Genomic DNA, 144179 nt, shown 5'->3' with positions numbered 1-144179 from the left:
ATATTCTCTGGTAAGAAAGCAAAAAGAAATATTGAAATGTTATAAAAATATTTAAGTTCTCAAAAGCTTGGTATCAGACAAATGAAACTGTTATGTGAGATTATCATTTTTAATCTTGGATAAATTGCTATAATACTAGATGTCAACCACTAAGCCAAGCATGGGAAGGAGGGATGGGGAGGGAATGGGGTGGGGATCGGGTGGGGGCTGACTGGGCGATGTGTGCATGTATGTCTACAAAAGTTTGTATCCCACTATGATGCATGAATACAGTGCACCAATTAAAAATTTTAAAAAAAGAGACCATGTTTCCAAATGAAATATAAAATAGGTCTGGGAGTGTAGCCCGGATGTAGAAGACCCCTGGGTTCTATCCCTAGTACCACACACACAAAAAAAAGTTATACAGTTTATCTAGCTTCATATTTAACCTAGCATCCTGTTTTATATGAACACTCTACCTTGACGGTGTTGAGGATCAAACCCAGGGTCTTGTGTGTGCTATACAAGTGACGTATCACCAAGCTAGCAGCACTGTACTGATTTTAAACTCTGTAATGGCATTATTTCAATAATTCTACTAACATGGTACATAACCTTCTCAGTTTGCCTTTTCACTCACCATTGTCCCTCGTGGTCCATCTGAGTCTGTGTGTTCAGTTTGTTGATGTGGCTTGCCTATTCCTGCATGGGATGTGTCAACAGCTATAATTAGTATCTCACTGGTGGTGATGGCTTTTTTTTCCAGTCTCTGATGACCTTGAAGCTGGGTGGAAGAATCTGATGCCCAAAGATTCATTTACAGATAATGTGGGAATCACTGATACTTCCAGATTTTCTGTAGAGGATTCTGAATTTCTGTGAGAGGTTTAGAGCCTTCATCTGAATGATGGCTGGGGAAGGCAGTGGCTCACTTCAGAGTATTGACTATATTTTTATAAAAATGTGACACAACTTTCATGTCCACATGAAAGCTGGAGAATGGGAGAACAGAATCAACAGAACAGAACTGCACTAGAAATAAATCACAGCCAGGTGTGGTGGAACAACATCCATTGTCCAAACTACTCAGGAGGCCCAGGCAGGAGGATCACTTAAGCCCAAGAGCTCATGGCCAGCCCAGGCAATAGGAATGACAAAGGATAAAAGGTGATAAGCTAGAGTAAGGGCCAGAGCTGTCAACTTTCCCAGACTTCTAGGTCAAGACTGATCATGGATTCCAAAAAGGTAATGAAAATGGAACAATTAGTTGCCAGGATATATAAGCTAGCATCCTGAAAGCAGAGAAGCAGAGACCAGCCCTAGTAGAGCAGTGGTGTGGTGGTTAGGATAGAAACAAAACCCTAGCATACAGTAGGAGAGAAGCAGAGCAACTACCAGTGAAGAAAAGGGCAGTAGTAGCAAGCAATACCTGCAGAGCTGTAACAGCTGCAAAGCAGACAAGCAACAGCAATCTGATGATTTGACGGTGTTGTTTTGGCAGCAGCGGCAGCCAAGATCCAGTGGGCACCGAGATGTGGGGACCCTTTCAAGGCCCCTTCCCTGTGTAGAAACCCTATTGCCCTTCACTGTCTATTAAATGCTGTAACCTGATTCCTGTGTCTCCTAAGCTAAATTCTTTTGGCTAAAGGAGACAAGAGCAGAGGTAAGCTATGGGTTCAGGGCTGAGACCTCCTTGTCCCAGCTCAACCCATAGCAGTCCCTTCCTCATGGAAACTCTTAGGCCTCACTTTTCTGAAGCAGTGAGCCCCTCAAACTCAAGATGGCCTGCTTCGCTGAGGTGAGGGGCACTGGCCATCCTGCTTAGTGTTTTTTTTTTTTTTTTTTGGTGGTACTGGGGTTCCTGGAAGCCCTTCTATCTCTGGGCTACACTCCCAGACCTATTTTATATTTTTGAAACAGGGTCTCTTACACCAGCGCGGCTGGCTTCAAACCTGCGCGATCCTCCTGTCTCCGCCTCCCAAGTGCTGGGGGAGGGGGGGATTACAAGCATGCGCCACCACACCCCGCTCCACTTTCTGTTTTGTGGGGACTTAAAATACCTGACCAGAGGAGGAGCCATGACTCCTTTCTGTTTGTGGAGGTAGATGAGTATTCTAGGACCCTTGGCAGCCCCAGAATGTTCTGGGATATGAATCCAGAGTTGGGTGGGAGAAACTAACAAGTAGAGAAGGAGAAATGCAGTGCACACACTAAGAAATGAGAAATCTGATAATCTGGAGCAGGCCAAAGAAGTCTTTGGGGCCCTGCCTCTACCAAAAAGGGGTTTCAGCAACATTTTCCTTCATGCTGAACAATGAAAGAATGTTTTGTCCACTCTATCTCCTTTCTCTTCTCATTCACATCCTGCCACAAGCCACCAGGCATCTGGCATTTTATCTTCAGTTGGAAAGGTTGGCCCACTGTGTCCCCTACTCTACTCTCAAGCCTCTTTGGAGCCCCCCTCCTTTCCTTTCAATGGGGCTACTAACTTGGAATTGTGGAAGAGGTCCACAGGCCCATGGTGTTGGTCTGTTTACCATCCATTGGAACAGCAAATCACTTGCCCACACTGACATGACGAGCATCAATTCATGCAGTGGTTTGCTGGTCCTAATGCCCAGGAATAACAAGCCTTCTTGAATGCCAAAGAAAACAAATTTGGATGAGAATGTATATAGGAATGTCTAAATGAAGCAAAGATGGATAACAGAGAGTTTAATGTGGAACTAATGCAATGTAAGCTTCTGCTGCTCACCTGGAGGGCCCTAGAAAACCTGGGAGAAACTTTAGTAATGTGTTCACATGCTTAAGTTTATAATATTGGCAAAAGAAAAATGCATTCCTCTCATTTACCTGGAAGAAAGGCAGAACAGTCACAATCTTAAAATTTTTAAAGGTTCTTAGAAAAGTTGTTTAAAAAGTTCAGTATACTGTGTTAAGTCTGAGCAAACCACTTATTTTCTCTATCTTCCACTATGCCCATCTATAAATGAAGTTAGTATTGTCTCATATTTATTGACAATACTTTGTGTCATATATTCTGTTCTGGGCCAGATACATGGATTCTTTCACTTGATTTGCCAATTAGTCTATGAAGTAGAAACCTTACTCATTTTCAATTTACATAGGAAGAAAAAAGCCAAAGGCAGTGTAATTAAGTCACACAATTAGTGGCAGAACTGCCATCCAAATGAAAATATGAGTATGAATCTAGAGTTGCATCTCTGAACCTACCAGCAATATTGGGGGTTCTTGTTTTCAACAGAGGTAATTTAATTCCAAGCAAATTAACACAAGTATCTCCTGAGTGCTTACTTTGTGCAAGGGCATCCTTATGAAAATCAAGAGCTACATGAGATAATTTACAGCAAAGTGCTTTGGGAAAATCCTAGCATTTTTAGACATTTTTAAAAAGATAACAAGGTAAGTAGTAAAAGATTCTTGTAAAATCTATAAAGGATGAAGAGAAAATGTTTATAGGGGACCTAAACATTCTTCTGTTATAAAAAAAATCTGTATATGTGCATATGTGTTTGTGTATAATTGAAGCCATTAGATTTCCCTGACAAGTGTACTATAATAGGAGATGGTATTAGATAAGTTATTAGTGTTAGGTAATCTTGGAAACCAAATTCTGATTTAGGCCATCATATTGTGATTGTATCTCCTGCCCGGGGGCTCTATGAATGCTTTGTTCTTGCCACTGCATACAGAAACTGTTTCTTACCACTTTCCCAGTCCATAAAGCTCCCAAGCTAAGTTCTATTGGTCACCTGCACACATCCTGCATCTAGTGTAGGATGGTACCTGGCACATAGGTTTTCTTGGAATTTCTGAATCCTTGAGGGTGATAAAACTGTACCCACCCCCCAACCCAGCACTAGGCAGGACCTCCAGCATGCTAGGCAAATGCCCTACCACAGAGCTACAACTCCAGCACAGAGAATACTTTGGGGGTAGTAGGGGTTGAACTCAGGGGCATTCTATCTATGAACTACACTTCCACCCCATTTTATATTTTATTTTCAAACAGGTCTCACTAAGTTGATGAGATAATTACTAAATGATAGTTATTAAAAATATATTTCCAAACTGGGCGTGGTGGTGCATGCCTATAATCCCAGCATTCAGGAGGCTGAGACTGGAGGATCGCAGTTCGTGGACCGCCTCAGCTACTTAGTGAGGTCCTCTGCAATTCAGTGAGACCCGGTTTCAAAATAAAGAATAAAAAATAGGGCAAGGGGTGTAGCTTAGAGGTCGAATGCCCCTGGGTTCCATCCCCAGACCCACCAAAAAAAAAAAAATAAAAAAAATAAATAAATAAAATACATTTCCAAGCTGGGCGTGGTGGCACAGGCTTGTGACCCCAGCATTTGGGAGGCTGAGACAAGAGGATCACAGTTTACAGACAGCCTCAGCTACTTAGTGAGACCCTGTTTCAAAATAAAGAATAAAAAACAGGGCTGGAGGTGTAGCTTGGATGTAGAATGCCCCTGGGTTCTATCCCCAGTAACACAAAGAAAAAATAAAGATACATTTCTCCAGGCATGTTAGTGCAACCCTGAAATCTGAAATCCCAAAAACTGGGAAGCTGAGTCAGGAGGATCGTGTTTGTGATGAGCCTCAGCAACTTAGTGAGGCCCTCCACAACTTAGAGACCCTGTTTCAAAATAAAAGAATAAAATAGAGGTGGGAGTATAGCTTGGAGGAAGAATGCCTCTTAGTTCCATCTGCAGAATCACATTTTAAATTTTGTAGTATATTCACATCTGTTTCCCTGCACCTCTGCAGAGTTCAACAGTTCCATACATACAGAATGCATTAAAAAAAGAAAATTCCAGCCGGGCGTGGTGGCACACACTTGTGATCCTAGCATTTGGGAGTCTGAGACCAGAGGATCATGGTTCGTGGGCAGCCTCAGCTACTTAGTGAGGCCCTCTGCAACTCTGTGAGACCTTGTTTCAAATAAATAAAGAAAAAAAGAATAAAAAATAGGGCTGGGGGTATAGCTCGGAGGTAGAATGCTCTTGGGTTTCATCCCCAGTACTGGGGAAAAAAATACCTTTAACTATAGGTGCATGTTTTGTTTTTTGTATATACTAACTTGTGTTTAACAGAATATTTTGCACATGTTTTTTTTCTGTAGAGATGAGGGGATGAAATAATGATCATTAGTAACAGGATTCCACTTGGGAGGCTGAGATAGGAGGATTGCATGTTCACAGCCAGCCTTATCTACTTAGTGAGGCCTCTGCAACATAGTGAGACCCTGTTTCAAAATAAAGAATAAAAAATTGGGCTGGGGATATAACTCAGAGGGAGAATGCCCCTGGTTTCAATTTCCAGTACCACAAAAACAAAACAAAACAGGATTTCCTAAAAAGTGCTTATGTTAGAATATTACCTGAAATATACTTTTGCCTATCATAATCAATGCTTAGTTTAAAAAATTATTAATAATTTAAGAAACATATTTTGGGTGTGTATAGGGAGGATACTATGGATTGAACATGAGTGTGCTCTACTATGAGATCTATCCCCAGCTGTATTTTACATTTATTGATTGATTGATTGATTGATTGCGGGTCTGGAAATGGAACACAGGGATATTTGACCTCTGAGGCACACCCCCTGCCCTATTTTTTAATTCTTTATTTTGAAATAGGGTCTCACTGAGTTGCAGAGGGCCTCACTAAGTAGCTGAGGCTGTATGCGAACCATGATCCTCCAGTCTCAGCCTCCCGATTGCTGGGATTACAAGCGTGTGCCACCATGCCCTTACTTTTATTTTAGAAACAGGGTTTTGCTAAGCTACTATACATTGGCTTGGAAGCTATGATCCTCCTGTCTTAGCCTCCAAGTAAAAATAAACAAAACCATCTTCAGAAAAAGTGAAAAGAGTACAGATAGGGTAGATTTCATTTATCAATGTAGTGATTAACAATATTTAAAAAGAGAAGCAATTCCAAGAAAGGAAGCTAACTCAAGATTACAAAATATATACTCAAAGTAATTATGAAGGAGGGTTACAGAAACCCTGAATGTCATTCTTTGATGACTGCCTTTTCAAAAAGAAAAAGCAACACCATGATTTCAAAATTCCAAATAATCACAGCACTTGAGAATAGTCCAGAAGTTCTGATGCACCCTAAATCCCAGCTTAGGAGTCATTTCCAAAACACTTATTTCACCATGGTTTACATCAGAGGAGTGCTGGCTACAATACAGAGAGAGAGAGAGGAGAGAGAGGAGAGAGAGGGAGAGAGAGAGAGAGAGAGAGAGAGAGAGAGAGAGAGAGAGAGAGAGAGAGCGAGCATTCTCTCTCCTCCCCTCCCCACACTTTTGCTCTATAATCAGGAAAAGCCTCAATGGAAGGTCCTAGGGGAGGCACCCAGTGAGCAAGAAAAATGCAGGCAAATCAGGACAATGCAGATCCACAAGACTCTGGTTCTGAAAATTCACTGATCGTCTTTCTGGTACTTGGAAAACAAGGTAGTAGGTCTTCTTGTGATGTTTCTCAACAGAGCAGCTCTTCCAGTTCTACTGAAGACTCTGCTCCAATACTGGAGCCAATGCTGCTATTAACACAAAGTGCAGGTCCCAGCCTGGAAGAGCTCGGCCCCTCAATGTAATCTGTGATACATTTGGAACCGAACAGCCCATACGGAACCACTCAGCACTGACTGCAGCTGAACACTGAACACCAGGCCAGAACACCAAGGGCGGGCTACTCCTGAAGCAGGCTGCGAGAGATCAGCATTCTCATCACTTCATTGCTACCTGCAAGATGGAGAAAGAAAGAGTTAGCAACAGTGGGGGTAGTCATGGATTTAAATTAGAATTTTTGCTTTTATCCCTGAGAGGAATGGGATTATCAGATTTTGCTCTATAGAGTATAGAAAAATGACAGGAAATGAGAAATAATATTTATTTTTATAAGACTTCTGATGATAAATACTTGTACTACATATAAAAATAATGAAAATTAGTATAGCTCCAATTTTTAAAAAATATACCTAAAAAAGCATAGAAAAAAATCCAGAAGAACATATACCCAAATACCAATTTTGGTTATAGAACCATCAGTGATCCTTTCCTTTTACTTTTCATATATTTTATAAATTTCAAAAAAAATACATAGTTCTCTGATAATCAGAAAAATAAGCTTTAAGAGAAAACATTTTCCCTGAGAAGAGGGGATCCATTCTTTGCTTCACTTTAGCAGTGGCCTTTAATGCAAAGAGAAATATAATCCTCCTTGAGGAATGAGTATTCATACAATCTCAAATAAAGCCAAATATAAAATTTCAGGTTTAAGCCAGGCATGGTGGCACACACAATCTCAGTACTTGGGAGGCTGAGACAGGAAGATCTGGGTTTGTGGCCAGCCTCAGCTATTTAGTGAGGTCCTCCGCAACTTAGTGGGATCCTGTTTCAAAATAAAGAATAAAGCTGGGTGTGGTGGCGCACGCTTACCAATCCCCGCGCTTGGGAGGCTGAGACAGGAGGATCACACAGGTTCAAAGCCAGCCTCAGCTACTTAGTGAGGCTCTCAGCAATTTAGTGAGACCCTGTTTCCAAATAAAATATAAAATAAGTCTGGGAGTATAGCCCGGAAGTAGAAAGTCTCTGGGTTCCACCCCCAGTACCACCAAAATAAATAAATAAAGAAAGAAAGAAAGAAAGAAAGAAAGAAAGAAAGAAAGAATAAATAATTGGGCTGGGGGTGTAGGTCAGAGGTAGAATGCCCCTAAGTTCCATCCCAGCACCACACACAAAAAAAAATAAATAAAATAAAATTTCAGGTTTACTTAACAGCCCAGGATGAAGCAAAGTAATATGGTGGTAAGCACCCCAATTCTTCTACCAAGTAGATGATGGTGTATGACCTGAAATAAATACAGTTGGCTTCAAGTCTCAGGCCCAAGCTAGATAGACTATGGTGGGGCCCAGCAATTAATATTAACAATCTCTCCAGGGGATTCTTGATACCTACTCAGGACGGAGAAGGATGTTCTGTAGAAGAAAGGGAGACCAGTGCTCACAGGCTTCTGTAACATCCTCAGTAAAGCAGCCCCACAACACTTTACTAAGAAGTTTCTTTCAGAAGCTCTGCCCACCTGATTTTCATACAATGTGACAGCCCCTACATACACTAGCTAGAACAAGAGTCCTGTCACTTTAAACTATGTACCAGCTGTAAATGGAGCAGGACATGCTCTGACATCTCCTAGACAAAATGACTATGGCTACCGAGAAGATAGCAATGGCAATTCACTTTACTGAAAAATCCAATTTTGATAGACATCTTTTAGACCATGTCATAACCAATTTGTAGAGCTGTTAGTGATCACACTGGCTCATATTTGCCTTGTAAATTACTGTATAGAAGTTCTGGGTTCCCTGGGGAGTAGGTCCTTCATAACAGTGAAGAATAGGTACTACTGTTGTTTTCTTTTCTTTTTTTTTTTTGGATTTTATTTTATTTTATTTTTTATTTTTTTTAAATTTAATTTAATTTAATTTTATTTTATTGGTGCACTGTATTCATACATCATAGTGGGATACAAACTTTTGTAGACATACATGCACACATCGCCCAGTCAGCCCCCACCCAATCCCCACCCCATTCTCTCCCCTTCCCTCCTTCCCATGCTTGGCTTAGTGGTTGACATCTAGTATTATAGGAATTTATCCAAAATTAAAAATGTTAATCTCACATAACAGTTTCATTTGTCTGATACCAAGCTTTTGACGACTTAAAGATAACATTTCAATATTTCTTTTTGCTTTCTTTCCTACCAGAGGATTTTTTTTTTGTTTTTTTAGGTGAAACTATCATATATTTATATATTTATTTTTCAGAAAAAAAATCTATCCTAATATGGAATATGGATTCTAGATACCCAAAACAATCTTGAAAAAGAACAAAGCTAGCAGATATATATTTTCTGATTTCAAACCATATAAAGCTACAATAATTGAAACAGTGTAGTACTGTTCTAAAGGCAGATATATAAACCATTGGAGTTAAATACAAGCCTAGAGCTAAATTCTTCCCTATATTGCCAAGTTATTTTTGACAAGGTTTCCATGAACATTTGGTGGTGGAAATAATAATCTTTTAATTAAATATTGTTGAAAAATAATAATTACATGGAAAAGAATAAAATTGGACCCTTACCTAATCCCACATACAAGTATTAACTCAAAATAGATAAAAGACCTAAATATATATCTTAAGACTATAAACTTTTAGAAGAAAATCTGGGTCATAAAACCCCGCAACATTGAAATTGGCAGTGATTTCTTGGATATGATTTCAATGGCACAGGCAACAGAAGAATATACAAACTCCCTAAAAAATAATAAAAAAATTGTATATCCAAAGACAATGTAAACAGAGTTAAAAGTTACTAATAGAATTGGATAAAATATTTCCAAATGCTATATCTGAAGGTATATTAATATTCCAACTAGAAATCCTAAAAATTAACAATAATAAAGGCAAACAATACAATTTAGAGATAGGTAAAAGACTAACATAAATAATGAATCTCCACAGATAACCAATCTTAGTTGTCTGTTGGATGGAAACTCTTGTTTCTCTGGTTCTGGTGAGTGTTACCTATTTCTTTTTTGTAGTTAATCTCTTTGAGTATTTTCTCTAGCGCTGGTTTTGAAGACATAAATTCCTTCAGTTTCTGTTTGTCATGGAAGCTTCTTATTTCTCCATCTAATTTGATAGAAAGTTTTGCTGGGTAGGACATTTTTGGCTGGAAGTTGTTTTCTTTCAGAGTTTGGAATATGTTACTCCAAGCCCTTCTGGCTCTCATGACTTGGTTTGGGAAGTCTGGAGTGATTCTAATTGGTTTGCCTCTGAATGTCACTTGGCCCTTTGTTTTTGTTGCCTTTAAGATTCTCTGCTTGGCTTCCACATTGGTCATTTTGACAATTATATGGCATGGGGATCCTCTTCTCTGATCCTGTCTAAAGGGAGTTCTATAAGTTTCCTGGACCTGTGTATCAACCTCTTGCTCTAAGTTTGGAAAAATTTCTGCTATTACTTCCTTGAAGAGATTGTTGATCCCTTTGGTTTCACTTTCTTTTCCCTCCTCTATTCCAATTATTCTTAGGTTAGCTCTCTTAAGATGGGCCCATATTTCTTCAATGTCAGATTCCTGCTGTTGTATATTTTTTTCTAGATTAGAAACTATGTGTTCATTTTTGGATTGCTCATCTTCTAAGAGCGAGATTCTGTTCTCCATGTGGTCTAATCGGTTGTTTGTGCTTTGAATTGAGGCCTTTACTTCATTAATTGCATCCTTTATCTCTTTTTGGCTCTCTCTGAGTTCTTTTCGAAGCACCTCTATTATTTCTATAGTTATTTTCCTGATTTGATCTTCTAGAAATCTCTGATTTTCTGTTTTATCAGGTTCTGATGTTGTGGGGTTGTGGGCATTCATTGCCCCAGTGTTATTCCTCTTTCCCATGATTTCGGAGGTTTGTGCCTTCTCTGGGTTCTTCCCTTGGGTCACTATGACTTCACTTAAGGTGTTCTGGATCTCGAGTCTGTAGTATCTCAGACCCCACTACTCCTTTACTGGGTTGTATCACAGAGTCTCCGACCCAGGGAGTCGATAGAGGCTGCTTTAAACTATGGGGGGTGCCAGGTTGCACGTTCTCCTATGGTGTGATATCTCTGCCACCCCCACTCCCTCACTGGGTCAAGTCCCAGGGGGTACAGTACTGGGATTTCTCCTCTGTGGCCCACAATTTGACTCACTGTTCTTGAGTACGCAGATGTAGCTGTACTGGACTCGGTGAATTCACTGCTGCTGCCACTGGTGGCAATATGGCGCCGCTGCCATGCCCTCGGCCGTGAGGCTGGCGTATTTTTTCTTTTCTGGTTTGAGTTCCACTTTGAGTTCCTGCAGTGTGTGCTGAGCTCAGCCACTGGGAGCTCTAAATGCTCTCTGCGCCGAAAGATCCCGCCTGGCTGTTCCGCAGCGGCTCACCTTGACTTGCTGTAGCCGTCCGGTGAGTTTGCCGCTGCCGCCGGCAGTATGGCGCTGCTGCCGCGTCCTTGGGCGCGTGTATCTCCTCTGTGGCTCTGAGCTCTGTTCTCAGTCCGCTTTCTCTCTGGAGCCTGGTGGTTTTTTTGTTTTTCTGGTGATGGTGTTTTCTGGCTATAAAAGGCGCTGGTTTTGTGGTAATGGAGATTGGTTGTTAGCGGGGCTCTTAAGCCCCGCTTTTCTCGGTCGCCCCTGTTGTTTTCAAGAGAATTTCTCATATGGTATCTCTGAACCCTTTCTCAAATGCTTTTTCCAAAGCAGAAGTACAGTGATTTGACAACCACCCATGGGGAAGAAGCAGTCTGTTGGCTCCCAGGCCAGTGTTGTTTCTATTATAGCAACAGACCACTTTGAGAGTAGGGTTGAGGAAAGGAAGAAGCCAAAAGTAGACAGGGCCTGATGGAGACTGAGGATGAGCTAGCTAGACACAGAGAAAGCGCTGATCCTGTAACTTACCTTCTAGGATTTGGTGGACCCTGGAGTCCCGCATATACTGCTGAACAGCATAATCCTTCAGGTAGCCATAGCCCCCATGCATCTGTAAAGCCTGGTTGCAAATCTGCAGGAGACCAGGATAAGATGTCTTTGATTCTAGGAAGACTGTGCAATAAGTGTTTTCCCTCCCCATTCCAGTCCCCAACCTGGCAGCCTAAGGTAAACTAATGAGAGGAAGAACAACCTACAGATGAACGCCCAGCCTAGAGTGGGAGTCCGTATTCTATATGGTCAGAGACAACGGAGGAAGTCCACCTACTGAGCTTGTCATGTCCCACCAGACAGACAACTCACAAACTGCTGTAATTCTGTTATTTATTACCTTTGGGGTAAAACTGCCCACAACCACTGACTATATTACATGAAGTTTAGGTAGCACTTAGTGGCAATGAGGCCTCAGTGCAAAAATGACCTTGCCTCTGACAATGTAAGCATGGTCATCAGTGCTGAATTTAGGCTAGAGGCGCTACGCTGCTCCAAACTTTCCAAAGGCAGTGTCTCATCTAGAACAATGCCAAAAAATAGTGCCACAGTATAGTGTGTAATAGCATGGAAAAGGCTAAAATGCCATCTATGAGAGTTCCTATGCAAGCCTCTCCTGAATTAATGTATAGCCTTAGGCCGCAAGGATCTCTGCAGCATCCCAGGAGTGCTGGGTTCCAGAGTTGACTTATGATCTCAGTATCTATGGGCCTTGTGGCTGTTCCCTATTTGATCCCAAGAGGCCGGATAGCTTATCACTTACAGCAAAGCATTCCTCTGTAGCAAAGAGCTTGGCCATGGAGCACAGAGCTACTGCATCTTCCCGCTCCTCTTGCAGAGCCACTGCTGCAGTACGAATAATTAGCCGCGAGGCAACCAGCCTTGTCGCCATATTTGCCAACTGGAACTGCAGGTACTACAGCAACAGGGGAGAAGAGAATCAAGCAAGACAGAGAGGCTTAGACTGGCAACTGGTCTGAGATCCTTTATAAGGCATCTCTTATGATAAGAATTTTTCTAAGTGATCAGTGCTTCAAAGATTCTTGTCTCCTTTAGAGATAAAGCTTACTGCTTTCTAAGTTCTAAGTCCATTTTGCTTGACCTGGTCTTTGATATTACTGACTGCTGAACATTCAGTGGAAACAAAGCCCAAGTTCTGGCTACGCCAGTGAGTCCAGAGCAGGTGTAAAAAGTGGAAAGCAAATACGATGGAGACACCTGAAGCCTTACCTGGCTATTGGCCAGAGGTGCTCCAAACTGCTTCCGGACGTTGAGGTGGTCGCGGGTGAGTATGACCGAAGCATGAGCAGCCCCCAGAGAACAAGAGGCTAGAAAGGAAGAGTGAAGACGACTCACCTGAGCCCGAAGGCAGTGTTGCTGGCCCCAGCCCACTGCCTCCCTGCTCCACTCCTTCCTGTCCTCACCAACATTGATTCGCCCTCCATTCAGTCCTTTCATGGCAATGAGGAAGCCCTGCCCCTCACTCCCAATTCTGTTGGCCACAGGTACAGCACAGTCTTCAAAGATCACGGCACGGGTTGGCTGGGAGTTCCACCCCACCTGGCAAAAATCAGGGACTGGGTGGCTGCCCAACAATCCACCACACAGGGCGGACTTCCCTGTAGACAGAAGCCTGTGAAGTATGGGGTCCAGCACCCTAGGACTTAGACCCACCAGAATGTAAAGTGAGGAGAAAGAAAAAGGTCAGATTTAAAGGCTTATCAACACCCATAAAGATACTTATTTCAGTAAAATATTTAACAAAGCAAGAGAATTAATGAGTTAATTAATCAATTTGGTGGTAGTGGGTATAGGACCCAAGGGCATTCTATCTCTAAGCTATACCTCTGGCCCTATTTTTATTACTTTATTCTGAAACAGGGTCTAAGTTGCTGAGGGCCTAAGTTGCTGAGGCTGGAGGCGAACCTGTGATCCTCCTGTCTCAGCCTTCTTAGTACTGGGTTTATAAGCATGTGCCAACACACCTGTAGATAATCTATTTTCTAATGTCTACCCTACTACACTAACCTAAACATGAACACTTCTTGTGGGACTGGGACGGGCTCTGTCCTTATTTTTGGTGCTTTATAAAAATGGAGACAAGGTAAACTTGATTTGGAGAAGTTGAATTTACTTCTAAAGGCCTTAACAACAGCCATACTTCTTTTAAAGCTTAGTTGTTCCTAAAAGGTGCTATGGTTAGAGGGGTGAATAGCATGTACTATATTGGCAACCCCTGGTCTCACATTTAGCTATAGAGAGATCCAGTGATGTGCTGATGTCAGCTCATGAGAGCTGATTACATAGCTCTTTTCCTAACTTGGCATTCCAGTGTCAGTGATGGCTTGAAATTAGCTATGATTTTTTTTTTGGGGGGGGGGCTAGTCTAGGGATGGAACCCAGGGCATTCAACCTCTGAGCTACACCCCCTGCCCTATTTTTTTTTATTCTTTATTTTGAAACAGGTTCTCACTAAGTTGTGGAGGGCCTCACTAAGTAGCTGAGGCTGTCCACAAATCATGATCCTCTGGTCTCAGCCTCCCAAATGCTGGGATTACAAGTGTGCACCACCACACCAGGCATGATGAGAGTATTTATGCCACAGAAATTGACAAACAGTACAAATTATTGATAATGATGATGTGTGTGTGGTACTGGGGATTGAACCAACAGGCATTTTACCTCTGAGTTACAACTCCAATCGTTTTCATATTTTGTGTTTTGAAACAGGGTCTTGCTAGGTTGCTGAGTCTTGCTAAGTTGCTGAGGCTGTCCTTAAACCTGTGATCCTCCTGTCACAGTTCCCCAAATACTGTGATAAAAGGCGTGTATCACCATGCCCAGCTGTGATCTTTTTTTGTGTATGTGCTGGGGATTGAAACCAGAGGTATTTTACCTCTGAAGTACACCCCTAGTCCGTTTTACTTGTTTATTTTGGATCTTGCTAAGTTGTTGAGGCTGGCCTCAAAACTGCAATCCTGGCCAGGCGTGGTGGCGCACGCTTGTAATCCCCGTGCTTGAGAGGCGGAGACAGGAGGATCGCACAGGTTCAAAGCCAGCCGCGCGCGCTGGCTTAGGAGACCCTGTTTCCAAATAAAAAAGTATAATAAATAGGTCTGGGAGTGTAGCCTGGAGGTAGAAGGGCTTCCAGGAACCCCAGTACCACCAAAAAAACAAAAGACAAAAAACAAAAAAAACCCAAACTGCAATCCTCCTGTCTTAGCCTCTCAAGTATCGGGGTAACAGGCATGGGCCATCATGCCCAGCTATGAGGTTATTTTTGTTTTTTCAGAGAACCGGTTTGCCAGGACATCACTATATGTAGGTCTTAAGTCCAGAGAAAAGTTTGAGTACTTGAGATGTAGTCTATGTCATGCAACTACATAGCTACATTTTTTCTTTTTTTCCAGTAGTGAGGATGGAATCAGGGGCATTCTACTTTGGAGCTACATCCCATACACTACACTAACCTAAACACAAACACTTCTTGTAACTTCTTTTGGGACTGGAACAGGATTTGTCCTCATTTTTGTTGCCCTATGAATATGGTCCTTTATAAAAATGAAGACAAAGTAAACTTGGAGATGCCCCATTTTTTTATTCTTTGTTTTGAAACAGGGTCTCACTAAGTAGCTGAGGCAATCCACGAGCCTGTGATCCTCCTGTCTCAGCCTCCCAAATACTGGAATTACAAGTGTGTGCCAACACATCTGGCTTACATTTTTTATTTTTAAGGAAAAAAAATCCTTCTTTGTGGCCTTCTTTTTCCCTGTATAATATACAGAGGCTGGACAAGAAAGTCAATAGACCCTCTTTCTTCAAACCAAATCTCAGATATTTTATATATAAATACATTAGGGCTCTCACTAGTCTTTCCCCTTTATCTGCAGGTATTCCAAAGTTTCAAAGAACTTTAAGACTTAGTGAGACAGACTATGAGAATATAAACCACCCTGTTCCCTTCTAGCTATGAAAACACTATTGCTTTCACCTCACTTCTTCAGATAAAAACATTCAACATTTACCTGAGTCCTCTAGGCATCTGAGTTACCACTGAACTTGCTTGTTCATTCTCTTTTTATTTTTAATTATTATTGTTATTATTTTGGTACTAGTGATTGAAGCTAGGGGCATTCTACCTCCAAGCTACATCCCCAGTCCTATTTATTATTATTATTATTATTATTATTATTATTATTATTTTTTGTTAGTGCTGGGGATTGAAGCCAGGGGCATTCTACCTCTGAGATACACCCTCAGCCTGATTTTTTTATTCTTAATTTTGAAACAGGGTCTCACTAAGTTGCAGAGGTCATCACTAAGTGGCTGAGGCTGGCCGCGGACCCCAATCCTCCTGTCTCAGCCTCCGAAGTACTGGGATTACAAGCGTGCACCACCAGGCCTGGCGTATTATTATTTATTTTGAAACAAGGTCTCACTAAATTGCAGAGGGCCTCATCAAGTAGCTGAGGCTGTCTGAGAACCTGTGATCCTCCTGTCTCAGCCTCCCAAGTACTGGGATTACAAGTGTGAGCCACCATGCCTGACTTGAACTTGCTCTCTTTTAAGCTCCTTTGAAATCTTCCAATACTGACCTGTGTTGTGGTTACCTGTGTACTTCATCTCTACACACAGAATATAAACATTTGAAGGCAAGAATGTAATAGGAAGGCTAGGCATGGTAAAATATGCCTGTAATCCCAGCTACTCAGGAAGCTGAGGCAGGAGGATAGCAAGTTCAGGCTAGCTTTGGCAACTTAGTGAAATTCTATCTCAAAATAAAAAATAAAAAGCGCTGGGGATATAGCTCAGTTGTAAAGTACTCAATCCCCTGAAAGTTCAATCACCGAAAAGATCTTACCTTTAAAATGTTTAATTACTAAAGAACCAAATACAAATAGCTGCTACCTCAGTCAGTACCTTTTACCCTCTAACTCCTTACAGTGAAAATACCTACTTTCTTCCCCTATGCAGAGAAAACTCCTCTCCTAATCCTACCAGAGACCCTGGGAAGCTATAGCCTTCAAGGACAGATGATCTCCTCTGTATTTTAGAAGATGCTGCATGCCTAGACCATTACTTCTAGAGCCCATTCCTGCCCGCAGTCTTGTGTCCTTTTCATAATATTATTTTAATGCTGTCTTATAAGAGTCTTCACTTCCACCCAGGATAAAACTCATTCCCTTATATAAACCCTTTTAATGATTAAATCCAAAATAAAGCAAATCCTCATTACTCTTCCATCAAATCAGCACAAAATTGGAGGCTTAAAACTGTCGGCAACAGTGTTAGTTCTGTCAAGTGAAAGTATGTTTTTGTAGAAAAGGTTAATTAACAAGGAGCACGAAAAGAAAAAGGCCTGTGCCTAGGCCACCACACTAGTCAAACTGACCATGGGGATCAGAGTGCCATTTATCCTGGCCTATGAGCCACTGGCTACCTCTCCAACTTCATCCCACATCATTTATTTTATTGTCTGGTACATTCCAGCCACACAAATTTTTCCCCCCTTTCCAGGTCTGCTGTATCTGCTATTATTGCTGCCCAGGATTCTTCTCAGAGACAGCTCCTTCTAAGACTTCAGATCTCATCTCAAATGTCATGACCTCAGAGAGTTCGTCCCTGTGTAGACAAGCTCTTCCTCAAGCAGAGCCATGTCATTTTTATTTCCTCCCTAACAGTTAGCACTAGTGGAAGGCCCCTCATTTGTGTGATTGCCACTTGCTAAAATATAAATCCCACAAGGGCAGCGCATGTCCGCCTTGCTCACTGCCATCGCCCTGCAACTCAGAAGAGTTCCTGACACACAGCAGGCATGTGCTAGTTGTCTGACGAACGAAGAGATGTCCTTCCAAATTTCTCCTGCATTTAAAAATATATAAAGGAGAACTTATGAAAAAGAAAATAAGCCAGGTGCGATGGTACACATCTGTAATTCCAATAACAGGGAGATTAAGAGAAGAGGATTGCAAGTTTGAGGCCAAAAACTTAATGAGACCCTGTTTCAAAGTAAAAAATAGGCTGTGAATGTTGTTCAGTGGTACTATGCCCCTGGGTTCAATTCCTACCACAAAAGAGAAATGAAAGAAAATATATATGTTTAAAGGTGAATTTATATATATATATATATATATATATATATATATATATATATATATGTACTTGTTTTATATATATTATATATATATAAATAAATATATGAAATGAAATGAAGAGGATATATACTTTTTAATTACTGAATTTCTGTAATTTTTTCTTGGTACAAAATTTGTTAGCTTTGGCGTTCTGTCAACAGCACAAATACTGAAGAGATATAATTTATGTGAGTTTAAACAATCACCATATAGTCATAAGCAAAATACCTGAATCAGTATAACTTGATTTTGTAGAACTGTTTCATTCTGCAAAAATCAGTCTGTGTCTTACCATCAAAACCAAACATTCCTAGGATTGAGAAATCCTATAGCTACATGTCTTAAATAGCATATATAAACTCTCTACATTGTACAGTTTATGTAGATAAAACAGTACATGTTTTATAATCCAAAACAGGGCTAGGAGTGATTTAATAATTTTGTGTCCCCTAGGAGCAAGCATAAGGCTCTGCACACAGAAGGAATCTAGCCAATGTCTGTTATGCTGCAAAAGAAAAGGAGTGATAAACTCATACCTCCTTAGAGGCTATAAAGAGTCAGGAGGGATCATGCAGAAAAATATGGAAACTCTAGGAGATGTGAGGGGGAAGTATATTAGGGGCCATTTCATTACCTGACTTTTCCCTAAAAGTATTAATGATACAGTTTCAACTGGAGGTACATGTCTCTTTTGATGATTTTGTCTAAAAGTTCTGAATGGGTCTCACCCTTATACAGTTATATTATTAAAGGGCTCTTATTCATGGCCTGGCTATCAGACTTCTTTTTTTCAAAGCACTAATGGAAGCAATGTCAATGCTCACAACCCAACCCCTCCTAAAAGCTTTATTTTATTTTATTTTTTTCTCTTTGGTACTGGGGATCGAACCCAGAGACATTCTACCTCTGAGCTACACCTCCAACCCTTTATTTTTTCTTTTGAAATAAAGTCTCACTTAGTTGCTAAGACTGGCCTTGAATTTGCAATCCTCCTATATCAGCCCCCCAAGTACTGGGATTACAGGTATGAGACACAATGTCCAACTATATTTTTTATTTAAAGAAGAAAAGTGGCCTTATATGCTTTTCATTCCTGAGATTTCTAGTCAATATCAGATCTTCTATAAGTATCTCTTCCTGAGATAACAAAGGATAACAGAATATAAAGCTAGGTAAGAAATACAGGTCAAAAGTGGAGGCAGGAGAGGTGACAGAATTTAAATAGGCAACTATGAAACTAACTGGCAAACACTGTCATGTTCCCCAGAAGCTCAGTGTTTCTTTAATAGTGCCTTATTGTATTTTATACGGCCATATAAAAGATCTTAATAGAACCAACTGTTTCAAAGGCAGGTTACCAAGTATGTGAATCTATTTAATAAAATAGAGGAGGGTTGGTCTGGCAGGGGGCAGAACCTGTAACTTAGATTGCTTTCTTTCTAGTAGCCACTCACCTTTTTCTCCTTCTTGCCAAAGCTGAGGCCAGGAGTCCCCTTCTCAACAACTACACAGGAAATGCCTTTGGGGCCTGGTCCTCCAGTTCGGCACATGACTACATATATATCTGATTCACCACCCCCACTGATGAAGGCCTGTGCAGATAGAGAGGAGAAGAAGAGGGATCAGAAACGCATGAGTTCTGAACCCAACAAGTGGGAAATCACTGAGTCCTCTCAGCAATAGGGTACACTACTATATGGCACAGACATTCCAGAGGGGCAAAAGGCAGCTGCAGTGACTGCACAATCAGGGATTTAAGAATATAAAAAGGAGAGAAGGAAATCAATGAAAGTATCTGGACTTGGATCAGAAGAGATAAACAGTGATAGTGAATAAAGGGGAATGGACCAGCGGTTCTCTTCCCAACAAGTAAAAATCCTATGGGAATATTAACTCATAGCCTCAAGGAACCAGGAAATCTGACGAGAAAGGTGGGAAACACCTATTGCTCTGGAAGGACAGCATGCCAGTACCTTGGAACCATTGAGGATGTAATGATCTCCTTGCCGCTTAGCTGAGGTCAGGAGGGACGCAGCATCACTCCCACTTCCTGAGACGGGGACCAAAAGGGGGATGAAAGAGTCAGTGAGGTTAAGGGCACTCACCATGGTCCCATCTCCTAGGAAACCTTCTTGAGAGATAAAGAGCTCAATGTGTGCTACGTTAAAGTCCAGACAGCCAAAACATTTCATTTCTCAGTACTTGATAAACACTGCTTGCACTGAGCAGACCTCTGTCCCTCTTGCAATATACTGGTTTACAGCTGCCTCTTGGGAATAGGTTCTGGTCTATAGCCAGAAGGAACTCTGACCTAAAGGCCTCTGGGTCCTGTGACATCAGGTTATAGGACACATATTACTCCACGACTGAACTGCTTGGTAAACAGAATCAGCAGGCAAGAAGGATTATTCAGTGGCAAAATATGAATTTTCTCTCTCCCCATTAGATCTCGACTGTAGGCAAACCCACCTGGTTCAGTGAGGCAGTAGGAAGCAAACTTCTCCATGGTACAGAGTGGTGGGCAATATTTGTGTCTCTGTTCCTCATTTCCAAAACTATCAATTATCCAGGCACACATGCTAATTGGTACATGGGAAAAGACATGACAGAAATAAAGACACAGGGGAAAAAATAAAAAAAAAGAAATAGGGTAGGAAGAACAAAGCACAGCAAAGCAGGGTGAAGCAGAAGAGAGAGTGGGGAGGGATAAATCACAATTAAGAAGATTCAACTTTAAAGGAAATGACTGGATTAAAACATATTTGTGGAATGTGTACTACCCAGACATACTAAAGGCCAAAATATTTCTCACCTGGACCAACTTTCCTTCCTTCCTTCCTTTCTTCTTTTGTGATACCAGAAATGGAACCCAGGGACATTGTACCTCTGATCTACATCCCCAGCCCTATTTCTTTTTAGTCTTTTTATTTGCGAAACAGGGACTCACTGAGTTGCGAAGGGCCCCGCTAAGTAGGTGAGACTGTCAGTGAACCGCGATCCTCAGGTCTCCGCCTTCCTAATGCTGAGATTACAAGCGTGTGCCACCATACCCGGCCATGGTTATGTTATTTCTAATTAGGTTAAATTAGCCCCTAAACATCAGAGTTATATATACTTCCCACTACTTTCTCAACTTACTAGATAGACATTGGTAAAAGGGTGACAGGACTTGGCTACTGGAGAAGTCCAGCCCAACCTAGGATTTGGGAGAAACCTGGCAGACTTGATTCTTTAAGCAATGCAAAAGACAAGAGAATTAAGTCCAACAGCCAGCAGCAGACCTAGTGTATACTACTGACAGTCTGGTTCCTCAAGGTCAACCAACCTGACATGATTAATCTTCCTTACGAATCTGAAATTTTCCAGCCAACCCCATGGGCACCTCACTATGCTTTCCCAGCGTGGGCACTCACTTGTGGATGCTTATGTAGGCTGTGGTGCTGGTACAGCCTGTAGCCAAGGCTTCAAAGATGACAGAGGTGTCAAGCCGTGAAAGTCCAGAGCCTCCAACATCTGTTTGGACGTAGACCCCTCCAAAGCCTAGTTGGGCTGCCTTCCGCATCACATCCACAGGGAACAGCTCCTACACACACACACACACACACACACACACACACACACACACACACACACCAAGATTATCAGTAACTGATTTAGAGATGGACTCTCCTTTAGCAGGTATAATGAGAGGAATTTGACATTTGAATTTGAGAGTAGAGGGCTTCTCTTAATATGCTTTTGTACAGTGGTATCAGTTAACATGTGTTCTCTAATAATTTTTGTGGGGGGCATTAAGAAGTTTTGTTTTTAAAAAATTTATCAATAGAACTGCCTTGGTTTTAAGTTTCTCCAAATTTTGTTCAATTAAAAAGAAAAAAGTATAAGATCAGGATGCCTTCTATGAAAGGAATCACATATTACTAGTCCTTTAACTTGTAAGACTAGTTGGTAAAAGCAGAACAGATGCCGAGCAATTATGATTACAAGGATCTAAAGGTAAAGGTCACTGCGTGTGGGCCTGTGGCATTTGCTGAAACATCTAGCAATAAGTAAAACTCCTACCTTCTGGTCCCACTCTGCCATATTTGGAGCCATCTCCCGGGCAGCAAAGTCAAAGGCCACTTTTTGAAATTCTTTTTGCTCCTCATTTAGTCCAATAGAAGCTGTGGGCAGGATAGCACATATTCAATTCTAGGACAGGAATCAAGAAGAGTACCACCAATAAGAAGCACCATGAAGCTGAGACAGTGGCACTACTGTAACATTTCTCACACCAGTACAGCTTTTAACAGTAAGCTAAGAGTATCATCTATCATTAATCAGTTTCTCAGATGAAGAAAGGACAGCTCTAACACACACCTACAGCAGGGTACAGCAACTTCCCAGACATCTCTTACCTTAGCCACTTAGTAAAATATGGTTGAAGTCCTAAAACAGGTAGAGGCACACAGTGAAAGAAATGAGGGACAACTAGAATGCAAACAGGAATTGGGGTGGGACGAACAAGAGAGATAAAGATACTGACCCATCAAATAAATGTTTGTTTTTTTCTCCTTTACTCCTAAGTGGATCGAATGATTTCACTTATTTATTTATTCATTCATTTATTTATTGTACTGAAGATTGAACTCAGGGGCATTCTACCTCCAAACTATACCCACAGCCTGATTTTTTTATTTTGTAGGTGGCCTTACAAGGTTGCTGAGGCTGGCCGTGAACCTGTGATCCTCCTGTCTCAGGTTCTCAAGTACTGGGATTATAAGCATGTACCACTATGTCCAACTTACCTATTTTTTTTTTTAAAAATCACCTTTTATCTCTTCCTCCTTATAAACCCATATTTAAAGAAATGAAGGGTTGGGGATACAGCTTGGTGATAGAACAATTGCCTAGCATGTATGAGGCCCCGGTGGGAGGGTATAGTAAACTTATTGCTTTTAAAAAAAAAAAAGGAATATTTATTGAGCATCTACTCTATAGCAGTGCAGAGGTTACAAATATGTATATGGTTCATTCACAAAAAGAATATATTGGAGCCGGGTATGTGGCACACACTTGTAATCCCAGTGCTTGGGAGGCTGAGACAGGAGGATTGTGCAGGTTCGAAGCCAGCCTCAGCTATTTAGTGAGGCTCACAGCAACTTAGTGAGACCGTGTTTCCAAATAAAATATAAAATTGGTCTGGGAGTGTATCGTGGAGGTAGAAAGCCCCTGGTTCCATGACCAGTACCACCCCCCCCAAAAAAAGAATATATTGGTAAATTCCAAATATATCAAGAAAAGTGCTACAGAATCTTAATCCTAATAAGAGTTCAGTAGATAAATATTAGGAAATTTTCATCTTATTTGACAGAGCAAATGGCTATTTTCTAAGTTGCTCAAGAAACCAAAGATTGGAGAAATATATTTGAATTGCATTCTAAGTAAATAACAAGAAATAGCTTGATAGAAGACCTATATATATCTAAATACAATTATACATTATTTTTACAAATAACAAGGTCAATTTTAGAAAAGGGACTGATCAACAGGAGAGGATTACTTTGAGAAAAAAATAAAAATATCAAGTTAAAAAGTAAATTAATACATAAGAAAGCATGACAACTAAGTAAAATCATCTAAATTCCCGGGAAGGGGAAAATGCTATAAAAGCAAACAAAACAAGAGGCCTCATGAACTTTGCCAAAGTTACTGGTAGAATTCAGGGCACCAACACCCACATAGGCTGCAGAGAAAACAGACCAAATGAGATGAGGAAAGACTACAGTTTAACAACTCAAATGGACTCAAAAGGCAAAACCCCACAAATCTCTGGTGCTTAACATAAGCATCATTAAATGCATCAAAGATAGAAAACTAACTAGAGAATCAACATCCTGATAGAATTCTGGTGTCTAGGAATGCTTGAAAGTTCCTGAAAACTACAGTAGGGGAATTAGACAAAGAAACAGACTTTTGAGCTCTGGTTCTAAAATGATTAATTATACAACTTTCAGTAAGCCAGGGACCTCTCTAAACCTCGATAACTTCACTGTAAAATGAGGAGGTTGCATTAGACACTGAGCAAATTTCCTCACCTATACAATGAAGAAATAATATGTAGTAAATATATGTAATATATATTATAAATCTTTTTTTGTGGTACTAGGGATTGAACCTAAGGGCATTCCACCTGACCTACACCTCTAGCCCTATATTTATTATATCTTTATTTTGAAACAGGGTCTCACTGAGTTGCAAAGGGCCTAAGCAGTTGAGGCTGGCTGTGAACCTGTGATCCTCCTGTCTCAGCCTCCCAAGTACTGGAATTATAAGCCTGTGCCACCATATCCAGCTCATAAATCTTTTTATGGAGGGAGGTACTGGGGATTAAATTCAAGTACTCCACCACTCAGTGGCATCCTCAAATGTTTTTATTTTATTTATTTTGAAACAGGATCTCCCTAAATTGCTGAGACTGGCCTCAAAGCTGCGATATTCCTGTCTCAGCCTCCCAAGTACTAGGGTTACAGATGTGAGCCATAGTACCTATCACAAATCTTAATTTCCTGACACAAATTAAATTTCCTAAGCAAATCAAAACTACACTGAGATTCCATGTTAACTACAACTAGAATGACACAAAAAATACAAACAATAATAAATGCTGGTGAGGATGTGGGGAACTAGGAACCCGTAATACACTGTTGGTGGGACTGTAAGTTATTGCAGTCACTATGGAAAGCAGTTTGAAGGTTCCTCAGAAGACTGGGTATGGAACATCTATATGACTCAGCTATAACACTCTTGGGTATCTTTTCAAAGTTATTGAAGCTAAAATATTAGAATATGGCAGTGATACTTGCATATCTACGTTTATAGCAGTACAATCCCCAATAGTCAAAAGATGGAAGCAGCCTAGGTATATGTCAACAGAAGAATGGGTTATGAATCTGTAGTGTATACACACAAGGGAATTTTACACAGGCATAAGAAACAAAAATATGTTACTTGCAGGAAAATGGATGGAACTAGAGAATAAAATGCTAAGTGATATTAGCCAGTCTCAGAAAGTGGAGGGTCATGTTTCTTCTCATATATGCAATAAGATAATTAAATATTTTGTTTAGTTATCAACTAGGTTTAAGGTTTAGGTGTTAGTTATCATTTACTTTTTTCTTTTTTTTTCAGTACTGGGAATCCAACCCTGGGCCTCAAGTATGCTAGGCAAGTGCTCTAGCTTGATATAAAATTTCCTTTCACTTGACTAATTTAAAGATAACTTCTTTTAAAAAGGTAAAAAAGAGTTGGGATGTAACTCAGTGGTGCAGTACTTGCCTAACCTGATGGGAGAGTGGGTGGGAGTTGTGAAAGAATAGTTCAAAAGCTGAAGTTACAATACTAGCTGCTGGATATACTATATTTAACTTATTTGTTGCCAAGACAATTTCCTTATCTGCTTTGTTATCAACCAGGTGAACCTGTTTACCAAATTCTAAGTGCCAGAAAAGAGCAGCACCTCTTGAAGGAATTTTATAACTAGAAAATAACAGTCTATACCTTAGTGTACTTTACAGATCTGTTGTCAATTTAAAAGATCCATTCTGCCCTAAAGAAAACTGTCATTTATTAAAAAAATAAAAACTATTTCAGAAGAAAAACGTGGTTAGATGATTAATAGAGAAGTCACAAACTGACTGGGTATCCCTCAAGTCTCCTTGGGTGGCAACCACTCCCTGTTACAGTTTATCTGCCTGCTGCCTAAAGACATTCTGGTTTGTCTTCTCTGAAGGGGTTTCCCAATTGCAATGCATTACTTTTACTGAAAGAGGTTTCAACATTACGAGTGTTTTACACTAACAGGTGTTAAGAAATCTGTATCAGTGTACACATCTTGTATTCCTGGAGCTTTTGTTCACTTATCAGTACCAGCACCCAACTTCTTATGTTCTCACTACCTTTAGAACCTATTCTTATAATTTCAATAAACGAAAAAGCCACACGCTCCTTCACCTCGCCTAAGTAACCAGGGTGACCTAGAGGGCGCAGGGTGACAGGAGGGCGCAGGGAGTGGGGTTGGGAGCACGGACGAGCGGGAGCAGGTCTGGCGGCCCGGGCGCTGTCCGGGTCGGGGCGGCAGGACTGAGATGGGGATGGGAGTGCGGGGTGGGGTGGAGCGCAGATCGGCCCGGGAGTGGAGGGACTTGGCAGGGTGAGGGGTATGGAGTGACCGGCCTGAGGGGAAGTGGGTCCGGGAGCGAAGGGTCCGAACGGGAAGCGGAAACAGCTGTTCCTAGCGGATACCCGCCCGGGTCCATACACCTGTGTCCAGTTCTCCTCTCGCCCAGGGTGAGCCTTACGATCGATGCAGGAGGTCAACTTTCGGTGGCCTGTACGGGCGGGATCGCAAAGACTGCCGCGTAGGCAGCGGAGGAGCACCCCGAGGCGCCGGGAGCCGCGCAACATCGCCGCTCTGCAAGCTAGCCGGAGCCCGCGTGCCTAGAACCTCCCAGCGCTCGCCCGGCCCGACCCGACCCGGGGTCCAGCAGCCCTTGCCCCACTGCACCCTGGGAGTTGTAGTCCCCCAGAGGCCCTCGTGGCCGGCATCCGCCGGATCGTCGCAGCGCCGGGACTACAACTCCCAGAAACCTGTGAGGCGCTGGCGCCACGGAGATGCCCGGCGCCGTCTGCAGTGTGGGTCTGGAGGCGTGAAAGAACAGTGACTTGGCTGCAACTGAGGTCTGGGAAAGAACTGAATAAAGTTTAGGGGTGGACTTTGAAAGATGGAAGGGGCGCAGATAAAGGAGGGGACGACTTGAGGACTTTAAGTACAATCTGCTTTTCGCCATTTCGAGACCCTCTGGGTTTCCTCGCCTTTTCTCCATCTTGTTCTACGCAGGTTCTTGAGGGCTGTGGAATCTCTTTTTGTGTATCGGGATCATTTCCTGAACGCTCCGCACCTTTGCTCCAAGCTGAGACCATGCCGCGACCCCGGAAGAGGCCGGCTGGGGCTGCTGGTCCAGGTGAGCTGCGCCCAGGCTGCTTTTAAAAGGCAGCCCCATAAAGAACGTTTCGCTAGGGCCTGCTTAGTGATGTTCATTTTCTACTCCCTGCTTGTGGAGAGAAGCCTTTATATGTTATTCCATCACCCTCAGTCATCTTTTTACTTCCCGCCAAGGTTTTCCCCAGTGTCCCTTCTGTTTGCTTGTTAATTCAAGCTGCAACTGTTCAAACACTTGAGGATATTTGCAATACAAGGGGGCAAGTACTGGGGTAAATACGGTTACTTTGGGACAACATAGATGAACTGGAGATCATTGGGTTTAATGAAGTAAGCAAAGGCAGAGAGGACAAGTTCACGAATATGTGGAATCGTAAAACAAAACAAGTCATCTAACAGAAGAGTTGGGAGGGGGGATGAGGTTGACCAATGGGTACGAAGTTAGAGTTAGGATGAAGCACAGGTGTGCAGGTATGGTGACACTCCTGTACCTGGGAGGCTGAATCAGTAGGATCACAGCTTCCAGGCCAATCTCAGCAATTTAGACCTTTTCAAAATAAAATAGGGCTGGGGTTTGTGGCTTGGAGGTAGAACGCCCCTGGGTTCAATTCCCAGTACAAAAAAAAAAAAAAAAGGTTTTGGTGATAGGGTGACTGTAGATAACAATGTCCAGTTCATTTCAAAATGTAAAATAAAGCTTTTTGAGTGTTTTTACCATTAAAAGCCTCTCATAAATAATGTTTGACTTGATTTCAACATTACACATGTGCACATGTATCAAAGCACAACATGGTATCCCATTCATGAATAATTTTTATGGTTATGTGTCAAGCTCAAACTTTAAAAAGAACTAAAAGGTGAAAAAAAGGAACGTACAATTCTTTCTCTAGGGGAAAATGCCAACAGGAAAAGTGAAAGGTCTGGGAGATGGGGCTGTTGGGATACTACCAGGACTCTAAAAGAGTTGTTCTTGTCTCACTGAGTGATAATCCAGAAGATAGCCTGTTAAGGCAGGCATTCTTGGACAATTTTTATAGACAAACTGAAGTTTTTTATGTAAAATAAGGTGATATAGCCTAGTACATGGATCTAGGATTTGAATTGAAAAAAAGTACGAGGCTAAAGGATAAATTCTTTCCACAAGAGAACAGTACCTCTTAGCAAGCATGATCGACCTTTTCCTTTTGCTTCTCCTACTACAGACAAGAAGGAGCAATCAGGAAAACGAACCAAAACTGAGAATTCAGGTGAGGAATCAGATAAAGTAGAGAACTCCAGCCCTCAGAAGACTTCAGCCTCTAGCAACTGTGGGAAGAATCTAAGCAACTACTGGTTGATGAAGTCAGAGCCAGACAGCAGACTAGAGAAAGGCGTAGATGTGAAGGTGAGATTGTGTACCTGTCGCCAACTCCTTTATGCCGACTTTTAAAATGAAAGGTGAATATGGGACACTATATAGGGTCCTATCACCAGCTTCTAATCTTTGAAGACTGGGAAAAGGTGAAAATGAATAAAACGAGCAGGATTTATGAACACCAACTACAGGATGAACCCCCTTTATCTGAAATGGTTGGGACCAGAGGTGTTTCAGATTTTGGAGAATTTTAGATTATGGAACATTTGCATAGACTTTGTAAGTCATGCATCCCTAATCCAGAATTTAACCTAAAATCCAAAATGCTCCCAAATTCTAAACTTTTTGACATTGGCACATTTCAGAGCATTTGGATTTCAAATGTTGAGATTATCCATGTTCAGCTTATAGCTATTCTGTGAATCCTTGTCTAGAGATGAGTTGGTAAACTTTCTGCAAAGTGCCAGGAAGTAAATATGATGGGTATGTGGGTCTTAAATTGCATTGCAACTCTGCCCTTGTAGCACAAAAGTGGCCATAGTCAGCATAAGCAGGTATGGATACGTTAAAGTAAAGCTTTATTTACAAAATCAGCCATGGAGGCAGATTTGGGCTAAAAGCTGTGATTTGCCAACCTCAGTTTTAGGTTGCTTTACTCTTACCACTTGCCATACTCATAGGTGTCCCCCTACTAATAACTGGTACATATTCAGGGAATGAATGTAAATTAATATTAATGATACTCTGGGGAAATGTAAGAAATGATATAGAAGAAGTAAATAATTTTTTATGTGAAATGCTGGGAACCAGTACGTCACCTTATCATCTCGATTTTTGTATCCAGCTAGTCATTTTATTAAGTAAAGATAGTAAGATAACATAGGCTTACTTATCAGTGTCTCTGTGGAAGTCCTTCCCATAAAGTACATATTTCTCTCATAGTCTGCAGAACCTCTCAATGTTAGGGAGGGAATTATCTGCTTCCATGTGTACTTACCAGCTACCCAAGGATTGTTTAGTAAATGGCTATATTTCTTCTTGCCTAGTTTGGCATTGAAGATCTTAAAGCCCAGCCCAAGCAGACAGCATGCTGGGATGGTGTTCGCAACTACCAGGTAAGAGGGTAAGGGGAAGGTAGGTGGGATAAATGCCTGTCTCTTCCTCATGACTTGTTTAGTAGAAAGAACCTCTTGGCCAAGGTTGCTTTTCCTAGAACCCTTACCTGAAAGTGTTTAAAAAATATCTTAGTTACTCTTGACTTCATGAAATATGTAGATAACCTTGTTCTGGCCAGTGTCTTTGTACAAGTTTAGGAGTCTTAGTAAAGTGGACAGACTTTGTCATGAGTTGGGAGAAGCTGCAAAACAGAAAAATGTATCTAACAAATGCAGGCTTGATTTGTATTTCTAAACTAGTGCTTTCTAGCTGGTGGGAAAGATAATCTTTATTTCTTCTCCCTTGGCACAGGCTCGCAACTTCCTTAGAGCCATGAAGCTGGAGGAAAAAGCCTTCTTCTACCATAGCAACTGCAAAGAACCAGGCATTGCAGGACTTATGAAGGTTAGGTGGACAGGTTTTGGTCTGAACCCCTCTCTAGGGATACTTATTCATATAGATTTAAAGGTGTACTTAAATAGGTAACAAAAAAGCTATGCCCTCTTCTTATTTCCCTCCATCTCTGAGCCTTGGTCTCTCACTCAAAAAAAACCTTTGTCAGTGCTGTTAGGGTAAACGTTATCAGAATAAAATTAACTGCACAGTTGGAAAAAAAAAAAAAACCAAGTGGTGCCAAAAGTAAACTTTACCACCGAGTTTTAGAACATCCTTCCAACCTTTTTTACAATAGAGTTTATTTCCTAACCACGCCTGCCTTAGGCTATGTATTGTTTTCAGGTATCTGAGTCCTGATTGGCTGATTAACAAGACAGATGGGGTGAGAATACATACGTAGGTGTAAGTTAGATGTGTATTAAAGATTGCCTATGGTGCTGAGTCTGGGCAAATGATTGGACACTTTGGATTTGGTTTCAGATTGTGAAGGAGGCTTACCCAGACCACACACAGTTTGAGAAAAACAATCCCCATTATGATCCATCCAGCAAAGAGGACAACCCTCGATGGTCCATGGTAAAGACTAACTCTTCTTCCTATTTCATGAGAGGGGAAGGATGGATGAAGGGAGGTGGAGGGTATTGTGTGCTGTTAGGTCAAGGAACACATCCAGCTCTTAATCAGATGAGGTTACACAGATTTTTAGAGATTAGAGCAGCCCTGATCGTGGGAACCTCTTGCAAGCAGTAAAAACAGTGGGCGGGTATGGTGATGTATGCCTGTAGTCTCAGCTGAGGCAGGAGAATTGATTTGATCCCAGAAGTTTGAGGCCAGCCTGGGCAATATAGCCAGACCTTTCTCTTCAATACAAAACAAAAAATAGTGGGCAGAGTCTGGCTAGACATATCATTCTGTTCCATACACTGTTGTTATGTAGGTGGATGTACAGTTTGTTCGGATGATGAAGCGTTTCATCTCCCTGGCTGAGCTTAAAACCTATCACCAAGCTCACAAAGCTGCTGGTGGCCCCTTAAAAAATATGGCTCTCTTCACTCGCCAGAGACTCTCAATTCAGCCCCTGACCCAAGGTAAGAGTGGGCCCTTTCTCTTATCTGCACACCAGAAATGACCCCATAGAATCACATTTACTAATTGGTTATACTTGTGTACAGTATTAAGCCTCTCTGAGTCAGTGTCTTTACTTGTGACACCCATGAGAGAGGGACTATATCTTGAGTTGCCATTACTATGTATATAGTACCCAGCAGTGCTTGGCACTTGGTAAGGTACTCCATAGTTTTTAAATAAATAACTGCTTGCTTTGATAACATGCAAAGTACCTACCAGTGACTGGGATTAACCTCCCAGTTCAAGAGGAGACATAAGACCTAATTCTTTTTTTTTTTTATTTCCTTTTTGGTAGAAGAGTTTGATTTTATATTGAGCCTAGAGGAAAAGGAACAGAGTTAACTGAAACACTGTTGCTGGAATGGACACGCCATTACTCCAAAGAACGCAAGCGCTTGCTTCTGGTTTACCTGGGATTATGTACATAGGTGGTTTGTCTGCTTTTTTCAATAAAACATTCAATATCAAGTTGGAAATATTTTCTTCTAAAACTGCATTGGGTATGGCGGTATACTGCCCTGCAGAAAATCTCTTACTTCCATGCTAGCCCTATTTGCTACTTGGAAGAAGCAGGGCACAACTACCATCTGCCTTTACTATTGCTAGTAGTTAGGTAGCAGATATCAGAATGTAGGTTTGAGTCCCTTGGTCTCATAACACCCACTGAAACTAACTTTTGGTCTTTTTACACCAGTCTTCTTCACCTGCCCCTTAAGTCCTCTGGATCCCACAAAAGTTTAAACCATGAGTGGTTTCAGGACAAGTTGCCAAATAGGGTTAGAAACTGAATTGGCTTCTAAGCCATGTATTTGTCAAAGAAAATGGTTAGTAAGGTGCTTACCATTGTTCACTAGGGGCTACTCACTGTGGGGGCAGATGCTGTTTTGTATTCAGGGTAGGCATCTGTCTTTCCTTGAGTGTCAGAGATGGAACCATGTAAGACAGAAGAGACCACAGAACCTGGTGGACCATGGGCACAATGCCTCCAAAGCCACAGGGGCTTCCTTTAATTAGAGAGACCATTAAAACAAATGTTCTTTTAAAATACAGCCATTGAAAAGACAACACATTAAGAAACATGTAAACACTGCAGCTGCTTAATTACAAGTTGCACTGCTTGGTTTAGTACCTATGTGCTCCCAGGTTGGGGACCTTTAAGGAGGGGGACAGGAGCCTCCCCTCACTTTCACAGTTGGCAGAAAATACAGAATGGGGTAGAGTCCGAAAAAAACAAGACCTGGCTTGTGCACAGCTCCTGAGAGAAAGCAAATTCTATCTTCTAGTTCTCCCAGAAGAAAGGTCTAAGACGTTAGGAAAATCGGAAAATTAATTTGTGTTGTCATTTGGGAGGCAGAGGAATTGACAAAGGCTTTCTAGTTAGAATACCAGCAAAAGAGAGGCACACCAGAGCCTAATCTCATGCTCTGAAAAAGGCAAGGAACACAACCTGCCTCCTTCATGTGCTTAAGCCCCAGCCTTGATAATCCAACAACTGCCGGATGGGGGATCCTGTTCCTATGGGATTGTATATCGCACCTGAACTTGGGGTCTGGCAGAGGGGAGATACATTTGCCTGCCTTGGTTCTACTGCCCCCAGTCAATCACACATGTCACCCCAAGTGGTCTTTGCTCATCTCTGATTCATGAGCCCTGCCTGTCAAGGCCCAAGATTGCACTGATTTCTGAGGAAAGAGGATTCTCCTTTCTCTATGCTAACTGAAACATGAAACAGGAACCAACTCCTCTACTTTCCAAATTACCAAGATCTCAGACCACCAAATTTTGTATTTATTGGCCAGTGGGGTCTGCTTGGTCTGTCTATAAAGGAAAGGGAGGCCAACAGAAGAGTAATTTCTGGTCATTTCAACATGAGGCAGAAAAAACAGTAAAAACCTTTACTACTGTAGGCCCAAGCACAGAGCAACAGAAGAAAAACTGCCCTCTTCTCTAGTATAACAACATCTACGAGTTTTCCTATTTGTGTTTTAAACAAAATATACCAATGGTCTTAAAAGATGAAGACATAATTTGGCAAGCAGAATTATTCTGAAGTTGTAGCAGAGTCCTCTGCTGGGGCTCTCATTTCCTTTAACTTGTAGGTAGAAGGGTGAAGAATCTTGGGGTGAAAGTAAAAACAAAATTTCAAGGTGTTTGAAACCAAGCCCTAATTCCCAGAAGTTAAATGTAGGGTAAGGAGTGATAAGGATTCACTCTTAGGAGGAGGCAAAGGGACGTTAGCCCCTTCCCAGAATATTGTCTTAAAGGAAAAAGACCCTTTTGCTTAGGGCTTGTTAGGGTACATAGAGTAGTACCCTAGAACAACCCAAACCTCAGGGTTGCCAAGTGGAATCACATGCTGAAGGCAGACAGTCGCCATGCCTTGATCCTCTGTCCTCAATGGGCCTGGCTCAGCCTCTTGGCCATCCGCGTGTGACACTGACCTCAGGGCTTCTTTGTACCCAGGTATTTCTCACGGGTGCAGGCACAGTCAGTCCCAGGCCTTTACATAGGCTTCTGTCCCAGGATGTTCCTGACGAGCCAGAGAAGATGCAGAAGGAATGCACCTGGGTCCTAGCGGTGAGGGGCCAGAGAGGTGGCTTGTGGAAACATCAAAGCACCACCTCAGACTCCCAGAGAGGTAGCTTCCTGATCTTGTCTTCCCCCCACATTTAGGATGGGGCAGGTCCAATTTCTCCTGCCACTACCTCAGGGACAGCTGAGGGAAATAAGACATGACTACCTAGGGTCCTGCTGGCATGTTCAGATTCTATATCAGGAAGCCCAGAGAGCCAGAAGCTACAGAGTTAAGCTCTTGGCTCTCAGCAGGAGCAGCCCACGAGGAAGGCCTCAATAGACTTATCCCCCAGGGAGAGACTATCTTCACTAGTTTCGAAGATGCTGTCTCCCTATCCCACATCAGCTGCAGAATCCCAAGGAGACTGCTTCCCAACCCAAGCCCCTTATGTTCTTCAGAGAAAAGAATTTAAGTCAAAAACATGATTTGTTTTCAGGTTGCAAGTAACGGTCGGCTGAGCTTCCCCCATCCTCCCCCTCCCCCAGCCGCTGGTGTTTGGTAGACGGGAGTGCTGGGGTGGAAGCCCAGCAGCTTCTTGGCCCGGGGGCCTACTGCCTGCTGTTGTTGTCCGACAGCTGGTTGGGGGTCCGCACTTCACCCAGGGAGGTTGTGCCCTCGAAGCGCTGTGAGGCGATGGCTGCCTGGTGGGACATGCTCTTCCGCACAATGTCACCCTTCCGCCACAACACCACTTCCTGCAGAATTGGGAGAGAGAGCAACTTTGCACCAGAGAGGCAAGCTCAGAGGCAGGATTCTCAGAGGTTCTCACCTTTGTGCTTTGGAATCCTTGGTAAGAACCTCTGCTGCTAATGTCTCATCAAAGGAGCAGCTGTGAGTACCTCCCATCCCAGGTATAGGCCAGAAGGGCAGGGCAGCTGTAGGAGTTAGGCTCAAGAAAACCAATTCTAGGAATCAAGTGGAATTCTCTTTCCTGCTATGGGATTCTGAGTAATCTGTGTTTCTACCTCTTAGAAAAATAACAAGTGGCATAGAGACTAGCAGCTCTCTTCTATCATTCCGCTTAATTGAAAAATCAGTTCCTCCATGGGAATGATGGCCTTTCTGTTCTGTTCCCAGGGCATCCATGGGCTTGGAGGAGGTAGCTCACCTGCTGCTTGAAGTAGCGCCGCTCCTCCTCATCTATCAGCACCAGATTGAGGTAATAGCGCACAGAGAACTTCTTGTTTATGTCCCGCATGGTGGGCGTGAGCTCATACCCTGCCAGGAACAGCCTGATCGGGATGGACTCGCCTGTAAGGGGCAAAGTGAGAATGAGGGCACAGGACAAAGTGGATTGCTCTGTCTTATACCAAGTCCCTCTCTGACCACAGCAGTTAGGTGAGATGCCAGCAGAATGTGGCATGAAACACCAAGCCTTTAGGAGAGCTGCACACTCTGCTGGCCAAGGAGTTTGCTGAAGCAAAACTGTGACTCTCCAGTTTCAATCCAGTATTGCTGTGGCTTCTGAATGTCCTCTCACCATTGTGATGCAGAAAACAGTGAGGAGCAGCTGAGTGTGAACGGCACAGGGACGCTGTTGTTATGTGTATTTTGATTATATGGGATGTGCCTGGTTACTGGATTTTCAAGAGGCAGTTATCATACCCCAACTACTTAGCATGTCACTTAGGAACTGCAATGTCACCTCCCTGGGTCCTAGTTACTGTATGCCCTTAGATTACATCCCTCTCCTCCTATAATATGGATAGAGCATTGACCAGTTGTATGACTTCTGAGTAAATCTGTAGCTTTCTCTGGGCCTTAATTTTCTCATGTGGAAAATTAAGAGATTCTGACTGTGATGGTTTAGGTCCCTTCTACTTCTGACATTGTGCTTTTCCTAGTATAAGAGGAACAAAATTTCTGAACACAGTGACACACACCTGTAATCCCAGTACATAGCTAAGACAGGAGGACTGCAGGTTTAAGACCAGCTCTAACAAATCAGACCCTCAGCAATTTAGCAAGACCCTGTTTCAAAACAAAAAACAAAGGGCTGGGGGTGTAGCTCAGAGGTAGAATGCCCCTAGGTTCAATCCCCAGTACCATACACACAAATAAATAAATAAATAAATAAATAAGTAAGTAAATAAATATTGGGGCAGTATTCTACTGAAAACACCAAAACTATTAGCATAATCTAAAGTTAACTATAAATGATACTTTAATTATCTGCTGTTTTGTGTTGTTTCTTAATGCCCTATATCATTTGTCCAAGTAAAATGATAGTAAATCCACTTGCATACCTAGTTAAAAAAAAAATTGGGACATCAGATAAAGGAGAACTTGGTCCCAAACCCCCAAGGGCCTGGTACAGTGACACCCAAGAGTCTGCTGAGATTATTCCCAGTGTCGCAGGCTACTAAATCTGACACATTTCTTTCTACTCAGAACAGACTGGGAATACACTGGATAAAACTTTAGAAGCATCACACATGTCAAAATGAGAAGACACTTTTTTTGGTAATGGGATTGAACCCAGGGGCATTTTACCTTTGAACTACACCCCCATCCTTTTATTTATTTTGAAATAAGAATCTCACAAAATTGCAAATGTTTCACTAAATTGCTGAAGTTGGCCTTGAATCTGTGATCGTCCTGTCTTAGCCTCCCAAGTATTGGGATTCAGGCGTGCGCTACCAGTATTAATGAGAAGAGACATTCTTTATCCTCAGTTGCTTCAGAGCCAATGAAAAACAATAGCTACTTGAAAATAATCACAGATATACCCCAAATAACAAAGAGCTTTTAATTCCAGTTATCCCATATATAATATTAGCTCCATGGGGTGGGGGAAGACCATTTCTACCCATTTCCCAGTGCTGTCCTCAGTACATGGCAGTGTGGACTAGCATATCTAATATCTCTTTCATATTTGGTAAATGAATTTAGAGAATAAATCATTTTATCAAAGCTAGGGGCTGGTGATTCAGTGGTATGGCAGAACAATTTCTAGCGCATGAGACCCTAGATTTGATCCCAACACTAAAATAAATAAATAAATAATAAGTAAATAAATAATATTTTACCAAAGCTAGAACTAAGTAATGAATACTGACCGCTATGCACGAATCTCTTGGTGTGAGCAGCAAAGAATGTCAATGTCAATGGGAAAGAGTTTTAACTATCTTAAATGTTCAAACTATCTTAAAGGAGTACCTTTCAAACATTTTCCCCAACAGCCCTAATGTGTGATTAAATCTTAAGTACAAGCCAAATATATAAATGAGGTCAATGTGGAGCTTTTCTGAGCAAAGTTGGGGTAGGAGCCAGAAGTTACACAGGCTTAGCCTCTCCTGGCCATTAAGAATAATGGCACTGACTGTGCACAATTTGAGATTAAGAAACCACAAATTAATAGTACATCTTAGGTGGATAGTTTAGCCCCTCAAGCCCTTCCAAAATTCTGTAATGGGGCCTGGGAGAAAGGGTACAGGAGTGGAGACCCTGGGGTGGGGCTCACCTCGCACCGGCGCCCCATCCATGATCTCATACTTTGCTATCGTGTCGTTTTCATGGTACACGTTGGGGCCTGTGCCTGTTGTTTCCCTCTTGATGATGTCTATCTCCATGTGCTTGATCTTGATTCTCACCAGCAGGAAGTATATCTTCCCTACAATAACATCTTTCAGGTGGTATCTGAGGAAGAAAAAGCAGAGGAAATAATAAAACGATAATGTTTTTACACTGGCTGGTCCCTTTTTATTTCAGGACGGTGTACACTGTCATGGCCATGTATACTGGTTGAAGGTACAGTTGCGATGTATATACACACCCATCTTTCTGCCCTCATTGCTGTGGCAGCATGATTTCCTAATATGTCCTCTTCTGAATCTAAGTGATGTTTGCTCTTCCACAGTCAACTCAAGGGATATCTATCCTGTATGATACTTCTTCACCTGTTTGCATTTATTCATCTGCGCTGTCTCCCCAGATGTGTGTTTTTCTAATATGTTAGAGGCCAGTCCTAAAAATGAAGGAACCAGCCTCTCCTTTCTCTCTGATGTCCACGTAATATCTTCTGGGAGCTGAGCCTCCATGGCTCACAGCAAACAAATCTGTTTGCTTGGCCTGGAAATGCCAGACAGGAACAGTAAAGCAAGATCAAGGTCTCCTTCTACATCCGTACTTGCTCTAAAGGCTCTGCTTGCGTGGCTTGTGTTCCATGAGCCTGAAAGGAATTTAGCCATGCTGCATAACACTCCATCCTCCAAGCTTTCCTCGATAGTCTGTGGTATGTTCCTGTATCAGGCATGGCAGAAAGACAGAAAACTCTTCAAACCTGAAGCTCAGTCTTATGGGACATGAATGTTCACAGGTGCTTCAGAAGTTAGCCTTCTGACAGTATAGGTGAAAAAATAAAGTGGAAGAGAATAGATTATTTGACTGGAATGTGAGCAGGGGGTGAAGTTCTTTGTTCCTAGGCCCCCAAGTGCTCCCTGTTGCTTCACAGGACACTGAGTAGAGAAGTTCAGAGAATGTGCAAAAGCAGCAGGATGAGGCCACCAGCAACATTTCACAGGGATGCTTAGAGACCATGGATGCTATTGTTTTCTAAACTTGTAAATTAAATATTCCTTTATTTTTTAATGAAATCTCACACAGAAGCATATGTATGGCACGGGGCATGCCAGCCGGGGCCCGGGTCTCAGGACTCTGGGCCCCAGGCCAGACCGCGCGTAGCATGCCAGAACCCTGGAAAAACCGGGCCCGTCCCGGGTGGGGGTCACGCGGGGCGCAACAACCGGGGCCCGGGGCGGGACTCTGGACCTTGGACTGGACCGCGTGTAGCATGCCAGACCCCTGGAGAAACCGGGCCCAGTACCTTGGGTCCCGGGCGGAGGTCGCGCGGGGCACGCCAGCCGGGGCCCAGGTCGCGGGATTCTGGGTCCCAGGCACAGTAGTGCAGAGCACACTGGACCCATAGGGAAACCGACCAGGTCACAGTGCTACTGAATGCCTGATCCCACTACCTCCTCAAAACATATATACTGTCTTCTCTTTATTCAAAAAAAAAGGAAAAAAAATATCAGAGAGGAGAAAGCCATGGCAGATGCCAGGACACTGGAGATGCAGACAAAACTTATCCAAATGCACTGGAACTTATGGAAAAATTCCCTGTGAAGGAGGACTGCTGTTTCTCTATATTGTTAAGAATCTTGGACATCACCTGTAAGGAGAGAGTTTAGCGGAGACCAAGGAGAAAGGCGGTGTTGAAAGTGGTCTCCGCGATGGCAGTGGAGACTTGTATTCAGGAGAAGCAGAAATCAGATCCTACCAACCTTATTTTTTTGGAGAAATTACACCAAATGTCAAATGCTATCGTCACGCATGCTTAGGAACACTGGACAACATTCAGAGTGGAAAAAGAGTCTGGGAAGGATTTGAAATGGTGGAGGCAGTGGCAATGGCAGTGGCCAGTACTCATGGGAGGCAGAGATCTGATGCATTACACCTGGAACCTTTGAAATAATAACCCCAGAAATAATAACCCCAGAGACAGAATGTTACCACCACGCATCCTCGAGAACATGGGACAATTGGTTAGGCGAAGAGGGTGCTCGGATTGGAGGGGTGAGGCTGGCGACGGACAGAGCAAAGCTGGGATTGGAGCCTGCCATGAGGCAAGGCTGGTGTTGGAGCCTCTGAGGCCAGGATCGGAGCCTGCCGAGGGGTTAGGCCAGTGCTGGGGCCAGTGAGGCCAGGATCGGAGCCTGCCGTGAGGCAAAACCGGTGCTGGGGCCTTCGAGGCTAGGATCGGAGCCTGCAGAGGGGTTAGGCCAGTGCCGGGGCCAGTAAGGCCGGGATTGGAGCCTGCCGTGAGGCAAGGCCGGTGCTGGAGCTTCGAGACAGTAATCGGAGCCTGCTGAGGGGTTAGGCCGGTGCCGGGGCCAGTGAGGCCGGGATCAGAGCCTGTCGTGAGGCAAGGCCACTACTGAGGCCCTCTGAGGCCGAGATCGGAGCCTGCCGAGGGGTTAGGCCGATGCTGGGGCCAGTGAGGCCAGGATTGGAGCCTGCCGTGAGGCAAGGCCGGTGCTGGGGCCTTCAAGGCCAGGATTGGAGCCTGCCGAGGGGTTAGGCCAGTGCCAGGGCCAGCAAGGCCAGGATCGGAGCTCACGGTGAGGAAAGGCCAGTGCTGGGGCCTCCAAGGCCTGGATTGGAGCCTGCCAAGGGGTTAGGCCAGTACCGGGGCCAGGGGCCGGCAACAGAGCCTTCCGTGAGGCAAGGCCGCTACTGAATCCTCCGAGGCCAGGATTGGAGCCTGCCGAGGGGTTAGGCCGGTGCTGGGGCCAGCAAGGCCGGCATCAGAGTTTGCCATGAGGCAAGGCCAGTGCTGGGGCCTCCGAGGCTAGGATAAGAGCCTGCCGAGGGGTTAGGCCGATGCTGGGGCTAGTGAGGCCGGGATCGGAGCCTGCTGTGAGGCAAGGCCGGTGCTGGGGCCTTCAAGGCCGGAATCAGAGCCTGCCAAGGGGTTAGGCCGGTGCCAGGGCCAGCAAGGCCAGGATCGGAGCTCACCGTGAGGAAAGGCTGGTGCTGGGGCCTCTGAGGCCTGGATTGGAGCCTGCCGAGGGGTTAGGCCAGTACTAGGGCCAGCGGCCGGCAACGGAGCCTTCCATGAGGCAAGGCCGCTACTGAAGCCTCCGAGGCCAGGATCGGAGTTTGCCGAGGGGCTTAGGCTGGTGCTGGCATCGGAGTTTGCCATGAGGCAAGGCTGGTGCTGGGGCCTCCGTGGCCAGGATAGGAGCCTGCCGAGGGGTTAGGCTGGTGCTGGGGCCAGCGAGGCCGGGATGGAGCCTGCCGTGAGGATAGGCCAGTGCTGGGACCTCTGAGCCCGGGATCGGAGCCTGCCGAGGGGTTAGGCTGGTGCCGGGACCAGCAGCCAGCATCGGAGCCTTCCGTGAGGCAAGGCCGCTACTGAGGCCTCCGAGGCCAGATTGGAGCCCTGCCGAGGGGTTAGACCGGGGCTGGGGCCAGCGAGGCCATCATCGGAGCCTGCCATGAGGCAAGGCCACTATTGGGGCCTCTGAGGCCGGGATCGGAGCCAGCTGAGGGCTTAGGCTAGTGTCGGGGCCAGCGAGACCAGAATCAGGGCCTCTCATGAAGCAAGGCTGCTGCTTGAGGCAGCGAGGTCTGGATCAGTCCACCAGGTAGCCAGGCCACTACTGGGGCCGTCAAGAGTGGGATTGGTACTTGCAACGTGGCATGCACAGAGAAATATCACAGAAAATATAAATCCGATGCTTCCCCTAATCAGCAATAACTAGGAGGAAAGGGGCAACAGGAAGAGGTTGAGCTATAGAAAGGGCCCTATAGTGAAGCAACTAAGGTAACCAATCAAAGGGTATGGAATAGGGGAGGATGGAGCCTCTTTAAAACCAGGAGGTACATAAACAAATGTATCAAAGTTAATCACCAAACAAGCATGGGATGGAGGGAGGGGGAGGGAATGGGATGGGGGCTGGATGAGGGCTAATTGGATGATGTGTGCTTGTATATCCTCTCAAGTCTTGTACTCCAGTGTGATTGATATATGACTACAATGCACCTATTAAAAAATAAATATAAATATAAATAAAAATAAATAAATAAATAAATAAATAAATAAAAGAAGCATACCTATGTGAGAGACATAAAAAAGCTGTTGGACTGAAGGAAGAATGCCTAGCCCTCACCCCACCCCAGCTCTTTCTTCGCTTCATACTTTCTCTGGATATTTTGAAATCTACTGACCTAGTCTGAATTCCTCATTTTTCAGATGAGAAGCCAAGGCAAAAAATTATTAGTACCTACTAACCTTAACCTTTCCTATTTTTTTCTTCTTTCTTTGGTACTGGGGATTGAACTCAGGGGCATTCTACCTCCAAGTCGTACTCTCGGTCCTTTTTTATTTTATAACAAGGTCTTGCTAAGTTGCTGAGGTTAGACTCAAACTTGTGATCTTCCTGTCTCTGCCTGCCAAGTACTGAGATTGTAAGTGTGCACCACTATGCCAGGGACTGAACCTAGGGCCTCATGCATGTTAGGCAAGCACTTACCATTAAGCTACATCCTCATCCTTTATTTTATTTTAAGAAAGGGTCTCACTAAGTTGCTCAGGCTGTCCTTGATTCTGCAATCCTGCCTCAGGTGGGATAATAAGTGCAAACCACTATGCCTGGCTTAGCTAAACTTTTTAATGGCAGAGTAGGACCTAATTCAAGTCATGGGTTCTTTCTATTACCTATAAGCTGTGTACTCTCATACAGTGCTGCCTGTTGAGAGAAGAAGAGCAGTCTGCAAGTATGTATTCCATGACTGTACGTAACTGACTCTAAAGCACCCCATCCCAATTTTATTTTGAAACAGGTTTTACTAAGTTGCTGAGGTTGTCTTTGAACCTGTGATTCTCCTGTCTCTGCCTTCCAAGTACTGGGATTACAAGCATGCACTGCCATGCCTGGCTTCTAAAGCAAATTTATACACTAAATTCAGTCTTGTATGCATTGCTAATTGAGGCTATTTTGACCTCTTACCAGCAGTGCTACTGCCAGCCACTACCTTAACCAGGTGGCTGAGGCATAGTGCAGGACCACTCAGAGCCCAGAGACTGTGAGGAGAAAGGGGAAGAAGCCCGTTCCTATACCTGGCCCAGATCAGCCTTCCTCCAAACACTCACCTCTATTCCACAGGTGGGACACACTGAGCAGGGCTGGTTCCAGGTCACTCTGATCATTTTATGGGGGCCCACTGGGCCCAGGCCAGGAAAAGGTAGGGGAAATTTTACTTTTCCTTCATTCCTTTTGCAGGAATCAAGCTCTGTTCCCAAGCTCTTCAAAGGCAAACCATCTGGCTTATGTCCCACTTCCCCCAGCCTCTGCTTGACAGTGGGCCTGGGGAGCGCCACAGTGAGAACTGTAATTACAGACTATGATTTTTTTTTAGCTCTCTGTGAATAGAATATCCTTTTTACTTTTGGATATTTGGTTTCCAAACATTTTCAGAAAATGTATTATTTCCAAAAGAAGATACTTTTGAACCTGTGACGTCCAGAAAGTTTTGTGGCTTTCAAGAAGTTAAATATTTTGATGTTCTAACAATACACTCAGTTTAAAACATACACAGCTTTACAACTTGTCAGTTAAAAATGAAGCTATTTTAAGACCTTTATAAAAACACATCAGGTATTCTTTGCCACGATTCATTTTAGTTCAGGGAGGAAGCAGCAAACCATTGCCAGCATTTAGTTTCCTCGCTTTGATTTTTAAAGACGTAGAGGAAACAAATGATGATGGAATTGTGTTCTGTGATTATTTTTTCATTCACAGACGGAAATAGCTGTACCCAGAATCTGAGACAAATAACCTAAGTTAGTTTACCTTAACTGTGAAAGGCATCTTACAATGTTTAAATATGCCACCTTAATATGGTTTAAGTAAAATGAAGTTTTCCTGGTTCTGCTTCCTATAACCAACCTTACACACACTCACTGTACTTTTCTGTGGTCTTCCCACAACAGCATGTCGCCATGAAGCAGCGGAGTCAAAGGGCTCTGTCAATCTGCATTGAGATCATGTTATATCTCACACTCCCTCAATCATGACTACTGAGCCTTGGGGACCAGGACACTTACTTGGATTTATTGTACTCAAACTCAATGTGCAGGCAGTCCTCAATCCCAACTTCCATCTTGATGGAAGAGTTCAGCTCTGGGTAGGTGCTGAGTGTGTGAACTACAATGTCCATCTCTTTGACGACATCATTGAGGCGGCGACTGATGGTGGCTCGAAGGAAATAGCTATAGGAGAAGAGCTGTCATGAACATTCCCAGTCTCCAGATGCTACCTAGACAGAGGCACCAAACTCTCCCACTTGAGAGAACCCCTCACCATGGCTGGGGCTTTTTATCCCTTTGGGAATTTACAGACCCTCCTCCCAGGAAAATATGCACATATGTACCTATCTACCAAATTTGCAACCATAATTTTGAGATATCAAACACCCTTCTCCCAAGTCTTCTTTTGGGGCCTGTGTCTCTGGGTTAAGAACCCTGCCCTAAGTAAAAGTGATCTCTCTCCTCTGAACTCTAACTGCATGTTATTCTTAGGCCTGTTGTGGCCTTTACTACTATCTACCATGTATATGTGTGCAGGCTTTATTTCTCCAACTACCTCCTGGCTTCCTGAGCACAGGGATCTGTCCCATACTCATATTTACATGCCTGCTCACTTAATTTTTGATCAATAAACATTTTTTAAGTCCCTTATGGTTGAAAGAGGGGAATAGGAAATGGAAAATTAAGCCAGCTATTTATTCAGCAAACTTTTATTGAACTAAGTACTGCGCTAGGCATAGGATGAATAAGATATGGTCTCATGGGAAGATCATTTCCACTGAGGGAGATGGGCAAGTAAACAGAAAAATCAGAACTCAGGAAAAGTGCTAATTCAGATACCTCAACCCACTCCTGAGGAGAGAGAGAAAAATGGCATTCCAAGACCTTCCTGAAACCTTACAGTAAACCTTCATGAATTCCTTATGTTGTAAAGCAACAGAGGCTGAGTTTGAATAGCAAAGGGTTCTTGGGTCAGCTTTGGGAAGAAGGCTGCTATACTAGGTGGCGGGTTAGAAAGAAGACAAAGATAAGGCCCTTTAGGATTTAACAAGTCCAAGCTCTATAGCAAGCACATTAGCACTGCCTTTCTCGGATATCCCTGTCTCCTCAGATATTCACGCTATGCTGAGGCTGGCTTTGAACCTGCAATCTTCCCGTCTCAGCCTCCCAAGAACTGGGATTACAGGTGAATACTGTGTTAATATCCAATGAGGGAGAAAACAGCCTTTAATTGTATTTTCTTCTGAATAATACTTAAATAATCCCCAGTGCCTGTTAGGCAGTACTGGTAAAAGTTTTAATGATATGTTAACCAACTCAACTATACATTTAGGCTATTGTCCTCTGTTTGGTGCTGTTTCTTGGCAATCCTTTGGTCATCTTAATAATTTCTGTTACACTGCCCAAGACACATGTTCCTCGCCCTTTTCTAATGGCTCAGGGAAAGATTGCATTTTACTCTACTAAAAAGACGAAGGCCCTCCAAGTCAAGACTTGTAATTCTCTCTCATGTCTACTCTCTGTTCTTTCTTAGCCAGGGCCTAAATGTGTCTCTATCCCTTCATCCATCCACCCCCTCCAGCATCCCTCTCAAGTACCTTTTCTCTTCCATCTGGCATAGCCACTCTCAACTAGGATGCACATTTGAATCACCTGGGGTGGGGTGCTGAAAAATCCTGGTGCCCAGGCACATCTGACAGGAAATTGCTCTGCTGAGGGACAAAGCTTCCCAAGTGACTCAAATATGATGCTTTTCCAATTTTACCAAAATAGTCGCTTTCTAGCTACAGGTGTCATCCTTTTAGTTTATAAAAAGTCCCAAACCAACTAATCTCCAAAACCTGCTCCAGGTCTTACACTCTGGACCTACCACAGATTCCCTTTCATCACAGATGTTACACGAGAGGTTCTGTACTGACCTGCACTTTTGCCAGCTGCTACTTCTAACCACTATCCACCCAACACGAACTGCTCCTCTGAAGGAAATGCATGGCTCCCAAGAGCTGACCCAGTGGCTTTATCTGGGTTGGGTAAAACACTTTCCTCTCCTTAAAATGTACTTTCCTTGTCTCTACTGGGATAGTACTACCCCAACTGTCCTCCTACTGTCCCCATTAGGTCTCAGTTCTTCTTTCCTTGCATTGCTCCACATTCCTTAAAAGATGAATCAGGCCGGGCGTGGTGGCGCACGCTTGTAATCCCCGCGCTTGGGAGGCAGAGACAGGAGGATCGCGCAGGTTTGAAGCCAGTCGCGCGGGCTGGCTTAGGAGACCCTGTTTCCAAATAAAAATGTAAAAATAGGTCTGGGAGTGTAGCCCGGAGGTAGAAGGGCTTCCAGGAACCCCAGTACCACCAAAAAAAAAAAAAAAAAGAATCAGTTATTACTTCTGAGCAGACAACTCCCAATTATGCATTTCTAAGTTTCCTTTCTGTCCTCAGCATCAGGTCTGTGTTTCCAACTGTCTGGTGAACTTTTACATGCCTACATATTGTCAGAACTTCAAACTTCTCTCTAGAATTGGATGAATCATCTTATTCCTCAATTACACAACATAAAATTTACCAATTTCACTTTTCTTCTCTCCCTCTCTTCCTCTCTCCCCTAACCCCTCTCCAGTGCTGGGATTATAGGCATGTGCCACCATGCGTGGCCAATTTTAACCATTTTTAAATGGTTTAATATCAATTTAATGTCACTAAACTGTACATTATCCAGCACATTCACATTGTTGTGCAACTATTATCAAATTTTCTATCACCCCAAATAAAAGTCTGTCTCCATTAGAAGTAATTTCCCATGCTTCCCAACCTCTAGGGACCACCATTCTACTTCCTGTCTCTGAATTTGACTATCCCTAGGTACTTTGTATTAAGTGGAATCATACAAGAGTTGTCTTTCTGTGACTAATTTATTCCACTTGGCATAATATCCTTAAGATTCATCCTGAAGGTTTTAACAAATGACAGAATTCCCTTCCTTTTTAAGGCTGTATAATAATCAACTATATGTTGATTGTTACACATTTTGATATTAACATTTTGTCTGTCTATTCACTGATGGACACTTAGGTTTCCTTCCTAATTGCTTTTAGTCATTGTGAATAATGCTGTTATGATGATGGGCATGTAAATATCTATTCCAGACCCTCTTTTCAGTTCTTTTGATTATATAACCATAATCATATGGATGATATGATAATTCTATATTTATTTATTTATTTATTTATTTATTTATTTATTTATTTATTTATTTATTTATTTATTTTTGGTGGTATTGGGGTTCCTGGAAGCCCTTCAACCTCTGGGCTACACTCCCAGACCTATTTTATATTTTTATTTGGAAACAGGGTCTCTTAAGCCAGCGCGCACGGCTGCCTTTGAACCTGCGCGATCCTCCTGTCTCTGCCTCCCAAGCGCGGGGATTACAAGCGTGCGCCACCACGCCTGGCGATAATTCTATATTTAATTTTTTTGTGTGGTGTGGTGCTGGTAATTGAACCCACATCCTTACACATTCTAAGTGCGTGCTCTACCAGAGTTATACCCTCAGCCTATATTTAATTTTTTGAGAAACTACCATACTGTGCCCACCTTTCTTTTTGTCACAAAAATACTGAAGACAAATCCATCGCAAAAAGAAATTTAAAAATCTTCTCTAGTACTGTCCTCTCTGAGTGATAGGAGAAGACACTGTCTTTAGTGGGGGTAATGTCAGTGCTTAGACTTTTCTGGGAAGATTTATAAAGAAGAATCTATGCTTTTCTGCTGGGGTAGGGGAGGTAAAGGTCTTGCTATAGTCTATACTATCCTAGCCCGTGCCTTCAGGTGATGAAAACAAGCCAGTCTTCTGAGATAGCATCAACACCTGGGATCAGTTGTTTGGGCCTATAGTCCGCTTTAATCTAATGATATCACATAATCTTAGGGTTACATCTAAGAGTCTTAGCTATTGTGAAATTTGTTCATTCTAGAGGTCCTGATCTTCAGTTTCCAAAACTAGAACAATTAAAACAATACCCTATCCTTATACTATGTTCATTATTATTATTATTGTCATCATCATTATTTTGTGGTGCTGGGGACTAAACCCAGGCCCTCACACATGCTAGTAGCCCAGAGCTCTATTAACCCCATGCTCATTAATTTTTAAAGACCATATTATACTGTGTTACAGTTTATTTTCTTATCACTCCCCAAAGATGGAGAGGACTGATCTAGAATTAGAATCCAAATCTATTACCCATTTTTTAAGTGAGAAAGATGAGGTACAGGGCTCGAGACCACGTTACTGTTGTATGGCAGAGCTAGATGTAGTCAATACCTCCTGATACCCAGCTGGGCTGTGCTGTTGCTGGCTCAGATTTGGATTTTCGGGAATTTTATGAACTGGTTGTTAAATATAGCTAAACTATATAAACTTACAATAAAATGAATTATATTAAAAACAAGATAATACATACCCCCAAACTCATTGTTTCCTAGTTGTTTTCTTACCGTCTATGATATACTTTGCTCTTGAGGGAATATATACCCAGGGACTCAGTGCAATTGTGACACATGTGAATGTGGCCACTAGACCTCTCTTCCCAACTCCCCAATCAAGGACACCAGGTCAGTGGCTAGAAACTGGCCCTTGTGGGAATACCAAGATGAAAGAAGATGACAAACGCTGCAAACCAGGTGGTCTTTCCCCCCAGAGAGAGCTCACTGTTAAACTAACCCATCTGCTAGTGGTTACCAGAACACTGTAGCTCAAAACACTCTTTTGTCTCAATAGCCATATAAAAATCCTCAGGAGCAGCAACAGCTTGAGGTCCTTGCCCACATGGGGCAGATTCTGGGGAAGAGTAGTGGCAACTCACCGTAGCTTCACATTCTGCCCTGTGTAGGATTCATAGGGCTTCTCCACATGGGTAAATTCAAAGTCGAAGGCCTGTGACTGTGTGATCTCTCCAGGTCGAGCCAAGTCTTTCACCAGGGACACAAATTCATGGTGGTTTCCACGGTCATAGTAGAGTTCTGGGGAGAGAGCAACAGCTCCTGTATCAGATGCAAGGTACACATACCCTAGCAAGGGCACTCCAGGCTCAGCACCACTGTTCTTAAGGACCTCTCTCCCAAGAGAAACCCTTTCTAGCCTTGTTTTTGGACTTCTTTCCCTGACCACTGCCCTTCCATTGCAAATAACCATTGTAAAATTTCTAACTTTTTAGAGGATACACATAATTTAGTTGTGTCATCCTTATAATAATCTTTAAGGTGACCACATCAGGCTTTATCACCCATTTAACAGAGAAGAAAACTGAGGCACAATGTATGGCTGGCTTAGAGCTAGAGTTGGCCATAAGGCTGAGATTCGAGCAATCCTCCTGAACTGCAGCTATAATCTATGACTGGCTGTAACAGGGGTAATAATACAGCCTACTTCATAAGGATTTGTGAGAGGAAGTAATATATAGGCAAAGGATTTAGAACAGTATCTAGTCAGTGGCAAATTCTCAATTCCTTGCTGGCTGCTGCTGCCACTCAGAAAGGCAAGCATATGGCTCATCTAATATGGAAGTTTTTTTTTTGTTGTTGTTGTTTTTGGTGGTACTGGGGGTGGAACCCAGAGGCTTTCTACCTCCGGGCTATACTCCCAGACCATTTTTTATATTTTATTTGGAAACAGGGTCTCACTAGGTTGCTGAGAGCCTCACTAAGTAGCTGAGGCTGGCTTCGAACCCGTGCGATCCTCCTGTCTCAGCTTCCTAAGCGCAGGGATTACAAGCGTGCGCTACCATGCCCGGCTAATATGGAAGTTTTAAGGTTATTTCTTCCAACTAAATCTATGGTTCTCACACTTGGCATGCATCAAAATCCCCCGGGGGGCTAATTAAAACATAGGTCACTGTACCTTAGGCTTAGTGTTTTTGATTCAGGGGTTTGGGGTAGAGCCTGAAAATATGTCTTTTTAACAAGCTCCAAAGGAGTGCTGGCATCACAGTTTGATAAGCATCCCTCTAAATTCATCCTTCTCAAGAAACATTTCTGGCATTTCTTCTTGATAAACTCATGTTACCATTTGTCCCGTATTATTTTGTGTCTGTCTTTATTCTGCTATTTAAGTATTACATTTTGATGCATACTGTCTTTCTCAATTTAAACTGAAGGTCCTTTAAAAATGGGTTCTCTAGCCTCTGCTTCTTGGCATCCCCCCCCCTCCAGTAACTGGCTCTACAATAATAAACACTTAATTCTGACTATAATGATACATGGTCACCTGACACTTTCAGCTACCACATCTCAGGTACTTTTGGGTTCAAGTGCTGTGCTCCATCCCCCAAAAGGACAGATGAACTGGACAAATGGAGCAGGGAGAGTATACTTGTTGCTTCTGCAGTTCACTGCTTTGGGATGTGTGTGTGTAAGGGATGGGTCCACAGAGAACAGTGCCTGGGGCAACCACACACAAGGCCTGGGCCTAGCATTTCTGAGGCACAGGAGGCCCTTTTTTTCTCTCCAGGATGACCTGAGTATTAGGGGCAGGAGAAAGCTGTATTTACTCTGGGTCCACCCGAAACAGCACAAGATCTGAGCCTCTATTAAGATAAAGCCTTCTTGGCTCAAGAAGCCAGATTTCTTGCCTCCCCAGGGCCAACACAGAATTTGGAACTGTCCTAGGGGAAGAACTATCCCCAGAAAGAAAAAAAATGGTTTTAGTTATTGCTTTTTAGCCTGAGTGTGAAATATCCCTGATTGGTAGTCCAGGAGTTTCCCCTAACATATTTATTCTATACTGAGCCTTTTGCCTTAGATAGGGGGCATCTATGGTTGTAGCTCAGTTACAGAGAGTTCCTGGGTTGTATAACAACACTACAAAAGAAAAGTAAGGGGGAAAAAAAGGTCTATCCAGCCCCCAAAGGTGGCAGTAATGTGGATAATCCCACACTCGTAGTACCACCACGTCCATATAAATTTACAGTGTAGTCTGTGGTCACAGACTCTACCTGATTTCCTATGTAGTTACAATTTGATCATTTTATTTTATTACTAACAATCCACCTTCTCTTTCAAACACTAAATGGTTCCAGCAGCGGGCAGCATTCTAAGTAGTGAGTAATGTACAAATCGGCTAATAAGATGACAGTTTTAAACTATGTGGGGAAGAGTGAGCAGTCCAGTCACTGTGCCCCCTAATAAGGATAAGGAAGTCAGGGATGGGGTAGAAGCAAAGTCTTGGCCAGCCCCAGTGACAAGAGACTCCTCTACTCTTGCCACGAAAGCCCTGGTTGATGTGCTCGTTTTTATGTGAAAACCGAACCCTTCACTGGGAACCTGGGGCCTTGGATCCTGAGCACAGGATTCTGGCCTTAGTTCCAGGGGAAGGAAGTGGGCAGAGCAAGGGTCTAATATCCACAAGCTTCAAATGAGAAATACTAGAGTCAAGAGGAAAACGGGAAGAGAAAGGTGGAAAAATACATACACAGCCTGAAGGCAGCATGAGAAATAAACAGGAAAGAAAAGGTTCAGAGAGCATTCAGACTGCCAGCATTCAAAAATCCTAGCAACCACACAGAAGCACTCTGCCTGCCCCAGTGGGGGACTCAATCAGGAGAAGTCCTTTCTTGCATAGCATCACGTTCTCCCTAACACTTTTCCTCCTATAACATATTAATATAAGCACCTACACTGGATGGCATGAAAAGAGTGTCCAGTGCATGGTCTGAGTGGTACTGGACTGGCCTTTTAAATTTATAATTTATGAACCTTTTGCAAACATGATGGGCCAAGGAGGCAGAAAGAGTAGCCCTACTTTGCTGCTTGCCAGAATGATTGGTTTGATCTTGCATAACTTAAAACAGAAAATCCAAGAGTGTTCCAGCAAGAAGTTTGGGCCCGAAAGAGACTGTGATCTGCCTCTATTTCATCCTAATGAAGCAATCACAAGTCATCTCTAATTCTTACCAACCACTAAAGCCCTCGGAGACCACATATTTCAGGCTAAAATTAGAAACTGACTTTTTTTTTTAAATGTAAGGTAACTTCTCTGCCTGACCTGGTGGTGGACACCTGTTAATTCCAGTACTTGGAAGGTTGAGATAGGAGGGTTATAGATTAGATTTGAGGCTAGTGGGTGATAATTTAGGGAGACACTGTTTCAAAAAAAAAAAAATAAGGTTAGGGGTATAACTCAGAGGTAGAATGACCCCTAGGTTCAAACCCAGTAACAAGATACACACACACACACACACACACACACACACACACACACACACACACACACACAGGGTAACTTCTCTATCCTTAGTTTCCTTCTCAGTATAATAGGAAGAAATAACTTCTGCACTCGGTATTTTTTTTTTTTTCCAGTACTGGGGAAGGAACCCAGGGGCATTCTACCTCCAAGTGACACCCCAATCCTATTTTTTATTCTTTATTTTGAAACAGGGTCTCACTGAGTTGCAAAGGGCCTCACTAAGTAGTAGCTGAGGCTGTCCTCGAACCGTGATCCTCCTGTCTTGGCCCCCCAAATGCTGGGATTACAAGCATGTGCCATCACATCCAGCTACTCAGGATGTTTTCATGGTAAAATTTGCCACCAACCGCCAAGAAGTGAAGTTGCTACTTTTAAAGGAAATTGAGCCAGCTTTGCATCACAGACTGATCCTGTGACATACACTCCGGGGCTTGCTGCTGGGCTAGGACCACATATAATCCAGGCTTCATCTTGGTCTTGGAAGAAAAATGAATCAGCAAACCTCTTCATCTTATATTCTGGCTGGCAACCTGATTAAGATTTGCACTTGCCACAGCCCACACTTATCTCCTGGCTCCTGGTAAGCCTGCTAGAGCAATCACGTCTTTGGGCTGTCCATACCCAGCTCTGTTCTGTGCAGCTCCACTCCAAGCCAGGCTGGCAACTTACTAAGTAGGCCAGACCAATCCATTTAATCTCAACCTGCCTTCTATTTAGTATTTCAAGGGCTACTCAATTAAAATAGGAAGGCTCTGGAGATTTTATAAGTACAGACTTGATTGATATTTCTGGGTTCATTAAAAAACTTTAGAAAAATCTAGATATACCTGTTTAACTTTGCAATACAAGGATGTTCACATCTGCCCTTCTCTTCAAGTTTGACTTTCTAATTATGTTTGGTTTATTTAACCTCATTAGTCTCCAAGGTGGCCTACGTCTGTCTTACAGTGTTCCCCAGAGTCCAGCTGAGAAATGGTTTATTCTGCTTCTGAGGGAACATAAGAAATTTAGTTCCTCCCTCAGTGATCCTCATTACATCTTTCTAAAAATGTGGGCCATTAGTTGGTAAAATATGACTTTTTTCCCCAAGATGACTGGATCCAGGGGCATTCTATCTCTGAGCTACACTTCCAGCCCTTTCTATTTTGAAACAGGGCCTCAGTAAGTTGTCAAGGATTTTGCTAAATTGCTGAGGCTGGTCTTGAACCTTCAATCCTCCTGTCTCAGACTCTCAAGTATTGGGATTACAGGCATGAACCACCATACCAAGGCATGGAGTGACTTTTCTACAGGCTTGACCAGAAAAATACCCTCACCACACATTTGGTGGCATTGTTAAAATAGAGACCAAACTATTGAAAAAGCATGTTAGGTATAGGAAGGATACCAAGATGACAAAAACATATGCAACATAAATGAATAAGTACAATCTTATTATTCATAATAAGGGCAATAGCAAACTGTAACATCTGAGTACTCAGTTGGTACAGGACCAAATAAACCATAGGTCTTATAATTTCTATTTTCTGAAGGTGTGTGATGAAGATGTAAAAGCAGGTGAACTAGCTGGGCATGGTGGCACACACCTGTAATATTAGCACTTAAGAGGCTAAAACAGGCAGATTTCAGTTTTGCAGCTAGCCTCAGCAACACAGGGAGGCTTTCAGCAATTTACTGAGATCCTGTTTCAAAATTTAAAATAAAATAGGGTAGGGCTGTAGGTTAGAGGTAGAATGCCCCTGGGTTCAATCCCCAGCATGCATGTGCACATGTGCATGTGCACACACACGCGCACACGCAAGCAAGCAGGTGAACTGACGTTAGCTTTAGTGCTTCCTTATCCCTGTTCCCTAGCAAGGATGCTGTTTTCTGGCTGGGTCACACTGGTCCTGACTCATCTGAGTTCTCCGTGGCCTTGATTAAGAGCTGCACCTAGCTCATCAATGCCTCCTCCTCATGCATGCACAAATGCCCAGCAGGTTAATAGCAACCAGCAAAGCAAACCTGCATGCTCCCTCTCTTTCACTACAATAACTGATTTCTTCTCTAGGTAGAGATCAGAGGAGAAAAAAGGGAGAATTTCTGTAAATTCTTAGATTTGACCAATGTATTCAGTTAGCAAATATATTTATTAAGCACGTTCTATGTGCTAGCTGCTGAGACTATAGGCTAGCCACTAGATTAATGATGACTGAAGGCAGTCTATAGCTCTCAGGGGAGGAAGATGGACAACTTAAGTCATATCCTGCTTGCAAAGAGGTGTCAATGAGGCCCTTGGAAGAACAGTGGAGGAAGTGCTTAAGTCAGTATGGGGACGTCAAGGAAGGCTTCCTAATGGATGTTACATTGGTTGGGCTTTGAAGAATGAGAAAGCCCACAAAGTCGTAGTTTGCAGAAAGATGTTAATATACAAAGGGAAAATACCAAGTTTCTAGAAGAAACAGGATATGTTGAGGAAGCTACATGTGGCAAAGGTAAGGCTTCTAAAGAGATGAATCTGGAAAGAGGCAGGTGACATCACAGGAAAAATTTAGATGTAGTTCTGCCCTTGAACCAATGGGAAGTCAATAAGAAGAACTTTAAGGAGGAGACTCACAATGTTAGAACTGACTTTTACAGTTCATCCTTTCAGAAGATGACCCAAAAGAGCAGAAAACATAGGCAGGAAGACCAGATGGGAGGTTCCATAACAAATGAAGTAGCACAGAGAATAGAGAGGAAGCTCCGATTTAAGATATAATACAGTGATTGGAGAGAACCAAAATTTAAAAGCCAACTTATACCTGAGACCCTAAAATGACTCCTGAATTTCTGGGGCTGAAAGGACCAGGCAACACAGGCAAAGATGGAGAAAACAGGAGCTGCAGTGTGGTAGGGGAATGGGGGCGGTGGCTGGTGTTTGTTTGGATATATCTTTGAGGCACCTGGGGATATCCAGGTAAACATGTCCAGCAAGCAGCTAGAAAGACAGGTGTAGAACTGAAAAGAGAGTTCCAGTCAGGACAAAGAAAAGGTTTGGGAGTCATCAGAATATAAAATGGTACTTAAATCCCAGGTGCAGAGGAGATTACCAGAGAGTGAGAAGGGATAGCACAAAAGTTTCACTTCCTCTAAAATCACACTGAAGGAGGCCAGAGCTCAGTGATAGTAACTTTTTTGACTCTCTCTGCCACTCACACAAACCACGCCTCCACACCTGACTGAAGTTCCATCCACTTGATACACCGTCAAAGAGTGCAATGAAGGAGAAAACCACAGGACCACAACTTCAGCAAAGTTACCCACCAGCCTCGCTCTGGTGCCTTGAGGTCAGTTCATAATGACTGCCTTAGGTGTATGACACAGTACTTCATGCCCTGTTTCTTTGGAGAAACCAGGAGGATAAAAAGGAGACACAAGTCTAAGAAAAGTCACTTTGTCCAAACTGTTAGTACATCTTTACTATCAGTCATTTTTAGGCACACAAATTCTATTTACATCAAACATAATGAGAAAGACTTTTTAAATGCCTTGCTCTTTTTTTTTTTTTTGTGGGTCTGGGGATGGAACCCAGGGGCATTTGGCCTTCGAGGTATGCCCCCTGCCCTATTTTTATTCTTTATTTTGAAACAGGGTCTCACTAAGTTGCAGAGGGCTTCACTAAGTAGCTAAGACTGTCCAGAAACCGTGATCCTTCGGTCTCAGCCTCCCGAATGCTGAGATTACAAGTGTGTGCCACCACACCCAGGCTAATGCCTTGTTCTTGATCAAGAAATATATCCCAAAGCCAAAAAGAACAAACATTGTCCATCATTCCATATTATTGTTATTATTCTCTCATGTAATTGTGGATATCTGAGAGTGAGCTGCATATACTTTAAGCATACAGATGGGATTGGCTCTATATGCAATACCTGGTTTGACTGACCCATGTGGCAGAATTAAGAACTTTAAGGCAAAGGGTTGAACTTTGCACCACCTCTAAGTATACATGGTAATCTTACTGGGGGAGGGTATAAGAGTTGTATGCAGGAGGAAAGCATACATAAGTAACTCTAGTTAAATCTGTGAAATGGAGTATTGCTACATTGACTACTATCTTTTTTTTTTTTTTTTGGTGGTACTGGGATTCCTGGAAACCCTTCTACCCTTCTACCTCTGGGCTACACTCCCAGACATCTATTTTTTATATTTCTTTATTTGGAAACAGGGTCTCTTAAGCCAGCGAGGCTGGCTTCAAACCTGCACGATCCTCCTGTCTCCACCTCCCAAGCACAGGGATTACAAACTACAAGCCTGTGCCACCACGCCCGGCTGACTACTATCATTTTTACAAAGGTACCTACTCTACAGGGAATGAGGCATGATAACCCAGTATGCTCAACAAAATCACTGGGTGATTGCTTTACTGTTGCTTTACACCTGAGAAAGTTGAGGCCCAGTGAGAGGCTTAAAATGCCCAGTCTCATGGCCAACTTACCTCAGGGTTCCACAAAACCATTAAGAGTTACTAGTAGAAGCAAGAAAAAGTGTAGAGAAAACTCTGTAAAGATGATGTCATAGAATAATGAATTGGACAAGGGGCCAGGTGGGGTAGGTACAGCAAACAAACTCAACTACATTTCACTTAAATTAGACAGAGACTTGATACCATTCCTTCTGGAATCGCTCATTTCATATTATCTGGGGGTAAGGGACTTTCTGGGTTATTGTCCACATATTGGCAAGGTACCACTATCTGGGAATGATGGTGTAGACAAAGATTAAACATTCCAGTTTACACTGGTATTATGGAGCCAAACAACTGATGTAACAACTTTAAAACTCCTACTTAAAAGTACCTATTCTTAGTAGCCAAGGATTTCTTGACTATTTCATGTATTATGTTTAGCATAAAATGCTTTGGATTTATCTCATCTACACTGTGGTTCTTTACCTTTTGGAGGACATATGGCAGTATTTTAAAACATTTTTGTGGTCACAAGTTGGGGTGCCATTCATATCAGGTAGAGGCCAGAGATGCTGGTAAACATCTTATAACTATCAGGCCCCATATGTCAACAGGACTACTATATAGAAACCCTGCCATCTGACCAGCAGCAGAAAAGCAGGCAAGAAACCCAGCCTCCGGTCCCTTTTTTGGGGTACAGTAACAGACTTTCATATTCTGCCTTTAAAAATAACAAAAAGGCTCCTATGGGATTAGCCAATATTTAACCTGGTTTCTTTTTCTTAAATATCAGAGGCAAAATTCTGCAGCTGAACAGTGTACTGCAGGGCCAGGATGCCAAGACTCCTTTTCCGGAGGCTCCTCCTACCTGTGTCTCAGTGTTTCCTGCCTCTACAAAAGGGAGAGAACAAATGCTTTGCTGAACTCTGAGTATATGAGAGAGTTTAACAAGCTTTCTCAAGTCTCTAAACACAGTGTTGTATGTGCAGTGTGGAGTATAAGCTATGGATTCTCTGCCAGAGCGGTTTACAGCCCACAAAGACCTACCCTGGACCTCGTGACAAAAACCATTTAATTTAGAAGTACCTGGAGCATTCAATAAAATGGGGCTCTAAATAATCTTAGTATTAGAAACAACCCTATTTTGATGGACAAAGTGTGCTTACTGCCTCTTGCTGTCTAGTTCTACTGATTAATAGTTATGTTTAAAGACTGTTATAGAAGCACTGAGTTTTATCATTTAACTGTGGTTTTGAAATATCATTTATTTTTAAGGAAAAATTTAGATGAGGATCAGCATTCTAATAACAAAGTCTGAGAAATACAAGCTAGGTAGGCGGTCAGACTAAGGCAGATTATAGGCCTTCTTTTTCCAAACATGTACAGGATATGTAATTTAGAGCTGAGGTGAAAAGACCTCTCTCCCACATCACATCTAAAAAGAAAAATGAGGTGGGTGGGGGCGCAGTTAACTGGATTTGACAGCTGTGGATATCCAGGGAATTGGCAGGAAGAGCACCTCACTCTGAGAATCTGGGAGCAAGAAGCAATGCGGAGAGCATGGTGAAGAACAACGGGGATTCCCGGGGCCCAGGTGTCCATCCGACCCAACAGCAGGGCGCTCCTGGTAGCCCGCGGCTGTCCCCACCTCCCTGGCACTGCGCTGTCACTTTGGGCAGGGAAGATGGTAACGCAGAAGGAATCGCCAGGGCGGGACTTGTGGCTGAACCCCAGGCCTCAGACTGCAGTTGACAAGCGACTGTGACAGGCCTCGCCAGAGCTGGGCCCTGCAACACCCGGGTCTGCCCGCCCCCCACCCCCACCCCCCCGCTCGGCAGGGTCTCTAGCTGACCGCGCGGGGTGGGAGGGGAGTCCAGAGGGGTCGACTCACCGATCTGCCCGATGAACTCGATCTTGATGCCCTGGTGCTCCAGTCGCTTGTTGGGGTTCTTGAGCGCAAGGCTCACCTTCCCGGAGACTGTCTCCCCGTCGTAGAAGAGGAAATATTTCTCCTTCTTCCCGTCCTCCGTCTTGTGCTCGGCTCGCTTCCTACTCTCCGCATCATTCAGCAGGATTTCCACCTCCACGCTCTGCCCGAAGCCGAAGAAGCTCATCTCACCGCCGGGCCGGGCGGTCTGGGTAAGGACCGCTCCCTTCCTCGAGGGCGCGGGGTGCCCTACGGGACGGAGAGCCCGAGGGCCCGCTGCAGGAGCGCGCTCGGCGGCCGCACCGCAGGCTGCCCAGACACTGCGCTGGACAGTGGGCGACCACCTCCTGCTGCTTCACAGGGGAGGGGAGGGGAGGGCGGGGAGGCAGGAGGCTTCAGACTGCCGGGTCCGAAGCGGCAATGCACCGCACCTCGCTAGTCCAGACCGAGCAAGCCTGAGCAGCTGGCCGCCGGCAAGAGGGCGAGGGTCGGCTGCGCAGTGCTGGGGAAGGCAGCAGCGCAGAACACTGTGTGCGTGTTCGGCCGCCCACCGGGTGGGGTCCAGAGCCGAGCAGCACAGCGAGCCGCCCAGCCTCTGGCGGTGCAACGCACCCGAGGTGCTTCGGCGGCTGGGGGCGGGGGAGGGGGAGGCGAGCTCCGGCCCGGATGCGAAGGAGATGCCGCGCGCATGCGCACGCCTCACTCCCCAGCCTCAAGGCCGCCAGGAGGTGTGCTCACTGCGCGTGTGCAGTGGAAGGCCGACTGCCCGTCTCTCCCTCAGTCGACATGGCAGCCCAGGCTTCTTTCCCGTAGGATCGGGTCCCAGACGTTCCTGAAACCACTTTGTAGATGTGCTGCGGAATACTTTTGGTTGCTCTCCCCCTTTCTTCTTAGCTGGATAAATGTTTGGCGGCCATTAACACTCAAATCTATACTATATTCGAATGCTGTCTGACGGGGCGTAGGTAGCCCTTTGACACGCACGCGAAATGTCGCTTGACTGGGACAAGGGTGACAGTTATGACAGGAAACACTCTCAAGTTCTCTTTAGAGTCCCTCCAATTTAGGAAAAACAAGGCGGGAAAGAAGCTATTAGGATTTAATTTAGCTCCCCGCCCTACTTTAGCGCGAAAGCTAAAAACCCACCCTAAAGAACCCTGATTAACTTCCGGTGCTCGCCCCTCAGCCCCGCTTTTTGCGCATGCGGCGTACGACCCACATAATTGGTAAATAGAATGAAAGCTGTCAGGGGCTGCGATTGGTCGGTTGGAAATTGCGTACTTTGTGATTGGTCCGCAGGAACGTCTCGGAGCGCGCGCGGGAGCGAGCTTTGAAAGTTGAGCTCCGCGGAGGCGAGCCGGCGCCTCCGGGATTATGGTGTCGCTGCGGGGTCTCGGGAGCGGCCTGCATCCCTGGTTCCCGCAGGATCTCAGCCTCGGTGAGGAGACGCAGCCTCGGGTTCTGGAGGGCAGGGCTGGGGTGCTTGCGTCCCCAGCGGCACCTCCTCCCGAGCCAGGGTGGGGGTGGGGTGGAGGCGCCTGGCTCCCGGCATTGTCTGGGTTCCCCAGGATCGTGGCCTGTCTGGTTTACAGTAGTGGCGCAGTCCAGTTGTTAGAAATAAATTTTCATGACGCAACAAAGGCACGTGTTCGAAAATTGCTTGGCAAGGCGATTTTACTTTTTTGCACAAAAGGGTGCCCTCAGATACGCAATAGCGCACCTGACAAAGAACATTTGATAAGATATAAGGGTCTTATGTCTTTGACCAAAGCACCTGCGCTTGTACTCCTATTGGTGGAAGTTACAGCTTCACGTTCTTCTCGGTCAGCTACAGGGGAAGATGAGGGAAGGGTTTACGCCTGCAGTCTTAAAGAGATGCTTATTTTGCAAAGGACTATAAGTCCCTGCCAGGTTACAAAATGGCGGTGTAAGTTAAGCTATTCTTTTGATAGAAAAGACATAATTATATTTTCACATAGTCAAGAAACAGCCTTAAAAAAAGCTAATGTTGGTTGATCTCTTCCAATGCTTGTCCATCTGTTTTCTCGGCCTTTCTCTTATTCTGTATCACTTCTGATCTCTTCTAGTGCTTTCTCTTTTTTCAGCCAGATGTAGTTTTTGAATTTCATTTCCATGAAGTTCAATTTGATTTCTCATAGGATATCATCAAACGTCACAAGAATAAAGCTGAGATTCCCAAAGCCCGCTCTTGGCATCAGTCAAGTCATCAAGCCAGGAATTCTGGCATCCTGCATTCCCCTAAATGCCACCACTACCTCTTATCCTGCTGCTGTCCAGACCCAGACCCAAGTCTTCAAGTCAACCAGGGCAATTTAAGAAGTATCTTAGCTTCCTAATGCTAACTGCTCCTGCCCACCCCCTGCACTCTGCAGGACCACTTTTGAGAACACAACTTTTGAATATAAAGTCCAAGTCTTTAAGCCTTTACTATTTCTCATTTGTTTTCTAAATAAATGAACAGATTCTTGGGCAGCCAGGTACAAGCCTTCACTATTCTTTGCAGTCTGCTTTTCTAAGGGTATAATCTTTGGAATCACAGATGCTTGGAATTAGTTCCTTAGTTCTACTGCAAGGCATCCCACCTTGTGGGGATCGATCATAATACCTACTACACAGGGTTTTTGTGAAGATGAACATAGTACCTATTACATAATAACTACTGAATATTACTAGTAGGTCTTCACACTCAAAATCTATGTTGTGAATATTTTATTTATTTCTAAGCAATACTTTCTTTCCATGACAATGTCCTGTGTTCCAGTTCAATTGAGGAGGAATCATCTTCTCCATTTCAGTCTCTCCTCTCACCATAGTATATCCTATTGATTCCCTCTAGTATCTTACAGTTTATCTAGTATCTTACAGTTTAGTGTCTATTACTATTTCCAACACTCATCGTAAAAATAATAACTACCATTTTTATATGCCTAATACATTTTTGTCCTTTTATATTCATTATCTTTTACAACAATATTATATCACTAGTGATGGATGGGAGGTTAATTGTACATAAGTGATCAAGTCAACCTATTGGTTTTGTTCTGTGTGACTCAAAACTTAGTGGTCTTCTATCATAGGCTGCTTTTTATCATAAGTCTGGGATGGTGAGATTTTTTTTTTGGACAACAATCCTCTTTCATTTAGTTTTATATACCTAGCACTTAGAGAAACTTTCTTGTGTATTTTCTGAAAATGTCTGTTAATTGAATATATACTGTATTTTTTTCCAACCTAAGTGAAGTAACATAGAACAGACAGTACCTGCTCAACTTCTCTAACTCAGTAGTGAACAAATAAAAAATAATAACTTGAAGAAGTACTTGGCTCATAATTTATCTGAGGTGTCCACATGTTTTTGTCTAGTCCTAATTGTAGATGTAAGGGAATAGAAATGAAAACACTGAAGAAAAAGTATGAGGTTTAGAATTAGGAGGGCTTAATTACAAGGGAATCTTGTAATGCTGTGTTAATGTCACTTTCTCCACATACATACTTTCCATTGGCATGTTTTTGAATCACTCTTTCTATGAGCATGAGTCTGGCTTGTCTCCTCTAATTTAAACTTGTTGAGGAAATGCTGTCTGTTTTTTTTTTTAATGCTTCATTGTCCAATGGCCCAGTAAAGTGCTACACAATTTATTTGGGTTTACTAACTTTGTTATGAGATTTTCACAGAGGAGCATCTGAGGCTATCATTGACCTAATATTTCTTTTCTGAATAGAACTAATGGGAAAACCTGATCATTAAGTGTGTTTAAGTGTCATTCCCAAAGCTGTTAACATATAAAAAGTATTTTCCTCCTGGATATTTTTTAGATGATTAACAGCTGTCATTTATGATTAAAAAAGACTTTAACTTTTACTGCTTTAATTATGCTGTACCTATATTGTTATATGTACGTTGTCACTTTTGTTAAATGTACTTGGAGGATAAAGCTGATTGGTTTTTACTTTTTAGTGAAGTTGTTAATTTCATTGCATTTTCTTTTTCTTTTGGAGCATTTGCGAAATTCATTGTATTTTTCCCCAGAATGGGTGGACACTGTGTGGGAACTAGACTTCACAGAGACTGAGCCTTTGGATCCCAGCATAGAAGCAGAGATCATAGAGACTGGATTGAATGCGTTCACAAAACTCTATGAAAGTCTTTTCCCGTTTGCTACTGAAGAACATGGATCTTCAGAGGTAAAAAAAAAAAAAAAAAAAAAGAAAGAAAAAAGAAAAGTTTAAAAGAGCAAGCTTTTAAAGTAGAAAGCCGAGCATGGTGGCATATGCTTGTAATCCCAATACTTGGGAGGCTGAGACAGAATCATAGGTCTGCGGCCAGCCTCAGCTATTTAGTAAGGTCCTCCACAACTTAATGAGACCCTGTTTCAAAAAAAAGAATAAAAACTAGGGCTAGAGTTGTAGCTTGAAGGTAGAATGCCACTGGGTTCTATCCTCAGTACAGAAAACAGTAAAGTAGAAGATGAAGCCAGATGTAATGCTACACATTTGTAATCCCAGCACTTGGGAGGCTTAGACAGGAGTACTGTAGATTTGAGGACAGCAACTTATTGAGACCCTGCTTAAAAAAAATGGAGTTGGGGGTGTATCTCTGAAGTAGAATGCCCTGGGTCGGATTCCTAGTACCTCAAAATAAATAAGTAAATGTTAGGGATGTTGCATGGATGTAAAATGTTCCTGGGTTTAATTCCCAGTATGGCACGCAAAGTAGAAGATGAAAAGCCAGGTGTGGTGGTGCACACTTTTAATCCCAGCATTTGGGAGGCCGAGACTGGAGGATCGCGATTCACAGACAGCCTGAGCTAGTAGTGAAGATCTCCACAACTTAGACCCTGTTTCAAAATCAAGAATACAAAATAAGGCAGGATGTGTAGCTTGGAGGTAGAATGCCCCTGGGTTCTATCCCCAGTACCACACACACACACACAAAGATGAAAGGCATAGCTATAATATAAATTTAGCTTTTTTAGTATACAATTTATAAGAGGTACAATAAGAATAACAAAGAAGCTGGGCTTGGTGGTGCATGCTTGTAATCCTCGCACTTGAGAGGCTGAGACAGGAGGATCACAAAGCCAGCCTGGGCTGGTTTAAGAGACCCTGTTTCCAAATAAAATATAAAATAGGTCTGGGAGTGTAGCCCAGAGGTAGGCCCGGGTTCAATCCCCAGTACCACCAAAAAAAAAAACAACAACAAAAAAAAAAACAAAGAATGTGGCTCATGCTGAATGTAGTGGTTCACACCTGTAATCCTAGTACTTGGGAGGCTGAGACAGGATTACAGATTTGAGGGCAGCCTCAGGAAGTAGACTCAGCAACCCAATGAGACCCTGTTTCAAACTAAAAATAAAATACGGCTAGAGGTATAGTTCAGAGGTAGAATGTCCCTTGGTTGAATTGAATTCCCAGTAAAACACACACACACACACACACACACACACACACACACACAGAATGTGGTTCATTCATTGTCATATCCTAATAACTTTCCCTCTAAAGGAAAGTTTCTATAAACTGGGCTCAGTGACCTACACCTGTAATCCTAGTACTTGGCAAGCAGATACAGGAGGATCACAGTTCTAGGCTAGTGTGTGGTAACTTAGTGAGACTCTGTTTCAAACTAAATTTTGAGGGTGTAGCTCAGAAGTAGAATGCCTCTGGGATCAATCCCCATTACCACCAAAAAAAAAAAAAAAATTCAAAGTATTAGTCTGTTTTTTTCTTTATGTGACCACTTTTTTACCACAGCAAATTAATAGAAAAGCATAAAGGCAAAAAGAAGGAAGAAAACCAGGCAAATCAGAAATGAAAAGAAGGCCAAGAAAAAATGCAAATAAACTAAGAAATGATTAAATGAATTACAGATTTCCAAAGGGCTCCTTTAAATGTTGGATTCAAGTCGGGCGTGGCGGTGCATGCTTGTAATCCCCGTGCTTGGGAGGCGGAGACAAGAGGATCACACTGGTTCAAAGCCAGCCTTGCTGGTGTAAGAGACCTTGTTTTCAAATAAAAATATAAAATAGGTCTGGGAGTGTAGCCTGGAGGTAGAAGGGTTTCCAGAAACCCCAGTACCACCAAAAAATTTAAAAAAATAAAAAAAATTAAAATGTTGGATTCAAATAGTATGCTTATAAATACTTAGATCATTAACTCAGAAAACTAACGGGCTGGAAAGCAGAACAAAATACATAGGTATTAATATTTCTGAAACAAAATATATTTTAGTTACAGGTTTTATGTACTTTAAAAATTAAATCATGTTATAGGAAGAGAGAAGGGGAATAAGAGAAGTTAGTTGGGAAGGTGGATACAATCAAAGCATGTAGTAGACATGTATGAGAATGTCACAGTAAGAGATAAGCATGGTGATACATGCCTATAATCCTAACTACTCAGAAGGCTGAGGCAGGAGGATTGCAAGTTCAAGGTCAGCCCCTAGGCAATTTAGCAAGACCCTGTTTCAAAATAAAAAGAGCTGGGGCCAGGCATAGTGGTGCTTGCCTATAATCCCAGTGAGTTGACAGGCTAAGGCAGGAGGATCAAAAGTTCGAGAATAGCCTGGCCAACTTTGTGAGACCCTGTTTGAAAATAAAAAGTAAAAAGGACAAAGGATAGAGCTCAGTGGTAGAGCTCTTATCTAGCATGTATGAGGCCCTGGGTTTAAACTGTGCTACTGCAAAAAGAAAAAGGAAATTCTACTTAAAATGTTATTTTGTACAGTTAATATGTGCACATTAAATCAGCGATGTGTACATGTTTGTACACACAAGTTTTTTACCCCAATAAGTTGTATGAATATAATGAACCAATTAAAAAAAAAACTGGAAATCCTAGTTTGGAAATAATTAAAAATACAATGAATATGTTTTTATAAAAAAAAGAAAATAAAAACACCTTTCTTCAGCGTAATGCTAAACACTGTATTAAGTACTTAGAGAACAGAGTTGAGATTAAGGTACAAAGCTGATTAAAGCTGATCTAGTGACTACATGGAGCTGCACAGGGTAGGGATGTACAAAGCTACTGTAATTCCAGGGGTCTGAGATATTTTGTGAATCACATTGTTAACAGTGTTCCCAAAGAGAAGCAGGTGTCATCTCATAGGGCCATGAAAGAGGGAGTGTGGTAAGACTGGGACTGTTCTGGAAAGAAAGTAGCCAGAGGTGAGTTTTTACAGTTGGATAGAACATGGACTAGCAGGAGTTAGTGTTGAAGGGCATTCCTAGTGCAGGAGCTGCACAGTGGGAAGATACAGGGAGTGTTGAGAGGATTGTGAGAGTATGGCATGAAGAATTTTTATTTTTATTTTTTGTGGTATTGGAGTTGGAATTCAGGGGCTTTTCTACCTCTGGGCTGTACTCCCAGACCTATTTTATACTTTATTTGGAAACAGGGTCTCACTAAGTTGCTGAGAGCCTCACTAAGTAGCTGAGGCTGGCTTCAACCCTGTGCAATCCTCCTGTCTCAGCCTCCCAAGTGCTGGGATTACTAGTGTGTGCCACCACGCCTGGCTGTCATAAAGAATTTTAAAACATGTAATGGGAGAAGGACAGTAAATAGTCTGAGAATAGCTCAGGAGTAGCTTTAATTTAGGCTCTTCTGTGGAGGTTGACAACTTTAATAGGGAGTTTATTGTGTTTGAGGTTTTGTTCTAAGCATCAGGCATATATTAATTCACAACCAGCCCTCATGGGCAATAGACTAACACAAAATGGTCTGTTTTAGGACAAACGTTCTTGACTACAGACAGAATAAATCAGAAAAAAAGTTGTACATGGGGGTATTCCTTGGGAGACTTATAATAGTATAGATGTTACGAGTTTTAACTGTTGTGGACTGGAGTTTTGGTTGTGGGATTTGGAAAGGAAGGCTAAAGACTGCACATTTTTTGAAGTAGAACTAATAGGGCTTTGTGAACTAAGAAGCCTTTGTCAGATATTTAAGGCATGGTGCAAAGTGCTAAATTGACGAAGTCTAGGGAAAGAAGTCAGAGATCTCCAAGATATTAAACCTGAAGGGTGCTGGGTATGGTGGCACATGCCTATGATCCCATTTATTGGGAAACTGAGACAGGAAGATTGCGGTTTTAGGACGGTCTCAGCAAGTAGTGAGATTTATCAACCTATATTTAGATGTTTCTAAATATAAAGATAAGCCAGGCGTTGTGGCGCACGCTTGTGATCCCAGCATTTGGGAGGCTGAGTCAGGAGGATTGCGGTTTGCAGACATCCTCAGCTACTTGTTGAGGCCCTTTGCAACTCAGTGAAACCCTGTTTCAAAATAAAGAATAAACAAGAGGGCTGGGGGTGTAGCTCAGAGGTAGAATGCCCCTGGGTTCCATCCCCAGTACTGCAAATAAATAAATAAAGATAAAATAGAGGTGGGGATGTAGCTCAGAGGTAGAATGTCCTAGGTTCAGCCCCTAATGACACACACATACACACACACAATGCCCTAGGTTCGGCCCCCAGTAAGACATACACACACACACACACACACACACACACGGAAGGATGATAACATTATTAACCATGGCAAGAAATAAGAAAGAACAAGATCAAGTGGAAAAATTATGAGTGCCAGTCTGGATTTTTTTTTTTTTTTTTTGGTGGTGATGGTACTGGGGTTCCTGTAAACCCTTTTAATTCTGGGCTACACTCCCAGACCTATTTTTATACTTTTTTATTTGGAAACAGGGTCTCTTAAGCCAGCGCGGCTGGCTTTGAACCTGCATGATCCTCCTCCTCCTGTCTCCACCTCCCAAGCGTGGGGATTACAAGCATGTGCCACCACGCCTGGCCAGTCTAGATTTTTTTTTTTTTTTTTTTTTTTTTTTTTTGTGGTACTGGGGTTCCTGGAAACCCTTCTACCTTCGGGGTTACACTCCCAGACCTATTTTATATTTTTATTTGGAAACAGTCTCCTAAACCAGCACGGCTGGCTTCGAACCTGCGGGATCCTCCCGTCTCCACCTCCCAAGCACGGGGATTACAAGCATGCGTCACCACCCCTGGCCAGTCTAGATTTTTTGAATGTGAGATTCTTTTTTGGAGATCGTTGAGAACTATAACTTTTAGTTAGAAAAGTAGGTCAGAAGACCAGGAGAAAGAGCAGAGTGCTCAGGATGAGGGCGTGGGTGGAAGGCACAAGATCAGCTGGGGAGAGAAGCCAGTACAAGGATGGAGAATGTTTAAAAGAGGCCACAGGAGGATTCAGAAGTGTAGGGAGTACAGGTCACTGGGGCAACGACTAGGCAACAGCCTTAAGGTCAACTGCTCCTGAGGTGACCCAACAGGTGGATCCCTGGTGCTTAGAAGCTTCAGACAAGTAGACTGGAACTAAATGTATATTGGGAATGGGGATGTGACTACTGTAAGGAGGAGATCATTTCTTCCAGAAGTTTCATAATGAGGAAAAGTAGAGGACAGCAAGATTTTCAGCAGCCTCATCTCAGAAGTGGCCCCTGTTATGCAGTGTAGCTAATCTGTGGCGTTACTGTGTGCTACTTACCCTCTCATATCAAGGAAGCAAGAAACGCAAGTTCTGATTTCTTAAATTTTGTCCTTCTTCGTTTATTTAAAAAGATGCTTAAAGATAAAGCATATTTGGTTCCTGCTCTCTTTAATTAACTTAATTTTGTGTGGCAATGTGGATTGAACCCCATGGCATTCTGCCTCTCAATTCTCCCAGCCCTTTTTATCTTTGATTTTGAGACAAGGTCTTGCTAGGTTGCTGAGAGTCTGGCTAGGTTGCTGAGGCTATCCTCAAACCTGTGATCCTCCTATCTCATTTGCCCAAGACTAGGATTACAGGTGTATGTCACCATGGCTGGCTTCTGCCTTCTTTAGTTTATAAAAATGTACCAATTTATTTCCTCTTTGTGTATTTAATAGGATAAAGCATGAGATGATAAAACTTTAAAAATTATCGCTTCTGTTCTAGAATTTATTTTCTTTCTCATCTAGACTACTTCTGAAATCTAGACACTTTCCAATGTTTTCTTTCCTGTTCCTACTACCCACAGTCTGTAGAACATTTAAGTTTAAATAAATCATTCTGATTTTCTTAGTAGTAGTTTTAGGTGAATTTGGGTACATTTAACAAAGAGAGGTAACTTTTCTGAGTAATCACTAATATTTAGGATATTCCCAAAGTCTTAGTGTAGTTTTTTAAGGCAATAATTTAAGAAGTATATATGCTTCAAACTTAACTAAAAATATTTTTAGAAAACTTAATTAAATTTCTTGTGTACTTATTTACTTTTATTTATAGTCTCTTTTTTATATTTTTATTGGTGCATTGTAATCATACATCACATTGGAATACAAGACTTGAGAGGATATACAAGCACACATCATCCACTTAGCCCTCATCCAATCCCCATCCCATTCCCTCCCCCTCCCTCATTCCCATGCTTGTTTGGTGTTTATCTTTGATACATTTGTTTACATACCTCCTGAGTTTTAAAGAGGTTCCATCCTGCCCCCATCCCATCCCCTCTGATTGGTCACCTCAATTGCTTCGCTACAGGGCCCTTTCTATAACTCGACCTCCTCCTGTTACCCCTTTCCTCCTAGTTTTTGCTAATTAGGGGAAGCATCTGATTTTTATTTTCTGTGATATTTATTTGTGCATGCCGCATTGCAAGTTCCGATCCCACTCTTGACAGCCCCAGTAGTGGCCTGGCCTCCCGGAGGACTCTGATCGCAACCTTGCTGGCTCCAGCACCAGCCTTGCCTCATGGGAGGCCCTGATTCTGGCCTTGCTGGCACCCACACCAGCCTAACCCCTTGGCAGGCTCCGATCCTGGCCTCAGAGGAATCTTGTTAATTGGGGCTGGTCTCAAATTTGTGGGCTATAGCAATCCTTTCTCTTGGCCTCCTGAATATCTGGGACTACAAGTGTGTCTCAGCATGTCTAGCCTTAAATAATAAATTTTAAATTTGATGCTGGGTGTGGTGGTACACTCTTGGAATCCCCGTATATGGGAGGCAGAGACAGGAGGATCACGCAGGTTCGAAGCCAGCTGCGCTGGTTTAAGAGACTCTGTTTCCAAAAATTAAAAAGTATAAAATAGGTCTGGGAGTATAGCCTGGAGGTAGAAGGGCTTCTAGTACCACCAAAAAAAAAAAAAAAAGTTTTTTTTTTTGAGTGTTTATTTCAGTTTCTTTGAAGATGACAAATATTTATCACCATTAGGAGACTGGTCCATTTTTCTTGTGCTAGGGATCAAACTCAGGGCATTGTGCATGCTAAGCATGCACTCTAGCACTGAGCTACATCCCATCCTTTTTCTTCTTGTACATACTTGTAAAACTGAAATAAGAGCTTTTTCCATTTCTCCTTTTTTTTTAAATGGCATACTATTTGTCTTTTTAAAATTTTTTTTATTGGCGCATTGTAGTCATACATCTTAATAGAATACAAGATGGTAGAGACATACGTGCACACATCACCCATTTAGCTCTTTCCCAGTTCCCACCCCATTCCCTTCCCCTCCCTCCTTCTCATGTTTGGCTTAGTGATCGGCTTTGATATGTTTGTTAAAGTACATCATGTACATTAGAGAATTTCCATCTTCTCCCCTTCTATTTCTCTTAATTACTTGTTTTCATATTCCCCCTCCCCCTGCAGAGCATTTGGACGTTCTTCATTGAGAACAGCATTTCCCATAGCACATTGGTGGCATTATTCTTTCACTTCGTTCAGACAGTCCATAAGAAAAATGTCAATGTTCAGTATCGAGAGTATGGCCTTCATGCTGCTGGGCTTTATTTTTTGCTGCTAGAGATACCAGGTATGTATACATTCAGTCTTCATTATGAGTATGACATCTGTGGGTCCAACCAGCTGTGAATGGGAAATGTTTGAAAAAAAAAATGTTACAGTCACTGATGTGTAGTAACTATGATGGTTGTATTTATTGAACATGGCACACTATTCTTATAGTTATTCCCCAAACAATACTGTTAACAACTAATTCTGTAGCATTTACACTGTATTCGGTATTATAGTAATGTAGAGACAATTTTTTTTATATATGATAGGATTTGTGTAGATTGTATGCAAATAATGCACTATTTTATGTAAAAGACTTTTACATGAGGCACTTGAACCTTCTTGTGTTTTGGCTACTGCATGGGGCCTTGGATCCAATCACCTGGGGCATACCCAAGGACGACTGTATTTGATATGGTGGGATAAATCTGTTTATATACATATATAGTCTTCATTCTCATACTTTTTCTCATAAAATGAGGCAGTGATAAGCCATCTCCGAGAGTTTGGCTGAGGATTAAAGGAGAGCGAGGACATGGCAAACTCTAGACATCTTTCTCTTTTTTTTTCACTAATTTGTGTCTGTTTTCTCAAAGTGTGCTGTGTCTGTAACCTAATGTAGATAATCTGAGAGGGATCAGGCTGGAAGAGAAGTGCTTCTCAACTGCAAGAGCTCACACCCATCCAGCCTTGCCCTAGCATAACATTCTGATTCTGTCCTACTTGCTCCTGACTTTGTACTCAGATGAGAAAAGTTGCCGTGAAGAATTATTATGCTCCATCTTTCCCATGCGGATATTTGAAAAATGGGCTAAAATTATTCTAATCAAGAAAGTATAAGAGCAACTAGTAATACTTGATGAAGGAAAGCACTGAAAGAAAAGGAGTCTGTTATGAGCACTGTCCTCATTCCTTTTCCTTGTGCTTGGCACAGTGTTTAGGCGTCTGTTCCTCCTGTGGGCAGTGAGCAAGTTCGTTCTCCTTCCTTCCTTCCCTGAACCCAAGGAAAGACAGAGTGGAACATAGAGATGGAACTGGAGATTCTTAATATGTTTTTACTTTGCAGAGGTAGGGATGAAACCCAAGGCTTTGTGCAGCTAGGCAAGCACTCTACCACTGAGCTATACCCTCTCAGCCCACTGAAGTTCTTAGGGAAAAGACAGTCACAGGACTAGTCAGCTTGCTGTTTGTCATATAAATGTATCTGTAACTTAACACTAAGGATTTTGTCTGAATGATTTGGGAACAGGTAGAAAGATATATAAAGTCTTCAAAACTGGTTTTATTGTTAATTCTTCCAAAATGACTTCTGAAAGAGATCCCTAAAGAACTTAGTTGCTAAGTACTATAACATCTTAGTTGTAACTGGGCTCTCTCTCAGAAATGTAGTGATTTTAGAACTCCAACTTGTCTCCTCTTCCCTTGCCAGATGTATTTTCTTTTGATTAAGGTTGATATTCATGGCAAAGCAAAGAGGTGGCTGTGAGAAATTGTGTGGGCCACATGCAGTTTCCCAGCAAGTCAAATTCTTGCCAATTACCTTCTGTTTTTAAATGTTTCTGGATTATGGCTGAGATGCTGTTCATGCTTAATATTCATTCACAGTTCTCAAGATTATGTTGGCTGTTCTGGGTCCCTTGCATTTCTATGTGAATTTTAAGATCTCTATGTGAATTTCTTCAAGAAATGGCAGCTGGGATTTTGACAGGGACTGAATTGAATAGGTTTGGGGAGTATTTCTATCTTAATGCCATCTTCCAATCTGTGAACACAGGATGTCTTCCCATTTATTTTTGGTCTTTAATTTGTTTCAGTGATGTATTATAGTTTTCAGTTTTCGCACCTTTTTGTTAGACTTACTATTAAATATTTTCAGTGCTACTAAATAAAATTGTTTTCTTTTTCACTTTTGGGTTATTTAAGGCAATGTATATAGAAGTGCAATTGATTTTTGATGATTGATCTTACATACTGCAGCTTTGCTAACTTCACTTATTGGCTCCAAAAGAAATTTCTCTATGTAAGACCATGTCATTTGTGAATAAACATAGTTTTTTATTTTTTTGTTTTCAATCCTGTTACCTTTTATTTTTCTTACCTAGTTGCTCTGGCTAAAACCTCCAAATCAGTGCTGAAAAGAAGTAGCTTGGGCATCCTTATTTTGTTTTTTATCTTAAGGGGAAAACATCCAGTCTTCTTCTTTTTAAGTATAATGTTAGCTGTGTGTTTTCTCAAGATGGGCTTATCAGATTATTATACAAGTTTGTTGAATGCTTTATAATGAAAGAATGTTAGGTTCTGTCATTGCTTTTCTGCATCTAGGAGATAATCTCCTAGATTTTTTTTTTTTTTTTTTTTTGGGTGTGTGCGTGCGTGCGTGTGTGTTTGTGTGTTACTGGGGACGGAACCCAGTGGCATTCTACCTTTGAGCTACACTCCCAGCTCTATTTTTTATTCTTTATTTTGAAACAGGGTATCACTGAGTTGCTAAGGGCCTCACTAAGTAGCTGAGATTGTCCATGAACCTCGATCCTCCTGTCTCAGCCTCCTGAATACTGGAATTACAAGCGTGTGCTACCATGCCCAGCTTCTCCTAAATTTTTGTTTTGTAAAATCTCATGATTTTTGCTTTTTATTCGACTTATATAGGTTATTACATTGATTTTTATATATTAAGTCAATTTTGCATGACCTTGGTCATGGTATGTGTTTTTAGGTTTAGTTTGCTAATATTTTATTGAAGATTTTTGCACTTGTATTTTGTTTTATTTTGTTTAATGTTTTCTTCTGGTTTCGGTATCTGAGTAATATCAGTCTTATTAAATAATGTCTTTATATTGGAAGAAGTTTTTGAAGAGTTGGTTTTATTTCTTCCTTAAATTTTTAGTAAAATTCATTATGAAACTGTCTAGGCCTAGAGTTTTCTTCAAAAGAAGTTCTTGTGCAATTTGTGGTAATATCTTTCATCCTAATATTGGTAATTTGCATTATTTTCCTTTTTAGTGCTATGGATTGAATGCTGAGCCTTAGGTATGCTAAGCAAGTACTCTTAACACTGAGCCAAACTCCTACCCCTTTGCATTTTTACTAAATCAGTCTAGATTGAATTTTATTAATTTAACTGATTATCTCAGAGAGTCCTCTTTTGATATTATTGATTATACTCTGTTGCTTGGCTATTTCTTATTTCAGTGATTCCTGTTTTATTTCTACTATTTCCTTCCTTCATATATAAGGCTTAATTTGTTCATATTCTGACTTTTTAAAAAGAGATGCTTATATCTTTTTTCTCATATACTTCAAATACAAGTATTTAATACTGTAACTTTTCATCTTAAGTACAGCCTTTTTTTTTTGCCTATTTTTTATTTTTATTTTTTTATGTTTTTGCAGTAGTAGGGATTGAGCCCAGAGGCATTCTATTTCTGAGCTACACCTCCAGCTCTATTTTTTCTTCTTTATTTGAAACAGGGTCTCACTAAGTTTCAGAGGTTCTCACTAAGTAACTGAGGCTGGCCATGAACCCAGATCCTCCTGTCTCAGCCTCCCAAGTACTGAGATTACAAGCTTGTGCCACCATGCCAGCTTTCTATTTTTATTTTTAATATGCTTTTATTGGTGCATTATAGTCTCACATCATAATGTAAACCATGTTGACAGTGACATACATGCATACAGCACTTGGTAGTTCCTCCCTCCGCCGCCTCCCTATCTCTTCTCTTCCCAATACAGAATACTAAGGTTGACATTGATACTTTCACATATGTACACATGGTAGATAGTAGTAATTCCATTAGTGGACCTCACTCTTCCTTCTCCCCTTCCCTTAGACCACCTCTCTGTCTCCACTCAGGTTACTCCTCCATTATCTGGAGCCCCTCTGGTATCCCAATTACTCCCTAGATTCCACATATTAGAGAAAACATATGACCCTTCATTTTCTGTGATTGGCTAATCCCACTTAACATAATGTTCTCCTGGTCTTTCCATATTCTTGCAAATGACATAATTTTGTTCTTTATTGCTAAGTAGAATTATTTTGTGTGTATTCCTGTAATTTTATAATCCATTCATCTGTTAATGGACACCTAGGTTGTTTCCATAATTTGGCTATTGTGAATTGGGCTACCTTGAACATGGGTATGCATATATTACTGTAGTACTCTGATTTTATTCCCTTAGTATCTGGAAAGATACCTAGGAGTCAAATAGCCAAATCATATGATGGATTCATTTCCAGTTTTCTGAGGAATCTCCACACTGATCTCCATAGCAGCTAAACTAATCTGCAATCCCACCAATAGTGTAGAAGACTTTCAGTTTAACTACATCTTCACCAGTATTTATTGTTTTTTGACTTCTTGATGATTGCCATTTTGATTGGGCTTAGGCGGAATCTCAGTGTAGTTTTGATTTGCATCTCCCTGCTTGCTGATGATGTTGAATATTTTTTCATGTATTTATTGGCCATTTGTATCTCTTTCGTGAAGTGTCTACTCAATTCAGTTGCCCATTTCTCGATTGGGTTATTTGTATTTTTAGTGTAAAGTCTTTTAAGTTCTTTGTATATTTTAGACATTAGTCCTCTATCATAGGGATAACTAGCAAAAATCTTCTCCCATTCTATAGGCTTTCTTTTTAAATTCTTGGTCATTCCCTTTAATGAGCAGAAACTTTTTAGGTTAATGTCATCCCACTTATTAATTCTTGCTTTAATTTCCTGAACTTTTGGGGTCTTGTTAAAGAAGTTTATGCCTGTTTCTGTATGTTGGAGTGTTGGACCTATGCCCTCCTCTAGTAGCCTCCCAGTCTCTGGTCTAACTTTCAGGTCTTTGATCCATATCGAGTTGACTCCTGTGCAGGGTGAGAGGTAATAATTTAGTTACATTTTTCTATAATGGGACAACCAGTTTTCCCAACACTTTGTTGAAAAGGCTGTCTTTTCTCCAATGTATGTGTCTGGCACCTTTGTCGAAAATCAATTGGCTATAAGTGTGTGGATTTGTTTTGTATCTTCTATTTCATTGTTCTATGTGTCTGTTTTTGTGCTAATACCATGCTGTTCATTCTTTTTATTACTATAGCTCTGTAGTATAATTTGAAGTTAGGAGGCCAGTATCACCTTAATACTAAAACCAAATAAAGATGCCTCAAGAAAAGAAAATTAAAAATCAGTATCATTGATGAATACTGCAGGATATTGGAATAGAAGGAAAGTACCTCAACATTATTTAGGCAATATGTAATAAACCCAATGTCAATATCATATTTAACAGGGAAAAATCTGTGGGAATTCCTTTTAAAATCAAGAACAAGACAAGGATGCCCACTGTCACCAACTTCTTTTCAATATAATCCTTGAGACTCTTGCCAGAGTAATAAGAGAAGGATCTCAAAGGAATTCAAATAAGAATAGAATTAAAATTGCCTTTATTTACAGATGACATGGTCCTATATTTCAAAGATTCCCCCCCAAAAAATCTCAACCAAAAGATTTCTATAGCTGTTTACAAATTCAGCAAAGTAGTAGAATACAAAGTTTAAAAAATTAGTAGCTTTTTATATGCCAACCATGAATCCATTGAGAAAGAAATCCAGGAAACAAATCTATTCACAGTAACCTCAAAACCAATAAAATACTAGGAATATACCTAACCAAAGAGGTAGAGGACCTCTACACTGAAAATTATTAAACACTAAAGAAAGAAATTTAAAGATCTCCTTTGTTCTTGGATAGGCGGAATAAGTATTAAAATGGCCATTCTACCAAAAGTGATATACAGAGTCAATGCAACTCCTATCAAAATCACCAGTGTCATTCTTTATAGACCTAAAAAAAAAAATCAGTCCTAAATTTCATATGTGTAGTCTATCTTTATTGGATCTTATTCTGTAAATGTCAAATTAAGTCAATTTAATTATTAATATTGGTCTAAATTTCTCTTTCTGTGTGTGTTGGGGTGGGATACTGAGGATTAAATCCAGGGCGTTTTACTTCTGAACTACACCCCCAGCCCGCCCTGATTTTTTTAAATTTTGAACCAGAGCCTCACTAAGATACAATGTGTTGGCCTTGAATCTGCCATCCTTCTATCAGCCTTCCAAGCACTGGGATTACAGGCATGTGCTGCTGCTCCCAGTTGTCCATATCTTATATTCTTCCTGATACTCTTCACATTACTAAGAAAGAAATGTTGGATGAATGGATTACAAAACATGGGATACAGTGGAATTTTACTAAGCCATAATGAAGAACAAAATTACATCATTTGTGGAGAAATGGTTGAAGCTGGAGAACATTATGATAAGTGAGATTAATCAGTCACAAAAAGTAAAAAGTCTGATGCTCTCCCTAATATGTAGAAGCTAGGGAGAAAAGGTCATAGGAGGAACTCTAGGAAAGGAGAAATCTTAGATGAGCAATTGAGATGACCTAACTGAGGGGGATGGGAGGGGGAAAGAGGGAAATTTCCTGATGTACATGATGTAGATTCATAAATATATCAAAGTCAATCACTAAGCCAAACATATGAGAAGGAGGGAAGGGAGAGGGAATGGGGTAGGAATTGGGGAAGGGCTAAATAAGTGATGTGTGCGTATATGCTTCTACTATCTTGTACCCAATTAAGATGCATGAATACAATATACCAATAAAATTTTTTTAAAAAGACATAAATGTTGGAATCTACAACTACAACATCATAATCTGCTTAGTTTCACCATTTCTCTTCTATTTGTCCATTTTTGTAGTTGTTTACAATGGTAGCGCAAGTATAAAACTAGCCACTTTTGGTACCCAGAGAGACAAATATTGTTATTTATTTCTGATTCAGCACTATTGCTCATCCCTAGGCTAAAATTAAAAATGATACTTTTTTGCTAAGGATTATTATTCACAGTTAATGAAAAGCCTGCCTTTTGCTTTTTAATTTCTTTGTTGTTGATGATGTATTTCAAGATAATTAAATCTAACCTGCTTACTCTTTACTCCTTATGACCAGGCAGTGTCGCCAATCAAGTATTTCACCCAGTGATGTTTGACAAGTGCATTCAAATCATGAAGAAGAGCTGGCCTCAGGAATCTAACTTGAATCAGAAAAGAAAAAAAGAACATCCTAAGAACTCTCAGGCTAATCCAAGGGGTAATAGGAAAAGAGGGAGGCCACCCAGAAAAGAGGATATTGAGGTAAGAAGTAAGTGGCATAAGAATATAGGGAGCTCTGGTGGCACATACCCACTAATCCCAGTATTTGGGAGGCCGAAACAGAAAGACTGCCAGAATAGCATAGTAATTTATCAAGACCCTATTTGAAAATAAAAAGGCCCAGGGATATAGGCTACAAGTAGAACCCTCTCCCCACACCCCTGGATTCAATCCTTAGTACCATACACACACAAAAAAGTAAGTGTAATAATAAAATATACTAACACAGGATATAATTTTTTTAAGGTTTGCATTTTTGTGAGGTGTGGTTTTGGGTATCATGATTGTAATCCAAAGCTCTTAAGCTATCATCTGCTATTCAATAGGACTTGAAATTGTCTCTTGGGCTTTGTATACTACTGAGGCCATGCCACCTTTGCACCCTCCTGATCATCTTTCCCTAGGATTTTTCTCAAATGTGCTTGGAAGTGTGATAAGTGGTATATTTGCTGCATTACTTTATTATCTTTAGAGAGGGTGGTTGAGGTATCCTGAGAGCTTATATCCATAAGAACATACTAGAATAGCATGACTTCCAAATTTTTGTGCAACAAAGTAGAATGGTAGACATTTACTGACATTACAACTTCTAAGAAATATAAGAGTTCTCACTGACAAAAAAATACAAAGATACAAACTAATGTAATGGTGATCTAGGCCAGTGATTTATCATTTGTCCATGGGGACATAGAGGAGTCAAGAGACCTAGTCAAAGTCACATCACCTCAGCAGCTCAGTTGCTCCCCAGAGTTAAAGTGGACTTGGTTTGAATAAGTTGAAAACCACGGAATAAAGTGTTGGGCATTGCTACACAATCACCTGTACATGTTTATATATTACAGATGGATGAAATCATAGAAGAAGATGATGAAGAAAATATTTGTTTTTCTGCCCGGGACCTTTCTCAAATTCGAAATGCCATTTTTCATGTTTTGAAGAGTTTTTTAAGGCTTCTGTCTAAGTTTTCCCTCAAAGAAAAACCACAATGTGTACAGACTTGTATAGAGGCAAGTGAATTCCAAGAATTAAAATTCCAAGAATTTTAATTTCACATGGTATAGACTATGACTAATACTTATTGAGTAGGAAAAATAGACCTTTTCTTTGTATTTGTCTTCTAGGTCTTTGTTGCATTAACTAATTTTGAGCCAGTTCTTCATGAATTTAATGTTACACAAGCCAGGTGAGCCATTAAATCTTGCAATGTTACAATTTAAATATAGTATAATAATTTCTGCTTCAGCAAGTCATTTTATTCTAATTGGCATTTATATAGAATATATTCATTTCAATAAGGATTATAGAGACATGCTGAAGTGGTAAACTCTAGTCCCAGCCTCTCAGAAGGCTGAGGCAGGAAGATTGCTTGAGTCTAGAAGTTTGAGGCCTCCTAAGTAACAGAGCTAGACTACATCTCAGTAGTGATGATGATGATGGTGGTGGTGGTGGTGATGGTGGTGATGATGATGATGATGGTAATGATTATAAGGCCTGTAGGGTTAAGGAATAGTTCTGTTAAAGTCGTATCCATTGCTGTGCGTGGTGGCGCACACTTGCAATCCCTGCACTTGGGAGGCAGAGACAGGAGGATCACACAGGTTCCAAGCCAGTACCACCACCAAAAAAAAAATTGTATCCATTAACCGATGTTTTGCCCTTTTTTTTCCTTTAGGAACCTTGACCAAGCAATGTACATACCTGGACTGGCCTATCATGGATTATATTTGTTGTGCTCCTCAATTCATGGAGGAGATAAGGTAAGGGAGAAAAGGATCTGATTTAGTTATTAGTTAAACTGAAAACAGGCAAATCACACAATGAAAGACATTAAAAGCCTTTGATAGCTGCTAGGCATGGTGGTGCATACCTGTAATTCCTGCTTTTTGGAAGGCTAAAGCAGGAGAATCACAAGTTCAAGGCCAAACTAGGCAACTTAGCATGACCGGTCTCAAAATAAAATTTGAAAAAGGCTGAGAATTTAACTTAGTGGTAGAATGCTTGCCTAACATACCAAAGGCCTTGAGTTCAATCTCTAGTACCAATAAATAAATAAATAAATAGATTGATAAATAAATAAATGTATTTGGCAGTTCCCATTTACCCACAGTTTCACTTTTCACTATTTTAGTTAGTTGTAGCCAGTTCTGGGTAAGAAGGTTGAGTACGGTACAGTTAAGAGAGCAAGAGAGAGAGAGAGACTATTCACATGAAATTTATTATAGTGTTTTGGTTTCATTTTATTATTAGTTCTTGTTAATTTCTTATTGTGCTTACTATATAAATTCAACTTTATTATGGATATATATATAATAGGATATATGATATGTTATATGTGATGATGACTATAGTTATATGTATACCTATGGTATATGATAGGTATATCATACTGTACTATCGGGCTTGGAACTAAACAGTTTCAGGTAAGCACTGGAAATCTTGGTATGTATCTTTTGTGAATAAGGAACAACTACCCTAATGCTATTTTAATTTACTAGGTCATTTTCAGGATCTTGTATTATTTGTATAATAAAAAGTATCATTGTTTTTGTTTACTGTCTAGTCATTATCACCTAGTTTATGTTTGATATATTTGGTGGCTACACCAAATTATTGTTAGATTTCAGTCCCCCCCCCCAAAAAAAAATTGTTCCAGTGTGAATTACGTAAGAAGGACAAATATTGAACTGGTTTTTTTTTGTGTGTGTGTGTGGGGGGGGAACTGGGGGTGGAACCCAGAGGCTTTCTACCTCCGGTCTATACCCCCAGCCCTATTTTTATATTTTATTTTGAAACAGGGTCTCACTAAGTTGCTGAGAGCTTCACTAAGTAGCTGAGGCTAGCTTTTAATCTGCATAGTCCTCCTGTCTCAGCCCCCAACATGGGGATTACAAGCAGGCACCACCATGCCTGGCTTGAACAGTTGTCTTTTTAGAAATATTTATCCAGTTGTTTTAAAAAGAATTGAGTTATAGAAGCTTCAAGTTTGTCTCAGCATATTTGTTATTATTTTTATATTTTAGTTAATATTCTACAGAAATTTTATTCCTACTTAGCAATGATATCTGGGTTTTACCCCGTAAGTTATCTTAATATTACAATAACCATCAGAATTAGGATAATTCATGCACTGAGATATTACTAAACTCAGATATCATTACTAAAGCAAGAAAATTTGGAGGGGAATGTGATGGATTAAGATTCTGACACTTTTGGTGGCTATGACACAGTTAATTTGCAGAGGCAATATGTGGTGGTTAAAAAGATTTGGAGCACACTTGGGGTTCTGAACCTCTTTTCAAATTCAGACTCCACTACTTACTAGTTATGTGTCCTTGCATGAATCCATTCAACCTTGTAAAAGCCTCAGACTTGTCACAGAATTAAATGAAATTAAGTTGCCACATATTGAGTAACAATGCCTGCTTAGGAAAAACATGTCTGTTGTTTAGGAAATGTTCAATATTTTATAACATTAAATATTTTTTCATTTATTTTATCTATCACTTCTATGTATCTGGAATATGGATGTAGTACAATTCACAGAAACATTTTTAATTTTCATGCTCATTTTAACATCTTAAAAGTTAAAATGGATAGGAAAATTTTTTCTTTTAGGTATGCTGTATCTCTAAAGATTTCGTATTGTTTTAAGTTGTGCGAATATTAACTTGATGATAGGCAACCTTGGTTTTAGCCAGATCTTAGGACACCCCACCTCTGGGGTTTCTTTTATTATTTTCTATAAAGTAAAAATTATATATTGTCTTGCTTACGTCTTGGGGTTGTAAGTTTAAACTTTTCAAGGGTCTTAAAATTAAACTTAGGTATATCTAAATAAATATAAAAGTGCTTAATGCAATAGCTACCACATACTTGGCTTTCAGTGAATGTTTTGTCAGGTGAATAAATCATGAGTTGATATATTGGAGAGCACTTTGTAAACTTCAAGTAAAATACAAGTGTAAGGTATCATTCTTCCCTCCTTTTTAAATAAGGGGTTATAAGTAGCATTCTTTTATTTATACATGGCAGTTCTCCACTTGCCCCAAATTCAAGGTATAATATTCAGAGAATGGAGAGAGAAACTAGGTGTTCTTATTGTTATATTGTCGTGTATAAGCAATTCTTTCATACACTGTTTACATTGTGTATTTGAAATACATCCTTAGTGTTCTGCCAGAATTCTGTTAACCCAATCTACCTTCAAAAGTTTGAAATGGTTTACTATAGTCTGCATTGCTATCTTTGAGGTTCTCCGATTCTCTAGTATACCTTAAATCAAATTTTCTTTTCTCTCCTAGGTTATTGGTTGTATTTTCCATCAAATGCTAAATGTAATATTGATGTTAGAAGTAGGCGAAGGATCCCATCGTTCCCCCCTTACTATTACTTCACAAGTCATCAATCGTAGAAACCAGGCAGTCCAGTTTATCAGGTGAAGCACACAAATCTTGAATACTTACTCTTTTGGTCACACTCCCTCAGTCATCTGGGCGCTGTACTAACCAAAATTTCTAATGTCTGTGGAGTTGAAATATCTGGTCTGGTGGTGGTTAATGAGATAGAGAACCTGGAAATTCTGGAGCCAAAGCCTTCCTCCAGCTTAATTCCATCCACCTCTGTGGTCAGCCTCTGAGAAAGGACAGTTGTCTTCTCTTTTCTATCATTGTTGACTTAGGTATTCACCTCTCTAACAGAGAAAGGCATCTGCCTCCTCTTCCTCTTTGCTATTTCTACTCATGTCTCCTTGCTTTTTTACTCCTTGCCCATATTTTCTCGTATCTTCTTATTTTTCTATTCCCCTTCCCCTACAGAAAGTACTTCCTGAAGGAAAAAATAGAAATTGCTTTTACTTCCTTAGCAATAATTTAATAGACTGCTTTTTCCCTCACGAATCACTCGGCTCCACTTAAAAGGTCCTATCTTAGCTTTATTGGTGAAGATATGTTTGATGTTTCCTCGGCTTTTCTTTTTCTTCTTTCACTGAATATTTGTCACGCAGTGTGGAGATGCAGAGAAGTGGTGAGTATGTACATATGTGTGTACATACCTGCAGGTATGCACAGTGTGTAGTGTGGCTGGAGATGGGACTGTAGATGATGTCATGTGGTCACTGAGCAAATTGCTTTACTAAGGATTTTTTTAAACATTAAATAACTAAGATTATCTAAGTGTGAGTACTGTTGCTTTGGTTTTCCCATGAGAGTTCATCATGTTGCTAGATGTAGTAATATTCATATAACATAAGCAGCAGAGTAAATAGATTAAATCTGGGCATTGTAAATTCTTCTTGGGTCAGAGTTTGGAGAAATAAAGTTGTAAATGCATTAAAGTAGCATTTTACCTAGCTACCACAAGGTGGTACTGTGTCTTAATCTGTTCTTCTACTTATCCTAAAAAGATATATTTTACATCTTAATATAAAATTTAATATGTAATCAAGAGAACTATATGAAAATTGTGGTTTTGATCTTTCCTGGCTACTTAGTTTCTCAGTGACAGCTCTAAAACTACATAGGAAGTGCTTAAATAGTTCTATATTCTAACATGGTATTCCTTCACTTTTTAGTTTACTGAATTTAGGAGTAGGTTATTTTTAATATTTAGGATTTCTGAGATATAGGAGTAGTGTTTTTCTAGGACAGAGTTGGGAAATTGCTATTTTGTTATAAAAATAGATGTACTGTAAACAGTGCACGTGTTTTTCTTTTAAATAGCTCACTTGTGGATGAACTGAAAGAAAGTATATTCCCAGTCCTTCGTATTTTGCTGCAGCATATCTGTGCCAAGGTACCATTTGCTTTATTAATAATAGTGATGATAATATGAAGATAAATGTGTGTGTATTTGTTCTTGAAAATTAGTAGTCTTATTTAATATTAGATCTTCTCCCAAATAAAATCTTCTTTTAAAAATAAACTTCATATTTTGATAATGCTAAACATACTTAGAGATAGGGAGAATAGGATGGCCAACTAACACACACCCATCACCTACTTTTTTTTTCTGCTTTGGGTCATTTATATACTTTTCCCCTACGCGTATGTATACTGGATTATTTGGGGGAGCAAATTCCATTATATCATTTCATTCATAGTATTTCAGTATGTGTCTCTAAAGATAACTCTGTAAAAATATAACCCTAAAATATTAGCACACCTAAACAAAATAATTCTTTAGTATTTTTAAGTGCTGAGTCAGTTTTCAAATTTTCTTGATTATCTCTTAAAGTTGTATAACTGTTTAGACAAATGGTTCTTAATTTGAACTGTGTGGATCTTAAAATCCATAAACTTAAATTATATGCTAAATCTATGTATGAATTTTTCTGGAGAAAGGATTTATAGCTTAGGTTTTTGTTTTTTTGGGGGTTTTTTGGTGGTACTGGGGTTCCTGGAAACCCTTCTACCTCCAGGCTACACTCCCATACCTATTTTATATTTTTTTATTTGGAAACAGGGTCTCTTAAGCCAGAAAGGCTGGCTTCGAACCAGCGCGGTCCTCCTGTCTCTACCTCCCAAGCGCGGGGATTACAAGCATGTGCCACCACGCCCGGCTATAGCTTAGTTTTCAAAGGAGTCTGAAATCTAAAATTTCATAGTCATTTGTGTAATATTTAAAGATCATTGAAGCTGGCTGTGGTAGCACAATGACTGTAATCCCAGGACATGGGAAGCTGAGATAAGAGGATTGTAGGTTCATGGCCAGCCTCAGCAACTTAGTGAAGCTTTTTGGAATTTAGTGAGATCCTCCCTTTTAACAAATTAAAAAATAAGGCTAGAGGTGTAGCTCAGACGTAGAATTTCTCTGAGTTCAACCCCCAACACCACAAAAATAAAGAAGCAAATAAATAGATACATAAAATTTAAAAGTAACCATCATTAAACTACTTATGCTCACTAATTTTTAATTTGTATTACAACATACATTTTAGTTTTCCTACAGGTAGTTATTAGCTGAACAGCTTCACTATTTTTATGTTCCAGGTGATAGATAAGTCAGAGTATCGGACTTCTGCAGCTCAAGCCCTGGGCCAGCTGCTCAGTAAACTTCCTTGTAGGGAATATGCTGCATTCATTGCCTGGCTTTACAAATACTCACAAAGTTCCAAGGTAGGAGATAATATCTGCATAAAGTCCTGGGTCCTGGCGCTGCTGACCTCCAATGGCAACCAGAACTGAATGCAGGAGAAGACTTTTTGGTTTCCTTTTGTCTCACGGCAATTCCTGTGATTTTGCTTTACCAGATCCCACACCGGGTTTTCACTCTTGATGTTGTCTTAGCTCTCTTAGAGCTGCCTGAAAGAGATGTGGATGACACTCTTTCTTCCGAGCATCAGAAGTTCCTTAAACATAAGTTCTTGGTGCAGGAAATTCTGTTTGATCGTTGTTTAGATAAGGCACCTACTGTCCGCAGCAAGGCACTGTCCAGCTTTGCACATTGTCTGGAGTTTTCTGTTAGCAGTGCATCGGAGAGTATATTGGAGCTCCTTATTAACAGTAAGTAGGAAAGGCTGAGGTTGTAGCTCAAGAATAGAGTGCTTGCATAGCATGTATGAGCAAAGCCCTGAGTTCAATTTCACGCATTACAAAAAAAAAAAAAAATCAATAAATGGACTTTAAGGAGATCACTTTATTATAGCAAAAATAATTTGATATGGTGTGATTGATCTTTACTCTCATTTTAAGTGTATTTTATTGTCTAATGAGTTTTGTGGGGAGGGAAGAGGACTTGGGTTTGGAACTCAGGGCCTTACACATGTTGAGCACAAGCTCTACAACTGAACTACACCCCCAGCTTTGAATTATTTTTTATTTAAATAAGGAAGCCTGATAAATTTGAAAGCCCTTTTTAAAGAATCTCACTTATTCATATCTATATTTTAGAGGTAAGGTTGTTGGCTGCCTTTATGATTACTTTGTGCTGTTGGATATTGGCTTTATTGGGCTTATTGTTTTCTTTGAGGAGACATCAATTGTTAGCAATTTAGAATCTATGCTATGTTTAGACCCAATTATCTTGATTTTGATTTCTTAGTGGCTATTTACTCAGGGCTTATGAAGCTTTTTCCTTCTTATTTTTAGGTCCTCTGGTTTCAGGAATAGGGACTCAGGCTGGTACCTTACTAAGAAATTCATCAGGTAATCAATTAATATATTTTCAAATATTAAATAACTGACTTAAAGATTTGCTGGATATTTGAAATGTTTTTTCCACCTCCATACTTACTGTTTTTTTTTTAATTAATTTATTTTTTTAAATTGGTGCATTGTAGTCATATATCAATCACATTGGAGTACAAGACTTGAGAGGATAATATAAGCACACATCATCCAATTAGCCCTCATCCAGCCCCCATCCATTCCCCCCCCCTCAATCCCATGCTTCTTTGCTGATTAACTTTGATATATTTGTTTATGTACCTCCTGCGTTTTAAAGAGCCTCTGTCCTCTACTATTCCATACCCTCTGATTGGTCACATTAGTTGCTTCACTATAGGGCCCTTTCTATAGCTCACCCTCTTCCTGTTGCCCCTTTCCTCCTAGTTATTGCTGATTAGGGGAAGCGTCTGATTCATATTTTCTGCGATATTTCTCTGTGCATGCCGTGTTGCAAGTACCGATCCCACTCTTGACGGCCCCAGTAGTGGCTTGGCTACCCGGTGGACTGATCCAGACCTCGCTGGCTCAAGCAGTGGCCTTGCCTCATGGGAGGCCCCGATTCTGGTCTCGCTGGCCCCAACACCGGCCTAACCCCTCAGCTGGCTTTGATCCCAGCCTCGGAGGCCGCAGTAGTGGCCTTGCCTCATGGGAGGCTTCGATGCCGGCCATTGGCCCTGGCACCGGCCTAACCCCTCGGCAGGATTCCGATCACGGCCTCGGAGGCCCCAGCACCGGCCTAGCCTCACGGCAGGCTTCGATACCGGCCTCGGAGGCCCTAGTAGTGGCCTTGCCTCCTATCAGGCTCCTATGCCGGCTGTTGGCCCCAGCATCGGCCTAACCCCTCGGCAGCCTCCGATCCCGGCCTTGGAGGCCCCAGCACCGGCCTTGCCTCACGACAGGCTTCGATGAAGGCCTCGTTGCCCCCAGCCCTGGTCTAACCCTCGGCAGGTTCTGATCCGGCCTTGGAGGCCTCAGTAGTAGCCTTGCCTCACGGAAGGCTCCGATGCCGACTGCTGGTCCCGGCACCAGCCTAACCCCTTGGCAGGCTCCGATCCCGGCCTCGGAGGCCCCAGCACCAGCCTTGTCTCACGGCAGGCTCCGGTACCAGCCTCATTGGCCCAGCACTGGCCTAACCCCTTGGCAGGCTCCGATCCCGGCCTCGGAGGCCCCAGCACCGGCCTTGCCTCACGGCAGGCTCCAGTGCCGGCCTCGCTGGCCCCAGCACCGGCCTAACCCCTTGTCAGGCTCTTATCCTGCCCTCAGAGGCCCCAGTATTGGCCTTGCCTCACGGCAGGCTCTGATGCGGGCCTCGCTGGCCCCAGCACTGGCCTAACCCCACAGCAGGCTCCAATCCCAGCCTCGGAGGGCCTAGTACTGGCTTTGCCTCACAGCAGGCTCTGGTGCCAGCCTCGCTGGCCCCAGCACCGGCCTAACCCCTCGGCAGGCTCCAATCCCGGCCTTGGAGGCCCCAGCACAGGCCTTGCCTCACGGCAAGCTCCTATCTCAGCCCCGGAGACCTCAGTAGTGGCCTTGCCTCACAGAGGCTCCGGCGCCAGTCTCACTGGCCCCAGCACCGGCCCAACCCCTCGGCAGGCTCCAATCTCAGCCTTGGAGGCCTCAGTAGCGGCCTTGTCTCACAGAAGGCTCTGATGCTGGCCGCTGGCCCCGGCACCGGCCTTACCCCTCGGCAGGCTCTTATCCAGCCCTCAGAGGCCCCAGCACCGGCCTTGCCTCACGGCAGGCTCCGATGCCGGCCTCGCTGGCCCCAGCATCGGTCTATCCCCTCGGCAGGCTTCAATCCCGACCTCGGAGGCCTCAGCGGCCTTGCCTCATGGAAGGCTCCAATGCTGGCCATTGGCCCCGGCACCGGCCTAATCCCTCGGCAGGCTCCAATCTAGGCCTCGGAGGCCCCAGCACCGGCCTTTCCTCACGGTGATCTCCGATCCTGGCCTTGCTGGCCCTGGCACTGGCCTAACTCTTCAGCAGGCTCTGATCCCAGCCTTGAAGGCCCCATCACCGACCTTGCCTCGCGGCAGGCTCCAATCCTAGCCTCACTGGCCCCAGCATTGGCCTAACCCCTCGACAGGCTCCGATCTCGGCCTCAGAGGCCCCAGTAGTGGCCTTGCCTCACGGCAGGCTTCAATGTCGGCCATTGGCCCCGGCACCGGCCTAACCCCTCAGCAGGCTCTGATCACTGTCTCTGGGGTTATTATTTCAAAGGTTCCAGGTGTAATGCATCAGATCTCTGCCTTCCGTGAGTACTGGCCTCTGCCATTGCCACTGCCTACACCATTTCAAATCCTTCCCAGGCTCTTTTTCCACTCTGAATGTTGTCCAGTTTTCCTAAGCATGCGTGACAGTAGCATTCGACATTTGGTGTAATTTCTCCCAAAAAAATAAGGTTGGTAGGATCTGATTTCTGCTTCTCCTGAATACAAGTCTCCACCGCCATCATGGAGACCACTTTCAATACCACCTTTCTCCTTGGTCTCCGCTAAACTCTCTCCTTACAGGTGATGTCCAAGATTCTTAACAATATAGAGAAACAGCAGTCCTCCTTCACGGGGAATTTTTCCATAAGTTCCAGTGCATTTAGATAAGTTTTGTCTGCATCTCCAGTGTCTTGGCGTCTGCAACGGCTTTCTTAACTCCTCTCCGATATTTTTCTTTTTCTTTTTCTTTTCCTTTTTTTTTTTTAAATAAGAGAAGACAGTATATGTGGTTTGAGGAGGTAATGGGATCAGGCTCTAACTCAGTAGCACTGTGACCTGGTCGGTTTCCCCATGGGTCCAGAGTGCTCCGCACTACTCCGCCTGGGGCCCAGGGTCCTGGGCCCCGGCTGGCGTGCCCCGCATCACCCCCGCCCAGGTCCCAGGGTACTCGGCCCGGGGTCTGGCATGCTACGCCCAGTTCAGCCCAGGGCCCAGAGTCCTGCGACCCGCCCCGGCTTGCGTGCCCCGCGCGGCTCCCACCCGGGACCCAGCGTCTTACTGTGCCCGGCTTCTCCAGGGGTCTGGTGTGCTACGCGCGTTCCGGCCCGGGGCCCAGAGTCTCGCGTGGCCCCCGCACGGGACCCCCCATACTTACTGTTTTAATGTTACAGTTTTCTTCACTAAAGATATTAGAATTCATTTCAGTAATAATGTAGTAACTTAAATAGCAATATGCCATGTTAATACTATTAAAACTGTAGCCAATTTTTACCTTAATGAGTGCCTTTTTTCTGCTTTTCTTAATATTTAGTCTCTCGGAGGCAGACATTAAACCCTTCTGAGCCCTCAGAGGAGAACAACACCTACAGCACTGGTGAAGTAAATGTATCTGGGGGTATGTCAGATTTTATATCATGGTTAATACTATTGGAGTTTAGGCAACGTAGGTAGAATTTTAAAACCTTGTTGTTGTTGTTTTCCTGGTTAATTCACTCTTAAGAATTTATTTTTTTCTTCCCTTAAAAGAGAGTTAAAACTGGGCGTGGTGACTCACGCTTGTAATCCCAGCATTTGGGAGGCTGAGACAAGAGAATCCTGGTTTGCAGCCTGCCTCAGCTACTACTTAGTGAGGCCCTTTGCAACTCAGTGACACCCTGTTTCAAAATAAAGAATAAAAACTAGGGATGGGGGTGTAGCTCAGAGGTAGAATGCCTCTGGGTTCCATCCCCAGTACTGCAAAAAAAAAACCAAAAAGTAATTTCCTTGTAGTATGCTATACTTTTTAAGATAAAAAAAATAAGTTATATCCCAGTTATCTTGTACTAAACCTCAATGTACCTGACACACTAAAGGGAATATTAATAAATATTTTGTTACAAAGTTAATTATTATGAACTCCTAGGATTACTTACCAAACAAAGAACCAGTTACTAAGGAAAGTTCAGTGGAGATTAAATTTGTGTTTGGGGAAAAGTTCCCACAAAAAAAGAGGAAAATGTAAACAGGACCTATTGTTTCTATTTTTTGTTCTTCATCTTCTTATTTTTATTCTTCTTATTTTTACTTATTTTCTGAAGCCATTTCAGAATCCACTTAGCAAGTTAGTGTGCTGTGAACATTCTTGTACAATGTTTAGTATCGACATGGGTTTTCATTCCTTTTGAGTATGTACTGAGAAGTGGAACTGCTGGGTCTTTCAGGAACTACATATAATGTTTTTGTTTGTTTTGTTTTTTGTGGTACTTCAAATAGAATCCAGAGGCATTCTACTTCCAAGCTTCACCCCCACCCCATAGATTTTATTTATTTGGAAACGGAGTCTCACTAGGTTACTGAGAGCCTCACTAAATTGCTGAGGCTGCCTGCAATCCTTCTGCCTCAGCTTCCCAAGTACTAGGATTACAGGTGTGCCGCCACCACACCCGGCTTATGTCTAATGTTTTGAGGAGCCACCAAACTTTTCCATAATGGTTGTACCATTTTACAACTCCATGAGCAATGTAGGAGATATTGGTCTATTTATCTGGTTTTGCTATAATGGTAATACTGGCTTAATATTATAAAGTAGAAAGTATATTCTACCTTTTTCATTGTTTTTGATCCCGGGGATTGAATCCAGGTGCATGCTATCCCTGAACTTTACCCCCAACCCTATTTTATTTTTTATTTTGGGACAGAGTCTCTAAGTTACTTTGTGCTCTCCTTGAACCTGTGATTTTTCTATCTCAGCTCCCCAAGTACTATAATTACATGTGTGCACTACCGTACCAAGCTCTCCTACCTTTTGAAAGAGTCTGTATTGTTTAATTTTGTTTTATCATTTAGTAGAATTCTCCAGTAAAACCATATGGTCCTTAGCTTTCGTGTATGGGAGGAGGTGATGTTTTTTGATGATCAATGCAAGCTCTTTTTATAGCTATATTCAAATTTTCTGCTTCCTTTTGGGTCAGCTTTCTCTTTATACCTTTCTAGAAATTTGTCCATTTCATTAGGCTATTTAATTTGTTGGCATGAAATTGTTCCTAGTATTCTTTTGTAATCCTTTGTATTCATATGAAGTTGGTAGTAATGTCCCCTTTACTCCTGATTTACTCCTGATTTACCAATGAAAATTTTTCTTATTTTCTTGGTCCGTTTACCTAAAGGTTTGTTAATTTTATTGATCTTATAGTTTGCCGTTATCTTTTTTTTTTTTTTTTTTTTTTTTAGGATGCCTTCTTATATATCAATCCCCACAGTGTGGTTTGGGGACCCTAAAATATTACTAAGCTTCATTCATGGGTCTTTGATGTGAATACTATGATCATAATATTAAAACATTACTTACTTTCCACATCATAGTTTTCTCACCAGGGCAAATTAGAGTTATCTTGAAGTCTCATGACATGTAAAATCCAGACAGAGATGAGAATCCAGCTGGCTTAATTAAGCCAGGCATTAAAGACTATAAAAATGTAAAACAATGTCATTTTTTTCATGATTGACTTTTTTTGAGGAAATAGTTATTCTTATTTTAAAATACTATTAATAGTAACATGTTGTGCTTTTTCATTATTTTATTTATTTTGTGGGAGGGAGATACAGGGGAACATTCTACCTCCAAGCTACACACCCCAAGCCTTTTTTGTTTGTTTGTTTTGAAACAGATTCTCACTAGGTTGCTGAGAGCTCTGTTGAATTGCTGAGACTGGTCTTGAACCTGTGATTCTCCTGTCTCAGCCTTCCAAGTACTAGAATTACAAATGTGTGCCACCCTGCTCAGCTAGGGGCCATGATTTTAAATCAAAATTTTATTCAAAAATATATGCTTTTTAAAGAGAATGCCTAATTATTTAAATTTTATTCTTCTTTTCCACCACTATTCACACATTAATATTTGTGTGTGTGCGCGCGCGCGCGCGCGCGCACGTGTGTGTGTGTGTGTGTGTGTGTGTGTGTGTGTGGTATTGGATATTTAACCCAGGGGCATTCTATCTCCAAGCCACACCTCTAGCCCTTTTTTTTTTTCTTTTCTTTTTTTTTTTTTTATTGGTGCATTATATTCATACAACTTATTGGGGTAAAAAACTTGTGTGTACAAACATGTACTCATCGCTGATTTAACCCCTACCCAAATCCCACCCCATTCCCTCCCCGTCCCTCCCTCCCTTGCTTGGCTTAGTGATTGACTTCGATATGTTTAAGTACATTGTGAGCTTTAGAGATTTTCCTCTTCCCCCCTCATTTCTCCTCCTTTAGGTTGTCCTGTTTGCTCCTCTTTTCTCCCTAACTCTCACATATTAGGGAAAGCATCTAATTTCTTATTTTTTGTGCCTGACTAATCTCACTTAGCATAATGTCCTCCAGTTCCATCCATTTCCCTGAAAATGATGTAATTGCGTTTTTTTTGATGGCTGAGTAAAATTCCATTGTGTACATATCCCACAGTTTTGTAATCCATTCATCTGTTGATGGACATCTTGGCTGGTTCCATAGTTTGGCTATGGTGAATTGTGCAGCTATGAACATAGATACACATGCATTAGTTTGGTAGTTTGGTTTCTTTTCTTTTGGGTAGATACCCAACAGTGGTATTGCTGGATCAAATGGTAGATTTGTTCCCATTCTTCTGAGGATTCTCCATACTGTTTTCCAAAGTGGTTGCACTAATTTGCAATCCCACCAACAATGTCTTAGAGTTCCCACTTCTCCACATCCTCGCCAGCATCTGTTGTTGTTTGTGTTTTGAATGATGGCCATTCTAGTTGGAGTTAGGTGAAATCTCAGGGTAGTTTTGATTTGCATCTCTCTGATTGCCAGTGATGTTGAGCATTTTTTCATGCATTTATTGGCCATTTTAATTTCTTTTGTGAAGTATCTATTTAGTTCATTTGACCATTTTGTTATTGGATGCTTTGTTTTCTTAGTGTTGAGTTTCTTGAGTTCTCTGTATATTCTAGATATTAGTCCTCTATCAGTGGTGTAGGTGGCAAGAATCTTCTCCCATTCTGTTGGCTCTCGATTGAGATTCTTGATAGTTTCCTTTGCTGAACAGAAGCTCTTCAGTTTCATGCAATCCCATGTATTGATTCTCCTTTTAATTTGTTGTGCCTTTGGAGTCTTGTTGAGGAAATGTTTGTCTGTGCCTATGTGTTGTAGTGTTGGACCTATGCCCTCTTCAAGGAGCTACAAAGTCTCTGGTTTAATTTCCAAGTCTTTGATCCATCATGAGTTGACTTTTGTACAGGGTGAAAAAGTGGGATTAACATCCAATTTTCTGCATATGGTTAACCAATTTTGCCAACACCTTTTGTTGAAGAGGCTATCTTTTTTCCAGTGTATGTTTTTGGCCCTTTTGTCAAAAATCAATTGGCTGAAAGTGTGTGGACTTGTTTCTGGGTCTTCTATTCTGCTCCATTGGTCTATATATCTGTTCTTTTGCCAGTACCATGCTGTTTTTATTACAATGGCTTTGTAGTATAGTTTAAAGTCAGGTATTGTGATTCCTCCTGCGTGGTTTTTGTTGCTGAGAACTACCTTGGCTATTCTTGGCTTTTTGTTATTCCAGATAAATTTAAGGACTGATTTTTCTATGTCTGTGAGGAATGATCTTGGTAGTTTAATGGGCATTGCATTAAATCTGTAGATCACTTTTGGGAGGATGGCCATTTTAATGATATTTATTCTGCCAATCCACGAACATGGAAGGTCTTTCCATCTTCTAAGATCTTCTTCGATTTCTTTTTTCAGTGTTTTATAATTTTCTTTGTAGAGATCTTTTACCTCCTTGGTCAAGTTTATTCCTAGGTATTTTACTTTTTTGTGGGAGATCCTGAGTGGAAGTGTTTTCTGAATTTCTTTTTCAGTGGATTTATGGTTGGTGTACAGGAAAGCTTCTGATTTTTTAAGATTGATTTTGTATCCAGATACCTTGCTGAATTTGTTGATCAGTTCTATAAGCCTTTTGGTTGAGTTTGTTGGGTTTTCTAAATATAGTATCATGTCATCTGCAAATAGTGAAAGCTTAAGTTCTTCTTTTCCTATTTGTACTCCTTTGATTTCCTTTTCTTGCCTTATTGCTCTGGCTAGAGTCTCTAGTACTATATTGAAGAGAAGTGGTGATAGTGGACATTCTTGTCTCGTTCCAGTTTTTAGGGGGAATTCTTGAAGTTTTTCCCCATTTAATATGTTGGCAGTGGGCTTATTGTAGATTGCCTTAATAATGTTGAGATATGTTCCTTCTATTCCAATTCTCTGCAGTGTTTTTATCATAAATGGATGTTGAATTTTATCAAATGCTTTTTCAGCATCTATTGAGATGATCATGTGGTTTTTGTCTTTGATTCTGTTTATATGATGAATTACATGGATTGATTTTCGTATATTGAACCAGCCTTGCATCACTGGGATGAACCCTACCTGGTCATGGTGAATGATTTTCTTGATGTGGTTTTGAATGCGTATTGCTAGTATTTTGTTTAATAGTTTTGCATCCAAGTTCATCAGAGATATAGGCCTGTAGTTTTCCTTTCTTGAACTGTCTTTATTCGGTTTGGGTATTAGTGTGATGTTGGCTTCATAGAATGTATTTGGGAGAGTCCCGGTTTTTTCTATTTCCCGAAATAGTTTGAGTAGTATTGGGATTAGTTCTCCTATAAAGGTTTTATAGAATTCACTTGGGAAACCATCTCGTCCTGGGCTTTTCTTTGATGGTAAGCTCTTTATTGCTGTTTCAATCTCTTTGATTGTTATTGGTTGGTTTAAGTGTTCTATATCTTCTTGACTCCGTTTAGGAAGGTTGTATTTATCTAGGAAGTTGTCGATTTCCTCCAGATTTTCCATTTTGTTGGCATATAGTTTTTCAAAGTAGTTTCTGATAATCCTCTGGATTTCTACACTGTCAGTAGTAATGTCTCCTTTTTCATCCCTTATCTTCATAATTTGGGTTGATTCTCTCTTTTTTTTAGTTAGGTTGGCTAGTGGTGTATCAATCTTGTTAATTTTTTCAAGAAACCAGCTTTTGGTTTTGTTGATTTTCTGTATTGTTTTTTTATTCTCTATTTCGTTAATTTCTGCTCTAATTTTAATAATTTCCCTTCTTCTGCTGGCTTTGGGGTTCAATTGTTCCTGCTTTTCAAGGGCTTTGAGGTGTGTCATAAGGCTATTTATTTGAAGATTTTCTGTTTTTCTTAAGTGAGCACTCAGTGCTATAAATTTTCCTCTTAATACTGCCTTCAAAGTGTCCCAGAGGTTTTGATATGTTGTTTCTTTATTGTCATTTGTTTCTAGAAATTTCTTGATTTCACCTCTTACATCTTCTATGACCCATTCTTCATTCAGAAGTGTGGTGTTCAGTCTCCACATGTTTATGTTGTTTCTCTGGGTCTTCTTATAGTTGATTTCTAGTTTCATTCCATTATGATCTGAAATGACACAGGGAAGTATGTAACATTTTTTAAATTTGCTAGTGCTCATTTTGTGTCCCAGGATGTGATCTATTTTGGAGAAGGTTCCATGAACAGCTGAGAAAAATGTAAAGTCTACTGTAGTTGGGTGAAATATTCTATATGTGTCCAACAGGTCCATTTGGTTAATGGTGTTCTTTAGTTCTGAGACATCTTTACTGACCCTTTGTCTGGAAGATCGGTCTAGTATTGTGAGAGGTGTGTTGAAGTCTCCCAGTATTATTGTGTTGGGATTTATGTGTGACTTCATGTCACAAAGAGTTTGATTTATGAAAGTAGCTGCCCCTATGTTTGGGGCATAGATGTTGATTATTGTTATTTCCTCTTGCTGGGCTATTCCTTTTACCAGTAAAATGTGACCTTCTTTGTCTCTTCTAATAAGTTTGGGTTTGAAGTCTAACTTGTCTGATATAATAGTTGCTACTCCTGCTTGTCTTCGAGTACCATTAGCATGGATTACCTTGCTCCAGCCCTTTACCTTGAGTTTGTTCCTATCTTTACTTGTAAGGTGTGTTTCTTGTAAGCAGCACATGGATGGATTCTGGCTTTTAATCCATTTTGCCACTTTATGTCTTTTTATTGGGGAGTTGAGGCCGTTTACATTCAGTGTGATTATAGAGAGATAATTTTTAATTCCCAACATGTTAAGATCTTATTTCTGTTTGAGATACTGTTTATTCTTCTTTGCTTAGTTGTCTGCTGGATGGGAATTCTTGTTTCTTTGGTTCTGGCGTGTATTACCCATTTCCTCTTTGCAGTTAATCTCCTTGAGTATTTTCTCTAGCGCTGGATTTGAAGACATAAATTCCTTCAGTTGCTGTTTTTCATGGAAGCTTCTTATTTCCCCATCTAATTTGATCGATAGTTTTGCTGGGTAGGAAATTTTTGGCTGGAAGTTGTTTTCTTTCAGAGTTTGGAATATGTTACTCCAAGCCCTTCTGGCTTTCATAACTTGGTTTGGGAAGTCTGGAGTGATTCTAATTGGTTTGCCTCTGTATGTCACATGGCCTTTTGTTTTTGTTGCCTTTAAGATTCTCTCCTTGGCTTCCACATTAGTCATTTTGACAATTATGTGGCGTGGGGATCCTCTTCTCTGATCCTGTCTAAAGGGAGTTCTATAAGTTTCCTGGACCTGTGTATCAACCTCTTGCTCTATGTTTGGAAAATTTTCTGCTATTACTTCCTTGAAGAGATTGTTGATCCGTTTGGTTTCACCTTTTCCCTCCTCTATTCCAATTATTCTTAGGTTAGCTCTCTTGAAATGGGCCCATATTTCTTCAATGTCAGAGTCCTGCTGTCGGGGTTTTTTTTTCTAAATTAGAAACTATGCGTTCATTTTTAGAATGATCATCTTCAAGAAGCGAGATTCTATTCTCCATGTGGTCTAATCTGTTGTTTATACTTTGAATTGAGGCCTTTACTTCATTAATTGCATCCTTTATCTCTTTTTGACTTTTTCTAAATTCTTTTCGAAAGTCCTCTATTATTTCTAAAGTTATTTTCCTAATTTGATCTTCTAGAGATCTTTGGATTTCTGTGTTATCAGATTCTGATGTTGTGGGGTTGTTGGCATTCACTGCTCCATTGTTATTTCTCTTTCCCATGATTTTGGAAGTTTGTGCCTTCTCTGGGTTCTTCCCTGGGACACATACGAGTTCACTTAAGATGCTCTGGATCTCGAGTCTGTGGTATCTCAGTCACCACTACTCCTTTACTGGGTTGTATCACAAAGTCTCAGACCCAGGGAGTCAATCAAGGCTGCTTAGACCGTGGGGGGGTGCCAAGTTGGGCGTTCTCCAGTGGGGAGTTGTGACTGTGGTATGATATCTCTGCCACTGCCACTCCTCCACTGGGCTGCACTGCTAAAATCTCCGACCCAGGGAGACTATCTGCGCAAGTCCCTGGGAGTGCAGTACTGGGATTTCTCCCCTAGGGGCCGCAATTTGACTCACGGTTGTTGAGTGCGCTGATGGAGCTGTAGTGAACTCAGTGGATTCGTTGCTGCTGCCACTGGCAATATGGCACCACTGCCACGCCCTCGGCCGTGATGCGGCGTATTTCTTCTCTGGTTTTGAACTCCGCTCTGAGTCCTTGCCAGTTGTGCTGTGCCCGGCCCTTGGGAGCTTTAGATGTTCCCTGCACCAACAAATCTGCTGACTGCCACCCGGCTGTTCAGCATCTGCTCACCTTGGCTCGCTGTCCACCCCTCCTCTCAGGCGCTTGGTGGCTGGTTGAGTGGGTTGGTCTAGGGCCGTCCGGTGAACTCGCCACTGCCGCCAGCAGTAAGAAGCTGCTTCTGCATCCTAGGCCGCAAGGCCAGAGTACCTCCTCTCTGGATTTAGCTCTGTTTTGAGTCTCCCTCCTCTCTGGAGCCTGGTGCTGCTAGGGGAGATGTAGGCTGCGCCGCTCTGGCCGCTCTGCGCTGGGGCTCTGGCTGCTCCGCACCACGGCTCTGGCCGCTCCGGCTGCTCCGGCCGCTCTGCACCGCGGCTCTGGCCACTCTGGCTGCTCCGGCGGTTCCGCCACGCGGCTCTGGCTGCTCCAGCTGTTCTGGCCGCTCCGCTCCGGCTGCTCTGGCAGCTCTCTTATTTTTTCTTTTGAAACAAAGTCTCACTAAGTAGCTTAGAGAGCTTAGAGTCCCTTTATATTGCTGAGGCTAGCTAGCTTCAAACCTGTGATCCTCTGCCTCAGCCTTCCAAATACTGGGATTCGTATGTTGTTTGCTTAGGATTTAAAACAAGCTAATTAGTGAGTCTTTAAGAAGAGCATATTTTCTTGGTATGTGTGGTGAAATGTTAAATGCTGTCTGGTCTTCCTCAGTCATAATTTTTTGGTGTTCTCTCAACAGAAAGATGTGTTATGGCGATGCTAAGGAAGAGAATCCGGGATGAGAAGGTCAACGTTAGGAAGTCTGCGATCCAGGTGGGAATTTTTTTCTACATGTTTTAAAATATACTCTAAAGCAGGGGAATATTTTAAAACTTCAAGGCCATATTCATTACTCAGCTTTTTATATTTGACCTGGCCCTGTTATATATAGATTTTATAGATGAACTAAAAGAATTATGTTTTTAAGCTTTCTTACTGCGTTGTAAGAATCTGTCTTTCAAGAACCACAAATTGATATCTCTAATTGTTTTGTTTAGATTCTTAATCTAAGGGCCAACCATGAATGAATCTCAATATATTTTTGAAATTGGTTGTAAATATTTGTTTATATAAAATGTCAAATTTTCTGGAATGAAGTCTTAGCTTTATCCTGTTGCAAAACGTGAGAGGCAACAGGGAGGAGGAATGAATATATGTCCTCCAAAATGTTAAGAACCACAAACTTGAAGTATGCCTTTGTTTTCCTTTTGTCTCTCTGTATGTGTGCTATGTAGTCATCACTTCATCTTGCGTATATGCCTTCAGGTGTTAGTAAATATTTTGAAACACTGTGACATCTTGGGTATGGAGAAGGACCTGTCAATCCTGCAGGATCACTGTCGGGACCCTGCAGTATCTGTCCGGAAGCAGGCCCTACAATCTCTTACTGAACTTCTTATGGTGAGAGGCAAGACATTATATATCTCATGCATGGTATTTTACAGTAAATGTAATTCTGATGCTAGGGATGCAACTAAGTGGCAGAGTGCATACATAGTCAAGGCCTCTGTGTTCAGTTCCCAGCACCAAAAAAAAAAGTAATTTTCTATGATAGGTACCTATTGCCAAATGTTAGTTGACTGTTAGAAACTACCAAGGCAATTGTAAGACTATATGTTATAAGAGAAAAGAGAAGGTATACTTCAATTACATGTGACAGGCTATAGTTTATATTAAATATAATTAGGAACTAATTCTAAACAATGCTTATGCCTTTTCTTGGTATATCTTAAATCTCAGATAAGAAAATAAGTTTTGAAATTAATTTGTTCAGAAGAGGCCTAGATTGATTTTTGTCAATTGATTTAGAGATGGTGTTACCAAAAGAGCAAATCCACTAATACTATATATAATTTGTTTCTGCCAACTAATTAGCTCTTGAAGATTTTTAGAAACATGTTTATTTCTTTATTTCATGAAAAAAGGCATTAAGTAATGCATCTTTTGGCTTTCTGTCAGCATTTATTTTAATTCTTTGAAGTAAATTGAATTATTTACTCCTGGTTTTGGGGTTTTTTTGTTTGTTTGTTTGTTTTGTTTTTTGCAGTACTCGGGGTGGAACCCAGGGGCATCCTACCTCTGAGCTACACCCCCAGTCCTATTTTTTATTCTTTATTTTGAAACAGGATCACAATGAGTTGCAAAGGGCCTCACTAAGTAGTAGCTGAAGCTGTCCTTGAACCATGATCCTTCTGTCTCAGCCTCCCAAATGCTGGGATTACAAGTGTATGCCACCATGCCCAGCTTACTTCTAGTTTTGAATGACCAAACAAGTGCTGATTCTGATTTACTACAAATAATAACATAATGACTTTACTATATATAAGTTGACTCATATGTTTGGTTTGCATATATTATGAATGTGGATTTTTTTCACTTCATGCTCTATTTGCATGTTTGTTTGTTTTTGTGGTGCTAGTGCTAGGGACTGAACCCAGAGCATTCAGCCTCTGAGAAACACCCCCTGCCCTATTTTTTATTTGGAAACAGGCCTCACTAAGTTGCTGAGGCTGGCTTCAAACCTGCCATTTTCTTGTCTCAGCTTCCCATTTACTTGGATTATAGGCCAAATGCACCACCACGCCTGGCTATATTTGCAATTGTAGGTGTGATTTTTAACACGTCTCTTAAACCATTGATGACAACTTCTCTGATTTGTATTTAGACTTATCATAGCATCAGGCCTTCTAATATAATTTTTCAAATTTCAGGACCAACCTAGATGTGCTCTGATCCAGAAAGCCTGGCTAATGGGGGTCATCCCAGTGGTGATGGATTGTGAGACCACTGTGCAGGAGAAGGCCCTGGAGTGCCTGGACCAGCTTCTGTTGCAGAACATTAAGCACCACAGTAAATTTCATAGTGGGGACCACAGCCAGGCGCTCACTTGGTCACTTCTTGCCCTCCTCACTACAGAATGCCAGGAACTGAGGTGTGTTAACTATTTGGACTTTGTTTTTTGTAGAAGGCCACAGGGCTTTTTAGTAATCAGTTTTTCCATTGATCTATAAAGTCAGTTTTTCAAATTACTTAATATAGGTAAAGACTTGGTCTCTTTTTCTTAACATACTTCAAATCTTAGCATTTTTGTGATGATTCTTTTTTGGCACCTTTTATAACTTCCTTTGGTTCCTTATGACTGCTTTCCAGTTTTAGATTGGTATCTTAATATGTAGTACACAACATGGATGGATACAGTACATTCATATTATCTTTTGCAGATATTGGGTATTATGAAAGATGACATTCTCATTCTTGCAAGTTAAATTTTTCATAACATTTTATTACATTGGTTGAATTTAATGCTGCACTATTATTTTTTCATATTTGATAACATATATTGAGTATATACTTTGTACAGTGAGCACTATTTAGGAGTTAGGATTTGTGATAATATATTTTAATCTATATTGCAGTAATCTTACAATTAGATAGTGGTAGAGCTATCTTGGCTGGACAGACGCAAACACACATAGGTATGACATTTATGACTTAATCACAGTTTATTTATTCTACTGTTGATAGATACTTGATTTGCTTCTAGTTTTTTAATGTCCTGTGTAATGCTACTATTCACATACATTTATTTATTTATTTATTTATTTTCATCACCAGGGATGGAACCAAAGGGTATTTAACCTCCCGAGTTACACCCTCAGCCCTATTATTCCTTATTTTGAAACAACATCTCAGTCTCACTGAGTTGAAAAGGGCCTCACTAAGTAGCTGAGGCTCACTGTGAACCATGATCCTCCTGTCTCAGCCTCCCAAATGCTGGGATTACAAGTGTGCGCCACCACGCCTGGCTTACATACATGTATTTATATTCACATCTATTAGAAAATATCTGGGGAGAGTATTGTTGAATATGTTTTCATTCACCTTGAATAGATATTGCTAGATAGTTTTCCAAAGTGGTTGTCGCAGGTGATTTTGTTCGAAGCACCCCCTCATGTTACCCCTGGGTAATATGAGGCTGTAACTATCTTCTGTATTTCTGTCTTTTTAATAAACTCCTTTAAATCTTTCAAAAAAAAAAAAAAACCTGTAGTTGTAGTAATTTACAGTTTTATCAGCAGTATATGAAGGTTTCAGTTGCACCATATCTTTGTTAGTCTTTTTCTTTATAGCCATTTTGGCCAATGAATAATGGCATTTCATTGTATCTTCAATCTGTACTTCATATTGATTAAGTCTTTTTTCATCTCAGTATTTAAAGATTCATATTTGTAAATTACCTGTTAGGTCTCTTTCCTTGTTTTCATTAGGTTGTCACTCTTGCTTATTCATCTGAAAGTGACCATTAAATATTTTGTGTGCAAGCAGTATTATATATTGCAAATATCTTCTGTCACTCTGTGGTTTGCCTTTTTATTCTTTTATTATTTTTTTGTTTGGTTTGGTTTGCTTTTGGTTTTAGTGCTGGAGATTGAACCAAGGGGTATTGTACCTTTGACCTACAACCCCAGCCTTTTTATTTTTTATTTTTTAAAATTTATTTTTAATTAATTAATTTTGTGTGTGTGTGTGTGTGGTACTGGAGGTGGAACCCAGAGGCTTTCTACCTCCAGGCTACACTCCCAGACCTATTTTATATTTTATTTGGAAACAGGGTCTCACTAAATTGCTGAGAGCCTCACTAAGTAGCTGAGGCTGGCTTTGAACCTGTACGATCCTCCTGTCTCAGCGTCCCAAGCGCGGGGATTACAAGCGTGCACCACCACGCCCGGCAATTTGTTTTTAATTTTTATGTGGAACATACTAAAAATGGCATACCTTCATACTGTGCTTGGTGCCCCCCCACACTTCCCCTTCCCCCTTCCCAACAGTGAGTGTCCAGGTTAACCATGCTATATTCATACTTTTACACATATTTGGTTGTAGCTCCTGCATTAATCAGCCTCAGCCTTCTTCCTCTTCTATCCTTCCATTCTAGCTTTGTTGAGGTTTCCCATCCATTATCTGGAGTCCTTCTGGTGTTCCTAATACTCCCGAGTTTGGGCATATTAGAACATCTGTCCCTTCTCTTTCTGTGCCTGGCTGATCTCATTTAACATAATATTCTCCAGGTCTTTCCATCTTCTTGCAAATGACATGATTTTCTTCTTCTTTACAGCTGAGTAGAATTCCATTGTATGTATTTCCCAGAATTTTGCAATCCTTTCATTTTTTATTTTGAAACAGGGCCTTGCAAAGTTGTTGAGGCTGGCTTTGTACCTGTGATCCTCCTGTCTTAGCCACCACACCTGGCTTACACCCTCAACCCCTTAATAGCGTCTTTTGATGAGTTCAGTTTGTCATTGGTTTTTATTATGATAATTATCATTAATGCAGTAATTGTACAGATTAGGGTTCACTATGATATTTCCATCTATGCATTCATCATGCATTGATTGTCTGTTCACTCTACCCTCCCTTGTTCTCTCCCCTTTCCCAGTTCCCAGTTCCTAATTATCCCTCTTCTACTTTAAGATCACTGATTTAATTTTAGTTTCCACATATGAGAAATCACATATGTGATATTTTTCATTCTGTGTCTGGTGTGTACGTGTGTGTGCCTGTGTGTGTGTGTGGTGCTGGGGATTGAACCCAGAGAGGCATTCTCTTCGAAACTACACCCCAAGCCCTATTTATGTTTATTTGAAACAGGGTCTTTCTAGTTTGCTGAGCATCTTACTAAGTTGCTGACACTGATCTCAAATTTGTAATAATCCTGTCTCAGTCTCCCAAGTAATGGGTTTACAGGTATGAGCCACCATACATGGCTCTGTCTGGCTTATTTTGCTCAGCTTAATGCCCTCCAGTGCCACCATTTTTCTGCAGATGACAGGATTTCCTCATTCATGAATCTGTGGATGGGCCATTTGGTTGATTCCACGTCTTAGTTCCTGTGAATAGTGCTGCAGTAAGCATGGACATGCAGGTATCTCTTATATGCTGATTTCATATCCTTCAGGCATACGCCCAGAAGTGGGATAAGCAGGATCATATAGTAGTTATATTTCTATTTTTCTAGGAACTTCCATATTATTTTTTATAGTGGCTATGAAATCTTCTCCAACCACTGAGTTATACATATATTATCCTATACAATCTACTAGAAGCCTGTTTTTTTGCTGGTTTGTTTTCATTTCCTTTTCACTGTTAGGCTTTCAACTTATCTGCCATTGATTTTCTGCACCATACTAGTTAGGTATCAAAGTTTTCAAGTTTCTCTAAACATCTAATTAATCTAGAAATACTATTTTTTCTTTACTTTTTTTGTGATTCTGGAGATTGAATCCAGAGGCATTTTACCCTTGAGCTATACCCCCAGCCCAAGTTTTTTATTTTTTAATTTTTAAACAGGATCTCACTAAGTTTTTGAGGTCCTCATTAAGTAGCTGAGGCTGGCTGCAAACCTGGATCCTCCTGTCTCAGCCTCCCAAGTACTGGAATCACAAGCATGAGCCACCATGCCCAGCACTAGAAATACTAATTGAAAAGGCCATCTTCACTATGCATGCTGGCACATACCTAATCCCAGTACTTGGGAGGCTGAAACAGGAGGATCACGGGTTTGAGGCCAGCCTCAGCAAATTTAACAGAACCTTGTTTCAAAATAAAAAACATAAAATAGGGTTCGAGAACACTTCTGGGTTCAATTTCCAGTACTAGAAAAAGAAAAAAAATCTTTATTCATTGCTTTGCAGTACAATCTTTATTTGATAAATAAGGTGTTTATAATTCTACTTATTCCAGGCCTTCTTTGTATGTATGTAAGCTACTATTAAATCTATTTACTGATTTATCGTTGAATTTTTAATTTCCAGAATTTTCATTTCTTAGTTATAGATTTCAGTTTTTTGCTAAAGCTGTCAATCTAGTTTTTTGCTTTCTTGATTGAATTAAGGAAGGTTACGTTAAAGTTGTGCATCTGATAATTCCACGGGTCTATGGGTTTGTTTCTCTACATTTTTGGTAATTTGTCTTACCTTCTTATGTATTGTTACATGCCAGAAAAATTGTAAGAATTGATCATGTACTTCTTCCTAAAGCCAATCTTAAAAATAATAAATTTATATTAGCAGATGATATTCTCTGAGCATAATACAATTAGTATGGGAATAACCCAAAAAGAACATTTGAAGATCCAATAGAAAAAATATACTTCTAAATAATTACAAGACCAGTGAATTAGAAGATTTTTGAAACTGCATACATAGAAAAACCTGTGGCTTTATTAATCATGTAGTAATATACCTAAAAGAAAATGTATAATTGTAAGCATATATTATAAAAGGAAACAGATTACGCCCATTGGCCCATATGAGTATCCATTGCCTCCCTTCTCAGAGAACACAGCCTGCAAGGCACTGCCTTGGGAGCAGAGAGTGACCTCAGAAGATACCACATCTGCTGGCTTCTTAACCTTCCAACTCCCAGCCTCCAGAACTGAAAGCAATAAATTCCTATTCTTTACAAATTATGTTATAGCAGGAAAAATCAATAAATAAATGGGCTAAGATGACACCATAAATAAAATTAAGGCATAAAGGACAAATTGGAGAAACTGTTACATATGACAAAGGATGGTGTCTTATACTTACTAAAAAATCTCATAAGTCAAAAGAGATGATCTCTTTAATGGAGCAATGGATAAATTACATGAAAATGTATTTCACAAAACTTGAAACAGAAGAGAGCAGTAAACATAGAAACAGGAGTTCAAATTAAAACCTAAACTTCGAGTTTGTTCAAAATATGAAATTAAACAGTTTGTGCTTTAGCCAAGTATCATTCAGAATTTGAGAAAATGGATGTTTTCACATACTTGGTTAGAGTATAAATTGTCAACATTTATTTGGAGAACAATCTAGCAATGTATGTCTAAGAAAAAAAAAATGAGATTCAATATTTACCATCCCAGAAATGTGTCTCTCCCCTCCATGTCTCAGACCTAGCCTGGCTGTCCTTGATCTGGTCTATCTTCCACTCCGCCCAGAGTACCATTGTGGAAGCAAGAATTCTTTAGGAAACTTCCTAAGATATTGTCATATCACTCCTCCCAGCCCTTCTCTTTTCCTTGTAGCATTCATTTTTTGACAACAACCCCATCCTGTTCCCCACACCCTTATATATCCATGCCTTCGATTATGGTATTCTCTCCATGAAATGTCCTGCCAGCCTTCCCTTCTTTGTTTGCTCTTACTTATCCTTCAGGATTTCCTTTATTGCCTTCTGGAAGTCTGGCTCGCTGCATCCAGTCAGTTCCATAACACGTTTAACATCTGACCTTGAGGTGCACTTTATCATTCAGAACCTTGTATGTCCTCCCCAGGCTCTGTTTTCATTTCCAGATGGAGGAAATGACCTGTGGATATATTTGAAGTCAGAGGTGAAAAACGCAGAAACTATTGAGGATAAATAATAGAGGGTGATTTACAATTAAGAAATCTTTTGGAAAAGAATAATAGGCAGAGGGTTACACTTTATAAAGTAGAAGGAGGGCAGGGGATGTAGCTCAGTGGCAAAGCTCTTGCTAGCTTACTCAGGGCCCCGTGTTTGATATCTAGTGCCACACACACAACATTTTTTTTTCTTTTAATTTTTTATTGAACATAAATGGTATACATTTAAACTATACTTGGTGCCCTCTCCCCCCAGCCACTGTTTTTCCCATCCCCCCTCCCACCAATGATTGTCCAGGGTAACCATGCCATATTCATAATTTTACACATATTCGGATGTAGACCCTCATTAATCAAGTTCAGTCTTCCTCCTCCCCTATCTTTCCATTCAAGCTTTGCTGGTATTTCCCCTCCATTACCTGGAGTACCACTGGTATCCTCTGTGTTTCCTAGTTTGGGCATATTAGAGGAAACATATGTACCTTCTCCTTCTGTGCTTGGCTAATCTCACTTAACATAATGCTCTCCAGGACTTTCCATCTTCTTGCAAATGGTATTATTTTGTTCTTCTTTATGGCTGAGTAGAATTCTATTGTGTGTATTTCCCAGAGTTTTGCTATCCATTTATCTGTTGATGGAGGCCTGGGTTGGTTCCATATTTTGGCTATTAAGAATTGTGCTGCTATGAACATAGGTATGCATATGTTGCTATAGTTCTCTGGATTCAACCCTTTTGGAAAAATACACAGGAATGGTAGAGCTGGATTGTATGACACAACATATTTTTAATAAGTAATCAAGTAGGAGGAGAGAACTTCAGAATCAAAAGGGATTATGAAAAGAGAGGTACAAAAGAAAAAATCATGTGAACACTAGAGCTCATCAGCCTTTCCTTAGTATTCTAGTCATCAGACCTGTTTAAGTTAGGAGGAGGAAGGTAGAGAGGAAACCATGGGTGTAAAGTAGATTTGGGATAACCATTATAGGATATGGGCTAGTGCAGTATTTCTGGTGTAATGGACTCATGAAATATGACTTTGAGTCATATTCAGGTGTTATATGGAGCCGGGTATGGTGGTGCATTCTTGTAATCTCAGTACTTGGGAGTCTGAGACTGCAGGATCACAGGTTCGAGGCCAGCCTCAGCAACGTAGTGAATTCCTCTACAACTTTGTGAGACCCTGTTTCAAAATTTGAAAATAAAATAGGGCTGGGATGTAGTTCAGAGGTAAAAACACTCCTGAGTTCAATCCCATAGTAATACACACACACACACACACACACACACACACAATGTTGTTTTTTTTTTTTGCCATTTTCTACTCCTATTCTTTCATGATAGTACAGTGGAATTTTCCAGAAGCTATATGATCATATTGGAATAAATTGAGTGCAGAAGTATAGATATGAGAATCTTTATTTTTTATTCTAGGCAGATTTTAAAGAGGTTTATAAAATTTTATAATAGTAACACTCATTTTAAGTTTTTTTTGGTTTGGAACAAAGATTATTTTTATAAAACATTGTTATATATATTAACATGTAATGGGTTTATTGTTACTTTTAAATAATTTGGCTGTTTAAATTTAAATATCTAACATGGTAAATATTGGTAGATAAAATCCTCATAAACAAGTTCTTTGGAGTGGTCAGTAATTTTGGAGAATATATACTTAGAAGACCAGCACTATCAAATGAGAGGGGAAAAAAAGAACTTAAAGGGATCTTGAGATTAAAAAAAAAGCAAGTGAGCCACTGAGTCAGGGAATTAGTTTTAAAAAGCAAAAGCACTATTCAGAACAGTAAGGTTTATAGAATAAAGACTCCTGTAAACATTTATAGACAGAATATTATAGTAAGCTCTTTAATATAAAGTATTACAAGAACATCAAGAAATGTTCCCACAGAGAGAGCTTCCCAGAATAGGTGACCTTTTGTTAAATCTTGAAAGCTACTATGGAGCAAAAAGTTATCCCATGGAGGAAATAGCTCTGGATGCATAAGGTAGTGTGCACTGCACTAGCGGTGCAGAGTGTTCAGTGGGCTGGAGTGACCGGGTGTATGGAGCTGGGTCCCAAATCAAAGTAGATCATTGTAGTACACATGCTAAGAAGTTTGGTTTTGTATTGAAAGCAAAGTGGCAGGGAAAGGCTGCCAATGAATTTAAATCAGAGGAGAAATACTAGATTTTATATTTTAGCAAGTATGGAGAATAGACTTCTTGTGGCCAAGAAGACAAGACTGGAGTTTGACAACATGGGCCACTGTTGAAATGATTGAAAGACAGTGAGGCCTAAGTTAAAGTGGGCAGTAGAAATGGAGAGAGGGACACATCTTCAGAGCTGTTTAGCAGCAAAAAGGGTGGAGTTGGGGAAGACTGGGATTAAAAATGGAAGGAAATTGTGAGTTGATTGATTCAGTTGAGCAAACTTTTTTTTTTTTTTTGGTGGTACTGGGGTTCCTGGAAGCCCTTCTACCTCCGGGCTACACTCCCAGACCTATTTTTACTTTTTTTTTAAATTTGAAAACAGGGTCTCCTAAGTCAGCGGCGCAGCTGGCTTCGAACCTGCGCGTTCCTCCTCTCTGCCTCCCAAGCGCAGGGATTACAAGCGTGCGCCACCACGCCCGGCCTTAAGCAAACATTTTAAAGATTTCATTTTCCAGGCCCTATTTTAAATGCTAGAAATTTACAAAAGAAATCAGCACACTTCCTCTACTCAGGTTGTTCTCAGTCTAGTGCAAACTTGGAGACAAAATAAAAATAAAGTCACAGTTTTAATAGAAAGTGAGTTAGAGTAGCACAGAGAAAGGACGCATCGCATCTTGGTATATTTTTTCCTCTTCATCCCTGTCTTTATCCTTCTCTTCTATCCTCTTCTTCAACTGAGGATGGTGTCTTAGTTAATTTTCTCTTGTTATAGCAAAATACATGAGATTGGGTACTTTTTAAAGAAATGAAGTTTATTTAGCTCACAGGGATTTTTTTTGTTTTTATTTTGGTTTGGTTTTTTATGGTACTAGGGATTGAACTCAGGCATTCTACCTCCTAGCTACACACCCAGCCCCCCCCCCCCTTTTTTTTAAATTCTTTATTTTGAAACAGGGTCTCACTAAGTTGTGGAAAGCCTTACTAAGTAGCTGAGGCTGTCTGTGAACCCTGGTCCTCCTGTCTCAGCCTCCCAAGTACTAGGATTATAAGCATGTACCACCATGCCTGGCTAGCTCCCAGTTTTAAAAGCTCTAAGTCTAAGATCAGGCAGCTTCACCTGCTTAGCTTGTGCTAAAGGTCTTGTGGTGGATGATATGGATGATAGCACAGTGATGGGAGACATACAGAAAAGATCCCATGGGTAAGCCAGAGAGATTCAGAGGCCAGGCTTCCTGCTTGTATAACCACTTGGAATCTGAGAGATCATTATTAATAACTCTGTGAGATCATAATTAATCCCTTTGGGGTTGGTGCTTCCCTCCACCTAATTACTTTGTACCTAGTTACCTGACTGAGGTATGGAAAACAAAGGTCAGGCAGGTGGGGAACAGGGAAAGATGGTTAGAGATTCCTGGAAGTTCAGCTTTGAATGTGTCCTTGGGATTCTTGGTTACAGAGGAGAGAGGGGGGGGGTCTTGGTGAGTGAGATCACCCAGAGTTAGCTTGTAGATAAGAGGAGAGGACTAAGAATAGAGCTTTTCTTTCTTGCTTGCTTTTCTTGCTTTTTTTTTTTTTTTTTTTTTTTGGTGGTACTGGGGTTCCTGAAAAGCCTTGTACCTCCGGGCTACACTCCGAGACCAGTTTTTATACTTTTTATTTGGAAACAGGGTCTTTTAAGCCAGTGTGGCTAGCTTCGAACCTGCGGGATCCTCCTGTCTTCGCCTCCAAAGCACAGGGATTACAAATATGAGCCACCACGCCCGGCTAAGAATAGAGATTTTCAAACCAGTAATTAAAGTGATTAGAAGATAAGGCATTCTAAGAGGGAAATGAAAGCCATCCAACTGGTAGAGCAGAGGACTGCTAGAATCCACATCTCTAGTACAGGATAAATGGATACCAAAGACTGGCTATTGGTCTTGATACTAGGATGGAGTCAGCAGTGCTGTGGGTTGGTGTTTGTTGAATCTTGCTCTGACTATATGGGGAATGGCTTTGCTTGACAGGGGTCTGACCAGGGTTGGGGTAGGAGGCTCCTTGGAAACTATTCACTTAACTTGGAGGGGTGCATTGTCACAGAGGCCAGACTGGAGACTTAAAAACTGGAAGTTCATTGAGAGGCTGAGATAGGAGCATCTCAGGTTCACAGCCAGCCTCAGTTACTTAGTGAAACCCTGTTTCAAATAAAGAATAAAAAATAGTATTGAATGTCCCTGGGTTCTTTCCCCAGTACCACCAAAAAAAAAAAAAAAAAGAAGTAGTAGTAGTTCAGAGGAAGTAGTAGTTCAGAGAATTTTATTGTTTTTTTGTTTGTTTGTTTTTGCGGTACTGTGGGTAACCAGGGCATTCTACCTCCAAGCCACACCCCCAGCCCCCCCTTTTTTTAAAACAGGGTCTCATTAAGTAGCTGAGGCTGGCCGGAAACTTGAGATTCTCCTGTCTCAGCCTCTCCAATTACTGGGATTAGAAGCATGTACCACCACACCTGGCTTATGTGATTATTTTAAAATATTTGTTAATTGTATCTCCTGGTGTTGGTACATAGTCAGATATAAATTTTTTTGTAAACCAAATATAATGAAACTCTTAACATGTGGATAGCCAGGTATGGTGGCACACACCTGTAATCTCAGTATTTGGGAAGCTTAGACAGGAGGATCATAGGTTCTTGGCCAGCCTCAGCTACTTAGTGAGGCCCTCTGCAATTTATAGTAAGATCCTGTTTCAAAGTAATAATAAAATAGGGCTGGAGGTGTAGCTCAGAGGTAGAATACCCTGGGTTCAATCCCAAGTACTGAAAAAAATGTGGATGGATTTTTTTAATCAATAGCTAATTAATAAAACCATTTATATACATATGCTTACTATGACAATAAATTTGTTAATTTTGTTATAGCTGCCTTGTTCTGCATGCTTTGAGAATCTTTCTTTAAAAAATTGAAAGTATAGTAAATCTACATTGTATGTGTGAATGTTACAGCAGTCTAGGAAAAATTAATTGGAGAAAGAAGTGTACTTTTCTCTTTACTTAAAAATATAACATGAAGCCGGGCGTGGTGGCGCACGCTTGTAATCCCCGTGCTTGGGAGGCTGAGACAGGAGGATCGCAGAGGTTCAAAGCCAGCCTCAGCTACTTAGTGAGACCCTGTTTCCAAATAAAATATAAAATAGGTCTGGGAGTATAGCCCGGAGGTAGAAAAGCCCCTGGGTTCCACCCCAGTACCACCAAAAAAAAAATATATATATATATGTGTGTGTGTGTGTGTGTGTGTGTGTGTGTGTGTGTGTGTGTGTATGTATATGTATATAAATATATATACATATATATACATATATATGTATGTATATAAATATATACATATATATCCATATATATGTATGTATATACGTGTATATATGTATATATAAGTATATACATATATATATTTGTGTGTGTGTGTAACATGATATGACATTATCTCATGAGCCATATGCCATATGATCTTCTATGATACTATGGGAATAAGTTAAATAAAAGATGGGTTTGGGGGCTTGTTTGTTTGTTTGTTTGTTTGTTGCAGTACCAGGGATGGAACCCAGGGCATTCTACCTCCGAGCTACACCTCTAGCCCCATTTTTTTATTCTTTATATATTTTTATTCATTTATTTATCTTTTGCGGTACTGGCTCCAAGCTACATGCCCAGCCCTATTTTGTATTCTTTATTTTGAGACAGGGTCTCACTAAGTCATGGGGAGTCTCACTAAGTAGCTGAGGCTGGCCGAGAACCTGTGATCCTCATGTTTTGGCCTCCCAGGTACTGAGTTTACAAGTGTGTGCCACCTGGAATCGGAGCCTACCATGAGGCTAGGCCGGTGCTGGGGCCTCCGAGGCCGGGACCGGAGCCTGCCGAGGGGTTAGGCCGATGCTGGGGCCAATGGTCGGCATCGGAGCCTGCCGTGAGGCAAGGCCACACTACTGGGGCTTCTGAGGCCGGGATAGGAGCCAGCTGAGGGGTTAGGCCGGTGTTGGGGCCAGCGAGACTAGAATCGGGGCCTCCCATGAGGCAAGGCCGCTGCTTGAGCCAGCGAGGTCTGGATCAGTCCACCGGGTAGTCAGACCCCTACTGGGGCCGTCAAGAGTGGAATCGGTACTTGTAATGCCGCATGCACAGAGAAATATCGCAGAAAATAAAAATCAGATGCTTCCCCTAATCAGCAAAAACTAGGAGGAAAGAGGCAACAGGAAGTGGTAGAGCTATAGAAAGGGTCCTATAGTGAAGCAATTAAGGTGACCAATCAGAGGGTATGGAATAGGGGAAGATGGAGCCTCTTTAAAATGCAGGAGGTACATAAACAAATGTATCAAAGTTAATCACCAAACAAGCATGGGATCAAGGGAGGGGGAGGGAATGGATGGGGGCTGGATGAGGGCTAATTGGATGATGTGTGCTTGTATATCCTCTCAAGTCTTGTATTCCAATGTGATATATGATTACAATGCACCAATTAAAAAAATAAATAGTGTGTCGCCACGCCCGACTAAAAAACTTTTTTTTGTTTTGTTTTTTGAGTTTTTTTTTTAATTGGTTAAAAGATGGTTTTTAAAAGAACAGTGACATAAGATGTACACTTTAGAAACATTTTCCTTTTATTTATTTATTTTTGTAGTACTGGGGGGTGGAACTCAGGGGCATTCTACTTCCGAGATACACACCCAGTCCTATTTTTTTTTATTCTTTATTTTGAAACAGGGTCTCACTGAATTGCAAAGGGCCTCACTAAGTATTAACTGAGACTGTCTATGAACCGTGATCCTCCTGTCTCAGCTTTCCAAATGGTTCGATTACAAATGTGTGCCACCATGCCCAGCTCATTTTTAATTTTTTAAAAGGCTTGAAAATCTACTTCTGAGTCACATTAATAGGTTATATGTACTTTTACCCCATTCATTATCTCTGTATTTGAATACTGAGTTATCTTTTCAATCCTTTCAATGAAAAAGGGACATCATTTTTTTTTCACTATAACCCTATAAACTCTGGATATTATAATAACTTCTGGGTTTGTGAAGGGATGAGCATAAGAAGAATCTCAAATTAATTATGAAATTTTATCTTAAGTGCTTAGCTTGATATCACATATGCTACTAGTTAAGACCCTCTGCCTGGATGTTTACTAATGCAAAGGGATCCTGAAACAGCAATAATTGATACTCTTTTGGTGAGGGGTTGATCTGAACAGTTTTGTGTATATAGTTACAATTCTGCTTTTCTGTCTCTTTTTTTCTAGCCGCTATCTAAATAAGGCTTTTTATATCTGGGCCAAGAAAGATAAATTCTCATCCACTTTTATAAACAATGTGATATCTCATACTGACATGGAACATTCTGCACCAGCCTGGATGCTGCTCTCCAAGATTGCTTGCTCATCACCCAAGCTGGACTATACCAAAATAATGCAGACCTGGAAGGAAGTCAGCAGGTTTGTGTGCTTATAGCCAGTGATGAACACTAAAGGTCCTTGGAAACAAAGCTTACATCTTAAGGGAGTGGGCTATTTCATAGCTATTTGTGCAGAGATTTTTTTCTTTAAATTCTGCAGTAAAAACATATGTCAAAAATGGGAATCACTTTGAAGCTGCTAGTTACCCTTGGCCCAGGTTTATTAAGAACCTTAATGTTTCAACAGCTTGAAATTAAAAGTCATGCTACCTAGTGTACTCTCTTCAGCACTCGTAATGCAGAAGAAAAGTCACTTATTTTCTTTTCTTTTGGTGGTACTGGGGTTCCTGGAAACCCTTCTACCTCCAGGTTACACTCCATGACGTATTTTTATATTTTTATTTGGAAACAGGGTCTCTTAAGCCAGTGAGGCTCCCTTCGAACCTGCGCGATCCTCCTGCCTCTGCCTCCCAAGCACGGGGATTACAAGCATTGCCCCACCAGGCCCGGCAGAAATGACATTTATTTTGTCGTAACACTGTATTGAGTTCTCGCTTGATATTTCTCCTGCCTTTTCTCTAGTCAGCAGAATCCCAATTTAGACACCTTAGGACACATCCTACGTGTCATTGGGCATATTGCAAAGCATCTGTCAAAGAACACCCGAAGCACAGTGACTGGTGAGCGTCTGTTGGAGAATTTTTCTTTAAACTGTTGCCGTTGACTTGAGTTTTATATTTAAATATTTTCAAACAGTTAAACTTCAAGGTTTTTGACTTCCTTCTTAGATATCATCAAGTGTAAACTGAATGGATTTCAGTGGTCCCTAGAGTTGATCAGTTCAGCTGTGGATACTTTGCAAAGGCTTTGTAGAGCATCTGCAAAGACATTGGTAGAGGAACAGGTATGTATGGCCACACGCATTGCTTCGTTTCTCACCTATTGGTATTTGGACCTGTTGCCATTTGCTTTGAGATTTGAGGAGTGTTCTCTGTAAGTAGAGGATATATAAGCTTATGTAGTCTCCAGTAGCTTATGTGACTAGCAGCCGACATTCACAGAGATTTAGCTGCTAAAGACATATTCCCTTCTTGGTTGAGTGACATATATTTCCTGGGGAGAATTCTACAAGATTATCTTTTGATAAGTTATAGCATAGACCCTCATTCCAAATATATTTAATATGTAATTTTCCAAGAAGTTTCCTCCAGACTGAAGGTTTTTGATCATTTGATAAGTCATAACTCTGGAAAATATCTGTCTTATTACTATAATGTTACATTACTCAAATATTTTGCTGGTGTAGTGTCCTCAAAGTTGCCCACAGACTATAGCTAATGGATTTATAGTCACAAACCCAAATTAGTGATTTATGTGAGGCAGAGAATTACTTTGATCCCTTAAAATCCTCATCAGTATCCCTAATAAAGTATTTTATTACTGTGTCTCTTTTTTCCCCTCCAAGGCTTTGCACATGCTAGGCAAAGTGCTCTACCAATGAGCTACACCTCCAGCCTTGCTGTGATTTCTGTTTATATCATGAAATATATTCCTACACAGTGCTGTGCATTATGAAAAATTTAGGACAGGGGCTATTACTAATGATTATAGGAGTCACAATTTAAATAACTGCTGAAATATATTTATATTTTCCAGAATATAAAAGGATCTCTTCATCTTCACCTACCTAGCTACCTTTCTTTCTTTGTGTAACTTCATGAGAAAGTTCTTTGTTTAGTATGTTACATTTCCCATTTACATTAACAGATCTAATACCACAGAGTATTTTAAGTTTTTTTTTGCTTGTGACCTTAATACAGATTAGAGTACACTTAACTAAAAAATGCTTGAGCTATTTCTTATGTAGATTGGTGTCTGGTGTTTTCTTGATGTTTGCCTTTAAGCACTTATATTGGTAAAAAGAACACTTGAAGTATTATTTTTTAAACCCTTTATCTCAAGACTAGAAATTATATTAAAATAAGAAACATTTGACAGAGCCTATTTAAATAGCATTTTAATGTAGCTGGTACTTTGTGAGTCTAGTGAATTTCTTATTTATTTAATTTTGGTACTGGGAATTAAACCCAGGAACATTCTACCTCTGAGCTACACTCCCAGATCTATTTAGTTTTTATTTTTATTTTTGAAATAGGGTCTCACTAAGTTGATGCAAGTCTTACTATTTGCTGAGGCCATCCTCAAACCTGCAATCCTACTATCTCGGCCTCACACATACTTGGATTACAGGCATGCTCCACCATGCCCAGCTGAATCTAATATAAGGAGAGAAGGATGCAAGGGGAAAATTATGGCAGATTATGAGTGTTATCCTGCAAAGTTTGGCTTACCTGTGGAAGAGCTAGGGTGAGAGCACAGGTCTCTAAGTGTTCTTTTCAACATCCCTAGCTGAAAAACAAGTTGTCTGTAAGATAGACTTTCAGGGCCATAGACGTCTTGAAGGCTCACAAGTAAACCTTTGTCTCTGCGTAAAGCCCAGGGATTTGAGAAACTTTCTTGGGCAGTGTTGTATGGTCTACTAAAATCTTAGATATACTTTTATATAAGTAACAAAGATAATAATTTTGAAACATTTTAGACCATATCAGACTAAAAAACATTTTGTGCATAATAATGATTTTCCTACAGCTTGGCAAACATCGACTGGCTACTGTGTTGTATTACTGCTCAGCACTGGGTGATGACTAAGCAGACCTTTTCTAAGGCACCTACAGTGTAGTAGGGGAGATACACACATGAACAGATAATTTCAACAGAAACAATTTTTTATAAAATAAACGTATGCTTCGGGTAATGTACTGGGCTTGGAGGCACTGAGCTCAACCTTACCTGTTCTCTAGGAACAGCCTCCAAGAGAAAATAAAGGCCAGGAGTTCTAGAAATAGGTTGGGAGCACTCTCTTGGCTCAGAGGTCCAGTTAGATGTTGTGTACTAGCAGTGACCCTGGAAATTATTATAAGCAGAAAATTACACTGAAAATTTCTCCCTAATGAATACATTTTAGAACACTAACAACATCCTTCCTGTTGTATCTCTGAAGTGGTTATTATAGTAGTTAATGTGCTACTTGCATAGGCCAGAAGAATTGTGACTTGTTTTCTCTGCTCTTGAACAGAACTGCTTTAAAGATACCATATAAATTAGGCCACTAGATTTTCCTAAGTATTTACCTTTTGCTCTTGTAGGACAAATAAAGAAAAATGATCTCTACACTATTTGAAAACTCAACTTGACCCAGTTCTCATGGCCAATTTACTGAGTATATCATTGTGGCTTTGGACAAATCATAGGAAAAGGAAGGATGTACAAGTGTAATAGCCAGTTTTCATGCACTGGAAGATCCTAGAGCTTAGACTGTGGGGTTGCTGGGTTGTCTGGGAGATGAGTGGGAGCCTCCATAGCTGACCCAGGACTTTTTACAGGAACTGCTGAACCAGGTGTGTGGGGACGTGCTCTCTACCTGCGAGCACCGCCTCTCCGACATCGTTCTAAAGGAGGATGGGGCAGGGAATATGAATGAAGATCTGTTGGTAAGCAGCTGGTTTCCCTAACCATTCTTTCCCTTTCCTTTTTTTACCTGCAGAGATTAAGGATGGTTTTATAATATGAACTTTAAATGTTGTTAACCAAAAAAAGGGCTCTAATAGCTTACTCTCTTCTTAAAAGTAATTTTAGTACTAATTCTTTCAATTTTGTCTTATTTACTTACTGTCTGGGGGAAAACTAGATAGAACACTTTATCCAGTTAGAATTTATGTGAAACCTGATTTCAACTGGGAAAACACGATATGCACTGTAAGCTTAGTAGATTCAAACTTAGAAATAATAAGGTGAAGCCGGGCGTGGTGGCGCACGCTTGTAATCCCCGCGCTTGGGAGGCAGAGACAGGAGGATCGCGCAGGTTCGAAGCCAGCTGCGTGCACTGGCTTAGGAGACCCTGTTTCCAAATAAAAATGTAAAAATAGGTCTGGGAGTGTAGCCTGGAGCTAGAAGGGCTTCCAGGAACCCCAGCACCACCCCCAAAAAAAAAAAAAAAGAAAGAAAGAAAAAGGAAAAAAAAAAGAAATAATAAGGTGAAAAGATAATAAAGTATGCTTTTTAGTCTTTTAGTTTGTTTGATTTTTAAAAGAATTACAACATGTCAGTGTGCATGTATGCCTCTATCACTCTGAACTTCATCGTGATTTACAATTACAATGCTCCAGTTTAAGAAAAAGGAATTACAGTAGGTCTTCCGAGATGCTTGAACTTTGTACAATAGAACTGAGGAATAGTGGTCACATTGTCAAAAGAAAGGGAAAGATTTGACGATTCAAAACACAGACATCCTTGGAAGGGCAAGATTGTCTTCCTTGGCACCTCTGCTTTAGAAACTATTTCAGTCCAAGAGATTTCTGTGAGCCAAAATATTATAAACCAGTGGGCTATTGACAGAATGTGTTCCAGTAATTCTTATTCTAGCTTCTGATACTGTCGAGGGAAGGAATTATGGACTTCTTTTTGATGCCCTTCTGTACAGGTCATCATTTCATTAAAATGGGCTGCCTTTCTCATCTGTTTAAATTAGAAAGGCACTTCTTTTCTGTGTGTAGTTTCTGCTTCCCCCACTTAGCTCTTGTAGTTGTCAGTGATCATAAGCCAGGCTTAGATTAGTAAAAGAGAAGGTCATTGTGTCTGAGCACATATTTAGCAATAACAATAGCATATGGGAACCTGGACCAGAGTTTTAGAAGGTTTTGCTTTTCTTTATTGTTGGGTCAGAGTCACTGCCCCCACTAAGAAAAATGCTTATTATGGTCAGTGAATTATTTCTCCTAAGATTCTTTTCAAATATTAAATATGTCACTAAAATCTCTTCAGATAAAACATGATATGGTTTTGTCCCAATGTATATAGTTTAATTCATATTTCTATATAGTTTAAATATTTAATCCATTAAGAGATATTGTATATTCTTTTTTTTTTTTTTGGTGGTATTGGTGATGGAACCCTTCTACCTCCAGGCTACACTCCCAGACCTATTTTATATTTTTTTTTATTTGGAAACAGGGTCTCTTAAGCCTGTGCGATCCTCCTGTTTCCACCTCCCAAGCACGGGTATTAAAAGTATGTGCCACCATGCCTAGATAATGTATATTCTAAATTTTAGACCCAAATGCATTTAACATTGCCTTTCTTACCCTAGATAACTTTTATTTCTTTCCTTCTTTCTTTCTTCTTCCTTCCTTCCTTCCTCCCTTCCTTCCTTCCTTTCTTTCTTTCTCTCTTTCTTTCCTTTCTTTCTGTCTTTCATTCATTCGTGAACCCAGGGGCATTCTACTTCTGAACTACATCTCAGCCCTCTTTTTTTTTTTTTATGATTTGAAACAGTATTTCACTAAGTTGCAGAGAGCCTCACTAAGTTGCTGAGGCTGGCCATGTACCTGCTATCCTCCTGTCTTAGCTTCCCAAGTACTGGAGATTACAAGCATGGGCCACCATGCCCAGCTTAGAATTAACTTTTTTGTTTTGTTTTGCATTGTATTTTTCTGAGATGGAATCTTGCTGTGGTGTCTATGCTAGTCTTGAACTCCTGGGCTTAGGTGGTCCTCCCAGCAAGCTGGGACTGTAGATGCATGCTGTCATGCGCTGCTCCAGCATATGCTCACTGGTTCCTTCCTTCCCACCTGACTTCCCTGTTTTCCTCTCTTTCTCTTCCGTTTTTTCCTTCCTTGAAGTCATGGCCTCATACATGGTAGACAAGTGCTTGACACCTGAGCTATTGCACCAACCACTAGAATAAGCTATTTTTTAACATTTAAAAAAAAGAAAAATATTATTTAACCACAAAGTTCAGCCTTTAATAAACATAGTAGTGGTGGCTGTGAGGAAGGAGGTCCTTGTGTGTATTTTGGCTAAATAGTAAATTAATTTGGAGAATAATTTGGAAATATATTTTAAAATGTAAAATAAGTTTCATGTTCTTTAACCCTGGTTTTCACTTTTAAGGAAATAGAATAGCATCCTAAAAGATATTTACTAGAGCTAATATAAACAATAGCAGAGTTACAAATGGCATACATGCTTACTAATTAGGGAATAGTGAGAAAAATTATAATGATAGCCATATTTTTAAATTTCTTCTTTATGTACATATTCTTATATTTGTTGCCCATATTGACATTAAAGGATAGTCAGTATTCAGCATAATTGCAAACTTCAAAGTAGCATGAGTGGTAAATATGTAAAAAGAGAAAATATAAAGCCATATCATTATAGAGATGCTTTGGAAATGAAGTTATATACAAAGATAATAATGATACCTTTAGGTGGTGAAATTATAGGTAGATAATTGTATATGTTTGTCTAATATTATTATGGTTGCCGGGCATGCTGGTGTTCACTTGTAATCCCAGCATTTGGAAGGCTGAGTCAATGAGGATTGTGGTCCATGGAAAGTCTCAACTACTTAGTGAGGCCCCTTGCAACTCAATGAGATCCTGTTTCAAAATAAAGAATAAAAAATAGGGCTGAGGGTATAGCTCAGAGGTAGAATGCCTCTGGGTTCCATCTTCAGTACCAAAAAAAAAATTATTTGATAATACCTATTATCAAAACATAATTATTAAAAACATTCCTGTTAACTCACAGAAGTATCTGGATTTAAGTGACAAAATTATATGGCCACCCTAATTTTGGTTTTATTAAATAGCAACTACATTTATACAATGATCATGTTTTTTTCTAAAACACGATAATAAAATTTTTGTAATTTGTGAGACAAATTATCTTATTGACATCATTACTGTACCTGGGGTAGTTTTTCTTTTGCTGTATTTTTAATTGCAAAATGAATTCTCTTTGTAGGTGAAGTACATTTTCACCTTAGGAGATATAGCCCAGTTGTGTCCAGCCAGAGTGGAGAAGCGAGTCTTCCTTCTGATTCAGTCCATTCTGGCTTCTTCTGCGGATGCGGATCACTGTGAGGCACTCGATCATACATTGCACCGTGCTGTCTTAGGACTGAGTTAACTGCTGAGGTACTGTTAGTAAACCCCTTTCCTTTCCCTGTAGTACCATCATCTCAAGGAACCAGTGATGCCCCAGCCACTCAGCTACCCTCCCAAGTCAGAGGCTCTGTCATGCCATCTGTGATTAGAGCACATGCCATCATCACCTTAGGTAAGTAATACAAGTGGGAAGTGTGCCTTGTGTGATCTGCTTCTGTGTGGAGCATTAGTTGTGAGCTGATCCCTAATGCTTTGTATGCTGATGAGCTATGCCTGCTCTAGCTCTTGTAATTTTAAGAGGCAGTGCTAATAGGAGGACTCAACTCTGCGGGTGTAAGAGGGTGCTCACAATGAAAGCCTCTAAATTGATAAGTACCCAAGACTGTAAGACAGAATGCTCTCTATAGGGAGCTTCTGGTTTTTTATTAGGATTATGTTACTTTATTACAATTAAAATTGTTTCTATAATTTTTTATGCTCACAAAGTATCATGAAACCTGTTTATCAGAAATTGTATTCCAGCCGGGTGTGGTGACACACACTTGTAATCCCCGTGCTTGGGAGGCAGAGACAGGAGGATCACGTAGGTTCGAAGTCAGCTGCGCTGGCTTGAGACCCTGTTTCCAAATTTAAAAAGGATAAAAATGGGTCTGGGAGTGTAGCCCGGAGGGTAGAAGGGTTTCCAGGAACCCCAGTACCACCAAAAAAAAAAATTGTATTCCAGGCACTACATTGAGTTTAGGGAATAGAAAAATTAATTTGAAGTTTATTTTATAAAAGGAGATAGTTTATTTAATATTTTCCAGAACTGGCAGATGAACTGTAAGCATTTTTCTCCATGAACTCAAATTGTTGTTAATCTTAAAAACACTGACCTCTGTGCTATAATTTGATTTTTTTCTTTATTATAGTTAAGTATTTTATGATAGATAAGTTGTTAATTTTTTAAAACTATTTTTAAAATATCTTAAAAATTGCAAAACATTCCCCAGGCCACAAAACATACATATGGATGGATAAAAGATGAGCGTTTGTAGCCAGCTGTGGTGACCTCTGCCTGTAATCTCAGTGCTTGGGAGGCTGAAACAGGAGGACCACAGGTTTGAAGCCAGTATGTGATAACTTAGGTCCTGTTTCAAAACAGAAAATAAAATAGGGCTGGGTTGTGACTTAGAGCTCCTGGGCTCAGCCCCTAGTACCACAAAACCATAGAAACAAAATACTTAGCAGCCCTTCCTTTAACTATAAGCAAAATATATGAGGGGACATTCTTTCCTACTTACCTAGCTCACATTTCAACTTAATCTAAAGGTATCAGAGTATATACATAATTAAAAGTAAAATGAATCGTTCTTTAGATATTATTGATCATATTTTAGGTAAGTAGATAACTATAAAATGCAAATGTTATTTTTTAAGAGGATGTTAATTTTATTAATGTAAAGAAACATTCCATATCATGTGTCTCATGAAACTCCTGATAGAGTTTATTTTTCCTTAAGATATTTTGAACTTTGTACTATATAGGATGGGTTTGCCTGCCTTTGATTTTTGTTGTTTGTAAGGGTTGGCATGATATTTTAACTTTAAATAAAACAGATAATTAGAATCAAGACATCTTCCTTTCTCTTCTGTAACAGGTAAGTTGTGCTTACAGCATGAGGACCTTGCAAAGAAGAGCATCCCAGCCCTTGTGCGAGAGCTGGAGGTGTGTGAGGATGTGGCTGTCCGCAACAATGTTGTCATTGTGATGTGTGATCTATGTATCCGCTACACAGTCATGGTGGACAAGTATATTCCCAACATATCAATGTGTCTGAAGGATTCAGATCCTTTAATTCGAAAGCAGACACTCATCTTGCTTACCAACCTCTTGCAGGTATGTATGAGAATTAAACTCTCCATTTCCCCTCTACCTTCTCGTTTAACGAAATATTTAATTAATATGGTTAATGTGCTGCTTTGTTTGTATTAGAATCCAAAAATAATTAGCTTCCTCTCAAACTGGTTTAGAATATCACTCTTGTGATGCTCAGTGCAGCTTTTTAAACACATCTATTACTTGTAAATATTCGTGTGGGGTGTTTATTCAGACATCCTGTCAAGCAGTGTGAAGTTCATCTTCTGCAAATAAACACCACATAGAAAAAAAGTACACTTAGTAGACAAGTAGTTCTAGTTCCAGTTCTGTTATTCTCCGTGACCCTGAACAAGTCCATGTTTCTCAGACTTCTTTTTTTATAAAATGAAGAAAATAAGCCGGGCGTGGTGGCACACGCTTGTAATCCTCACGCTTGGGAGGCAGAGACAGGAGGATTGCGCTGGTTCGAAGCCAGCCTCTCTGGCTTGAAAGACCCTGTTTTCAAATAAAAATATAAAAAATAGGTCTGGGAGTATAGCCCAGAGGTAGAAGGGCTTCCAGGAACCCCAGTACCACCAAAAAAAAAAAAAAAATGAAGATCATATATTTGTGCTGGACTATCATATAACATTATTCTGGAAGTCCACTGTGATATTTCATTGTGTGAAAGAACTTTCTTGCAAAGTTCTACAGAGCATTAGATATTCTTGTATACATTGAGAGTGTATATTTGACCTATAATGAAGAGGAAATGATACTGATTTTTAAAAAGAAAGCATTTCACTAAGTTGTATCATTTTTTTTTTTTTATGTGTTTCGTACATTCATCTTTTCATGCAATTTGTACCTTGGAGGCAACAGGGGTTGTGTCCCTATTAAAGCCGTGTACTTTGAGCCATTTTCCTAATCCGGTAGAAGGTTTGATGCTATTCTGCCATGTGTTACTCCTCATCTCTTTGAACTGACACTGGTTTGTGGTGTCAGGATGGTTGCGAAGTGAGTGCCACAGAACCGAGCTCACGTGTCCTGGTTACAACAGTAACTGGCAGGTGTGATTCAACACAAAGGAAAGACAGCAGTGGCCATGTGACTGGATGCATCTAAGGTTCTATGTTAAAAATCACCCTGAAATATTGCCGGTTTCTTTTCTACAGGAAGAATTTGTGAAATGGAAGGGCTCTCTCTTCTTCCGATTTGTCAGCACATTGATAGATTCACACCCAGACATTGCCAGGTAAGTCTTTCAAATCTCATGTTGTCAGACAACTCAACAATTCACCTGCTTTCTGGTATGTACTATATTTCTTTCAGATTGTTTTAGATTTGTATTATGTAGGATTTAGTGAGCTTTTGTTAGTTGCCAGAGAAATTAACACATTTAAAAGATACTAAGCATACATGACAGATTTTTATTTTATATACATGTTCAAAACAAAATGAAAAACCTGGCCAGATTTATCATTAAATAATCTTAACATTGCTGGGCGTGGTGGCGCACGCTTGTAATCCCAGCATTCGGGAGGCTGAGACCGGAGGATCACGGTTCGTGGACAGTGAGGTCCTCTGCAACTTAGTGAGACCCTGTTTAATAAAAAATAGGGCAGGGGGTGTAGCTCAGAGGTCAAATGCCCCTGGGTTCCATCCCCAGACTCACAAAAAACAAAAAATAAAAAAATAAACTCAACATTGATGATGTCTGCTAACATTGTTTGCCTTTCCTGAAGGAGTAATAAAGAAGAGTATGCTCCTTTGTCATATTAAAGTATAAGAAAGAATCCATTTACTGTTGACTTAACTATATTGATTTTTAAGCCAAAAAAAGTTAAATGCAGAAATGATAAGGAAGAAAATCTAGGAGCTAAGACAGAATTGTACAGTATAAAATAAGAGTATACACATTACAAGGGTCCTTGGAAATGGGTGTTTCTCGAGTATTGGATGGGAACTGAGTTACTATGCCAATTACTTAGTTCTTACTCCTTTTTTTAATACCAGGATTGAACTAAGAGGCATTCTACCTCAGCTACACCCCCCAGCCCTTTTTATTTTTTATTTAGAAGAAGGGTCTCACTAAGTTGCTGAGGGTCTCACTAAATTGTTGAGGTTGCCCTCAAATCTGTGATCCTTCTATCTCAGCCTCCCAAGTACTGGGATTATAGGCATTCACCACCATTCCTGGCTCTTTTATGGTACTAGGGTTCCTGGAAACCCTTCTACCTCTGGGCTACCCTCCCACATTTATTTTTTATATTTTTATTTGGAAATGGTCTCTTAAGCCAGTGAGGCTGGCTTCGAACCTGCACGATCCTCCTGTCTCCACCTCCCAAGCACAGGTATTACAAGCGTGTACCACCACATCCGACTTTATCTTTTTTTTAAAGACTTGTTTTCAAGTGGTTGAAAAATGGTCTAATAGAATTTGCTACCCTCGTTTATATCATATGAATTTTTTTGGGGGGAGTGCTGGATTGAACTAGAGGCATTCTGATTCCAAGCCACACCCCCAGCCCTTTTATATTTTTTAAATTTTGATAGAGAGTCTTGCTAAATTGCTGAGGCTCTTACTAGGTTTCTTAGGCTGGCCTCAAACCTGTGATCCTGCTCTCTCAGCCTCCCAGATATTGGGATTACAGGCATGTGCCACCATGCCTGGCCTTTAATAATTCTTTTTAAAGCAAGCCTGCAATTAGAAAATAGAATGTTGAATGCCATGGCAAAAGCTACCACAGTCGGGAAAAGGTCTTTTTAGAGTTCATTAGCTATAAATAGCTTATAATAATGAGTCCCTTTGGTTCTAAATATGGTCACTAATAATTTAGTCTCAGTTCCATAGAAGAATTTCTACTCAGCTTTTTTTGAGTATAATTTTCCAGGGAGGAACCTTTCACATAACAAAGTATTAGAAGGTTAACATTCTAATTAATACTGTCTAGAGTCTGAAGCAAAAAGCTAGGGCTCTCACTTTTTCTTTGTATGTATAATTGAGAAAGAGACACAAGATAGCTATACTACTTTTCTTTTTTTTTTTTTTTTTTTTTGTACTAAGTATTGAATTCGGGGGTGTTCTATCACTGAGCTATGAGCTAGACTCCCCCAGCCCTACTTTATTTTTATTTTGAAATCTGGTCTCGCTATGTTGCTGAGAATCTTGATAAGTTGCTAAGACTGTCTTCAAATCTGCAATCCTCCTGTCTCAGCCTCCCACATAAGCTATGCTACTCTTACCTTTACAGTGCCCCCTGCACACTAACTGTGGTGGCTGGCTGGCTCACCATACAGTGTGGTGCACAGCCTGGACGTAGGCATGATTAGAAGTGCTTAGAATGCTTTCTGGTGATGAGGCTGGGATAGTGGCTTAACCTGTATTTTTTCACCTCCCACCATGTGCTCACACACACACTTTATTTTAGCTCCTATTTGTGCTTGTTAAAAAGAAGTGATAGAGCCAGGCGTGGTGGCACACGCTTGTAATCCCCACACTTGGGAGGTGGAGACAGGATTGCACAGGTTCGAAGCCAGCTGCACTGGTTTAAGAGACCCTGTTTCCAAACAAAAATATAAAAAATAGGTCTGGGAGTGTAGCCTGGAGGTAGAAGAGCTTCCAGGAACCCCAGTACCACCAAAAAAAAAAAAAGTGATAGATTATTTAACCTGACTTAAACATTGCACAGTATATACTTGTATTGAAACATCACATGGTATGCTATAAATAGGTACTTTTTATAGTTTTATATGTTGGATAAAAAAATAAATTCAAACATAAAATTTAAGAGAATATATTTTTTCAAAAGAGCAATTTTAATTCTCCCCCTCCTTAAATCTTTTCATTTTATTTCTGCATTCTGGGTTTGTTTAAGCCATAGTTAAGATGTGTACCAGGATGTTTAACTTTGAGAATTTAAGTAATATTAATTTGTCAATATGGGCCAGTGCAGATATTATTTATTTTGGTCTTACTGGATTTCTTAAAAGATTTTAGCATGAACAGTTTATGACATTTTTATTTTTATTACTGGAGGTTAAACCCAGAGGCATTCTGCTTCTGACTATACTTGCAGCTGTATTTTATTTTTTATTTTAAAATAGAGTTTCAGCCAGGCTTGGTGGCTCATGTTTATAATCTAGTACTTGGGAGTCTGAGACAGGAGGATCTGGGTTCACGGCTAGCTTCAGCTACTTAGTGAGGCCATCTGCAACTTAGTGAGAACCTGTTTCAAAATAAAGAATAAAAAGAAATCGGGCTGGGGGTATAGCTCAAAATTAGAATGCCCCTGGGTTTAATCCCCAGCACACACACACACACACACACACACACACACACACACACACACACACACACAATTACATAACGTCTCACTAAAGAACCTGAGTTGCTGAGGTTGGCCTTGAATGACTTTGAACCTGCAATCCTGCTGTCTCAGTGTCTCAGCCTCCTACGTACTGGGATTACAGGTATGCACCACCATGCCTGGCTTGTGTGATATTTTTAATTGGTCAAAAAAAACCAAATTTGGAGGCTACAAAATTGTGTGATATATTTTTTTCTTCTCCATATTAAGTGATGGCCTTTTAATCCAGGGACCACAAGGTAATAACCATGTAGCAAGTGGATTCTTTTAACTGGGCAATTGCTACAGAATTGCAAGAAGGCAGGGGCCAGAGAGGTTCAAGGCAAAAGAATGACTAATACCATATACCATTGAGGGAGAAAAAACAAAGATGGCTTGCTTTAGGATAAAGAAAGGATGAACGCCAGGAGTGGTGGCGTACACTTGTAATCCCCACACTTGGGAGGCAGAGACAGGAGGATCGCGCAGGTTCGAAGCCAGCCGCGCTGGCTTAAGAGACCCTGTTTCCAAATAAAAAAAGTATAAAAATAGATCTGGGAGTGTAGCCCTGAGATAGAAGGGTTTCCAGGAACCCCAATACCACCAAAAAATAAAAAGAAAGGACGGGACTATCAAGAGGGCTTAGGGCGTGGCAGAACAGGTGGGATGAGGTGAGGGAGTCAGCTGAAAGGATAGGCAGTGTGCTCATGAAGGGCAATGTTTGCTCTCAAGTATAGCAGTCCAGGATGTGGCAGCAGAGGGGTGACATTGAGTAAGATGTGGGGAAATGGGAGGCAGCGAAGTCAGGAAAATATAAGATTAGGGTGTCAAATGAGCTCCCCTGTATGGGCCTTAAAAAGACTTGATTCATGTTAGGATTTGGAATGGAAAGGAAAACTAGGAACCAGATACCAAGTAGTAGAGAGCAGAGTAGGCGATGGGGGTGTGACAGGAGAGCCTGAGTGTTATCAGCCCGACTTGGAGGAGCATGAGTGTTTGTTTTTTTTGAACCAGTAGCAGGTCCTCACTCCCCTTCCTTCCTCTCACCCTCCTCTAGCTTTTTTCTCAGAGCACTTTTGACAAAATACCTCGTATTGATTACATGTGTGATATCTGTCTACCCAATACAGTACAGACTTTCTGAGGGCCAGAGAGTTTGTATCCTAGCACCTAAAAGGAAGCTTGAAACCCAAATAGACACTCAGTTAGCATTTGGTAGATGAATGAATGAAACTATTAGTGTCTGGGAAGTGTGGTACCCAGACCCTGACTGGGCTGTGAGAGAACCTTCTTTTGAGAAGGCTGAGTGTACCGGTGTCCTTGGAGGAGAGCCAGCTCTCACAGAGAGGGAGTAGAGAGAGTGCTCTAAGAGTCAATTACAGACAGTTCGGGCTTGATTCGTCATGGTGCCTGGAACACAGCACACGGTAGAATGGTTCAGAGCAAGAAAAGAGCATCATGGGAAGTTAGATCAGGAGGAAAAGAAATGGCAGTGTAGGGATGGGCCAAATAACAAGAGGGCTTTCATTTGGTGTGGGAGCCAAGGAGAATAAGTATGTGAGAAAGAACTTGTCTCCAGTTTTCAGTAGAGTTCTGGTAGAAATTATTATGTAGACACATGTGAAGTTTACAGCAGCCTTCCTTGAGTTTCAACATGCAGTTGACTTGGGAAGAAATCTGAAAGTAGTCAGAATTTTACATTTCTACTCAAGCTGAAAATAGGAGTGAACAGACTGCACTTCCTTGTGCCCTCCTTGGGCCATTTGAAACCTGGATTTCAGTTCTTAGAGAATTACCTTTTACGATGTTATTATTATTATTCTGATTTAGCTAGTCCTCCCTATTTTTCATTTAATGCAGTTAGTGCTGTGTCCGATCACTTGACAGTATCCCTGAGTTGGTGTGATTATGTCTGGTCCCTACTTGTCCTGAGGGGTATGGAGAATCTGGGGAAGGCTGCTAAGTTCTTAACTTACTAAGCTTTCTTCAGAGCCATTGAAGTTTTCTAAACAGATAACCTAGGAAGTACCACCTTCTGTCACTTGAGAGGAATGTTTTAGTAAGCATTACTTCAGTATGTTAAATTTTTTAAACAAACAAATAACAAAATAGTTTCTATTCTGTAGTTTAACAAAGTCATAGGATCTGGGAGAATCTTTCCAATCAAGACTAAAACTTGCCCTTTTAACATAGTCCCAGTAGGTATAGGAGAAAGATTAGTCTTATATGTTATGCATTTTTTCTTTGGGGGATGTTTTTTGTTTATCTAATGGTTTCCTCCACTCTGATCATTTGTAGCAACTCTGTTTAGAAGAATTTCATCTGATGTGACCTTTTTTCCTTTCAAACCTGGGTTCCTAAACATCAGAGTTTGTGAAGAATATACTGACTACTCTTAGATCAAACTGATGCTTCTGTCTGGCCCTAATTGTCTTCTCCTCAGAGAATTCTCTTTATTAAATAGAGTTGTATTTGTTTTATTTTCATATTTGTAAATCAGGCTGCTGCCTTTTTTCTAGGTGAAAAGTTAAAGTATGACTCTTTACAGTGGAATTTATTTCCATTGTGATTTCTGAACCACTTTCTCTAACTTTTAGTTGATGTGAGTGCTATGAATACAGATGTATTTGAGTCTAAGCCTAAGGAACACCAATAGGGGAAGGTACATCTCCTGCAAAGTCCTAATGCTTTGCAAAGCCAAATGCAAGTCATCTGAATTGTCCTTGTCACTGTTCCTCTCCAGTGGAGAGGTGACTGGTGCTCCTGTATGGGTAGGAATTGTATCTGAGCTCTGAAAGGAAACTAAAACGTTGTCTCCGAGAGTAATGGCCATAGCAAGCCCTGCGACCCTCAGGTTGGCCCTGGCAAATGCAGTTCCTCACGTTCTCTCATGTACTGCCTGGGTACATGAGAAATGGTTGAGCAGCCTATAGGTGACATTTGGCTTTTGTTACTTATATTTGGCTTTGGAAACCATTGGAATTTTGCCCTTCATTTTGGGGAGGTCCTAGTGGCACCTGTCCAGGGGGAAGCACTGTACACGTATGATCAAAGCCTCTGCCAGGTGGGACAAGAGTGCTGGGGCCTGATGGTGATTCCAAAGCTCAGTGAGCGTCAGTTATTCTGCAGAGGATATTTGCCCTGCTAAGCCAGATGTGAAGCTCTTATTACTAATCCCCATTCTTGAAAAAAAGTTTTGCTTATTAAAATTGGTTCTGTTCATTACTGTGGGTAATGAGGTTGGGGGCGAAGGCCAGGCGTTTATTTTCAGGTCATCGTTGTCATTGCATCAGCCTTCTTTGCTGAAGGAGCAATTTGGGGAAGGTTGGTTGTTTTTACCCTGTTTAAATGTAGCTGGACGGTAACTCCTTGTTAAAATTTTGAAAGAAAGCCTAGTAGAGAAAGCCTTTACAATGACCTCAGATTCAAAAGGAAACATTGAGCAGGTATAGATAAATAGGTGGGATTTTTGCCATGCTTTTGATTGATGTTTATGGGAGAGATTTAGAATCTCTTTTACTGCTCTTTACTTTTTTATTCTGTTTTGCCAAGGTCTTTGTGTATGTGTAGAGGTGGCCTGCAGGTTGCAAATGGATCTCCTTCCTTTGTGCCCTCTTCTTTGCAGCCTCGGGGAGTTTTGCCTGGCTCACTTGCTGCTGAAGAGGACCCCTGTCATATTCTTCCAGCACTTCATTGAATGCATCTTCCACTTCAACAACTACGAGAAGCACGAGAAGTATAACAAATTCCCTCAGTCAGAGAGGTCAGTGAAGCAGCCACAGTGGTCTCCTTGTCTCAGTAAGGGTCGGTGAGTCTCAGGAGATGTTTGGCTATTTTGAACACACACTTTGGACACAGACCCCGACCCGCTTCTTTGCTGTAGTGGTTGTTGCTTTCCTTGTCAGATGACTAAGAAAATTCAGTTGCAAGAATAGTCCTAAGGGAAATGCTTCTGTGATGACACTGGAATCTCGTCATGGTCCTCAAACCTTTGGCACACAGTTTTTAGGATGCTGTTAAAATGCTGTATTAAAGCCACGCGTGGTGGCGCACACTTGTATCTCAGCATTGGGAGGCTGAGACAGGAGGACCTAGGCTTGAGGCCAGCCTCAGCTACTTAGTGAGGCCCTGCAACTCAGTGAGACTGTTTCAAAATAAAGAATAAAAATAGGGCTGGGGGTATAGCTTGGAGGTAGAATGTCCCTGGGTTCCATCCCCAGTGCCTCAAAAAAAAGCTGTATTAAGCTGGGCTTGGTGGTACACTCCTGTAGTCTTAGTACTTGGGAGACTGGGATAGAGGGATCATAGGTTTGAGGACAGCCTCAGCAAGAAGTGAGACTCTCATCAACCTAACGGGATCCTGTTTCAAATTAAAATTTAAAAATAGGGTTGCGGGCATATCTCAAAGGTTGAATGCTTCTGGGTTCGACCCCCAGTACAAAAAAAAACATGTTATATTGAATCCTGGTCACCCATGGCCACATGATGCCATAAAAATTGTCCTGTTCTGTCACAGAGAGAAGCGCCTGTTTTCACTGAAGGGAAAGACAAACAAGGAGCAGCGAATGAGGATCTACAAGTTTCTTCTAGAGCACTTCACAGATGAGCAGAGATTTAATATCACTTCCAAAATCTGCCTTAGTATTTTGGGTAGGCATGGTGTGCTCGGGGTGAAATGTGTGTTTAAAAATGAAATGCTGTGTTGATAATGAAGCAGCAGGCCTGCAGCAGGAGGAAACAACACTGCAGGAAGACCCATCTTTTTATCCTCCTTCCCTCTCAGCTGTATCCCACGCAGACCCCCTCACAGCCCCAGAGGGCCCCCAGTTCTGCAAATTACCCTTCCTCTCTGGGGCTAACGTGTTTCTCAGAAGCTGATCTCCTGCACTCTTTCTTAGCCTGCTTTGCCGATGGCGTCCTACCCTTGGACATGGAAGCCAGTGAGTTACTCTCAGATACATTTGAGGTCCTCAGCTCAAAGGAGATCAAGCTCTTGGCAATGAGAGCTAAACCAGATAAGGATCTCCTCATGGAAGAAGATGACATGGCCTTGGCAAATGTAGTCATGCAGGAAGCCCAGAAAAAGCTCATCTCTCAGGTGCGTATCATTCCTCCCTCGGCGGGCCTGCTGGTGCCTCTGTGCCTCCCACTGGCCTTGGTGGTGTGCCTGGGGTCCTGGCGTCATTCTTACCAGTGGCTCTGACTCTAGCCCAGGTGCTGGTGATCCTCAAGTGTGTTTCTAGTTCTAACCTCTTGTAAGCCTGAACTTAATTGCATTCGCAGCCTAAATATGCCACAGCATCTCACACTTACTCTGTCACAACTAAGCTAGTCATCTCTTTCTGCTTTTTTTTTTTTTTTTTTTTTCCCCCACGGTACTGGGGATGGAACCAAGGGGTATTCTACCTCTGAGCTACACCCCCAGCCCTATTTTTTATTCTTTATTTTGAAACAAGGTCTCACTGAGTTGCAAAGGGCCTAAGTAGTAGCTGAGGCTGTCCACGAACCTGGATCCTCCTGTCTCAGCCTCCCAAATACTGGGATTACAAGCATGCGCCACCACACCCGGCTTCTTTCTGCTTTTTGTCTCTACCTTCTCTTGGTGTGCTGTGGAGAAGGGAACCATTGATTACCAAATAATCCGAAAGGGAACAAGGTGCTACAGCAGAAGGCAGGGCCGAGACTGGCGTGCCAGGCCTGTGTTTTGTTTGACTGAGTTCGGGGAAAAGCCTAGTAGTCTTATACCTAGCTAGGATGACCAATTTGTATTTCCCGCCTGACCCCTGAAGGCAGTTGACCCCAAAGAATAGAGTTTGATCACGTCCAGTTTGCTGTGAGATCCTGCTGCTTTAATCTTGCAGCTCCAACTCTCCTGCATATCCCCTAGGTTTGTCTTTTCTAAAACCTAAACCATTTTACAGTAGTTTCCTTAGGACCCTTCCTGCCTCTAGATTCTATCACAAGTATACCCTACCCTACAGCTAGAGCAATTTAAGTACAAATGTGATCATTTTATTTCCTGGCTTAAAACAGTCCGGAGGCAGATTGTCTGTGAGGGGCAATGGGAAACTTTTCGGGGTATTGGATTATGGATAACTTGTGGTATTGGTTACTTAGTACATACTTTTGTCAAAGGTCATGGAACTGATCTCTTAAATGGGTAAATTTATTGTTTGTCTCACTATATTTCACTTAATGGTATCTTTAAAAGCTATGTTGATGACTTCCCATCATCTTTCAAATAAACCTCTAATTTTCCTTTAAGACATATAGAACTTAGTGTGCCTGTCCCTGCTCCAGCCCTTGCCTCCCTCCTCACCTCTGATCTCTCTGACCTAGATGGATGTGCTCTTCTGCTTCATGCCTTTGACACTGCTTTTTTTTTTCTGCAGCACAAACTCTGTGCTACCTTCCCTTACCCTCCTAATCCCCACACATCCTGAGAGTCATCTTTCAGAGAAGCCTCCAATGCACATCCTGTCTACCCACTTCCCTTTTAGGTGTCCCTGTTCCATACATTAATTCCTTAACTCCCTGCTACTTCCTGCTTACTGCCATTTATCACAACATACACGCAGTGGTCTACAAGCAACTCAAGTACAGGAATTCTTGCTTACATTTCTGGGTCCACAGGGATCAGTTTTGTATCTGGGGCAGAATAGGTACTTGATAATACTTGAGAGAGTGCATCTGGCTACTTTTTAAGACTATTGCTAAACTTACCATCTGCTCAGATTCATATCTGTTATTAAATTGTTACTTTTCTACCTACTTCCCTTCTGTTTCAGGGACTCTGATGAGACTTTTTAGAAATGAGTGGTTTGTAAACAAGAAACATACTAGTGATTTTAAATGGAAAGGAAAAAGAGTACCTTTAAGGTTCAGAAGGATAAATCTTACATATATGGCCTACTATAATGAATTACTTTTAATTCTAAGAGATTTATTGCCAAGTTTTTAGTTACCAATCATTTACTAAATCGAGTACTATACAAACAACTAGTACTTTTCAAAATGTATACCAAAAAGGCACATACTCGCCTGGCCATCTTCATGCTTAGCCATGTTTAGACCATTGTCATTTTCAATGACAGGAATATAAAATGTCTCTGGGATAGTCAGAGTGAGGTAATTTTTAATCCAAGGGGGAGGATGTTAAATGGAAGAATAACGTGAAGCCAGAGCCAGCAGTCCATTGAGGGATTGTGTGGAAATATGGAGTTTTTGTCAAGTTATTCAGCATATTTTTCTTTTTTCTTTTTCATTTAAACATATAAGTAGAGCCGGGCATGGTGGTGCATGCTTGTAATCCCAGCATTTGGGAGGTTGAGACAGGAGGATCGCCGTTCACGGTGAGCCTTAGCTATTTAGTGAGGCCCTCCACAACTTAGTGAGACCCTGTTTTAAAATAAAGAATAAAAAAAGGGGGAGGGGGTGTATGTAGCTCAGAGTTTGAATGCCCCCCTGGGTTCCATCACCAGACAAGCAAAAAAATAAATAAATAAAAATATAAGTAGTATTTATCTACATCCTACTTTACAGACCTGAGTATTTGAAGTAATGCTTAGCAAAATCTCCAGAAGAAAAGCTATGAGTCCTATACATTCCTAGCTTCATACTCAGAAATACATACATACATATATATTATATATATATATATTTGCAGTACTGGGGATTGAACTATTCAGGGGCATTATATACATCTTAGGTTCTCTATCAATCATCAGTCCAATTTTTTTTTTTTTTTTGGTGGTACTTGGGTTCCTGGAAACCCTTCTACCTCCAGGCTACACTCCCACGCATATTTTTATACTTTTTTATTTGGAAACAGCATCTCTTAAGACAGGGTAGCTGACTTCGAACCTGTGCGATCCTCCTGTCTCCGTCTCCCAAGCGCGGGGATTACAAGCGTACGCCACCACGCCCGGCTTTATTCTTTATTTGGAAACAGCAGCGTCTCACTAAATTGCGGGGGAGGGGGGAGTGCCCTCACTAAGCTGCTGAGGCTGGCCATGAACCTGTGATCCTCCTGTCTCAGCCTCCCACTTTCCCACGCACGGGGATTATAAGTGTGCACCACCACACGCAGCTAAAAATAATTTTTTTTAGTATGTTAGATTAGCCATACTTAAAGAACAAAATCGAGGAAAAGTTTTTGTCTTTCTGCTTTTCAGAAGTTCATGCGCCTAAAGCACACCTTTCTTTGTGTTACTGCAGGTTCAGAAGAGGAATTTCGTAGAAAATATTATTCCAATTATCATCTCCCTAAAGACCGTGTTGGAAAAAAATAAGATCCCAGCTTTGCGGGAACTTATGAACTATCTCAGGGTAAATGAGCTTGACTTTTGTGGTTCTCCACTGACCCCTCGTTCATTGATGACGGTCTTCTGCCAGTGTAGAAGGACTGTAATGATACTCAGAGTGCGACAACATCACCGTTACACTGGTCTACTTAGAAATATGCCTGCCATGAAGGCTTGTGACTTCATGGCAAGGATGGGGGTTTGACCGAAGGTGCCACTGAGGTTGTTCCTTCCTTTCTTGTTCCGTTGGGTTTGTGAAAGGCTGACTTGCTGTGCTGAGCATATCTGTCTTTGATGGGATTAGATTCAGTTTTGAAGACTGACTTTCTTCTGGGATCAGGAACACAGTTGTCATCTGGGTTCATCTTGATGAGGGATGTGTGGGAAGTCGCTGCCTGTGGCAGCCTGCCTTGCTGGGAAGAGGTCACAATCCCTGGGCTGGAGTTGCTGCTGGTGAAGAGGGGCTCCAGGCGAAGGACCCCTCTGAACAAAGCCAGGGTGTATTTACTTTGAGGCTTGGCAGACTTAAATAAGGCCTCAGACCTTTCTGACAAAACCACATCGAAATAAATGCAAGAATTCCTTAACTTTTAATTTATTACAATAATGTATTTTTCTTTCTCAAAAATTTTTTTCTTAAAAAGTCCACAACAAAATTACACTGAATACAATTTTTCAAAAGGCTTATTTTTATTTATTTATTTATTTATTTATTTATTTATATATTTATTTATTTTGTGGTATTGGGGGTGGAACCCAGGGACTTTCTACCTCTGGGCTATACTCCCAGACCTATTTCATATTTTATTTGGAAACAGGGTCTCACTAAGTTGCTGAGAGCCTCACTAAGTAGCTGCGGCTGGCTTTGAACCTACATGATCCTCCAGTCTCAAGTACTCCAGTCTCAAGATCCTCCTCCCAAGTACTGGGATTACAAGCATGTACCGCCATGCCCAGCTCAAAAGGCTTTTTTATGCTAGAGAAGTTAAGATATAAAAGATAAGCTCACTGTACAGAAAATATGAGATCTTTCAATTATTCTTTTAATTGTATTGCCCTACCAGAGGGTACAGGGAAGAGCTTAGATCCTAAATAAAGTCCTTAATCACTTAAGAAAAATGACTCTTTTTCCTGTTTCCGAGCACATGCCAGAGGCCTCTGCAGGGTTGCCATCTTGGAAGCAACAGTTACTCTGCACTGTGGAAGGAAACTCCTTGTGTGGAAGCTGGAGAATGGAGGCATCTTCTCTTCCCTAGGGTTTTCCTCCTAGTTGGAGCTATAGTATATCTTTTTTCTTTCCTAAATATCCTTAAGTGAAAAGGTTCCTTTGTCTTAGCCAAGAGGCCTTGTTCCTAGCAGCCCTCTTTAATATCTAAGTATTTTTACCCAGATATGATGGAGTTTTCTGTAAAATCTTCAGAATATACAAAAACAGGATTGGAGCCTTACTGTCTCTTGCTGCAACGGCCTGCCTGAGCCGGGGCCACATCTTTGTTTCATCAGGAACCTGGGTTGATGGCCTGTTACTTAGCAGGTAGACAGGAAGCTTCTCAAGAGATCAGAATGATTAGTTAGTACCTCACATTATGGTCTCCTGCTTGTGTGGTCAGTAGAAGTACCGTGGTGTTTTCTTAGAATGTGCAATTATGTTAAAACCTGTGTTAATGTAGGAGAAAGAGTCTGCTCTCAGTAATACAAGTCTAACTGTTGTTATTATTGATTACATTGTGTTGGAAAACATTTCTTTATTCAAGAAAATACTGAAGCGTGTGTCTGGGTCTGTTTTAGGAGGTGATGCAGTATTACCGAGATGAAATCAAGGATTTCTTCTCAGTTGACAAACAATTGGCCTCAGAACTCGAGTACGACATGAAAAAGTACAACGAACAGCTGGCCCAGGAGCAAGAGCTGGTGAGACACAAGTGTGAATAGGGTGGCTTTAGGTGGTGAAAAGGCGCAAGCTGTGCAGGTAGGTAGGAGGCCCGCCTCAGGCCAACTGGCTTTCCAGAACCCCAGTTTTCCCAGAGTTCCGCAAAATCCACACGTAATTCAGGAGTTGGACTTCTCGGCTGGCCATCTTGCTTGTTCGTTGATACTGTGTCCCTTTGTTAAGTGTGATGGACATACCTTCATAGGATCTTGCCTGGAAAGTCACAGTCATATTGGGAAGAAATGTACGAGCACCCAGGAGGCAAGCTGGTAGAGGGTATTGATCTTGCTGACTCTTTGACCTGCGGTCCCTGGGCCTGTTGCACTCTTTCTCACAACCATCCCACTTGAGAACATATTGTCCCTGGGGGGCGTGTCTGGGTTTAGCTGCTGCTCCCATTAAAAGCACTGTGTTCCTGCTGCCTGAGGAATCCAGGCAGACAGATCTGCTATACTAGAAAGTGATGAGAACAAACTTACTCCTTTTTTTCTTTTCTTTAATGCCACACATCTATTTATGGCAATTTGCTAATACTTCTCTGTTTTGAAGGGAAACTTGTACTTGCCCAGGGCTGATAGGTTTTAAAATAGATTACATATGGATGTGTTCACAGCATGCGAAGATTCCATTCGTCTTCCCTAACAGGCTGGACAAGGCTCAGAAGTAATGCCAGCTCCCGTTGGCCAGGAAAATGCCACTGTGCCCCTGACAGCAAGCCGGCCTTCAACACCTGGCCCCAGCACTGGCCACACACCAGCTTTGCCTCTCTCATCAGAAACAGCACCTCTAAAGATGCTAATGCCCAGTGCCAGGTAGGGAGCCTGCCGTGGCAGTGACAGACTGAGCCTCACAAATTCTCAGAGGCATCTTGTCTGCCTACCAGGCTTCAGCCGAGGGAGCCTCCCCCCACTCCCTTGTGGGTGGAGAGAGGGTGAAATATATCTGAAAAGACATGGGGGAATCACAGCATTTCAGTGCTGTCTTCCCAGAGATCTATCCGGCGCAGCATCTGGGGCCTGTTGTCTTCCGTAGGCCCATGTCTCTCAGCACTATCGCAATCCTGAACTCTGTCAAGAAAGCTGTGGAGTCCAAGAGCAGACATCACAGTCGGAGCTTAGGAGTGGTGGCTTTCACTTTAAATTCTGGAAGCCCCGACAACCCTGACAGTCATGGTAAGCCAAACATAATGAGAGTCTGCAGCTTGAAAAACAGAATACAGAATATGTCTGTTGCTCACTCTTTTAATATGGTTTCTAGTGTCTTTGAAACAAATAATATTAAATTAACAAATAATGCTAATATTAATTGTAGGAAAGAAAACAATGCATGTTTATGTTAAAAGATTTGCAAAATAAAATGAAATATAAGCCGGGCGTGGTGGCTCACACTTGTAATCCCCGCACTTGGGAGGCAGAAACAGGAGGATCGCGCAGGTTCGAAGCCAGCAGCGCTGGGTTAAGAGACCCTGTTTCCAAATAAAAGTATAAAAATAGGTCTGGGAGTGTAGCCCGGACGTAGAAGGGCTTCCAGGAACCCCAATACCACCAAAAAAATAAAAAATGAAATATAAAACTCACCCATAGGCTGGGCATGGTGGTGCACATTTGTAATCCCAGGACTTGGGAGGCTGAGACAGGAGGATTGCACAGGTTCGAAGCCACCCTCAGCTACTTATTGAGGCTCTCAGCAACTTAGTGAGAACATTTCCAAATGAAATATAAAATAGGTCTGGGAGTGTAGCCTGGAGGTAGAAGGGCTTCCAGGAACCCCAATACCACCAAAAAAAAAGGCGGGGGGACCTTGCCCATAGCAATGAGGTATTTTTTTCTGCTCCTCATACATGATTTATTTATAAATTTGTGACATTAGTGTCCATTGTTTTAAAGCCTGCTTCTCTACACACAATTATAATATGTAGGAAAAATTTTTTTCATGAACTTTCAAAACTTTTTCCCAGTGGCTTTATAGGATTCTTTCTTATGGGAGTACCAAAAACTTTTTGTTACTACCCTATTCTTGAAGGTGTGGGTGTTTTTCAGTTTATTGATATAAACAGTGTGGATTATTCCCAGTGTAGACCATTACTATTTCAAAACCATTAGTAGTGTCAGACTGTCCATAATTCATGCCATATAGTGCATGCTTTCTTTTCCTGCCTAGAAACACTGGTTTTATTATTTTCCATTGTCTTTGGTGAGTTTTACAGACCAAAACCAGTTTTAATTTTCATTTCTTTGAATCCTAGTGAGGATAGATTATTTTTCTCATGTTTATCATTTGTTTGTAGTTCTTTCAGAATTTACGCTTTAAATGTCAAGGATCATAACTTTATCATATATATTTGCTTGTTCTTTGATCATTGTTTTTTTTTGTTTGTTTGTTTGTTTGGGGTATTTTTACTTTTGCCGTTCTGCGGATGGAACCCAGGGGCATTTGGCCTCTGAGCTACACCTCCAGCCCATTTTTATTCTTTATTTTGAAACAGGGTCTCATTGAATTACAAAGAGCCTCACTAAGTAGTGGCTGAGGCTGCCTTCGAACCACAATCTTCCTGTCTCAGCCTCCTGAATGCTGGGATTACAAACATACGCCTGGCTCACTGGGTTGGTTGGTTTGTTTTTTTTAAACAAATATGGTATTTCCTTCTATCATAGCATCTTCCTACAGCTTGGAGCGAGAGTCTAATGGAGCTATCGACCGTGTAACTAAACGAGCAATCAGCACCCCTGACAGTAAGTAGCCAGTTTGAATAAACAGGCTTCCCTTAGCTCTCCCCAGCAGTCATTATGTATTTGCTAGAGTTGTGGTAAAACTCCTTCTGTTGCAAGGTCGTTCTTGTAATTGGACAGTCTCCCTTGACACTCAGCCTCACCGAGGCACATTATTCTGACAGCGTTTCACAGTAGTCATGCTTGCTCCGTTTAGTGAGCATCGACTGAATGTCAGATTCTTCCCAGTGCTTTTACCTGCATTGACTCAGTTGACCCTCCCTATAACCTGTGAGTGCCCCTTGTGTGACAGATGTGAAACTGAGGCACAGCCAGGCCAGGTGGCTGGCCTTGGCAGCCCTCTCACCACCTCCCTGCCTGGCCAAGGGTACTTGATGTTGCAGAGCTGGTTCACCCTGGGGAGAGGTCGGGGACGGCCCTGACGGGTTCCTTTGTATTCTGGGCTCCAGAAGGCCAGGCAGCAGTGTGTTGAGGACTGCACCCCAGCCATGCCTTCTCACTCCCCACCAGCCTCTTTCCTAATGTCTGTTCTTTTCATTTCAAAACAGAGGCAAGTTAGAAGGCTGTAAGAAAATTACTTTGCAGGTTAAGGATCCCTTTTCCAAAAGGCTTGGAACTAGAAGTGTTCCTATATTTTTAGATTTTGGAGCATGTGCGTGCGTGCACGCACGCGCGCGCACGCGCGCACACACACACACACACACACACACACACACACAACGAAGTATCTTGAGAATGGGACCCAAGTCAAAACAGAAATTTTATTTATGCCTCATACACCTTATACACGTAGCCTGAAAGTAGGTGCATCCACTATTTTTAATGTACCTGCTATTTGACTTTGACCTATCACATGAGGTCAGGTAGGGAATTTCCTGCTTGTTGTGTTTTTCCATCAAAAAAATTCACATTTCAGGTTTCCAGTTTTCAGATGAGTGATTCTCAACCTGTAGTATGAAGAAATTGTTACTGTCCAAAATATGTACTATTCCTATACTCCCTGGTGTGCCCTGCATGTCCCTCATCATAACCGATGTCAAGCCACTCTTCCCTGAGTTGGACCTTCCCATACCACATGCAGAGCACCCCTTCCTGGGCTCTTCAGGCTGGACTGGTGCCTCCCTTGACCCTCCAACCTTTGCCACTGGGCCCACCACTTCTGTGGCCACTCTCTGTCCGTCCTTGCTGGGTTTTGCTGTTTTACTCCTCACTGCCTCCAGGGCCAACCACAGAGCCTGGCACATGGTAGGTGTCACGCAAAGATCTGTTGAGTGACTGAGATCAGGCCTCTGAGCCCATCCTCTGTCCCCTCTCCAGCCCATCTCTCCCAATTCTGACCCGACATCATGAGATGAGAGTAGTCTAGGATGTGCTCCATGATAATGGAGCAGCCAGCATCAGTCACACCTTCCGCCAATTCACTCACTGACCACCTCCTGGGTCCTTGCTGCTTGCTTGCTGGTTCTGTTGACCTGCAGTGCTGTGCTGTCCAGGGCCTGCTTTTAAGGGAGATCAATAAACAAACAGGATTCCCACCCCACTTCTCAGACAGCTGATTCTGACTCTGACTTTTTTTGTCTTGAAAGGCAGTGGATAATTTCGGCTTCCTGTATATGGACAGGTGTAATATTATAGATGTAAAAGAGCCAGCCTCTTACAAAGAGAAGTTTTCTGTATGTTCTGTGTTCCTGGCTCAGGAGCACCAAGTGCTTCTATTTTGGCAATTAGATACCATATGCTGAAGAAACATCTCGTTTCAGTTTTGCTCATCACATGAGCCTGATTCGAGTCTTCATTTGGTTTCCTGGCAGCATGTGTTCCCCAGCAGGGAAACCTGGCATAGTGTATTAATGCCACCTTAATTTGCATGTATGGACTTATCTCTGCACTGAAAATGAGACTCAGCTGTCACCGGATCAGGAGAGCGCTTCTCCAGGAAGTCAAGTGCAGTGTTTCTGGTGATGCAACTTTTGTCCATCTCTCAAGTCTGAGCCAGTAAGAAATCCTTGAGAGGGCCTCCTATTAGCTCCTCTTCTTGGGAGGATCATCAGAGGACTTAAGAGCACTCAGTGCTGTTTTCAGCCTGATTTATATAGATTCTTGGGGTGACTGAAGTTTCGGACAGGTGGCTGTGAGGAAGTTGTCTAAGCTCTTCAGGACTGGTAGGAAGAAGGCCGCCCAGCTCAACTGTTCAAGCCCACTGTTGGTATTCAGCACAGGTTGATTCTACTCAGTGCAGAGGAACTGTCTTCAGAGCTTGAATTTTAACTTAAAATGTGTGTGGAGGGAGGGGTGGTAATAAGTCCCTCTTACTACTATAGTTCACGTAGCAAAGACATTTCTGCCTTTTGACCTAAGACAGAGTGCACTGGGGGTATGAGAACCACTGTGTAGATGCTTTTGTAAAGGTGGGAGACTTATTGCATGGAATGCACACAAGGACACAGGCTTCCGAATAGACAAAGTCATGTGTTATATAAGGAGGGAGAATTCCAGGTGCGAGAGCTAGGAAAACTCACAGAAATGGAACAGCCCTGAGCTTTTTAATGGCAGCAGTGAAGGTAGTGTTCTCTACCTTTGTCCATTAACAAAGCTTGAGTAGCTCTCAGGTCCAGAGCACTGCAGTGGGTTTTAGAACATAGGTAGGCCGGGCATGGTGGCACATACGTGTAATCCCAGTTACTTGGGAGGCTGAGGCAGGAGGACCTTTAAGTTCAAGGCCTGCATGGACAGCTTAGCAAGACCCTGTCTTACAAATAAAAAGGGCTAGGGATATAGCTCAGTGGCAGAGCACTTTCCTAAGATATGTGAGGCCCTGGGTTCAATCCCCAGCACTGTAAAACAAAAAAACCCATAAACTAAAATAGTACCATTTACACTCATAAGAAGACTACAAAGCCAGGCTTGGTGGTACATGCTTGTAATCCCAGTAGTAACTATCAGATCTTTAATTAAGCTTGACTGCAGTGACATTGGAGATAATACTAACATTCCTTCAGTAATTACCTTATATCAGATACTGTTAAGCACCTTACATAAATCTCATTGAGTCCTGATAAGCCCCAATGGGGTGAGTACATTTTTAATCCCCATTTCAGAGATGAAGAGACTTGAGCTTCTTAGTATAGTTCATATGAGTAGAGATAGAAAGCCAGGATGCAAATCTAGTTTGCTTCCGTCCATGTTCCTAGGCACTGTGCTTTCCTGCCTCCTGAGGGTGGACTGGAAGGGGTGGCTAGTAAGGAAAGTCGGGGAAGTACTGGGAAAATAAGGGCGAGGAGTGAGGGAGACAGGACGGGTAAGGGTTGGGAAACCTGGAAGCTGGAATCAGTACTTAGTTACTGATTCTTGTGGCAGAGCAGTTAACGATGCCTGATATTTCTAGCTTGGATGGACTATTTGTTGGCTAGGAACACAGAAGGAATCTGTCAAGGAGGAAGAGCAGAGGAATCCAGGTGACGTACAATAGGAAGTGTGGAATGAGGGCTGGAGGGGCTCTGAGTAGAGGTAGGAGTCCTTGGCACATGGACAGTCCTTGAAGATGCTAGGTGGGTGAGAAGCCAGAGACATGCACAGTGAAGAATTGGGGGCCGCAGAGCAGCCTGAAGGGCTATGGCCACAGAAAGGAAGTAAGGAGAGACTGAAGGAGAACTTCCAGGAGGAAGGAGCGTTAGCACTATCAAGACCTGGGAGAAGGTTAGATTGAGGCCTGCATGTCTGGTGGCCATAGCTCAGTTGGGTAGGAGCTGTGTGTGGAGCCTGAGCAGGACTCTAGCTGACTCACCCAAGTGACTGTATTTGATGCCTGTGTCTTACCAGCTTTTCATTAACAGTGCTATTTCTTCTTCCCCAGAGTCCATCAGTGACGTCACATTCGGAGCAGGGGTCAGTTACATAGGGACACCTCAGGCTTCTTTTTCAGCCAAAGGCAAGTTACCATTTTCCTTCCTTCTTGTCTGATATGCCAAGTTGCCTTTGCATCTCTGGGAACACTGAATTTGTGTTTTACTCCCTTTCAGAGAAAACTGAAGCCCAGAGTCAAGGAAATGACATTCTATGTTTATCACTTCCTGATAAATCGTAAGTTTACTAATGAGTTCCTCTTGAAGGAGATGTTTTGTCATAGTTTTTTCTTTTATGACTGACTGGTTTGTATCTTTCCTCAGGCCTCCACAGCCGCAGCAGTGGAATGTTAAGTCACCAGCCAGAAATAAAGACAACCCGGCCCCCAGTCGGAGGTCCCTCCGAAAGGTCCCCCTGAAGACAGCTAACTGAAACTGCATCTCAGAGGGCAAGAGCCTGAGGGAACATTGTCTTGCTCTCTTTAAGGAACACAACTTAAAAACCTTGAGCTTTCTTTTATATAAATCAAGCTTCTGTTAGCTTGTCTATATTCCTTATAGTATGTATTTTCCCATATCCAATGACAGAATTTTGACTGTAATATTTTTTCTATTATTTATAATTGAAGATTTCTAAAAGTGTACAGCTTTATAAAATGAAGTAATAAAGGTTAAACCTAAACGCAGCTGTCTTCCATTCAGTAGAATTTTTCTATTTTTAGAATAGGGTTTTTATTGGCATGTGTCTTAATTTGACATGAAGTACTTAAGAATGAAATTAGATCTTTCCTATTAGAAAAAGGATGTATTTGTCCTTAAGATCTGGTTCACCTGACACCTGCCTTTGTTCCCATATGGAAGCTGTCGGCCTCTTAACAACAGACATCCTTATCAGTGGGTAAGTATGAGTCCTCTATATGAAAACATGGTTCACATCCCATATGTAGAGTTGGTACTGATGCCAGTTTGTAAGACACTACTAAAAACTGCTTCACAGTGGGGGAACAACTTGAGACCCTTTTGTTGGCACTATCAGAGGAACTTAAAACACTGGTTGGCCATAAATGCAATTGGTTTGTTTTTTTTAAAGAGTTGGGGTACCGCTGTATTGCCCAGTCTCACCCTCCAAACTCCTGGCCTCCAGTGATTCTCCTGCCTCAGCCTCTATAGTAGCCGGGACTATACGCATGTGTCACCATACCTGGCTGGTTTATTTTTTTAATTCTGCGCATGTGTGTTCACACGCCCATGTGTGCTTCTAGGCATTAATCCCAGGACCTCACGCATGCCGGGCAAGCATGCTTCCACTGAGCTATACCCAGCCCCAGGAGCTACTGTTTTAAGTGTGTTTTTAGCAGGTGTGTTAGTGGGATTGGGGAGTGGAAGTCATTGTGCTCTCCCCACAGCTCTCCCGTACATGAACTGTGACAGGCGGCCTCTTCACTGGTGGAGTGAGTCACATAGCTGCTCTTCAGTGAACACACCTGTGAGTCCCAAGTGTGGCTTCCCTGTGGAGAGTGATGGGCTGTCTCGGTTCAGTGTCCCTGCCTAACAAGGTACTAGGAAGACATGGCCTACCCAACATAAGCGCAAACAAGAAAAAGAATGAAATGAGGTTTTTTTAAGCTTTTATAAATGAGGTTTTAACAAATACCACATTACAGATGTGTTAGTACAAGTCTATCACTCTTATGTACAACAAAATCCATTTCAAAGGCCAGAAGAGATGAGCCTATACAGGCCTCTCGAGTCTTTAGTCACATTCACATCTTAAAGATACACAGACACTCCTTCTCTGTAGTTTAACAGTCATGGGCAACTGCTTCCCAGGCTCCACAGTCACTTCTCTCTGCTTTGTCAGATTCAGTTCCCATGACACTTAGGGCAGAAGGTTCTAGGATGTAGAAGGAAGGCCAGAAGGCTACCCTTTCTCTAACAAGGAGGCTAGCGTGTTATTCCCCACCAGTAGACTGGGGAAGGCCCCCTTCGTCCCAGGAGGTGGAGATGAAGAGACATTCAAGATGCAAATGCAAAAGAAGACAGGTACCACTGAGCCAGTGCAGAACCATTGCTCTAC

At 41.4% G+C, this 144179-nt stretch overlaps 4 protein-coding genes across 4 annotated transcripts; 2 read left to right on the top strand and 2 right to left on the bottom strand.

Annotated features, from left to right (window-relative positions):
* Positions 1–6709: 6709 nt before the first annotated feature.
* ACAD8 (acyl-CoA dehydrogenase family member 8) lies at positions 6710–26113 on the bottom strand (the record flags this gene model as incomplete). Its single annotated transcript, XM_080697232.1, has 11 exons — positions 6710–6762; positions 11514–11616; positions 12298–12450; positions 12765–12862; positions 12959–13094; positions 19123–19260; positions 19642–19718; positions 20138–20247; positions 21082–21251; positions 21731–21831; positions 26008–26113. The coding sequence occupies 11 exons, from the start codon at positions 26111–26113 to the stop codon at positions 6710–6712; spliced, it is 1245 nt and encodes a 414-aa protein (XP_080553358.1).
* Positions 26114–26627: 514 nt separating this feature from the next.
* Positions 26628–31138, top strand: THYN1 (thymocyte nuclear protein 1; the record flags this gene model as incomplete). Its single annotated transcript, XM_080716689.1, has 7 exons — positions 26628–26670; positions 27851–28032; positions 29049–29117; positions 29470–29562; positions 30034–30129; positions 30491–30641; positions 30977–31138. The coding sequence occupies 7 exons, from the start codon at positions 26628–26630 to the stop codon at positions 31021–31023; spliced, it is 681 nt and encodes a 226-aa protein (XP_080572815.1). The 3' UTR covers positions 31024–31138.
* Positions 31139–33804: 2666 nt separating this feature from the next.
* On the bottom strand, positions 33805–57630 carry VPS26B (VPS26 retromer complex component B; the record flags this gene model as incomplete). Its single annotated transcript, XM_080719666.1, has 6 exons — positions 33805–33951; positions 34365–34507; positions 36720–36895; positions 42867–43031; positions 47711–47867; positions 57408–57630. The coding sequence occupies 6 exons, from the start codon at positions 57628–57630 to the stop codon at positions 33805–33807; spliced, it is 1011 nt and encodes a 336-aa protein (XP_080575792.1).
* Positions 57631–58817: 1187 nt separating this feature from the next.
* NCAPD3 (non-SMC condensin II complex subunit D3) lies at positions 58818–142535 on the top strand (the record flags this gene model as incomplete). Its single annotated transcript, XM_080719783.1, is given in 36 exon segments — positions 58818–58881; positions 61495–61649; positions 69105–69271; positions 76254–76434; positions 77295–77459; positions 77574–77635; positions 78125–78209; positions 80754–80887; positions 82170–82242; positions 83439–83564; positions 83699–83951; positions 84537–84593; positions 87858–87941; positions 96839–96912; positions 97405–97539; positions 98850–99070; positions 111948–112139; positions 112682–112779; positions 112888–113003; positions 115543–115650; positions 118967–119081; positions 119174–119281; positions 120750–120988; positions 122125–122204; positions 128924–129061; positions 129815–129948; positions 130197–130396; positions 133516–133626; positions 135390–135520; positions 135522–135570; positions 136177–136343; positions 136564–136703; positions 138186–138263; positions 142114–142188; positions 142280–142340; positions 142427–142535. Coding segments are annotated over 36 exon segments (4485 nt in total).
* Positions 142536–144179: the final 1644 nt, after the last annotated feature.

This window comes from Muscardinus avellanarius (genome assembly GCF_963383645.1).
Source record: "Muscardinus avellanarius genome assembly, chromosome: 1".
NCBI classification, from domain to species: Eukaryota; Metazoa; Chordata; class Mammalia; order Rodentia; family Gliridae; genus Muscardinus; species Muscardinus avellanarius.
This window is presented reverse-complemented; position numbering and strand designations above follow the sequence as displayed.